Source organism: Rhodamnia argentea, chromosome 8 (genome assembly GCF_020921035.1).
Source record: "Rhodamnia argentea isolate NSW1041297 chromosome 8, ASM2092103v1, whole genome shotgun sequence".
In the NCBI taxonomy this organism is placed as follows: Eukaryota; Viridiplantae; Streptophyta; class Magnoliopsida; order Myrtales; family Myrtaceae; genus Rhodamnia; species Rhodamnia argentea.
The window spans coordinates 11,199,395-11,314,598 of NC_063157.1; the positions used below are offsets into that span (position 1 = coordinate 11,199,395).

At 41.0% G+C, this 115,204-nt stretch overlaps 10 protein-coding genes, 2 long non-coding RNA genes and 1 pseudogene across 17 annotated transcripts; 7 read left to right on the forward strand and 6 right to left on the reverse strand.

Annotated features, from left to right (window-relative positions):
* Positions 1-16,497: 16,497 nt before the first annotated feature.
* Positions 16,498-18,826, forward strand: LOC115745332 (DELLA protein GAI-like). Of its 2 annotated transcripts, XM_030680825.2 has the most exons (2): positions 16,498-17,161; positions 17,318-18,826. In XM_030680825.2, exons 1-2 carry the CDS (start codon positions 16,665-16,667, stop codon positions 18,483-18,485), a joined length of 1,665 nt encoding a protein of 554 aa, XP_030536685.2. In that variant the 5' UTR covers positions 16,498-16,664; the 3' UTR covers positions 18,486-18,826. The 2 variants fall into 2 exon arrangements, with proteins under 2 accessions (XP_030536685.2, XP_048140459.1); XM_048284502.1 differs by having other exon boundaries at positions 16,498-18,826.
* A 6,800-nt stretch (positions 18,827-25,626) lies between these two features.
* LOC115745342 lies at positions 25,627-39,644 on the reverse strand. The gene is made up of 3 exons (XM_030680843.2): positions 39,529-39,644; positions 26,344-26,714; positions 25,627-26,017 (listed from the first exon to the last, which is right to left on the reverse strand). The coding sequence occupies exons 2-3, from the start codon at positions 26,633-26,635 to the stop codon at positions 25,842-25,844; spliced, it is 468 nt and encodes a 155-aa protein (XP_030536703.1). The 5' UTR covers positions 26,636-26,714; positions 39,529-39,644; the 3' UTR covers positions 25,627-25,841.
* Positions 38,350-39,521, reverse strand: LOC115745341 (uncharacterized protein At4g22758-like). 2 transcript variants are annotated; one of them, XM_030680839.2, is made up of 2 exons: positions 39,146-39,521; positions 38,350-38,751 (listed from the first exon to the last, which is right to left on the reverse strand). In XM_030680839.2, exons 1-2 carry the CDS (start codon positions 39,435-39,437, stop codon positions 38,576-38,578), a joined length of 468 nt encoding a protein of 155 aa, XP_030536699.1. In that variant the 5' UTR covers positions 39,438-39,521; the 3' UTR covers positions 38,350-38,575. The 2 variants fall into 2 exon arrangements, with proteins under 2 accessions (XP_030536699.1, XP_048140481.1); XM_048284524.1 differs by having other exon boundaries at positions 38,350-38,766.
* Positions 39,645-44,070: 4,426 nt separating the features above from the next.
* On the reverse strand, positions 44,071-51,021 carry LOC115745335 (protein PTST, chloroplastic). 2 transcript variants are annotated; one of them, XM_048284512.1, is made up of 9 exons: positions 50,849-51,021; positions 50,068-50,098; positions 49,304-49,438; positions 48,386-48,475; positions 46,902-46,970; positions 45,620-45,725; positions 45,128-45,216; positions 44,566-44,678; positions 44,071-44,483 (listed from the first exon to the last, which is right to left on the reverse strand). In XM_048284512.1, the coding sequence occupies exons 1-9, from the start codon at positions 50,974-50,976 to the stop codon at positions 44,381-44,383; spliced, it is 864 nt and encodes a 287-aa protein (XP_048140469.1). In that variant the 5' UTR covers positions 50,977-51,021; the 3' UTR covers positions 44,071-44,380. The 2 variants fall into 2 exon arrangements, with proteins under 2 accessions (XP_048140469.1, XP_030536690.1); XM_030680830.2 differs by having other exon boundaries at positions 49,304-49,610; positions 50,849-50,966.
* A 13,904-nt stretch (positions 51,022-64,925) lies between these two features.
* Positions 64,926-65,941, forward strand: LOC115745339 (protein C2-DOMAIN ABA-RELATED 4-like). Its single transcript, XM_030680838.2, has 2 exons — positions 64,926-65,147; positions 65,439-65,941. The coding sequence occupies exons 1-2, from the start codon at positions 65,037-65,039 to the stop codon at positions 65,823-65,825; spliced, it is 498 nt and encodes a 165-aa protein (XP_030536698.1). The 5' UTR covers positions 64,926-65,036; the 3' UTR covers positions 65,826-65,941.
* Positions 65,942-71,306: 5,365 nt separating this feature from the next.
* LOC115745338 (protein C2-DOMAIN ABA-RELATED 5-like) lies at positions 71,307-72,297 on the forward strand. Its single transcript, XM_048284523.1, has 3 exons — positions 71,307-71,325; positions 71,407-71,532; positions 71,646-72,297. The coding sequence occupies exons 2-3, from the start codon at positions 71,422-71,424 to the stop codon at positions 72,033-72,035; spliced, it is 501 nt and encodes a 166-aa protein (XP_048140480.1). The 5' UTR covers positions 71,307-71,325; positions 71,407-71,421; the 3' UTR covers positions 72,036-72,297.
* On the reverse strand, positions 71,956-77,834 carry LOC125316360. The gene is made up of 3 exons (XR_007199598.1): positions 77,693-77,834; positions 77,223-77,256; positions 71,956-72,091 (listed from the first exon to the last, which is right to left on the reverse strand). It is a non-coding gene; the product is annotated as an uncharacterized LOC125316360 (long non-coding RNA).
* On the forward strand, positions 77,833-81,536 carry LOC115745411. Its single transcript, XR_004015922.2, has 2 exons — positions 77,833-78,266; positions 80,964-81,536. It is a non-coding gene; the product is annotated as an uncharacterized LOC115745411 (long non-coding RNA).
* Positions 81,537-84,156: 2,620 nt separating this feature from the next.
* LOC115745449 (protein C2-DOMAIN ABA-RELATED 2-like) lies at positions 84,157-85,467 on the forward strand. Of its 2 annotated transcripts, XM_030681004.2 has the most exons (4): positions 84,157-84,421; positions 84,892-84,987; positions 85,083-85,389; positions 85,426-85,467. In XM_030681004.2, the coding sequence occupies exons 1-3, from the start codon at positions 84,311-84,313 to the stop codon at positions 85,377-85,379; spliced, it is 504 nt and encodes a 167-aa protein (XP_030536864.1). In that variant the 5' UTR covers positions 84,157-84,310; the 3' UTR covers positions 85,380-85,389; positions 85,426-85,467. The 2 variants fall into 2 exon arrangements, with proteins under 2 accessions (XP_030536864.1, XP_030536863.1); XM_030681003.2 differs by lacking the exon at positions 85,426-85,467 and having other exon boundaries at positions 85,083-85,401.
* A 505-nt stretch (positions 85,468-85,972) lies between these two features.
* On the forward strand, positions 85,973-87,140 carry LOC125316276 (annotated as a pseudogene).
* Positions 87,141-89,209: 2,069 nt separating this feature from the next.
* On the forward strand, positions 89,210-92,302 carry LOC115732084 (GDP-L-galactose phosphorylase 1-like). Its single transcript, XM_030662753.2, has 5 exons — positions 89,210-89,481; positions 90,361-90,782; positions 90,876-91,061; positions 91,203-91,463; positions 91,729-92,302. The coding sequence occupies exons 1-5, from the start codon at positions 89,343-89,345 to the stop codon at positions 92,074-92,076; spliced, it is 1,356 nt and encodes a 451-aa protein (XP_030518613.1). The 5' UTR covers positions 89,210-89,342; the 3' UTR covers positions 92,077-92,302.
* Positions 92,303-95,448: 3,146 nt separating this feature from the next.
* LOC115745378 (probable calcium-binding protein CML23) lies at positions 95,449-96,331 on the reverse strand. The gene has a single exon (XM_030680901.2). It carries the CDS (start codon positions 96,253-96,255, stop codon positions 95,746-95,748), a length of 510 nt encoding a protein of 169 aa, XP_030536761.2. The 5' UTR covers positions 96,256-96,331; the 3' UTR covers positions 95,449-95,745.
* A 7,573-nt stretch (positions 96,332-103,904) lies between these two features.
* Positions 103,905-106,940, reverse strand: LOC115745440 (probable serine/threonine-protein kinase PBL11). 2 transcript variants are annotated; one of them, XM_030680981.2, is made up of 7 exons: positions 106,206-106,940; positions 105,685-105,942; positions 105,429-105,601; positions 105,205-105,284; positions 104,924-105,071; positions 104,165-104,502; positions 103,905-104,103 (listed from the first exon to the last, which is right to left on the reverse strand). In XM_030680981.2, the coding sequence occupies exons 1-7, from the start codon at positions 106,906-106,908 to the stop codon at positions 104,094-104,096; spliced, it is 1,710 nt and encodes a 569-aa protein (XP_030536841.1). In that variant the 5' UTR covers positions 106,909-106,940; the 3' UTR covers positions 103,905-104,093. The 2 variants fall into 2 exon arrangements, with proteins under 2 accessions (XP_030536841.1, XP_030536839.1); XM_030680979.2 differs by having other exon boundaries at positions 103,905-104,502.
* Positions 106,941-115,204: the final 8,264 nt, after the last annotated feature.

Genomic DNA, 115,204 nt, shown 5'->3' on the forward strand with positions numbered 1-115,204 from the left:
AACCAGCAAACTTAAACTTATTTTCAACACTTAAGACAACTAATTTATGACATGCGTCATCAAATATAGGATAAATGTGGGTTTTATACCCATTTTGTCACATCTATTTGAAATGGACATCATATAGAATCGTAGTTAAAAAAATATCTCATCACCGTACGGTGATTGAAATGTTGCATCCAAATCAAGTATGCTATGATTATGCACGTCGGTGGTAAATATTAAGTGATACACATAATTAAAGACATAAAATGTACGACATTACCCTATGTTAGAGGTGGCCAAATGGACCCGTGGGCCCGGAACCGGCTCGTTGACCGGCCCCACGGTTTCAACCCGTTTTTAAAAATAAAAAAAAAAAGAGGGGGAGGAGGCCGGATGAAAAGAGCAATTGGGCCTTGGAACCGGAACCGGCCACGTCTACCCTATGTTATGAACCGCTAATCTTGAAAGCGGCTGCCATGAAATCATATGATGCCTTGTAGTAGCACTTTGACTTCGAATTATTCACCATCCTGATAAACTTGCATGAAATCGAACGTACGTTTCGTCCGCTTCAGTCATTTCGCAATCACGTGTTGTTCTCATGGGACTAAACAAAATTAAACGATATCTATTGATCGACTTGGAGTAGAATTTATGCCCGCCAGACTAGAAGAAGGTCTTAGTGGGTCTACAAACAAACACTTTTACGATCCATCCAAAGCCTAAAAAGATTATTAGAAGAAGAAAATTTTGAAATCAAAAGAAAAATGAAATCAGATAACTCGAATCGAAGAAGAGAAGGGAAAGGGCAGGTCATTTTTAAGTATAGGAAAGGACATTCAGTTAATTTTGCAGATTTCTTTTATTTGTAGTCTATATATTTTTGGGTAAAAGTCACCAAAAACCCTAAACTATATCCACCGTGACACATTTACCCCAAACTTTTTTTGGCGACACCCAAAACCCTAAACTTGTATCTATGTGATACATTTACCCCAAACTTGTACCGATGTGACGCATTTACCCCGAATTTTTTTATTGTGACATCAAAAATCCTAAACTTGCATCCGTGTGACATATTTACCTCAAATTTTAGGATAAATATGTTATACAATTATAAGTTTAGGATTTTTAGTGTCACAAAAAAAAATAACTTAGGATAAATGTGTCATGTGAGTAAAAGTTTAGGATTATTGGTGTCTTACAAAAAATTTGGATCAAATGTGTCGCGCAAGTTCAAGTTTGGGGTTTTTGGTGTCTCACAAAAAAAGTTGGAGTAAATGTGTCACAGTAAAGGATTTTTGGTGGATTTGGTCTAATCTATTTGAGACCCACCTAAATCCAATCCAACCCAACCCAACCCACGCGTCTGGCAATAGAGGCGCTCACGATGGTTAACTTGGACTTAAACCTAAAGCAAAGAGCTGTGAAATGCCATTTCCGAAACGAAACATGATATCGAATTTCACGTTAAGTTTGGTTGCAATAACACTTATATCCCAAGTCTTATCTAATTTAATGTCAACAATGTCTTAATTTTAATTTAGCTTCTCATATTGCAAGTTCACATAGCGAGTACTAGCATGACTTTTTCAATTGAGGTCGATTCTACAAAGTCAATTTGCAATTTTCTGTAAAAACCAATTCGTCGCCCTCTTGCTTGCTGGTTTGGGCTCACACAGCACAAAGCCCGACATGATATCGATTCATATGTAAGCTTCATCGTGTGAAATCGAAAGAACATTTCCATTTTGTGAAGCCCCGACTCAGTCAAAAAATTTTACTAGGGAAGTCGATTTCCAAAAGTTTCATTACCATTTCCATTTTATACGAATAAAAAACCTACAATCACTACTATTTCATTCGAACGAAACCGCATCAATTTTTAAGATAGCCCTTCGATCAGACAGATAAGGCACAAACTGAAAATTACAATCAAATCGGAGTCTCGGAAATCATTGCACCCCCGCCTTGATTTCAACACTCAAACGTAGAAGTTGGTAGCACATGAGCAATGTGATTGGTCGGTTTCGCCGTACCATAAATTGATCGTATGGCGTATTCAATACATAAAATACTTTCCGAGTTACCCAAATTAGACATAGCCAAAATGAACCGAAGCCCGGAACCGGCCCGTTGATCGGGCCCAAGGTTCCATAATTGTTGGAACCGGCCCGAAACCGGCGGTTCCGGGCCAGTTCCGACCCGGTTTAAAAGAAAAAAAAGAGGGAGGAGGCCCGGGAAAAAAGAGCCGTTGGGTTTAGGAACCGAAGGTTCGGAACCTGAACCGGCGGTTCCACCTTTTTTAGGAATCGGAACCGCCGGTTCCTGAATGGTTTCACGGAACTGGCCACGTCTAACCCAAATGGAGGGAACACTGGAGAGTGATTCCCACTTTTTTTGGGGGCCCAAAGGAGGAAGTTGTAGTTTCGGGCTAGGGAGCACCTATAGGCCCAACCATTCGCCATAAGATCCGGAAGTAAAGAGATACAGTTTGGGCCGTTCGAATTGAACCGCCCAACGACCCAAAAGATTCTGTCAGTGAGCAATCAAAGCGAGGGACGTCAGTCTTGGCCTACTAGTACAAACACACTTTAGAGTTGGTTTATTTCACTGAAAATTTCACGACAAAGAAAAGCATTCTTGCATGAAAATTATTTTAAAGAGAAAACGGTTAGTTTTCATTTGTTCAGTGGCTTAGGGACGGTTATTTCTTACTTTTCTGGAGAGGGAGCCGTTTTCCTCTTATCTAAGCTCGTTGTTTTCAGTCCGTGAAAAACGTTTTCGGTAGATCGATTGATTTTCCGCTGTCCAAACACTAGGGTTGCGCATGGTAACTATTCTATTCCGAAAAATTGACTCTGATTAAAATGACTTTTTTTCTGATTCTGTTCCTGGATGAGTTTTAGAGAATCAGAACGGGTTTGATAATTGCCCAAAATTTTTGTTCTTGGAATAGAAATGCATTTGATAAGTGTACAAAATTTATGTTTAAAAAAATTGTTTCTCTTCCTAATTTTTTTCATTTAAGTCAAATAACTATGTAGTTACCTTGTAAAATTTCATTCTAAATTGAAGACTAATTTTCAATACACACTAAAATAATTTAAAATACATTATTTTTTTAGCATGTCATAAATAAAATACAAATTTTAATACATTACGTTTAAAGTTCGATTGAAGCATGAGAAAGTTCCCATATTAAGAACTCATTTTTTTCTTTAAATGTTGCATTATCCAAAATACAAACAAACATAATAGCCGAATAATCAAATTATCCACCGACAAAACAAAACAAAAAACAAGTTATCTTTCTTGACACGAAGTACAAGTTCTTCACTATTGTTTTGCAGCTTTTGTCCTAAATCCAAGTGAGTGTTTAGTTTCAGCTCTACGTGCAAATGTTTACATTTTGTGACTCACGGCTACGAGTGTATATGTTATCATCCACATGTTGGATGCCATCATCTTCTGTGATATTTTTTGCGGAAGAGTGAAATCTATGAAATTTAGGAAATTTAGGCCCAAATTTATGAAAATGAGATCAAACTAGTCTAATATAAGCTTATTCTATTTTTAGGGATTTTCTAAATTTTTGGTGATTTTTAAAAAAAAATTCCAATTTTTTTATTTTTTAATTTATTTTTATTAGGTTGAGGGAAAAGTGACGAGAGAACTAAAAGGGAAAAGTGAAAGATGTGAGAATTCATTTTGTTTTGTGAGTCTCAAAAGTGATTCTTTTTCCAAAACCAACTTTTTTTTTGTTTTGGATTTTGCTTTAAAAGCGATTTCGATTCTTTAAAACCGATTCTCGGAACGGAATCGGAATCAAATTTATTTGCGTTACCAAACGCGATTCTCATCCTTTTTTATTCCCAGAATCGGAATCGGAGAATGAGAATAGTTACTGTGCAGGCCCTAAAAAGCCGGAAAATAGTTTTCCAAAAACAGTCTTCCTTCAAACAAATGGACCCCCTTTTTTTTTTAGCTTCGCGAAGAATGAATGATTAAGAAAATATTTCCACAAAAGCGATCGCTCGCATCGCCTACCAATATAAAAGAACGAAAAACAATCTCGCCGTCCACGAAAACATTTGATCGCAATCCGTTGTCGATAACGAAAATATTTTCCATCGACTGACTATTTCGACCGATACAGGTGGTCATTTCGATGAAAAATGATCTTTCGCGCCCGTTCGTCCTACGTGAAACGGATGCATTGTTATCGTTCGTCACCTAATGGGGGGACCTCAGAGGGACAATTGTCCCCGAGTCACATGCGAAGGGACATGGGCCAACCGAGCTTGCCCCTAAAAAAGGGGCCACCATCTCATGTCCTCCCTTTTTTCGCCTTTAATGAATGGCGAAGGACTGCCTCAAAATCAATGGCAGAAGCACTGCATAATTAAGGAGGGACGGAGGGAGGGAGGGAAAGAGAGGAGGAGAGAGTCTGATGGTGTTGTCTTTTGGAAGCAAGAGAATAAAAATGGAGGGGTGGGGGGAACAAGCTGCACATGGGAGAGATCTTGCGCATTGTCATCTGGACCCCCTTGCGAGATCCGTTTCCTTTGGTACCTGGATTTCGTCCTAGGGACCCTCAATCCCCCGAGAAAGATTTTGCGCTCGTCCTCGGCTCGATTCTGCGCGATATTTTAGATCGTGCGAGATTCGATTCGGCATCGTTCGCTAACTTGTGTGGAAGTGATTTTTAGGCTACACAGCTAGAGAGTCTCGGTATATCCGGTCGTTTCGTAACTCGACTACTTCATTTGTGGCGTATTTAGATAGTTTATAACCGAAGCAAAAGTGGGCACAATAGAAAGTTACGGTATCTTTCTTAACCAATCATCTTCATGTCAACTGTCAAGTATCGTTGGTCTGCCCAAATAACTTGATTTGGTTCCAGAGCACATTTCTAGTTCTTTTCAATGAAAAGCTACTGTTTTTTTTTTTTTGTCTTTGCTTCGAATTTTAGTCTAACAGAAAGACAATTTGGTACTTGTTTTTTGTCCTCTCTCCTATCTTCAAAGATGCTCGGGGGGCGTCGGGGCACTCATCCCCCGTCGAGTAAGTCGGGCGGAAATGCTCGAGGATGGATCCGAACACGATAAGCGAGCGTGGGATCGAAACAGCACCACCGCTCGAATGTCGCCCCCCGCCCCCCCAAATGACAGTGTGGGGGGGGGCTCTCAGCTCTGTATCTGTGTTTTCAACTTTGGTGCCGGTGCTTTCGTCCTCAATTCCTTTCTCATCATCGTCTTGTTGAGTTGATCGGACCAGGGGAGGGGCATGGCGTGCCAATGATGGAAGAAAGGGGGGGTGGGGGGCTACCTCCGGTACGGGACACGGTCAGCCCACTGACTCTTTTCAGTTTTCATCTCCCCCCCGTGTAATGAAACAGTCCCGAGCCTCCGCCCAAACGTGATTCACAGGCTCTCTGATTTGACACCCATTTGTCATCACCGGTCCCTCTCAACATGCTCTCCCTCTCTCTCTCTCTCTCCAAACTCTGGTCCGGATCCGAATCCTCGATCCGAGGATTTCTCTGCCCGGGATCGTTCACGAGAGCTTAAGCCTTGCACGCTCGCGAATCAAGAACTGGAGAATCAAATCGGTAGAAACATGATAGGTTTCAGGATCTGCAGAGCAAACTCCAAATTTCAAGAGCTGAAACTTGGAATTTGGAACACGTTTTTGTATTTTTCTCGTCCTACATATCCGCACAATCCTGCAGTGTTCCTCACGTCTGATGAATTAATGTTTCATATTTTTCCGTGCGTCTAAATAAGAGTTATGATTAATGGATTGTAATAACAAATGATGGTCATTAAAAATAATAACTTAATACAATTAATTAAGAATATATGTGGAATTTGGGTAAATCTCGAAACTAACTCGAAACATGTGACAAAGTAAGTTCTATGATTAATTAAAAAAACCCGTGTAATTTTAAGAATTTAATCTGAAAATTTTTAAAAAAAATTAAGGACTTGATGGGAAAGGTTCTTTAGCTTAGGAATGTGAAGTGAAAATTCCACGTAATTCTTTTTTTTTTTTTTATCGTGGCGATTTAGCATGTCATCAACCAATTCATTACTAATGTGAAAACATGGTTCTCTTGTGAGACCTACGTGCCAGGGTGAAAACAACCAACGTACTCAACTTAGGGTAGCAATACTATTTTTAGGGTATTCTAAAATCTAATTGTGGCAATTTAATTACTATAGAAACTATGTAATTTTCCTAAATTAATTCTGTCACTATAATGACTAGAACCTTTGTATTTTATGCCCTAATTCTAGTAGACAACGACTATTATAAACTAAAAAAGGGATTATAGAATTACCAGCCCCGACCGCTCGGGAATGCCAAAATATCGAAAATCGATTTGTTTACTCTTTTAGAATTTTTTTATGTGAACTTAAATAAGCATTTTTTTTTTTCAATTCAGCGTCAGAATTAAGTGGTTCTTTATTTTATGGGGAAAATGGACTTTACAACTCGAGAACATAAAATGAATGAATTAAGTGATTTTCAAGATGTTTTTTCCTTATCTTGTTTTCTTTCACGATGAACATATTATTTGACCATTGAATTTTGGTCCATTTTCTAAGTTTGATTGAGATGAATTTTTGTACATCGAAAAGATTTGTGATTTGTTCCATAGAAATCTCATTTCATGAAAATTAAAAATTCCGTGACGCCTTCAAGATCAAAACGACCGTGGTTATAAGATATGATACATTTGGATATTCGAGGGTTCGATTTGGGCGTGTTTGGAGTCCATGGAAAGTAACTAAAGAATGCTATCAAATTTACAAAAACCTTACATATAAGAGTGACATATCTATTATGTGAAACCTAATTGTAATACCGTCAATTTTATTTTATTTTTTGTTTACTCGATTTGAAAGAAGAGAGACCCTGTAAAATTTTGACGAAGGATTTCGTTTAAATTTTAAATAAACCCTTTACCGTGCTGGATTCAAGTGTTGATCAATGGACGGGGTCTGGTCCCCGTGGAGCCCTCAATTGGGCCTGAAATGCTTCCCGGGCTATCGACCAAGTAAAAACATATATATCACAACCGTACGAGCTGCGCGAGCAAAGTTTGGGCGCGGCTGGGCCATGCAAATTGAAATTTGAATAAGGGGAATCGGAACGAGTCCTCGACCGGCAGCGACGGCGGGTAGAGGATAACTTAATAACTTATTCAATCACACAGTTGTTTTGAACAAAGTACCATTGGTATTAACTTTCTTTTTTTATTATTATTGCTAAGTACGCTGATGAATTCCTTTCTTGGATACACAAACAGCAGGAGACCATGAACAGTTCTCGTAACTCTATCGCCATCACCAAGTCTCGTGGTGGGAACATTTTATACATGTTTTATTTTGTTTTGTTTTGCTTTGTTTTTTTTCCCGTGGTTAATATCAATAATGATACCAACGTCCGCCAACGCTAAGAACCCATGGTTATTATTATCTTATTATTTTTCGGCTGGAGTTAGTTCCCCTTTATTTTCAACGTGATATCAGCTACCTCGGCAACTTCCCAATAATAAACGATATAATAATATCCACAATTTAATAAATTTCGAGGAAAATGACACAAATAATGACTGGAATTTGATCCAATGTGATCCATGAAGTCTTAATTTAGCTATTATGGTATCCGAATTTTAACCCAATATACAATGCAGTCCTCGAACTTTCAATTTGTCAAATGTGATCCCCGAACTTTTGGAATATGTTCAACCGAGCTCCTAAACTATAAGGAAATATCAAATACAATCCTTGAACTTGAATTAATGGAAGGACTGCATTGAATATCTTTTTATAGATAATGGGCTACGTCGAATATGTTCCAAAAGTTAAAAAATCATCTTGGTCAAATTAAAAATCCAAGAACTACATTGGATATTGGGTTAAAGTTCGGGGATCACATTGCATATTGGGTCAAAGTTCAAGGACCATTTCAATTATAATCCCAATTAAGAACTTGGTTCTAAGGAACAAGTAGTATTAATCAAAGAGCCTAGATAAGGATGCAGCAATTATTTTATTTCTCTCGTCACTTGGGAATATGCACTTGGTTTTTAGCGCTCGCAACCGGCGGGAATACTTAAGCAAAACCGATCTAATGTTGCCCACAATTATTATATTAATCAGTGCAATGAATGTTATATATTCTTACGTGGCATTAAATAATTTGGGTCCCCTCGAAATTTGCCCCATTTTTTTATTAATGAAAAACGATTAATTAATTTGTTAATCTATTATTTTGTGGGGGGGAGGTTAATTTAATTGGGAAATGTGTTGTACATCTGACGGATCTTAAATTACAGAAAAGGAATCTTATTGACTTGCATTTGAACGAGGGATTAAAAAAAGGAAAATTTGTAAAATGGATTGTTTTAAGGAAAGGGTGGAGATGCTTATGACAAATGGATGGAATTGGGCGCTTGCATGTGAAAAAAATAGAGAGGGGCCAGTCAATGATGGTGATGATGAAGACGTGGTGGTGTGGACTTATATGATTATGGCTATCTGTGATTTAATCATGACCAAGTCTTCTTAACTTCCCTTTTTTTTTTTATTTAGAAATTTATTTTTGGCCTCTCGATTTTGAGATGGATCTTTTGCCCGTAAATTCTCTCGATTTTGAGATGGATCCTATAAATTTTCGAGACATCGATGTGCTTGGATTGACTCGGGAGTCAGGACAACAGAGAAGGGAGCGACGCAAGTCGAGAACATGAGAGAACGTATTTCTGCACCCAAAAGGAGCTGAACAAACATTTCGTACTAGACCCCGTGGTGTTGGTCTAGCGGTACATAATAATGGAGATAAACAAAGAAGAAAAAGACAATAGGCAAGCCAATTTAGAGAGACGCCAATTTGTTTGTTTAAGGTTTTTTTTTTTTTTTCGAAAAACAAAGATGAATTCAAGACAGACCAAGTCTATTTGCTTCTTCTATTAGCTCCTAAGATATGGGGAGTTTAGGAAAATATACAGAGATACTGACAAAGGCCGGCCAATTATAATTTGGGACAGATTGGGAAGGAGACAAACTCTATTTAAAAAAAAAAAAAAAACTAGAGTTAGAGATCACTACACATATTACTTACATTTCATTAATTTCCTAACAATCTGTGTTTTTATATGAAGAAGAAAGAAAAAGGAAGATGTACTGCAGATTTTAATTGGGAGTTTTGTTACCGATTTTGAAACTCCGGTGGAATAATCAAATTCCATCTTGAATCGGTATAAGCTGCATTTAAAGAGCGAAAATTAACCGAGTCGCTATGGCGCTAAACTCTAAATGGTGAATGAAAGTCGATCGTCGTCGGATCATGCATATCTACTTTGGGAGGGTGGGCTTCTTGATCCACTCGTTAAAACGGGTGCAGCAAAGGAAAAAAATCAATTGATCGTCGCAAGAAATTTCGAGTAGTATAGATCTTCTAACCCGCTAATTAAGATGGATGCCATTACGAAAGAAGATGCTATTCCGGATTCTCTTTAAGATGTCCTTTGTGAGCTTATATGGAATTAGTTTTGTGCGTTTAATTCGAATTGCCCAACATATTCAGCATTATAAAGCTGATTTCCTCATCGTGAAAAGAAACATCAAACGAGTTATTCTAAAAGGGACAATGACACAAATGATCCCTTAACTTTAATTTAATGTGCACTTTGATCCTTAGACCAATAGAGTTCATGAACTTTAGCCCAATGTGTAATGAGGCCCCTAACTTTTAATTTGACCAATATGGTCCATGAACTTTTCAAACACGTTCACCTTAGTCCCTGAATTATAAGAAGATGTTCGGTGTAGTCTTTCTATTAATTCAAGTTCAAGGACGATTTTGAACATCTTCTTATAGTTCAGGAATTAATCTGAAAATTTTTCAAAAATTCGAAAATCACGTTAAACAAACCGAAAGTTTAGGCTAAAGTTCAAGGACCATACTGGTTAAATTAAAAGTTTAAAGATCACATTACATATCGAGTCAAAATTCGGGGGTCGTTTATGTCAATTTTTCCAATTCCAAAACAATAACGTCGGTCAATTAACTTGGCCAGAATGTTCTTGATATGTTACCACAAAACTTCTTCAAAATTTTCTAAAGGGGGAATAGAAGAAAAAGTACTAGGAAAAAAATTGACCTATTTGTTTTGTGAAATACAGGAGAATTATGTTTAAGGTCCTTTTGGGAAGGCCATTTATGACAGGAGAGGAGAGGATCAATTCCATTGGCCCTTTAATCTTGGATTTGAAACTTGCAGACAGGGCATCAGAGAATAATAGTCCATAGAGTAGAATGGGCAGGGAAAGGTGAAAAATTCAAGGAAATTAGGGTTTGTGTAGCTTTTATAGAGTGGTACTTAGCTTGAGGATAAGGGCAAATATCCTCAAGAAAAGTTGATGATTGGCTCAATTTTGGGTGTGTAACGAGATGACCATGAACCCACAAAAGTGCCACCTTTAGTGGACCATGATAGGCTTTTTATTCCTCTTTGAGGGTGTTCTTTCGTTTTCTTGCTCTCTTTCTACTTTAGTCCATCAAAACATTTTAGTTAGGTAAAACTAACCTTCCGCATAAATCAATGGCAAGGGATAGATTGTGGACTTCTAATCTTTGCGGGTGAGAGGAGCTCGCGTTATCCGGAGCCGATGCGATTAATTAAGGCGTCGGGGAAATTCTTGACACGATAATCGAAGCTCGTGAATTAGGATGTTATCACTCGTGGACAAATTGCCATGATTCAGAGTCGTTTCTAGAGATTGATGACCTGAATGAAACCAATCAAGAAAATTCGTAAGGTTATTTCATGATAGTTGATTTTTTCCGGTTTATACAATCCAAAAAGGTTTTTGTTGGGCCATCTTACGAGCAATCAAAGTTGAGATATGCAAAGCACATTTTTTTTTTTTTGGAAAGGTGACAAGTTATTTTTTTTGCTGAAAAAGTGATTTTTTTACTAAATTTACACCACCTCACGCAGCACATCTATTGCTCTTTTAGACCCAAAAAAAGAAAAATAGTACTATTTGGGCTTCTACCAAAAGTTCCTAAAAGAGTTCTGCAGTCCATGCAACCTCGTTTAAATTATAAAGTTCCTCGATAATAATTATTCAGTACGTTATTCAATATCGAGAAGTGACAATACCGAAGAAAATCGAATTGCGCGACAATATTCTCTTCAATTCTTTAGTTTCGCCGGGACGATAACACGGATGGTTTCGTATACTTTAATTCAAAACGCGCAATGCCGTCCCCGAATTTTATAATCCACGAGCTTTGGTCCATCGTGCAATATCTTTTTAATTCATTCGACGCGACTCTAGATATTCGATCCAACGTTCAAAGCGATCAACACTTGTCACGCAGTCTACAGATTATATACTAAACATCGAATCCCAATTCACAGATCTACATCGAGAAATTTAAAGCCGAGGCTCGACATTACGCGCCGGGGCCAAATTTCAGAGATCTCATTGCACGTAATCGAAAATTTAAAAGATGACATCATTATTATTATTATTATTATTATTATTTTTAATTTTTTTAGGGCAAAGCTGGAACTCGTGGGAGCTTTGGGGGGGGGGGGGACCACAGGAAGAGAATCTGGGTGAACGTGGCGGGATCACATGGTGTGGGACGGGGTACTACCACAGTACCACCGAAGCAGGAGGTGTCAGTCAACCTGGTCTTTAACCTTTGCATGTCTTTATGTATGGAGAGACCCTTCCCCCCAACCAAAAAAAAAAAAAAAAAATAACAGAAAAGGACGATTCCATTCCCAATTGCTTTCCCAAGCAAAAAATTCGAATAAAAAAAAAAAAAAAATCGCAAGCAAGCCGATTCTTAATTTTAGGGTACAAATAGGATGCGAGTCCAATTTTCCCCGATGGATCATGCATTTTCGCCCAAGGAAATTGCGTAAAAAAAACGTAACGAATTTCGTCCGAAAATGATACGCGCGAGGAAATCGTCTTTCGGCTGACTTCCACACTTGTCAGAAACTTATTAATAAAGCAGGCCGTCGATGAGATTTCGAATTTTTATTTTTCCGGCGTTCGAAAGTCCTGCCCTGAACGAATTATTTCTTTCCGATTTTGGGTTGGATTTCCTTGCATGGTTTTGAAACAACAGGCCCCGAATTCCAAACTTTAAACATTATTTATTTGCCTCTCTTATTACATATTTTCAAACTTGGTACTCGTACAAAGTATAGAGGATAAGTAAGTGCCGAAGTATTCACGTAATAAATTATACTTTATTCAATGGTTTGAACTTCTAAAATAATCGAGAGTGGGTCCCACAAATTTTTCTACCGGTGCTCAAGCTCCTGTTTATTTTTTTTTGGTCGAAAATCTCCTCTTAAATAGAAAGTTGTTTTACGACAAAAAAGAAAATAGAAAGTTGTTTTTCCGTGCTAATATGCCTTTTCTTGTTTTTGTAAATTGACTTTTCAATTATCCTATCGATTTTACATATTATACACGAAAGACATTTTGTCAAAGTTCCGTGGACAATAAAAACTCCTCTCCTAAAAACGGCGTTAACGTTGTTCCGTAAAACCCTTCCTCGGGCCGCAGTTTTCATGGGACCCACCCCGGTCGATGGGCCCAAAAACCGAAGTCGACGTCTGAATCTCCCCCTAGCGTGGGGGCGCCCGCAGAAGATAAACACTAGGGTGACGTCCCGGTCCCCCCGCTCGACGCGCCCGGGCGCGTGTGCCGCACTCGCGCTGCCAACGGCGCCCCGTGCCGCCTCGGAGCCACGATCCGCGCAGCGGTTGGCGCGTTCCCTCCCACTCGCCGGGCCTGCGCGTCCGCTGGTCGAAGTTGACCCTTCTTTCCGGGTGTGTGGGGCCTTTTAAAATTTTGCCCGAAAAATCTTGACGACATTATTTTGCGGTTGCTCCTCGTCCTCGTCGTGGGGTCACGTGGGATGCAGACTGTTTTGCCGCACTCGAGGCGTTGCGGAGTGGAGACCACGCGCCGCTTCTGTATATATTCTACTCCACACGAAATTAAACAAAAGTTAAAAATTGTCTTAATCTATGCTAAATTAACAGGAAAACCATATACCCGTATATCACGAGTAATTTATTAAAAAACAGACGCTTACCTATCCAACATTTAGATCCTGCTTCACTTCATTTCGTTTTGTCCCACCTACTTCAATTTGTCGTCTTCAATTTTTTGAATATCCCCGAACTGGTATTCATGATCGTGTTTAAACTATCATTCACGAAACTTCTTGTATTGATATTGCTAAAGTATGAAATGACTCGTAATCAATTAAATTATTATATTGCAATTGGAATATTCAGAGTTTGTAAATGATAGATTGTGTAATTCGGCATACAGATGTTATAGGATCATTAAAAAATGAGAAATTTTATTTCAAATTTGAGGATGAAGTATAATGAGCGGTTGAACTTAGGTGAAATGATATATTAAAGTACATGTATGTGACTTTCTTATTGTGCAAAAAGTGACAAGATTAACATGCGCATTAAACAAAAGAGAAATCGAATCAACTTATAATTCGAGTTAAAGTTCTTTTTTAATAGGACATAAATTTTATTTTATTAAAATATTCAAAAATATCAAGTTTAATAATGTAATAATTAAGTGTGAAATTATGAAAAACTAACTAGGGGTACTACGAGGACAAGTCGATTACCAGACACTGTACAAAGCACAGGTCTTCCTAGTACGAAGCCGAAGTGCCCCCACATGACTCCAAGAGTAGGAAGCTATTGCACCTGCTTATCTAGCAATCGCAAACCTAAGTTGACTTCGATTCTACCTTTCCTCGGCTATAGGCCTTTAAGTTCCCTCCATAACTTTTTCTTTCCTAGAGAGAGGGAATGTGAAGGGAACTTATGGAGAGATCTCTCTACCATATGGAGAAGTTCCTTATCCTGTCTCTTCTAAAGTAATAAGTAAGTGTAAAAATTTGAAAAAGTGAAACGAAAGCATTAAAATAAAAATCTCAGCATGCACGTCACTTCTTCACTATTTAAACACATTTTATCTAATACTAACGATAAACCGTGCCTTTAGCACGGTTAGAATAACAACATTTTTTTATTGCATTATTCAATTTTTCAAGAGAAAAAGAAATTGTATCGCGAATAAGCTTTCGAGGCTCATTTAAGAGGGAGACAATGGTAGATATACAGTGAAGTCAAATTCTCAACTAGTTATGTCAGCAAATGTTTGGTGCTTTACAGTAATCTATCGTTAGAATGAATAGGCTTCTTGTCTTTAGGAATGAGATGAGCAAATATATGTGTTTGAGCATGCATTGTTTTTCTTAATTTTTTTCGAACTAAAATATTCTAATACACGAGACAAAAAAAAAAAAGTGGCGCGATCGCTAGAGAGAGAATATTGCAAAATGAAAAGATATATATTAAAAAAGATAAAGTCAAATTACATTAGTATTTCGACAAAAGAAAAACACTAGTATGGTCACAACATGCACTAAGACTCATTGACCACAAGCCAAATTCACCCTAGTATTTTCCTCATTGTGCAGAAAATGCAGTTACCTTTGCAAGAAAAGATCTCTAGAGGCGACTTTGAATCAAAATTGTTTTTACTATGACTTAAATTCATCTTAACGTTTTGTTCAACATTTTCTACGATGGACTTCAGTCGATTCGATATGAAAGTAGTCTCGCTCACACTACATGGTCAATAAAATTTTTGGAGATCGATAAATTTCATATTGTCTAGAGTGGCTTTTATTCTTTACTTTTTTGGTTTTTCTTTGAACCTGATAGCATTGATCATTCTTTCATTTCAAACCCCTAAAACTTTCTTGCGAGAAAATATTGGTAAAATCAATGCAATACGATATTGGAAGAGTTAAAAATTCTTAGCTTGTCTTAAAAACCGCAACAAATGAACGGATCTTTTACGGTGGATTAGATCAGAGAAGGTTCGGCATCCCGGTGCCGGCTTCTTGTGAAGAGCCATGCTTGTAAAAGTTTTGTTGAATCACTGTCAACCGTTTAAAACTTAATACGTGGTTTAAAACGTAAGTACTTTAATATTCAGCCTTAAGGATAGGTTGAACTCGAGGGTTGGCAAGATCAAGATTAATAAATTTTTCTTTCTACGACATTTTTGTAAGTAATTATTTTTTGAAAAATAACATTTTTTAGGATTATTTATTTTTTCACGAAATGAAAGCATCGCATAAATTAACGAATGAATGAAAAGTCATTCATCGTACTTAGAAATAATTAATCACGACAAAATTATTTGTGAAGAGACGAGACCGGAAGGTGTGCAGCACGCCGGTGACGAGGGCGGTGGGACGGAGGTTTTACTATCATTTCAGATTGGGGGAAGGGGCAGAATCCCATAAAACGGAAGAGTGGGGAGGGGGGGGGAGGTGGGGCCCACATCGAGTCCTCCAAAAATCTCCGCAATTGATCAGATCGTACGGCCACCCCTGATTAACTCCGTGCCCGAGCTGTGACCCTATTTGCCGTCGCCATCTCCTTTTTTTTCTCTCGCCGTTGCGGTACTGCTACGGCTCTTCCCCGTTTCCGTTTCCGTTTCTCTCTTTTTTTTTTTCCCTCTTGATTCTTTTTTTAGTTTTTGCCGGACCAATAATTTTAAATGTACGCCGAAACATGAAATTCCATGAGAATGGTCGAAAGCCTTTTTTGCGACTACAGTGATTGTAAGGAACGGTCCGAAGCCGCCATGAGCCTATGAATGACATCGAAGCCTAACACTGTACAGCAATTCCCAGCTTTGCGAATGGGAGATCAGTTGATGAGCCGGTTAATGTTGTGTCGGGCAAAGAATCGACGCCGATGCTCGGAGCGCTCCTCACCGTAAGCGCGATCTCGTGGAGGGAGTTCGAATTGACTGACGTGTAGAGCGGAGTCAGTCGTCGCGCATCATTTGGGGGAGGGGGGAACGGAACGATAGAAGACACTGCGATCTGTCGAGGGCTTGCAAAAACAGTTTGGTCCTTTCCGGTTAGTTCGATCGGCGAGACTGGAATATAGAGGGGAGAGGTTAAAAGAGTTGAAAGACACGGGACCAAATGTTAGATGATGATTGTTTAGGAAGTTGGGGGGAAAAATTTGCTGCTGCTTTAGAATTAAACCGGGAAGCCCCTTAATAAAGAATACGTAAAGATGAGAGTGGAATTTTATATTTTTAGAAACCAAAATGAAAGGAATAAAAAAAAAGAAAAAAGAAAATTCCTAGAAAAAGGATAAGAGAAAAAAAAATTAAAATTAAAAAAAAAAATAGAAGAGAGAGAGAGAGAGAGAGAGAGAGAGAGAGAGAGAGAGAGAGAGAGAGAGAGACGCCATTATTATGGGCTCACTTGTTCCTTATCTCTTCCATTTTCTCAGCCTCTGCTGTTCCTCCATTGGACCTCCCACCATCCTTCCTCCAAAAAAAAAACTAAAAGACTCTTCTTTTATCAAAGAATCAGCAGCAGAGGGGGAAAAAGGAGACATGCCAGCAAAACCTCCCGGCCCTGCCACTGCCATGAACGAAATTTGATCCCCACTCGCAGTCCTCCCAAATCTCTGAAATCAAAGCACCCTTCCCCAGAAACCCACAGCAGAGAGAGAGAGAGAGAGAGAGAGAGAGAGCGAGAGGTAGAGAGAGATGAAGAGGGATCATGGAGACACTTGTAATGGCGCCTATGGCGGTGGGGGTAGCGGTGCCCCGAAGGGCGAGTCCCTGTCCTCCTCAATACCCGCCTCTGGCAAGGCCAAGATGGTGATGTGGGGAGAGGACGGCCAGGATCCGTGCGGCGGGGGCGGGGGTGGCATGGACGAGCTTCTCGCGGCTCTTGGCTACAAGGTGAGGTCCTCGGACATGGCCGACGTCGCCCAGAAGCTCGAGCAGCTCGAGATGGTGATGGGCACCGCTCAGGAGGACGGTATCTCCCACCTCTCCTACGACACCGTCCACTACAACCCCTCCGATCTCTCCTCTTGGGTCCAGAGCATGCTCTCCGAGCTCAACCCTCCGCCGCAGCAGCTCGCCCACCCGGTTCTCGCTCCGGCCGAGTCGTCCTCCACCGTCACACAGCACCATCATTCGCATACTGGGTCTCAGTCTCAGACTCAGACGCAGTCCCAGGTCATCTTCAACGACGACTCCGAGTACGACTTGAGGGCGATTCCCGGCGTTGCCGCTTACCCGCAGAGTGACTCGGACTTCGAGAGCACCGCCCGGAAGAGGTTGAAGACCTTGAACGGCGGGTCGAATTCGTTGTCGTCCTCGTCCTCTTCGTCGGCCGCCGGGGCGGCGCCCTCCGAGTCGACTCGGCCGGTCGTCCTGGTTGACATGCAGGAGGCAGGGGTGCGGCTCGTCCACACGCTCATGGCCTGCGCTGAGGCGGTCCAGCAGGAGAACCTGAAGCTGGCCGATGCGCTCGTCAAGCACATTGGCCTGCTCGCCGTTTCGCAGAACGGGGCGATGCGCAAGGTAGCGACCTACTTCGCTGAGGCGCTCGCCCGCCGGATTTACCGAATCTACCCCCACGACGGCGGCCTCGACTCCTCGTGCAGCAACGACATCCTCCAGATGCACTTCTATGAGACCTGCCCTTACCTCAAATTCGCCCACTTCACTGCCAATCAGGCGATTCTGGAAGCCTTCGCCAACGCCAGCCGCGTCCACGTCATCGACTTCGGCCTCAAGCAGGGTATGCAGTGGCCGGCCCTCATGCAGGCTCTGGCCCTGAGGCCCGGCGGTCCGCCCGCCTTCCGGCTCACGGGGATTGGCCCACCGCAGCCAGACAACACCGACGCTTTGCAGCGGGTCGGCTGGAAGCTGGCTCAGTTGGCCGACACTATCGGGGTCGAGTTCGAATTCCGGGGGTTCGTTGCGAATTCGCTGGCTGATCTCGAGCCTGCCATGCTGGACATCCGCCCTCCCGAGGTCGAGACGGTGGCGGTCAACTCGGTGTTCGAGCTCCACCGGCTGCTCACCCGATCTGGGGCGATTGACAAGGTTCTGTCCTCCATCAAGGCTATGAGACCTAAGATTGTGACGATGGTGGAACAGGAGGCGGATCACAATGGCCCGGTGTTCGTGGACCGGTTCACAGAAGCGCTGCATTACTACTCCAGCCTGTTCGACTCGCTGGAAGGGTCTGGGGTGACCTCCCCGAGCCAGGACCTGGTCATGTCCGAGATGTACTTGGGTCGGCAGATTTGCAATGTTGTGGCCTGCGAGGGGCCGGATCGAGTGGAGCGGCACGAGACGTTGGCACAGTGGCAGGCGCGGATGGGATCGGCTGGGTTCGACCCGGTCCATCTGGGGTCCAACGCGTTCAAGCAGGCGAGCATGTTACTGGCCCTGTTTGCAGGTGGAGAAGGTTACAGAGTAGAGGAAAACAATGGCTGTCTCATGCTCGGTTGGCACACGAGGCCTCTGATCGCGACTTCGGCGTGGCAACTCGCTGCGACTCAGTGAATCTAGTGACATTCAGCTGAGTTAGATCGAGACTGAGACAGATCCTGTTGTGGGTTCGACCCCCTTAGATGTTGATCAGTGATTGAAAGCGCTTTGCCTGAGTTGGGGAGGTGCTAAGAGAGAGGCTACGAAACAACCTCAAGAGTGTGTAGTTCCACTTCTTGTTTTTTGCCTCTGTGTAGTCTTCTGCAAGATCTTCCAATCTTCCTTATTGATTTATTTCATGAATTTTGGTTTTGGTTAGACCTTTGGGCCTCTACTCAAGGTTGGATGAATGCGAATGTGTATCCTCTGCATTTAACTTTTGGAATAAAATGATGATGATGACGAAGATAATGATTCTCGCTGGCAGGCCATGGGGTTTTTGCTTGTATCACTTCTTGTGTGCCAAATTGATCTCTGCTTTTCATTGCTCATATGGGTTGACAGACTATGTGCGATTGCTGTTTTACTTTGTCGTTCAGGTGTTTTGTAGGGGGAACTGGCATTTGACTCCTGGTTTGTTTGTCGCACCACTTTGAACTTCTGATGAAACAGAGAAACAAGGGATGGAATTTTTTGAAGATTGGGAAGAGCAACCTGTGAATCCGCAATCTGGGTATTCATCCAAGCCTCCCGTGTCATGTCTTAGAGCCTTAAGAATCTCATGTGGGGTGTGAGAAGCTGTCCTGGGAGCTTAACGTTAGGCGCGGATAATGACGTGACGTGACGGTACGGAACCGCGAGGGAAGGGATGGTGTTTGCGAGTGATAAGACGGGAACTTGACTGCGAGTTCTAATGAACGTTGTGACTCATGATAACGATGGCCGAGTTGAGTTTTGAGCTTTAAGGATGGTGGAAGTCCGATAGCAGAAGCATATAGCCCCGTGGATGATGATTAGAAGGAACTAGGACCATAGGAAACCGAATCATCAGAAATGCTGCTTAGTCCACCACGGTTCTTCTTCGAACAATCCATTAGAGACTTCAGCGTATTGGAGAAACTTATGATTTACGGGCAAACACCAGGCAAAACCTTTTCCGGGTCGGGTTCCTTTATCGTTCTGTGAAAGGCAAGATCATTCATTCACCGAGTATGAATTGTTCAGAATCAACTCTTAGCAGGTCCAGATATCGGGCTCGGTAGCGTTAGCAGAAGATCACATTGAAACCCGAAACGAAAACAGCAAAAACCATAGCCTCCGTACACTCAACGAGGGTTCTGGGAATCGAAATCCGGGGTCTCTGCTGTCAACCACCCACTCTCCCTCCCATCCTAGCCTCTGCAACTGCGAAGCGACGGTACACGTAAAGCAGCGATTTTTAACCCGAAAGGAGCCAAGCAGTAATAATTCGCCAGAGCATGGATGATTACATTTCCATTTGCGGCAACGAGCGAAGCAGCTATCGGGGTAAAAGCCCTGAAACCAAAAAAACCTCAAAGCAGGGGGCCTGACGGTGTTTTCATCTCCCATCTTTGCTAACCGTGACGACGACGCTGAAAAAAGAGCGCCTTCTGCTTTCCTTTACTGGGTAAAAAATCGAACCAGTCGAGGCTTGAACGATGAGGTTTATACTGCCATTTCATGCAAAAGGGTTGGAGAAAGATGCCAGCGTCCTTGGCCTGCTCGTTTTCATTTCTGAAACGGTGTTTTCTCGTCAGCTTTTCTGCAACGTGTCGAGTCTAGCCTGGCGTTTGGATTAGGGGGACGGTGCGTAGAAAGAGTTCTAGCTTCTGTGATCCGATCTCAAGTATTGTCCCCCGGTGAAAGAATTGCACCTAGGGATTGTTTCGATTTTCCGAGCAACCGAGTAATAATCGAGTTCTAAATCTTTCGATAAAATACGGTTAAGTTTTAAGAGTTGGTTAAATTGTTGTGAATAAGTATCTCCTTTTCGACCAAAAAAAAAAAAAACTACGTTAGCTCAGTCTTATTTTCGTATGATTTGAGTGAGGAAAAATACCGATTGTGTTTTTTGAGAAAAAAGAAAAAAGGGAGGCTAAAAATTTGATGAGATGAACCCAATGTATGGAGTTGTCGCCCTCTATTTTGCTGATACCTGCCGTAAGGCGGATTGGATGAAGTTACCGAAAGAACGAAATTGCACAGGCTTGATAAATTTTATGATTTGATTGTGCTTTTTGAGAGTTTCAAGGTCTGACTGCACTTTTACGACAAATTTTACTATTTCGGGCTCATTTGTTTATTATGTCTTGTTTTTCATGTAGGGGCCATTTTGCTAGGCTTGCAGAGTTTTTTCTGAAGACATTATCATGGGAAGGATGGAAATCTTCACATGTTCTGCCGGGACCATAGTTTGCATTCTTGGGGACAACCGAGGCTCGATTTGGTGGACTTACTTTCACCTTCAAATTAAACGAGGAGGAAAGAAGGAAAGAAAAAACAAAACATGTAAATCATTTTATATTATGGATGTGCTTGTTTTGCAAAAAATAAATAATTCACGAAATATTTTTTTTAATAATAATCACTCGTGTCGTCTTAAAAAAAGAAATTATTTTTCAAACGTTTAATCAAAAGATCCCGATTCAAGATAAATTCACAAGGCATACGTCAATTACGGTATCAACTTAGAGCATAGTAATGGAGGATTTGTCAAAACCCGATTTTGAAATGACCACAATTATAGCTTCCTAGCTGCTCTACTTCTTCTGACTTTTGATCTATTCTTGAAATTGCTGTCTCATGACTTCGATTAATTGGTCGATCAATGTATCTCTAAATCTCGCTTTTTTCACGACTCTCAAATGGTGGGTAACTAATGCAGTCTTTGACTGAATCGTGATGTTCGAGTCCTGCTCGCAACGATATTGTTCACTTTGGACCGAAGCTCGCACGGTATTGTTGTTCTGGGTTTCGCCCAGAAAAGGCCTCGTCGCAAGTTATTACAAGTGTCATCCCATATATAAAACTTCATCTCGCCACGTTCGGGAGGTGTGGAATTCGGTTCAGTCATGCCCCCTTCGACATCCGCACAAGTCGCGTCACTCACCGTTATGTTTCGCCATCAGAGCCCGCACGCTCTCGTCGGATCGGATCGTTACATCTCGAACATGCCAAACCCTAGAAGTCATGGATATCTCGCTTAATCCAGTTACTTGTATACTCAAATGGAATACGATCTTAAGTATCGAGTCCGTGGTGGACCTCACCTTATGCCAGTTTATCACGCCTCGTTTTCTGATAAGTCCGAACGCATCTAACCCGTCTGCCCAAGCAAGCGTCGAGTCTTATCAATGCAATGAACACGACATGAATCCCAAGCCGTACGTAATGTTCCTAACCAAGAGCATGCAACCGACTCGATGTCTCGAACCTTTGCTTGTTATTGAATCGGGCAATAACTGTCGTGCTGAGACCGGCCGTTGGAGGTTTGAATTGAAAGGTCGGAAGAGGGTGGGAGCTTACGGCAGGCAAGTGTGCCTCGGGCAACCATCAAGTCCCCCCTCTCATCATAATATCTAAGGAAGGAAGTTTTTTGAAAAATCTTGCCATGGAGTCTTGTTTGCCCCCGACTCGAATGATGTGGACTTACATGTATGACGGCATGTTTCTGTTTAACCTTTTGAGTGAATGTGAGTCTAACTAGTAATGCTAACGGATTCGGATCTGAGCTCTCTCTTGACGATCTCCCTAAATGGAGAAATCGAGTTTCTGCTGTGCGCTTGCAACACATGCTTTTGGTAAACTAGCACGAAGATGCAACCTTTGTTTGCGCACTAATGTATGCCTATAGGTGAATATGGAAGGAGGGGCTATTCGATAGTCGTCGCATGTCATGTCGCTCGTTAATTGAAAGGGACACGAGAGCCGAACACGTGATTAGCGCTCATTAACCTTCCGGTTCTCAATAAATGCTTCGCGATTGCAAATGACATCCGGTGTGTGCATGGTTGAAACACGATGTATTATGTTTTCACATACATCCAACCAACCGACGATGCGAAGTACGATGATCGAGAAACGCGCCCGAAGATTACGATAATAAGACGGGCACAGCTGTTAATGAATTCGACGGGAAATTATCAATCCACGCCCCCCAAAATCTAAATCTCTAAACTTTTTTTTTTTTTCTCACCATCCCTATTTCATGAATACAACAACAACAACCTTAATAAGTTGAAGATGTTAATGAGTTGGGGGGTCAAATCGGCGGCCATAAAGTAACGGGGAACAGAGCGGTCATGATTGGCAGTGGGTTCTCCCACCACCATCAAAGAAGCCAAGTCAACATAGGACTGTTCACACGATTGATTACGGAAAAGTGCAAAGTTACCATCAAAGAGTTCGCGTCGCACAGACTTCACTTTCTTCTAATTTTTTTTTATTTTTTTTTCATCTTTCTTAGGGGCGATTGATCTCAATCTAATCTAGTTCTACAGAGACCAGAATCGATGTGGAATTGACTGGTTAGTGGGGGTGGTGGCTCCATGATGGTGATCATTGACAATCCCCACCCAAGCTAAGCAACTTACCTTTCATTTTCATCCCTTCCTCTTTTCTCTGCTTTTGGCAGACAACCATGGTCCCCGCCCACAAATGCATGAGACCTCCTTCACATTTGCACACATTTAAGTGTTGGCCCCCCTCCCTCTTTTCAACAACTACTCCTAGAAAGGCAAAACCACAAAAGAAAAGTAATTGCATAGATCACAAAGTTTTTTTCTTTTTATTACATGTGGGGTTTGAGTAATTGGGTATGAGTATATCTCCACTGAATCTCCCTCCCCCCCAAATGAAAAGGCCGCTCTTTAATCGTATAATTTAATTACATGCTCTGAGTGCAAATCATCAACTTCAACCAGTTGCGGTCGAGGAAGGACTGCGACTGATAGAACAATTAAATATCAAATCATGCCTTCATATAAAAAAGTTTAAGTGTTTAGAAACATTGACGGTGATCCCACAAAATCTCGCATCTTATCAGAACAAGAGGTCCGGAGTTTAAATCTTTTCAGGTCCTTATTTGTCTTCTCAATTACATATTTTTACCTTTAGTATTGGGTGAAAAGATAAGACTAAGCGTGAATGGGAGTGATACAATAATTAAATATTAAATTATGCCTTGATATTAAAAGGTTAAACTTCTAAAATAATTGAAAGTGATTCTACAAAATCTCGACGACTGAGGAAAGAAGAAGGGAGCGGAAAGGCGAGAGGCTTTTGCCGCGCGCATGATTGGGTAATTAGACGGACGATTAATAGGCGGATTCATAAAAACGGACGATTAATAGGCGGATTCATAAAAACGGACGATTGTGGTCATGAGTGGCTTCTCTCATTGGTGTGAGCTTGGCTGCTTCGGAAGAGTTGGGTGCAGCTCATGGGATTTCAATGCCTCGGTGCGATATGGACCGTGACATCACAATGTAATTTGTCAAGCATTTGGAAGTGGCCATTCCGGGTACGTAGGAGGATAGCGGAGCAAGATATTTGTTGAGTTCATCGGCGGCGAATTGAGGATGACCAGGCGGCCGAGCCGAGGAGCTCGTTGGTGAGGTTGTTTTCGGTCTCGGGATCATCCATGGTTTTGCAGCGTTTCGAGACCGTTTTCCATTTGCATGCTCGCCGTCCTCGGCGCGGCTTCTAGCCCGTTGGTAATTTTCTTCGTTATCTCTGTGCTTTTGCCCATTTAAGTTAGCATATCAATCTATTTCCCTTCGAGTGTGTGGAACCTTTTGTGCACGCCTGTATGCATATGTGCTGTTTATGCAATTTCACCGCATCATTGCTTCCCGGAAAAATTGTCTAAAAAATCCTAAACCAATTATATGGAGGCCAATTCAGTCCTATACCCTTTTGCTTGTGCCGATTGAGTCCTAAAATTTTTGATGTTTTTTCAATTTAGTTCTAAACCTTTCAATTATGCCAATTTAGCCTTAAACCTTTTGATGATTTGCCAATATAGCTCTTCCGGCCAAATATCTAGATAATAGGTTTAGGATTAAACTGACACAATTGAAATGTTTTTATGAATGAATTGGCTGCCGTACAACAAATTTAAGACTTTTTAGATAACTGTTCTATTGCTTCTTAACGTATAGTGGGGGCCTTGGACCCTCGACCTTTAGTATCCCATGAAAAGCATGCACATGCAAGGGTGAGTTTTATGGGTGTGGTGAGGTGAGCCCCCTCCTTCGAATCCGAAGTTGCCTGGATGAGCACGCGATAATATTATCCTAGTTCTGCTAAAAGCTATACAACCCCTTTGCCGTAACATTCTCTGTGGAGGCCGTTGCTATAACTTCTTACCAAAGCAACCTTATCACTCGGTTTATCCCAAGGCGAGTGCACAAAGAATCAACATTAACGAACTTGATACTAGAGCATGAATAAAAAGGTTGAACGAGCACGGATCTGATAGTGAGAGCGAGACCTTTACGAAGCTCCTTCGGAATTGAACTTGCACGCTAACGAAACCCGAAAGAAGCGAAATCCCGAAAACATATATTAAGAAAACTTCCTGAAACGGGAGAGAGGAGCTTTCAAAACTAGACTGATGAAGGCGAACATTGTACACACAAGAAGAAGAAATAACAAAAGGTTTTCCAGGCTATCTTGTAGACTAAATGAAGGCAAAGTTAAGGCGGTACACGGCACATGTAAAGCCCAAACCAGCCCAGAAACGACCCAAAGAACTTGGACCCCAGCCAGAGCTCCAACCCGCTCAATTTCGTGAGATTTCAGTTTCCCCACCTACGGTCGTTCCATTTTCCAAATTCACCTCCAACAATTTGGAACGTCTTTTACTAAAGACAGCGTCTGTATCGCTTATGAAAATGAACGGACATAGTATAACTTTTACGACCGACAGAAATGTTTAGGCACCGGATGTTGTTGATAACGATGACATCTTTCTTCCATCGACAGATTTCTCCGAACGATATGAGCGATAGAATAGAATCGTATTTTCCAGATCATTTATTTCACATCTCTCGAACTCGGTGACTATATGTGAATGCGCCTCTAATTTAGGCCATGTACACCGTTGCCGGACCATGGCTATGACCTATTGAGCTCCTCGAGCAATGCCCCGGCCCATTAAGGGAAGCTGAACTGGGACTTCGGTTCATACTGTTATCGATCTGTAAAGTGAACTTGCACTTGGAAGAGGAACCACACAAGTCAACAACAGTACGATAAAAAAGCAAACACATATGCCATCTATGGTGGATCCTTCATACAGATCAAGAGCTTGAAATCGGGATGCGCTTTCCTAACAGTTCGTGTGCCCCGGTCGCCTATGGCGTTAGGACATTGATGATTCATTCGACAGATGACGGCCGGAGACATAATGATTTAAGTTTAGGGCAATATGCGTGAGGGACACAGGACACACGAGATAGGGACATCTCAAGGGGATGGTATTTTGAAACTGAAGCTCTTGTTGAGCCACGCCTTCCAACTCCCGCTTCTCTTGCGCGATATCATCTCGGATCTGGCTTCCGTCATCTGTGGCTGAATCTGCTTCTTGCACAGCACGAAGTTCCTTCCTCCCTGAGATCCTATGGCTTCCGATGGGATCAAGGCTGGTGATTGAAAAATCGCAGGAGTTAGTCGAGATTCACAGAAGAAATAAAAAGTCTCCATCATATCTTTGTTTTGATGCTGGATAAGATGGAGGCTAATCCAGAATTTATGTTCTTGAGAGCAGAGGCTGTGAGGTTGTAGAGAACCAGATCAAACCTTCACATATATTCACCTCAATTTGTTAACAATGGCAATCTGAAAAATACACAGAAAATGTATCTGCATAATGCACTTATCAGAACATTTTGAGATTGTAAACAGTAGAATCGATCGTGACAATAGCATCATCTACCATCTGAATCTGCTAGATGTATGAACATATTACCATCAGAATCTGCAGCAGCATGGAGAACAAAGTTGTTGACGTCGGTGCCGAGAACCGGAAGACGGCCTTCACGGTCATAAGTCTTCAAGGCAGTCTGAATCACCCCTGACACCAGATCATCCTTCTTCACCACAAACCTTATTGGTCCTGCACTCCCAAGGACATTGATAATTGCCAGAAACCTGTTCTTATGTGTCCTCTGATCATCACTACTAATCTTCTTCCTATGCTTTTGCATCAGTAGTGACTTCTCAGACACATTCCTCTTCATCTTTTCTTGCCCTTTGTCCATGATTGTTCTCACGAGATTATGGAATAACCGAAGAAAACAGCACTGACGGTGGACCTCCTTTGTGGCGGGGGAAGAGGAGCTGGGAAAGTTCACATAGACGGGTCGAGGCCAAGGCAGCGATAGTACCAGGCTTGTTTGCAGGCACGCACTTCCTCGTCCTGGCGGAATAGAATAGAACAGGGAAAGTGCATGAAGGTATCGATGGTGCCCACCATTCAAGACTTTGCTAATGCGTATGGCTCTCTTCTTTCACACCAACAAAAGTCGAAACGAACGCTATGCTCTAGGGACTCTTAAAAGAGTGTTATTTGCACAGATAGTGATACCCAATTCACGCTTGTTTATATAGCAATGGAGGTTTACTTCGGGCATGGCATAGGATTGGGACATATGTCGTCTGATTCTGGGAGTTAGTTGCAGCCTGTCCAGTTTACAAATTTGCCTGTCATCTGTCACACAATTCATACTTTAGAAGGGCTCAACAAGAGCTCCTTCTTGTCATCTGTCCGGTTGATGAGGACGAGGCTTCATGGTTATTTTCCAGGGCAGGTGAACCATTTTAGTCATCCCAACAGGTCATCCGCTGTGTGACGTCGTCTTCCATAAACTCCCTGTTTCTCAAATGAAGGAAAAGGACGTTTTGCTCACCAGATATGGATCGTATCTAGCACCTCCCATTCGATACTGTTTTCCCCGGGCGTCAAAAGCATATTCCTCGGCGAATATTAACTACTGCTGCAATTGGGAAACGGCGTTGAGACGTCTCTTGCGTATTCAGAAGGGTTGACATCTCGCATCACCGCCGTTCAACTAGTGTTTTATTAATTTAGTGTCTGACCGAGTTCCGTTAGCAATGGCTTTGGTCAATGAGAATGCGTCGGGGATCCGATCACACGCGGAGAAAGAGACAGCAGCCCCTTGACTTTTTTGCATTCTTGCCCTTCCCAGGACAGGGTCAGCAGACTCAGCACCTTTCAAACTCTCTTCCCAAGTGGAAGATTTGGACCATGAAATCTGTAATTCTGGCTTGTTAGCTCGTGTTGCACAGTCAAGGAACTAAGTTTGCTTGTGTCCGAGCGAGCAATGCTCCTGGAAACGAAATTTTTTTTGCTGCCTGTGAACCGGTACCGAGCCACTCATATGCAGAGAACATATGTACAATCCAAACGACTTGACAATGACAATGTCAACTTTGATTTTAACCTCGAATGTCTTTGAACAATCATATGCAGTTTAACTCTCAGGATCTACAGTATACGGCATGCTTGAACATAACCTTAGTTAAATGGAATGATAAATGGAGGTTGTCATACAGGACCAAGGGGGAGTGATCAACATGACATGGATGTATTCTATCCATCATCTTAATGCGAAAATGAATGACACGGAAGCAATCATATACGACACCATCCGACATAAAGAGTTTACAAAATAAAGAGGCCGAAATAAATGGACTGTAAATGGGTTTATTGTGAACCCATTTACAACCCACTTAAGACAACCTATTTAAGAGGTCTCTATCCTTTCTTATACTTTTTTTTTTGTATAAGGAAGCCGGTGAGGGCACCAGTTGACCCTCGTCGGTCGCGGGCAAGGGTTGTGGCCCTCACCTAGTGGCTGCTTGGGGAGGGCCACGAGCCTTGCTAGCAACCAATGAGGTGCAATTGGCGAGGGCCGCCCTCGCCGATCTTAGAAGAGAAAAATAAAAACAGAAAAAATAAAAACACAATATTTTTAAAAGAAATAAAAAAAATTAGGATAAAAATTTTAAAATATAAAAATAATCATATTTTGAAAAGAAATGAAAATAAAAAATTCAGATTTTTTTTAAAATTTAAAAAGATATAAAAATTGTCCACAATGATTTAGTAATTATATTTTTTCCAAAAATTTATAAGAAATAAGTTTGCTTAGATTGGATTAAATATAGAAGTGTTTTAGTAAAATGGGAAGAGTCGGGTATGTGTCAAGAAATTTGCACTATGCATAAATGGATTATAAATGAGTTAATGGATCAATTTGGATCGAACCATTTATGATCCGATCTAAACTCGACCTAATGCACCCGTTTGACAGGTTTGGCGACTGGTAGTTATACATCGCAATACCGACTGACTCTAGGAAACACGAACAAAAAAGGGCGTCCCAGTGCACAAGGCTTGCTACATTACTGGGATCTGGAACAAAAGAAAGTTCTTTAAACATTTGCCTGATCAAACTACCACTTCTCCAGTACAGATAACGGATTCAGGATTAAAAAAAAAAAAATGCTAAAAGAGAATCGCGAGTAAGAGAAAGCCAGTACACGACATGGACAAGACCTTTGATTAGGAGAAGCACTCGAGCGACCTCTCTTTCTTCCAGAATTGAAGGTCATGAAAAATTCGGAGAGCCATCCAGATTGATTCTCTCGAGTGACAACATTCATTGAATGCCGAAATGAATGATGTCGCGGTTGTGTTAAGACTAGTTGTTCCTGTATGCAGAGAGAAAACCGTATTCGATGAAAGTCGTATGTACGGTTTGGAGGGAGATCTTTCTTTCATATCTTTCGAGATCCACCCTACAATATGGGGTCAAAAAGACTGGTTGTTCCTGTATGCAAAGATAAATCATTCAACCGCGGCTTGCGAACACGTGCTAAACCTATGCTAAACTTAATTCTGTGGCAGCACCTTATTTTAGGTAAGTCTACGGCACCCCTCCGGTACATCCAGTTTTCCAAAATGACTTTTATTGGTGGTCTCGAGAATGGGTCGAATGTGGTTTGGGGGGTTGGGTTTCTACTCCTATTAAGAATAAAGAAGATGGATATAATCTAATTCATCTTAATGCCGATATTATTATTATGAAATAATTGCGGAGACGTCGGCGGGACACGGGAGCCTCAGCTCATGCGTCGGTTTACCGAAATCACCTCTGCATAGCCCCCTTCGTTCTATTAAAAAAGGCGAGCAGCCCTTGAACAAGAAAGAAGGCCGAGGACTCTCTTTTATATATTATATATATATGTATGTTTTATTTGGTCCATGAGATTAGAAATATATTTCATAAGCTCAACATTGACATACCCCCTTTTTTTTTTTTTTTATAGTATCTACTTCTAAGCTCCTATTGTTATCATCATTATTAGTGTCACTAGTTGATCACTAACCTTGGCATTCCCTTGCTGACAATCCAAGTAAATCAAGGTCATTTTTACAAAACGTAACTAATGACACTAATAATGATGATAACAATAGGAGCTTAGAAATAGATACTATAAAAAAAAGGGGGTATGTCAATGTTGAGCATATGAAATATATTTCTAATCTCATGGACCAAATAAAGCGCGAGCTTAACTCGACTAGGAGGTCTAACTGTAGGTTAGGCTTGATAATTTCTTATGATTGGGTGAATATTAGACCTGATTAAATTTCGAATCGCTAGCTGTAGACACGCATAAATATGTAAACCTAGTGGTTAGTCTAGTAGTAAATGGACCACCAATTTTCTTTCGGATCACCTGTTCGATTCGTGTTGTGAGCGAATCTTTGAATTGCTTGTACCTCTTTTCTTGCCACGTCGTGAAAAGATTTCCTGACTGCTAGCATCTTGGTGGGGCTACGGTGATGAGCTCTCAAATCTCAGTTCGTAGATAATGTGGATTGGATGTAACTCGAATTGAACATTTAGTAGTAAGTGTGGATGGCAACACCTAAAGGAAGTCGATAATGCTGATCGTCCCTTCCTGCTCTCTGACTTATATAAAGAAAATGGTAAAGAATGCCGACTCCGGAGTTGAGGAAGAGACCAAAAGAATTCCTAACGAAAGGGGGAAAAAGGGGCGAATCACATTATTAAGCGTTGTGGTTTCAGCGGAGCTCCATTTGAATTTTAAACTTCATTTCATTTTTGTTTTAGTCCTTGTACCGTTCTCAAAGCGATAATTTAAGTCTCTTTGTCAAAACTTCCGTGGATTATCGAATTTGTGAATCACCCAAATTTCCAAAACTTTCAGGCAGACAGTTGCCACAAACTCGTTCAATGTTAGTATGCGACAGCACCGTTTGAAGATGTAAGCATTATCTATGTTAAAATATGTCTCGAATTTGAATATGTGCACGAAACCCGATCCAAGATGAATTACAAGAAAGTCCGGTTGGTTAAAGGAAAGTCAGATTTTTGGATTTCTTGTGGGCGTCCGAAATTTAACGACGCAAAGAAAAGCACGTTAACTTCCTATTCCGAATTGAGGTCAGCGAAGGAAAGTCCAACTGGAAAGTCACACGTCCAATTTGATTCCTATCCTGTTTTGGGTTGCCTTATTTTGACCAATTCCAAAGATGGACTTCTCTGGTGGTTTATGTATAAATATATATCGAAGGGTTTGGTATTAAGTGCTCTGAGTTGCGTGCGTATTGCAAGTCAAACCGTGATTGTGCAGAGTTGGATGTCGTTCATTTTGTTGGAGTTCTCGTGCTAGTTATTGAAGAATCTTTCACGAATTGCATCCAAAATACCGAGTGTTCTGATCGATTTAATCTAGTGATAAGATTTGTGTTCAATTCTTTTGTGAGATTGAGAGATTATTTCGCTAGAAATTGAGGGCCAACTACTATGCGAGTTATTAAATGCAATTGGGGCTGAAAAACACTGACAGTGTTTGAGTGATTCGAGTGTGATTTGTAATATCCGTGTATCGTTTGATCTATAATGAAATTCGTTGTTGCTCTCCCTATGAACGTATGTCTCTACGACCGAATCATGTACATCTGATGTTCGATTTATTTTCTTGTATTGTTCGATTGCTTATTCCGTGCAGCAGTCTAAGGGCGCGCATGATACCCCTTCTGTTTCCTGGCTCTATTTCCGTTTCCCGAACAAAATTCTGGACCAAAAAGCCTGTTTGATAATGACACAAATTTCTGTTTCTGGAATAGAAATTCGTTTGATAACAGTATAAAATTTCTATTTTCTGGAATAAAAATCAATTTTTTTTTTGCCGCAAAAATTAATCTATGATGCAAACATTCCATTATCATGATTTTTCAGTGATTATGTCTAAAATTAATTTTTTTTAGTAAGGTAAATATGTATTGATCTTTCAAAAGCACTAGGTATAAAGGAAACCGGACACAAAAATCATGAACTCGGTATGGCACAACAAGTGACATAGGGAGTTCAACGGTGAACCGGTCGCAAGAAAGTCAAAACAAGAGCAAACACAAATAGGGGGCCAAACATGGCAACAAGAAATAGAGCAACAGCCAAACAGATGGCCAAAAAAACCTAACGGCAGAACCATAATAACAACAAATAAGGGAGGGCCAAGCAAGAGGACCTAAGAGCATCTCACAGTAGCCCACAAACAATAACGCAAAAGGGATTACAACATAGCAGCAGAGGCATCCACGGTAGACCGGCGTCGGCGACACAACCGCAGCGGTGGAGTCATTAGACAAAGAGGGGAGGGGCGGCAGCAGAAGCACCGGGGAAGCCGCAAACGAGCGGAAGATCCACAATGTAGTCCCAAGCAGCAACACGACAAGGAAGAACCGAAGCGGAAGAAGCATGAAGGCTTCCAATCAGCAATTTCACAAACCTCCGGGCAGCAAACAAACCAAGTAGAGCGGTGGCAGGCAATGAGCAGCAGGACAGCACCAAGAAATCAACGGTTCAATAGTAAACCGACACAGGGGAGGCGACCCAAGTAGAAGGAGAGCAAATGGTCAGTAGCAAGAGAAGACCAAAACTAGCCCAAAGTCGTAACAAACGATAACCAGCACCTAAATAGCAGCTAAAAACCGGAAGAAGAGACGAAGCGACAAAGGAAAGAAAAGAGCAGCACTACGCCAAGGTTGGATCACAGCATATATCCAAAGTCGAGCATCGGGAGGCGTCCATGAAACAAAGAAGCCACTCAACAAGTATATGCTTCTCACGGTATAACATGTATCGGGAATCGTAACACAGCAGCAGCAGATATTATCTATTGAGAAGTATCCACAGCGGAAGCAGAAGCAACATGAGAGCCCAGCGGCAACAACCACAAGGACATAATAGAACAACAAAGAAGCAAAGTAGACTTTGTTTGCTTTTATACGAACAAACTAAGTACCACTACAGACAAAGTGATCATGTTGGACTTCAAACTCAACAAACCGAGTACCACCACAAATGATCACTTCTACAAAACAGAGTCCGATTTGTCTAACACGGGCTCTCAGACGGAGGAAACAAAGGAAATCCTCATGTACAAAAATACACTACCACATACAAGGTAGGAAAACCCAAAATACAAATAGTGGAAATACATTACAATAAGTCGAGAACACAATTTCACGGAATCTCCACCATATCATGATCCCTTGCCATTTGATTGGCAATAACTTTTCGAAGCGTGTTCATCTCGGTTCCCTCCGCGGTTGATGTATCGTCTATGACATCATCTTGTGTAGGTCCAAATGAGTACTCTGGATCTCCATATAGGGAAAAGTTCTTATCCATCTTGTCTTGATCGCGAATGTAATTGTGGATAGAACAACATACAATTACAATATATACTTGTTTTTGAAATGTAAATGGAGGTATGTGTCTCAAAACGAAGAAGCGATTCTTTAAAGCTGCAAACGATCTCTCGATGACATTCCTTAGTGAAGAATGCCTATGATTGAACAATTCTCTAGCTGTTCTTGGCCGTCTTGTTCTACCCCTAAAATCATTTAGATGATACCTTTCACCTTTAAAAGGAGTTAAGAATCCCGCATAGTGTTGCATAATCGAGTCTACCACGTAGTATTTCCCTATAACATGATATTCATACATCGGTCATGTTGCAAGAATAAATACAGAAAATTACTGGTATTCATCCATCGGTCATAAGCAAATACCTGGTGGTGGCCGAGGAAATTTCAAGCTAGGAGTCTCGAGTGCTGCTGAGAGCACGCGACAATTGTTGGCGGATCCTTCCCAACCAATATACACAAAAGTAAACCTCATATCAAACAAGCAAGCACACATCACGTTCTGAGTGGTAATTCCTTTCCCGCCTCTAAATGGGATCCGCTTTGACACATGCACTGAAGCATGAATATGAGTGCTATCAATAACACCTATGCAGCCTTGTCATTTTATCAAAACGATTAGATTTATACAATATTATCAACAAAGTGAAATTTTTGGTGTAATGAAATATATGAAAAATCCTACCTTGAAGTAAGGTTCATGGTTGTGATTCAAAAGAATCTCCTCTGGGACAACATCAAAAGTAGATGGTCCGATAATCTCTTTTGCCGGATGGAGAGCTGCTTGCAACACTTTAGCAAAGTACTTGCCGAGAGTTTGTCCCGACCGTTGGAATCTTTCGCATAAATTTCTGTTGGAGTTCTTGTGACAAATTGTATATAAGAAAATTGCAACTTGTTCATCTATGTTAATATATAGACTATCTTTTAACCAACCTCTTGCCTTCATCAATCCACATAGGTTGAGAAAGACATGTTTCTCCATCCTAAAAGCTTCATATACTCTATCCGAATGTCCATAAAGAACCTCCCTTACCCATTCAGCTCCCGACAATACACTATCCCTAATAGGTTCCCTCATGTGCAAGGCCTTATCCACCATATAAGTACACAGCCATGCTATCAATATATCAATATCAACATCATCAAAATCTAGTTGAACGGCTTCAACCGATGCTACCCGACCATCGTAAAGGCTACTTTCATCCCCCTCCATAATACCTATGCCATCATGCAAAAGAACAACATAACGGATAAGTAAAGAATCTAATAACATCCAACAATACCGACAATGTCATCATAGTTGCATCATCGAAAAGGAAAAAACCACAATGTCTGAAATACATAAGTCATAGAGTGACATCAACAACATCTACAATACCGACATTGTCATCATAGTTACATCATAAAGAAAAAAATCACACTGTCTGAAATACATAAGTTATAGAGTGACAAAGCTAAATATAATTCCTAACATGGTTCTCAATATCTACTTAAAGAGATTCAATAAGTCCACGTCTCCTTTCCGGCAGAGATATGATGAAAGTCTCTCTCCGGGTGGCATTAAGGCATGCTTGGTTCACGGCTTTGTTGTAGAGATTCTGCTCCAAGTCGGGCATGCCATTTAAGACAGCAATCACTGTTGCTATAGAGTATGAGTCTACAGGTGATGTGGCATGTGAGGTGACGGACTCACTTGTTGTTGATTGACTCGTCCTGAATTTGATCATATCGTGAATGGCTTTGCAACGGGTATTAGCATCAAATGTGTTACTCTTTCTCCTTCTTTTGGAATTTGGAGTCCTATCCAACTCGTGCTTCTCACGAACCGGGGTGGCAGCCACGTTAGATATAAATACTCCATCATCAACTTGGTGTTCATTAAATTGCTCCGGATCACCTATTGCATCACCGATGTCATCATCACCGCCATTGTCATCTCCATCCGATACCACCCTGTATTGTGCATTGCCCGTTGCATAATCCCCAGTAGCATGTGTATCTCGAAACACAATACATAGATTAGGATAATGAGGAAACCCTTCATTCTTGAATTTAGCCCAGTCGCTATTCTCCCGCAATTTTTGCAATTAACGTAAGTCATCAACACAATCAAAGCTTATATCCACAATTAGAAAAAAATGACCCAAGTAAAGTAATACCATGACATGAGTCTCCCATACACTCGGATCATTCGCAACCACCGTTTTGTTTACATTATCCCATCCAAATCCAGTCCGAGAAAGAAGCTTCTTGAAACTCATGTACGGTTTCCTCGGTTTGTTTACCCTGTTCTTCACTTGAACTAGAGTGTAAGGGAATCCTGTCTGTTTATTGAATTCTGCATGTATGTTCTTCCACCCAGCTTTGTTGTAGGTAGAGGTGGTGCGATTGCCGTTTTTGACCTCTTCTACCAACAAACTTACTAATAGATTGGACAAAGGTTCGGTCCACTTTGCTATAAATGTCTCTTTATGGGATGTGGATGCCATTTAACCTTAATTAGTGACCATCAAATGAGCCCACTCATCAAATGCAGTTACATTAACATCAAAGGCAATTAAAATGACCACAAGGTATCACCAAACAAAATCAAAACGGTACATGGACTACTTGCACAGAAAACACAATTTGGCAAACCGAACATCAATTTTGCACAGAAAACTCATTGTTACTGCAGCAAATTAAAATCACAACATCAATTACCTGTTTCTTTTCCTCACAAGCTCCGTTTGTTTAAACCATGATAAAAAATGAATCATAACTAGTTCACCAGTTCACAGGGGCGGAAATAAAAAAAAAAAAAGGGCCTGACTCAGGCAAGCGTATGTAATAGCAACCCAACATTGCGGAACAAAAAAAAAAGGCCTGACTTAGGGAAGCGTATGTAACAGCAACCCAACATTGCGGAACAAAAAAAAAAAGGCCTGACTCGGGCAAGCGTATGTAACAGCAACCTAACATTGCAGAACAAAAAAAGAGGCTTCCAGTGAGGAATAAGCAGGTATTGCATGAAAGTTGCAGAACAAGACTATGTAACAACAGAGATATCAGCGGTGATAGAGAGGTGGGGTGGCGTGGTTAGAGGGTTGGGTGAATTGAGCTTGAGATTCGAGAATGGAGTAATGGGTTGTGCGAGGTTATCTACGATTCGCACCGTCCACACCACCTATCGGCCTTTCCACTCCATTTTTCTGTCTTCACGCTAACAAAAAAACCCAACTTTGAAGTGGAAATCGATTGACTCTGATTCTGGAAGAGAAAGAGGGGAAGGTAAAGCTTTGCGCGAAAATTGCAAGCGAATGCGAAGACAAACCTGGGTATTGAAGATTCTTCTCCTCTACTCTACAATTCCTCCGCCGCACCGCAACGTCTCGCGATTCCCTTTCCGGATCTCACTTGCGGAGCCCCTCCGTGCGCCTTAGCGAGAGCACGATCTGCGTGCTCGAGACGCCGCATGAAGCTTCGATCTAGAAGAAAGCTTCGATCCGAGGGCGATCCGCAAATCAAGGCAGAGAACGACCAGAGAAGGCAGAGAACGACCAGAGAAGAAAGCTTCTGCGTTTGCGTCGCGAGGAAAGAGAACGACGAGAGAGAAAGTTATTTCCACTTTCTGTTTCAGAAACAAAAAAGCCAGTTTTTTCTATTTCTCAAATCTCACCCAAATCTATTTGTTAGCCAAAAATCTGGCCCAGAAATAAAATAATTATATTGCATTGTCAAACGTATTTCTATTTCAAACTTATTTCCTGAAACAAAAAAACAAAAAAAATAGGGAAATAGAAAGAGATTCATGCACCCCCTAAATCATCTTTTCCCGTAAAGGGTGCAGATTTGTGGTCACTAACACCGTTTGAAAACCAGCCCCGTGGAACTTCGCTTCCGAGTAGGCCAAGACAGCAACTTCATTGTCCGAAAGCGAGTGTTTGGGATTAACCTCGGAGGAACAGATGGCTTGAAATTCTGAAAGAGTGTCCGAAAGGCGGGCGGTGGAGGGCATCTCGTTGTGACCCCGGGAGCTTGATGAGGACCTAGTTGTGTTGCGGCAAATGCGACAAGGTCGGTACGGTACCCTGGTGTGGTGAGGCCGTTCATGGAAGGACCCTGGATTTGGTGCTTGGCGGAAATCGAGGTGGAAGGGAATACAAAGAGTATCACTAAGGGTGCGCATGAAAACACTTCTCCATGAGAAATCAACTTCTAATCAGAAGTTGATTTCTCTACTTCTCCTCAAAAGTAGAAGTTAATTTTTCTACTTATGCTCCAGATTGACTTCTGATCATAAAAATTCGTTTGGTAACGATTGGAAATTTCTACTTTTAAAACATTATTAACAAAATCTTCGGCGGCGATGGTCAATGGTGGCGGTGGTTGGCGGCGGGCGGCGGCGGTCGACGGTGGCGGGAGGTGGCGATCGGCGGCAGCGGCAGTTGGCGGCAATCGGAGGTGGCGGCGTTCGACGGCGGCCGTGGTCGGCGGTCGGCAATCACAGCAACGGTGGTTGGCGGAGGCGATGGCAGCGGTTGGAGGCGGCGGTCGGCGGCGGCCGACCGCGGCCGCGGCGGCCGTGGTCTGTGGCCGGCGGTCATAGCAACGGTGGTCGACGGAGGCGGGTGTGGTGCAAGAAGTCATTCTGGAGCCGAGAAGTTAAAATTTTTTTATTCTCAAAATTGGCCAAAAATCCTATCAGAAGTGAAAAATCTTGCTAGAAGTGAAAAATTCTACCGGAAGTCAATGTTTTTACCAAACGGATTTCTACTTCCATCGGGTTTTTTTCAAACACATTTCTCTGCCGGATGGGCATCCGGCAGAGAAATGGAATTTCTGAAGTGTTACCATGCGCGCCCTAAGCTACTGTGCCAAGATGCAAAGCCTGAAAGCTAAGGAAAAGCAGAGGAAGAGGATTGCCTGAGATTGCCCGTTTAGAATTAATCCTGAACGCTTTACGCAGTAGATTCTTGCACACCGGGACTTCCCTGGCTCGCATAGAGCCAGTGCGCGCACGCCGACATGATTTCCACAAAGCTGCATATTCCTATTCTTCAAGCAAAGGAAGGGATACTTCTTTAGTTTCCCCACCGTCCCCAGGTAACATATTTCCTAGTGTTTCATCATATTCTTGTCCAACTCCTATGTATTCCATCATTCTGTGACTGGAAAGTGAAGTTTGCACTTTGGAAAAGGGATCACACAAGTCAAACAACAGAATGATGGAAAAAGCAAACATACATGCCATATGTGGTGTCCATATCGATTACAAGCATGAAACTGGGATGCGTTTTCCTAACAGTTCATGTGCCTCAGCTGCTGCTGCTGCCTATGACATTAGGACATCAGTGATTTATTTGTCTGACGACCGCGGAGACATTATGATTTAAGTTTAGGACAATCTGACTGAGGGACATAGGACATACAAGGTACAGGGAGGGACATCTCAATGGGACAGTATTTTGAAACTAAAGCTCTTGTTGAACCATGCCTTCCAACTCCCGCTTCTCTTGTGCGATATCATCTCGGACCTGGCTTCCGTCATCTGTGGCTGAATCTGCTTCTTGCACAGCACGAAGTTCCTTCCTCCCCGAGATCCTATGGCTTCCGATGGGTTCAAGGCTGACGATTGAAAAATCGCAGGAGTTAGTCGAGATTCGGGGTTATGTCCCAAAAAGCAGAAAGACTCATCAATCTGTTTGTTTTGATGCTGGATCTGGATGTCTTATCGGCCACTGACATCACTATGAATGCGAATGCATACCAAGTGAAGCACAACATGCCGATAGAGGAAAAACAAAGACCGATGCACAGATAAATTAGATTGCCTCTGATAATCAGATGGAGGCTAGTCCAGAACTTCTGTTCTCGAGATCAGAGGAAGTGAGATAGATAGAATTGAATCAAACCTTCACACATTTTCATTCTCCTGTATTAAATCCTAGACAGTGGAATTGATCAGGATTCAGGACTGTAAATCTACCATCTGAATCTGCTAGAAAGATGAACATATTACCATCTGAATCTGCAGCAGCATGGAGAACAAAGTTGTTCACTTCGGTGCCGAGAACCGGAAGGCGGCCTTCGCGGGCATAAGTCTTCAAGGCAGTCTGAATCACCCCGGAGACCAGATCATCCTCCTTCACCACGAACCTTATCGGTCCCGCACTTCCAAGGACATTGACAGTTACCAGAAACCTGTTCTTGTTCATGCTCTGATCATCACCGCTATTCTTCTTCTTATGCCTCTGCATCAGCATCGACTTCTCAGACACGCTCCTCTTCATCTTTTCTTGCCTTTTATCCATGGATGATGTCTCGCGGGACTATGTGAACAAACCGAAGAAAAACAACACTTGACTCGGACTTCCTCCGCCGGTGGGGGTGGGGAAGAAGAACCCGGGAAGCTCACATAGACGGGTCGAGGCCAAGGCAGCGATAGTACCAGGCTTGTTTGCAGGAGCCAAAGGTGGAAGGAGAGGAGGAGGTCGGGAGGAATAGAATGGAACAGGAAAAGGGCATGAAGGTATGGATGGTTCCCACCATTCAAGGACCTTGCTAATGCGTATGGCCAGCTCTCTCTTCTGTCAACGCGAAGAAAAGGTGAAATGAGCGCTATGCGCTAGGGCCTCTTAAAGAGAAGTATTCGCCACAAAGAACGATACCCACGCAGAGAAAGAGAGACGGAGACAGAGACAGAGAGCATGACAAAAGCTTCTCATGTACAACATAGTATTTTTTTTTTTTTTTTTGTCATAGGACAACATAGTATTTAGCTGTGGAAGTTTTACTTGGCACATAGGATTGGGCCACGTGTGTCTGATCCTCGGACTGAGTTGCAGCCTGTCGAGTATCTGTCACAAATTTTAAAGGCTCAACCAAAGCTTCTTTTCTTTTGCTGCTCAGAGGGAGGAGGAGTGGCTGGGGAGTCGCCCGGGTCGGATAGAACCGGCTCCGGTTCTCGAGGGTGCCTTAACCAGTTTCCCATTTCAGATGGAACTGGATCAATTAAAATTAAAGTCCGTGTTGTTCTCCCCAACTAATAATCCATCGGTTCCTTTGGATTGTTCAGGAGCTGGACTGGGATTGGTTCGGTCGCGGTCCTAAAAGCTAGGAACCGATCTTTCTTACTGGTTCCTGATTCATAGATGAGACCGGACCGGACCGGACTGAAAGCCGGTCGCCACTAGCTAGTGGGGGTCGATGATGATGATGGCAAGGCTTCATCGGTTTTTTTCTAGGACATGTGAATTGGATTTGCAATGGGAAGAGGATCTTCTTTGTCATCCCAGCAAGTCATACGCTCTGACGTTGTCTTCCATAAAATTCCCCCCCGTTTCTCAAATGGAAGGAAAAGAACGTTCTCGCCATCACCTACGTATTGTATCTAACGCCTCCCGCATTTTATATCGGTTTCCTGGGGTGGCGTGGGAATATTCTTGGCGAATACCTACTTAACGCCATTGACATATGGTGTGTGGAGTCATCTGTTACCTATGATCCAGGTTAATTCCCAAGGGTTGACTTCTCGTCACCACCTTTCAACTTGGGTTTATTGAGGGAAACGACGAACTAAGGCAAATGTCAATTGGGATTTGCATAAGTCTGGGGTTCCTTATATAAGAAAAATAAATAAATAAATAAAAGGAATGAAGACGAATTTTTAATCTGCAAAAGTTAATTACTAAAACAAAAGGCCGGGCCTATTTGCAGTCTAGGTTTGACTTTGACACTTCCGGTTATGGTGTCTTTCCCATAGTGCTCCTACCGTTCTTTATTTTTGTTTTGTTTACGCCTTTTTCCTTCCCCTTGCGGGTCCCACATTCTTCTCTTTGTTTTCTCTCCTTTCAGCTTATGGTGATGCCTGTCTAAAAGAACCTGTGCCTAATGGAAGCTGCATTTGCCAGCTTCACGACGTTGCATTCTAACTTTCAAAAGGATCCAATGTTGTAATCGATATGCACCGCCTGCGAAAGAAATTTTCTCGAAGAAACTAGTGAGAGTCACACGACCGGCTGGGCATCGTTAGGGGGGGATCTGAGGCAACATTACCCTCGATTTCTCCTGCAGTGAGGTCGCCAGCGAGATTGCGGAGGCTATCATGCTGATGAACAAGGACGCACGATCGTTCAGCGGGAACTGTCGACCTTTGTGGGGATCCCGAAAGGGAACCCGTGCCGGATCCCTTCTTCCCTGTCATTCTGGCAGCTGAACATGTCGGCATCCAGCCTTCGCAGCTTTCCTAAAGATGATCGACGGACCCCGTGGCAGCAAGCAAGTCCAAGAGCCAAAGGGTGCTTCGGTTGGTGACCATAACAAAAGTGGTTCACATTAACCTATCCAAGTGGTTCACCTAGAGCAGGGCCAAGAGAACAAGAAATGCGAAGTGCACGTGGACACTCATCATCCACTCCACACCTCCGCAGTGGGCATCGGCCAAAGAGATGTTTTAGTAAGGTTTGATCTTGTTTGGAGAATCGTGAAAGAAAAGGAAGATTTGATCTTGTTCGACAATGTAATAATATACGTAGGGGATATGTTTCTTCCCTCTTTCAAGATCCTTCAAATGAAGATGTCTTTGTGAAGGGAAATATTTGTCTTTTCAAACCGAAAAAAAATTGAAATAGTCTCCATTGGCAGAGGATCTTTGCTCAGGGTTTGTACACGATTCCCACCGTGATCGAGGATCGCTATCCTGTACGAGTAATACAAAGCTGAGGGCGTGCAAGGAGGAGAGGAAAACACTGAGGGCCTCGAGTCTCAGGTCACATGTGAGGAGTGTCGGAGCGTGGTGTTTCCGAGAGGAGAGAGCGATCGCCTTCAAAGTGGTCTCTGCAGTAGTTGCTCCATCGTAGAGGAAGGTAGATGACTGACATGCATGGATGACTTTTCATAGAGAAAGGCCGTTTTCCATATTTGAATGCATGTCGCTCTTCTTCGGAGAAGAGAGAGGCTAGCTCTTTTATCTTCTTCCCAGTAGAGGGACAACAAGGAAAGGAAAAGCACAGATGAAGATCGGAAACAGAGTAATAATGGGAGGTACGCGGTCAAATGGGCAGTCACCACAAGCCGAAAGGAGAAAGTTCAAGTACAGGGAAGGAGGAGGAAGGACGGGGGACCCGCAAGGAAAGAAAAGGGAATAATTAAATAAAAGAGGGACAATAGGGGTAATATGGTGAAGATATTGTAACAAGGAGTGTCAAAGTCAAAATTGGAGTGGAAATAGCGCGGCCCCAAATAAAATGACAAGAATTATCAAAATAGTATCGTCAAAATGTAGATTATTAATGTAATTGGAAATATTTATTTTGAGTAAATTCCGATCATCGTCCATTAAAAAGTTGCACTTCAATTTCCTATAAATTACTTATGGACAATTACCCAAATGGTCTACGAACTATGTCATAATGTACAATGTGGTCTTTGAACTTTTAATTTATTTAATGAGATATCTGAACTTTAACCCAATGTGCAACGGGGATCCTAAACTTTTAATATGTTTAATGTAGTCTCCGAATTTTTGGTAAATGTTTAATCTTGTCTCTGAATTATTATATCCTTATATTCAATCTAGTCTATGGATTAAATTGAATATTTACCAAAAGTTTAGGGATCACATTGAATTATTTAAAAATTCATAGATCACATTGCATATTAGGTTAAAGTTTAGAAACCATATTGAATAAATTAAAAGTTCATGGATCATATTATACATTAGGGAAATATTCATGGACCATTTGTGTTATTTTTTCCATTATTTATTGATGGATCCTTATCACTCTTGATTTGTTCCTTTAAATAAAAAGATACCCCTTTCTTTTGCCCATCCCTTACTGAAACTTGCGAGCAAAATCTCATTGGAAAATTTCAAATAAGGATCTGAAATGCCCTTATTGTTTCAAAAAATGGCTTGACCAAGGGTACTTTTGTCATTTACTCTTTTTTTCTTTCTTTTTTCTCTATTGTTTCCCCTCCTTTTTCGCCAGTGGTTGGTCTTAGGCGATGGCTAGCCACCGGAGAGGGTAGCCCTTGTCGGCCGCAAGTGAGATCGGCCCTCACCGGATCTAGGTGAGGCGACCCTTGCCAGATTGCCACATCATCTTCTTCTTTGCAGCCATGATTGACTATGATTTTGACACCTCTTTGCAATTGGTGAGGACTAGGCAAGGGTCGCTTCACCCAGGCGAGCCCTTGCCCGATCGGGCAAGGGTGGCCTCGCCGCGGCAAGCGAGGGGCCCGGGTAAGGTGACCCTCACCGGCCGTAACAAAGAAAGTAAAAAGAAACGGGAAAAAAATAAAAAAAATAAAAAATGATCAAAATGTCTTTGATCATGCCCTTCTTTGAAATAAAGATGAAATACTTCAAGCCCTATTCGAAATAAGATTCATTTCTAAGAAAAAATGAGGGAAATTCTCTCAAATCTCACCGTAAAAATTTTAGGTAAGGACAACGGTGACGCTAGCACCATCCATTTATTAATTAGTCCTGACCGAGTTTCATTCATAATGGAGTTGGTCAGTCGGAATGCATCGAGATAATCTCGGATCATGCGGAGAAAGAGACGGTAGCCCCTTGACTTATGCATTCTGTCTATCCAGGCCAGGGTCAACACCTTTAACCCTCTTCCCCATGGAAAATATTTGAAGCATGGAACGTGCAATTCTTGCTTTGCTAGCACGCGTTGCAGAGTCAAAGGAACTAATTTGCCGCCCCCAACAATAAAAAAGGAAAAGGAGAAGAGGGTCCTATCACACCTTTCGTGTCCAAGCGAGCATCGCCTGGAAATGGAGTTTTTCTTATAGTGAAGATTGCTACCAGGCACAACTAGTACCGAGTCTCTCTCTCTCTCTCTCTCTCTCTCTCTCTCTCTCTCCAGGTTTTTTATCCCGCAGATAATATTCTTGATAATGTTAATATAACTGAAGGAGTAGGGCAGAGTATACAGCTGAAAACACAGATTTATACACATCGAAGGCCATAAGAGGTCAGAAAATAGTTGTGTCCATTACAGACAGATGAACGGCCCGGCACTATGGAAAACAACGGGCTCCGAAACTGGTTACAGTAACAGACATGGTATTGCTCCTCTCTTTTTGCCTTTCGATTTGTCAGGAGCTGCTGCTCCAGTCAGTTCCAGTTCGCATTTCACACTGTGAAGGACTACTTTGCAAGTCTCAAGGATAGCAGAACATAAAGCGCTAAGCTTAGCAGTCCCATGTTTCAAAATGCCTGAAATTTGCATTCCCCAAGCTATAAAACTATTAGCAAGTTATTTTTGGTTATCCCCTCGCCAACGGTTGGAAATTCTGGAGATATATGCCATTCCCCGTCCACCAAGAACTTGATCTCATACCTCCATCATGGAATTTGAGATGAACTGTTAGGAAGAGAAACCAATAACATAAAAAGAGAAAAAAAGAGAGGACATTGTATACCTTCCAGGTCGAAGCATCAAGGTTGTAGAGAACTTTGTGAAGGAACCTGTGTATTCTGGAGACAAATGCTCTCCTTGACTCCAACCATCAAATGTGCCCATCACTTGCACACTCTGTAACATGATAAAATTTTCTTTGTGAAGCCCTTTTTGGTCTTTCGGTTTTTGTCTTTGTGGTGGTTTTATTCATGTACTTATATAAGGTGGGGGGAGGAGGGTTATTTTTACTTATACTGGTAAACTGAAATGACCCGACCATTTGGCTTGAAGTGTAACCACATACCTACCTCATTCCACAATAAGAATCAATTAAACAGGATCAACAGCTTCTGAACAATTGTAAGATTGTGCCTTGTTGCAATGCTCATCAGTTGTACACAAACTGTATGTATCCTTCGCCATTAGGTATGAGTTAACCTTTTGATCCAATCTCGATAGTCTGAAATTCTAGTTTTGCTGGGTATGGTAGTAAAAAAAAACACGGCATATCCATTGGATCCTTACCCCTACTTCAACAAAAAGATCCTAAACTATATACTCGTCGAGGGAATGAGTGTGCGTACCTCAGCCATACCATACCAAAACAGAGGGACTTCCTTGGACCGTGCAGCATCAACATCCTTCGTCTTTTCTTTCAGCTTTTCATAAATTGCTTCAAGGGAGAAAAACGAGAGCTAAAATCATAAAGGTGCTGAACCTTAACCCGTCACTTGCTCAGTAAACACCTAGGTAGCACACAAATCAGCAAAGAGTTTCCTACAAAGCAGGCAATTAGACCAAAGAAGCCACAAGAATGTTTTGACGAGTTAAGGATCTGCTCCCCCAAGGGCCTATTCAAATTAGACTCTCAACTTTAGTTTTAACCCCGATATCTTTGGAATAATCATATGTACTGTAACTCTCAGGATCTTTAAAATATAGCTGGAGATCATCATACAGGACCAAGGGGGAGTGATAGATATGATGTTGATGTATCCCATCCAGCTTAATGCAAAAATCAATGACGTTGATGCAACCCATCCAGCTCAGTAGAAAAAATCATATACTACCAGTACCTTCTAACCGTGAAAGAAGGTGAGACTGGATGTACTTCCCATTAATCTTTCTTGTCCCCACAGGAATTTCTGATTTAGCAATTTCTTCTGCTAGCGCAACCAAAGCCTGTTAACGGGGCAACAACCGCATCAGTTCAAAAAAATTACACAGCACAACACTGACCGACTCTAGGAAATATGAACAGAAAAGGGCGTCCCAATGCACAAGGCTCCCTGCATTATGGGGATCAGGGAAGGAATTGATGTATGCAGCCTTACCACTGAATTTAAACAGGATGTTTCCGTGTTAAATTTATTTTCTAGCATTTTTGACATAATGTCGCAGACAAAAAAATGTGATAAGGCTGTCGTTGGCCAAAAGTAAGCTCTTTAAAACTAACATTAGTTTGCTTGATCGAACTAGCACTAATACTGGTGCCAGATTTAGGATAAAAAGATCTGCTAAAACTACTTTTATGGCACCAACTAACTAGATTTAAGGTCGAAATTCATAGTTTAATTGACACAGAGAATAATGAGTAGGACAAGCCCAGTACATGACATTCACAAGAGCTTGATTAGGAGTTCTTGAACAACCTCTCTTTCTTCCAAAACTGAAGGTTATGCAAAATTTGAAAATCCATCTAGATTGTTTTTCTTTATGCAGATTGTTTTCTAGACAACCCTGTTCATTGAACACCAAAATGATGCCCCAGTTGTGTCAACCTAGCTGTTCTTGAACACAGAGAGAAATCATTCAACCATAGCTGTTCTTGCAAACACATGCTAAATTAATGGAACTGTTTAGCATATCATTGAAAGAAAAACTCACATTAAAACCCGTCAAACTCATTCTCAAATTAACTGAAAGCATTCTTTTCCGATAAGTCCTTGCACAAAATAGGATAGCTGGCACCAATATATTTTACGTAATTCTAAGGCACCCCCCATTTTAAAATTGACCATAAATGCATCTGCAAGTGATTGCTCACACTCCAAGTAAATCAAGTTTGTTGATCACCAATGTAGACTCCATTATATTAAAAATCAATTGAACCATAACATCAGTCCCACTTTATTTAGATTGGAAAGATCTTAATTAACACAATGTCTGCATTTGTAATATTTTCTGAAGTCATTTTCCATCGTATCCAATCCCCATATCTTAACTCACCTTACCATCCAACCCCCAGATATTAACTTGCCTTACAACTGTAGGCAATCTGCTTCCTATGCCCATAATATCTCTCTCAAGAAGGATGACATAATAAATTACTGGACAGAGTTATTTTTTAAGACAAACCTGTACTTCTAGTTCCATAACTGCCAGTTCACTTTTGAAGGTAACCAGTGCATCTTCCTTCACATGCAGCTGACACGTGGAAGATAGAGAACGTAAGTAACAAGGCTATCCTACTGAAAATTGTCAGAAATCAGATTCCTTGAAAACTACACTTAACAGTTACTAAATAGAAGCTTTTCCTGCAAATAAAAATCATTATGAGTTGGAAGTTCCATAGAATTTCTCTTTGAATAAAGAGGAAAGAAATCCTGAAACATACGGTCACCTTAAAGGCTGGTAATACAAGCAGTCATAATTACCAGACACTCATAAGAGCAATAGGTCAGTAAAAGCAATAGTAGATTCCGCCACAGAAGTTCCACTCATAAGGTGACTTGCTGATGACATATTATAAACTCATCAAATGACAAGTACAGAGCGGAAATTAAAGCATCGTTACTTCCATAGTGTATATTCAGAACCATCAGTCACAGAGCATTTTTTATTGATTTTAAGTATCTCGTTACATTCCAATCTCCGTTTGAGCGCAGAAACTCATGATCATCATTCAAGTTTTGGCTAGCCAATGGCCTCACATCTTGCAAAACAGTGGACTAGCAAAAGACTGTTAGAAAACTACGAGAACGTCTCCAGTGTAGGGTTTACTGGCATCCAGAGATGTGTCAAGTCGTCCACTGCCTCGATCAACTGGTTTCTTTAGCCTTTCTCCATAAGTTTTCTTTCTAAGTTGTCAAATTTTGTTCAACCCAAACGTCAAGAAGGCGAAGAAAATCAAAATTCTGAGAACTTGGGATGAGTCTATCAGCCAAGTTCTCGCATTTCCTTTCCTTGCAGAAGAAGCTCACTATACTTACAAAGAAAAAGTAACATTTTTAATATACTCCACCCTAATATGCTGTTACATTCCCAAGAAGTCTCTTGAACGGGGTAATAAAGCAGAACAAAGCAACTCTGTTTATAGATGATTCAGTCTAATTTTCAGTGCTTCTGCAGTCTTCTACGTTTACTGGAAGCATAACTGTTTTCTGCTCTGTGTATACCACTGTATGAGAACTTGAAGTGCTCTTATAAGAAAACTTTGTCAAATATCAAGTGTGTATGCGTAAATCAAAGCAGGAATTAACTACATTGCATTAATAATTTTTTTAAACATAGTTTCTGAATTGATAGAAGTTTGTGAGAGAGAGAACAAATCCAAATGTAGTATATTCCAACATTGGGAAGTTCAAGTGTCCTAGGACTGTAGCTGGATCTTTCATTGTGCTTATTAAATCTTGACGAATGTATCTAGCATATTAGATGACAGTCAAGATATAAAGAGACCAACAGTACCTTTAAATAGTACAACATCCCACAAGATGAGAGGAATTAAAAATAATGTGTAACGCATAATCATTAGTCGATGAATCATATGAACAGATGTAAGAGAATTCAATCATGATTCATTATGCTCGAAGAGACATGTTAGGGCATAAGATATAAACCTGCCGTTTGACGAAGCGGTTTTGTTGATTGGCCTCACTAAGTTTTCTGATAAGTCTTGCTCTTTCTGTGTCAGCAAGCAGTGTTTTTAACTGTTCAACAACGTTAAAATAAATGAGAGATAATTCTGAGCTTTATTAATGGGAAACTGTCAGAGACAACAACTAAGTTAAATAGGCCGAAATCAATTGTATTTGCATTAGTTAAACATGAACATAAAAGGACAAAACCCCAAAACTCCAATTCGAAGTACATGGGTGTCACATTGATTCACATATAGTTTTCTCATAATTTTGCTTTCGCTGAAGCATAACCAAACATGCCCTCAACTTTTGTAGCTCACTTGTAGCTTATCTGTTGTTTTTGGAGGGTATATATCGTCACATTGATTCACATATAGTTTTCTCAAAATTTTACTTTCACTGAAGCATAACCAAACATGCCCTCAACTTTTGTAGCTCACTTGTTGCTTATCTGTTGTTTTTGGAGGGTATATATATAGTCACATTGATTCACATATAGTTTTCTCACAATTTTGCTTTCGCTGAAGCATAACCAAACATGCCCTCAACTTTTGTAGCTCACTTGTTGCTTATCAGTTGTTTTTGAAGGGGGAATGGGATTGCGCAAGGGGGAATAGATAGATATTTCAAAATACCCAAAAATTATGAGAAAACTATATGTGAATCAATGTGTCGAGATTTCTATGTTGTGAAAGTTTCAGGTGTTATGGGATAGTCAAAAGTCAAAGTGCGTTTATCGAAAGATATGGGTTAAGCAAAAAGTGAAAAGTAAAAGCCTATCCAGACACGCCCTGAAGCAATACTCCGCATTTACAACCGTACCTTGCTTGAGAATGAAATAGTAGTAAAGAGAAACAAAGTTAACTACGAGCACAAATCAAAAGAGTGGAAGCTCACCTCTTCATTACTCAATGGTTTGGAAAGAAGGTTCTCTGGGGAGTCTTCAGGAGAATCCTCTTCATTAACAAAATCATCACCTGACTGAGATGGAAACGATTCATCTACGCTAACAGGAATTGAAAAGGCCCTCCACTGCTTAAGGTGTTTGTCGCACATCTTAAGAGAAGATTCAGGATAATATGATGTACTCTGATTGAGCATTTGATAAATAGAGGTCACGGTATGCCAAGTTCTCTTAGTAGACTCCCAATGAGACGTTCTTGCTTTTGATGAAAGCTGGAACACTTGTTTGTCGAGACAACCTCTGTTTTTTTTTTTTTTTTTCAAAGAGCAGAAAATAGTAAAGATTTTGCTATGAACCATTCACCGAACAAACTAGTATTCACAGCACCTTATTTACATAAACAGATTATCCTTGTCATACTGGGCAATGAAAACCAGACCTTGTTACTAAGTTTTATTCTTTTATGTTTTTCATAAACCAGACAATATGACATCACCTAAAGGAAATTAAACATAGCAGGTTTGTCTTTAGTGAAGTGTCCACAGGGATTATCTAATGCCATCCTGTCCCTATGTAGTATAATCATTTTTAGTTGCATTTTAAAACCCCAAAGGACTCACCATAATTTCTAAACAATTAGGACCTTATGCGAAAGTTTAGTCCCATCATGGACATCTTTTAAGTACATGAAAAACCAAGATAATATCAAATAAAATATACTCCTTGACTTCTTCTGATGCATGTGCAGCATGTATACCTTGCAATGCTCATCTCCATTGAACCCACCCCTGCCACACAAATTAGGGTTAGGAGCCTCATTTCCGCCGACTCATAACTATTGACACTCGACAATGAGAATGCAAAACCACCTTATATGGTTCTCGAACAACAGTCATACATGTATAACAATCGCTGAAGATTTTTGTGACTGGCTGCATCTGCAACAAAATTTATGTTTTGACGGGACCAAATACAAAACAACACTTGACAATAGAGGTGGTTTGTCACTTGAAGCACGATGCCCAAACTCAATGTGTGAGCAATAACATTTTTCCCAGTTCCATTGAAAAAACACTACAAGATTTGAGAATGTAATATCGAATCTGCAGAGTTACCAAACATAGGAGACCAGAGAGCTTTTACACCTCAAGAGTCGATGACTCTATTACCTTTATAATAATCCAGTGCAAATCCAAGTAAAGTTTGCCCACGAGGATTGTAAGTTGTCATCTTGTGTAGGTTGAAAATAAACTCTTTTCCAAAAATTGGAATGCAAATGAACACATGCACATTATCTATCAGCTTTCCTTCTCCATTTGGAGTTACCCACTACCTAAGAAGCAAGAATCAATTTAAAAGTTTAATCCTTTTGCACCGGTCAGGCATTTTGTCAAACATGAGATGCCACCTGCTTGAAAATCAAGAAATGTCTAGCCCCTGGGAATGCAGAGTGAAGCTACTGACAAACAGTGCACGCTCGATGTAAATCGAATGCACTAGCATTAAGATGAATCGAGGTTTAAGTCTTAAACACTTACCCAGAATTCGCCTTCGAGAGAGCTTCTACTCTCGGCTCTCGCAGAAGAGCTTCTTTGTGGAACTGAAGCTTTTCAGCGGACAATACCAGTGCGTGGCAGAAATATAGTGAACCGTGAGCGAATTCCATCTGCTTGGCTGATGTCGGGCCACGTGGCAAGTATGACTTTGCAGTGGGGAACTCGATTCCGCACGTGACGGAAATTGTTTTCGTGATGAAGCAAAATAGTTTCAAGGGTCAAGTTGCGGTGTAACAAAACTATGGGGATCTCATAGTTTTCACGGTTTAATTTCTAGTCCTTGTTGTGCTCAACCAAGATGTTTTTTTGAAGCCGTTGCCATTATATTTGAATATGAGGTAATTTAGATATTTTGCTCGAATTATTAATACCTCATATTTAGGGATATGTTTTATCCTAACTAATTACTAATGTACAATTTCACATAAGGATTTAGATTCGAAAGTTCACTAAGTTTTCAATCATTGTCTAAGGATCCTCATTTGAAATGATCATTAATATAATTATTTAGGTAAAATTGAGTTCTTTAAAGGTCACTAAAACTCTCTAGAACTCCCCATTCAAACATATAATACTACTAAAGCATTATAAAACAGAAATTTATATTTCACTCACAAACAAATATTTCATAAAATGTTCACAACCAACAACAGTAGAAAGTATTCACAGACTCACAAACTAACTTCAACAACAACATGATTAAGATATTCACAAACCTAGAAACTAAAGGAATTGAAACAAAGCATCAATTTTCTCTCCAGTAATGTTTTCTAATAATAGGAAATGACTCCACAAACTCGTCAAAGCCAGGAAAATCATTGAGTTTACAAGGCGCCCTTATCAAAGCTTTCAAGGTCCCACTCGCTCTACGTCAAGACGCATTTTACCTCTGTCAAGACCCACTCACAGCCACGGTCAACGTCTTTTGTATCCCCATGCTCACATGCTCATTTAGGTATCTAATCGCAAGACTCTTGTAAGAATGGGGGTTGGCATCCCATAAACCATCGATGGCCACATGTCACTCCATGGGAAGAGTGGTTCTCGGCGCTATGACCCTCATGTCATTGCGCATTATGTAACCATTCCATATGATTTCTGAATCTTTTTATTGACATTCTTTATATGTGACATCATGTCATCTTGAGCATCCCAGCGGTAAAGCGCTAAGGCACTCTAAGCGTTACGATTTTTTTCGCTTGTTCATCGGTTTTCACTCTTACGGGGGTTGGCATCATCCAAGGCATTTTTCCTACAACAAATGTGGAAAAAATAAGATTAATCATAATCCATGATGTATAATATGGTAAAATAAATATACTACATTGTAGGAAATTTTGATACAAACACATTGGTACCAAAACCACACCAATCGGAAGATGTACGCTCTCGCACGAACCCCAATAAGATTCTTTTTTTTTTGGAGGGGGTCAATGGTCTACGGTCAAAGTCAACGGTCAACTATCAACTGTCCACAAGGTCGGGCCACGAACCAGGTTGGATTTCGAGTCGAGCTGCCACGTCATCAACCATGTAGCCAGCCACGTCATTGCCACGTCAATAGTGGTTGTAGACGATTCCGGGCATGTGCGATGCACGTAGGTGCATGAGGCCCACGTGCAGACCACTCTACCGATGCGTGCGGCTCCATCCGTCATCCGACAGAGACGTTCCACCCCTCAAAATGCTCATTTGGCCAAGACCGTCTTGATGGTATAATCAAAATGCATTTTTTTTTTATTTTAACAAAAGTTCACGAAATTATGACTTTTTGCTGCGGTCCCCTAGGAGCCTCGCCCTATCATGGCGCTTGTGGCGCATGTGGTGTTGTCCGGCTTCTGACGACGACGGGCAACCACTCCTAGACTTGTATCGACAAGTAGATTCTAACCATATAGACACATTGTAGTTTTTATAGAACCAATTTTCCAAAAAAGCATGAACAATATAACGACGAAAACTAACGAAGAACGCTTCTAATAGCAATGTATGAAACATGGTTCAATCGGTGAGCGTATAATCGGGAAAATAAGTAAACAGGCTCTGATACCAATGAAGAATAATAAATCTTCTATTCTAAACATCAAACGTGCATAAACATGCCCAAAACATTGAAAACTTGAATCACCGATCAAACGATATATCACACAAGGGACGTATCGTATTGTCCACAAATTAGATGTCACATTTGCGGTCTCGAGAGTTTCCTCGATTCAATTGCGGTTCAACAGTATAGAAGGAGAGCGTCATTCTTTCTTAGTGTATATTCTATCTAATCGACGATAGACAGAAGGAAAAGGAGAGGGAGAGACTTACGTCAACCAAAAGACGCAACTTTCTCACATTTCAAAAAATAACCGTAGATAACCGCCTCGACAGTTATCTGCAGTGGGTTAGGTGTGGTTGCCCGCATGGGTGGCACACCATAAGACCCATGTTTTAACAAACACAATGGTAAAAGTGCATTAGAGTTCTACGCATGAGAACATAATGCTAGAGTTGGTATGTGACAAGCATATTTAGATTCTACCGCCAACAACCTTAGTATTGAGGACGACGATGTTGAGAGAGAGTGAGCTGCGTCGGCTTATAAATACTGCAACATAGAAGAATTTATGTAGGAATAGTATTGTGACGCTAAGTGTCCAACTTCGAGCTTGAAGGTCCATTTTGTTTTGAGAAAAATAAATGATTTGGAAAATACATTTCTAAAAATGGTCGCATGTATAGCTTACAATAATATTTCGATGAAAAATATTTTTGTTGTCTACAAAAATGTTTTGGCATTAATTGTTGTCAATAGTGAAAAAGAAAGTTCATTAACTAATTATTTTAAACGATATGAGCGATCATTTTTAGGAAAATATTTTCAATATATTTCATTTCTGTGGAAGAAACGGAGCATGAGTGTGATTTGAATTTGATGCAGAATTTGTTGCCTTCTAAAACTAAGACATATTTGCTTTTGTTTTTGCATATATGCATACGTATAAGTGATTATTTACATCATTGAACAAATTGTGTTTTTAGATATCTGTGAATTCATGCTATCGGTGACATAATTATTGTTATGGGACACTAGCCATGACCTACTCGGCTCCTTGAGCAATTACCCCCATCGAGGGAGATTGAATTGAGACTTCTGTCCGTCTGTCATCAAACCAAGATTAAAAATACATTACTTTACTCTATGAAACATCTCAAACTTGTGGAATAGTTGGCAGTGATCCCACAAAATATCACATGATATTAGAGTATGAGGCCTTGAATTCAAATTCTTCCATGCCCCATTTGCCTCCCCTATTAGATGTTTCTAATTTTTTTTTTTGTGTCAATATGAAGCATTCCATTCATTAAACATCAAAGGATAACATAGGTTACGTGTTTATGAACACAAATGATTGGTGGCACTACAAACCAATTGGGAGGGAGGACTTTCCATTTTGGTGATCCAATCTACTCCTTGGTTTGATTCCCTGGGCTAGGCCATGACTCAACTTTCTAATTGGTCAGTGTATAGTAACTAGAGCATGCAATTATTAAGGAGAACACTTCAAAATAAACATCACAAATAGAAACATATCAAATATGTTGATCTTTAGAGTCAGAAAGAAATAACGACAGAGTGTTTATGGTGTCTCAACCCAAACTAGGGTTATATAATATGTATTTATATGAGCGACTAATTACAATAATAGCATAAATAAACACAATTACAGAAATACCCCAACACATATAATTACATGTTAATACTCCCCCTCAATTCGAAGTAGGTGTAACAACCGAGAGATTGGATCTCAATAGCACATGACACAAACTAGGTAACCCTTTTGTAAATATGTCACTTGGTGATTCGCGGTTGGAACATAGCGAACACATAGATCACCGAAAGCAACCCGCTCTCGAACAAAGTGAAAATCCAACTTAATGTATTTGGTGCGAGCATGAAATACGGGATTGAGAGCCAAATATGTGGCAGAGTGTTGTCACAATAAACTGTAAGAGGAGCGGAAAGTGGGATTTCAAGCTCACGAAGTAAGTGCCGAATCCAATTAGTCTCAATAGCACACCGAGCAACAGCACGATACTTAGCCTCCGTACTAGAACAAGCCGCAGTGGGTTGCTTCTTGGCACTCCATGAAACAAGACTGGTGCCTAGAAATACATAAAAATCAAATGTGGAAAGTCGAGTATCGGAGCAACCAGCTCAATCTGCATCCACATAAGCTGTCAATGAAATGAGAGAACACCGCTCAATGAGTAATCCATGGGTGGATGTGCCAGCTAAATATCGATATATGTGCTTGACAGCTTGCGGATGAGGTAATGCGGGTCGATGCATGAATTGGCTAACTAAGTTTGTAGCAAAACTAATATCGGGTCTAGTCATGGACACATACCGTAAAACATCAACTATCTGTCGATATAGCATTGGAGAAGCAAGAAGCTCACCATCATCAACAGACAATAGAGTCTTCGATACTAAGGGAGTAGATACAGGCTTTACCTTAATAAGGTCAAACTTACGCAAAAGGCTATCAACATACTTGTCTTGAGATAAAAGTGTACCGTTAGATTGGTGATGAGCCTTAATGCAAAGAAAATAGTGAAGTGGTCCAATATCCTTCATAGCAAATTCTTGCGAGAGTCGAGTAATCAAAAACCGTAATAAATAAGGAGTATCATCGGTGACAAGGATATCATCAACATATAGCATAATATATAGATGACACTGAGACGAAGCACATACAAATAACAAGGGATCAGCCTTACTCGCCATGAAACTCAATGAAACCATGAACGTAGAGCTTGCTTGAAACCATAAATGACTTTTTGGAGATGATACACGTGATTCGGATATTCATTATTAGAGAAATCGGGAGGTTGGCTCATGTAAACTTCCTCACAAAGGATGCCATGCAAGTAGGCATTCTTAACATCAAGTTGACGCACGGCCCATCTTGATGAAATAGCAATAGAGAGAACAAGTCGAATTGTAGCGGCTTTAACGACAAGCTTTGAAGCGTTCGATAGTTCCATTGGATTAAATCCAATATTGCATGTTGCTTAAATCCTTGTGCAACTAAATGAGCTTTGAAGCGTTCGATTGTTCCATCAGATTTTTCCTTAATCTTAAAAACTCATTTACAACTGACTAAATTCTTAGAAGGGTTAGGTGGTACAAGATCCCGCGTGTGATTAGTGACCTAGGCATTAAATTCATCTGCTATGGCCACTTTCCAACGTGGTCAAGAATGGCTTTAGAATAGTAAGTCGGTGTCTCTTTATGAAAAGAATTAGAGAGATTAATTTTTTTTTTCGGTTTAGAAATTCCAGATTTAGCACAAGTTTGCATAGGATGAGTGGGAAGAGAAGATACATAAGTGGAGGAGCTAGGTAGAGATGTAGAGAGGATTTGTGAATCTGATGTAGGAGGAATTTGATTAGAAGCAGAGTTAGGTTGGGACATAGTGAGTGGATACAAAAGGAGAGGCGGTGGGGGTTAAAAAGAATTGCAACCAGATTGGGTTGGTTGAGAGGAGGAGAGAGGTATATTAAGAGGTTGGGCTACAAAAGTCGAGAAAGGCGGATAAGGAGCTTGATGCTCAAAGGAGGTAGAATGAAGAATAGATTGATTGGAGGAAACGACAAGTGAATGAATTGAATTGGAAGAATTATTTATAGAACTAAGAGTTGAAAGACTTTGTCAAAAGGAAAAATTCTCCTCATCAAACAAAACATGATGACTGATAAAAACAAGACCACTTGACCAATCAAGGCAACGATAGCCTTTGTGATTCGACACATACCCAGGAAATACACATGGCATAGAGTGAGACGCAAGTTCATAGGAGACACGAGATGGAAGAAAATGATAATAAGCACATCCAAAATTTTGAAAGAACGAATAATCAAACTAGAACCCAAATAGACAATGAAAAAGGAAAATATCTGATAAGACAGGAGTGTGAAGCCGATTAATAGTGTAAACAGCAGCGAGAAGAGCATTGACCCAATATGAAGGAAGCACATGAGCATGGATTAGTAAGATTTGAGACATTTCAACTAAATGTCTGATTTTGCGTTTTGACAGACCATTTTGAGATAGGGTGTTTGGATAAAAAAAACGTTGAATAATACCATTTTCATGTAAATATATTTGGAATGAATTACTTGTATATTCACCTCCCCCATCAGTTTGTAGGAATTTAATTTTGGTATTGCACAAATTTTCGATAAAACAATGGAAACAGTGGAAGTGAGTAGGCACTTCGGATTTATTTTTCATGAAAAAAATCCAAGTGAACCAAGAGTAGTCATCAACGAATAACACAAAATACTTAAAACCAGAATTGGGTAAAATGGGACTCGTCCATACATCAGAATGAATTACAACTAAAGGAAAAGAAGCACGATGACTAACGGACTCAAAAGACAATTGATGAGATTTGTCCACAAGACAGGACTCACATGATACCGGTCTAGAACTAGAATTGCAAATATGACTCAAAACTTGTTTATTTGGATTGACCAAGATGAGCATGTCAACGAGTGAGTGAAGCAAAAGAAGACAAGATAGGATGCAAGTAAGATGACACCAAGGAATTGAAAATCAGATAAAGACTATTAGAAAAATCAGATTGGAGGAAAGCTTTCCCAATTCATTGGTCCTTCAAAGAAAAGGATGAACCATTAAAATTAATAACACAAGAATTTTTACGGCAAAGTTAAGTGATAGAGAGAAGATCATGAGAAAAATTAGGGACATGATAGACAGATGATAATTGCAAAGATCGAGAATAAGTATGTAAAAAAGACTTTACCGATTTGCTTAATAGGCAATAAACGACCATCACCAACTAAAATTTTTGTCGAATCATAAAAGGGTCTAGGATTTGGAATTTTAATGACGTCACTAGTCATGTATGCCGACGCTTCCTTGTTAAGATACCTCATTGGATCGGAGGTCTCACCTATCGAGAGAGACGAGAAAGAGTATGATGGATTAGTTGTAGTGAAGGCATGGTTAAATCTTTGCCGACATTGTAAAGTAGTGTGCTTGGCTCCGTTACGGATCCGACAAGAAAGATGAGGCCAAGGTCCAATAATGCCTCTACGGGTGAATGGGAGAACATAGGGTCTCGAACTACCACGAGACCTACTAGAGGAAGGGGAGGACCGATCAGCATAAGCCGATTGTAAATTAAATCTATCATTGGAGGCTTTCTAAACCGATTGATCATGCGAGAACCGTCTACCTTGTCCTCGACCGGATCTTCGGCCCCTAAAATTACGTCCACCACGACTCCCTCGAAACGGTGGATTGGGTGAAGTGGCATGACCAATCAAAGCATGATGAATATCATATGAAGATGAAGCATTCAATTTTCGTGAGAAATCATTCTTTTTGTATGAGAAGGCGTGACCGCAGATCGCTGAAGGAAAGAATAGTAGGGCCATTGGTGGCCATTGGTGACCATCGTGACAAAATGATCATACTCTGATGGGAGCCCATTGAGGACTTGAATTACCAAATCCTTATCGGAGAATGAGCAATTGATTGCGGTGAGAGACTCCGCAATTGACTTGGGATGCTGAAGAATCATACATTGATTGATGGGGTTTCTTAATGGAATTTTGAAAATCAAGCTTTAATCCAATTTCCTTGGCCGTGTATCGATCAATAAAGCGTCACCCTAGAGCGAGCCAAATCTCCCGAGATGTCTAAAGATCGTGAATTTAACAGAAAATCTCAATTGTGAGGGTTGAGTTAATCAAGCTGCGAATGCATTGATCCGTCTTGACCCAAATGGAATAAGAGGGATTGGCCACCACAATACCGTTCTGATAATTGATAAGCCTCTGCGGACACGGAAATTGGATCAATAGCAGAGATTGGAGCAAGAGCTGAGATTGGAGCAATAGAGAAAAGAGAAGAAGAGGTGAAATTGGGCGATACATTATTGAGAGATGATGGGAAATTGGGATTAATAGAAAGAGAAAATGATGGACAAAGAAATGTTGATGTTTCGCAGACATTGTTGAGACAGTAATTGGAGCAAAGGAAGTGTTGATTTGGGGCAAAGATTTTGAAGAACGTGATGCGTTTTCATGCTCTAATACCGTGTTGATGTTTAAAGTCAGAGAGAAATAATGACAGAGTGTTTATGGTGGCTTAATCCAAACTAAGATTGTATAATATGTATTTATATCAGCGATTCATTACAATAAGGGTATAAATAAATACAATTATAGAAATATCCCAATATACATATAATTACACGTTAATAAAATATACATGTCAATCCCGCGAAAGTCATCAGAAGCATAATCCAAGTACATACTGACTAATGGATGCATCCAATCCTTATTGATCAACGAGGCCGTTTTCTTGTGTGTATAGGCGTGATTACGTTAATGTGGGCAAGTGTTCGAGAAAAATGTCCATTTAGATTCAATAATATGGCAAAATCAAGATTCATACATAATGACAAGACGACACGATAAGGACATGGCAAGTTTGGTATTTTAGACCGCGATGACATAGCAATGATCCCATATAGCATCAGACAATATTTACGTAATTCAAATACAATGAGTAAATGACACAGCATAATGACGAGAAAAAAGCTTAAATGTACGTTAATTATTAAACCATCCCTTCATTTAATAGCTTAAGCTTTTAGAACAGTTGGTGACAATCCTACAAAATCTCACATAGTATTAGAGTAGGAGGTCTTAAGATCAAACCTTTTGAGGCCTCATTTATCTCCCAAATTAAATATTCCACATCTAGAGTACTAGGCAAAATGTTCAAACTAAACGTCTAACAGCTTAAATTTAAATACTATATGTTCTATGTGATACCCGAAGTTTAGAGCGAGCCCATGCAATGCCAGTCTGGCGAACATAACCAGAGAATGCAATTACTAAGGAGGACACTTCAAACTAAGCATCATAAATTGAAACACATCAGTAGATATGTCAACCCCACGATAATCGTCAAAGGCATAATCCAAGCACTTAATAACGAATGGATGCATCCAATGCTTAGTCACTCGAAACGAAATGACTCGATGAAAAGGGCATATGTGAAGGAACTGGTCAAATGAAACCTATAGATCTTTCCGGGGACTAGATACGCATCGGATGGATTAGCATCCCACAACACCCTTTTTGTACCGTTCCCTTAAGTCCTAAATCACATGTGATTTAATTTCGTACGCATGCGTGATATGTTGTTTTAGGATTACAAAATATGACCAAACCATTTATTTAATGTTGTTATGAAAGGCCACGAATGTGGCACGCTCAATAATCGTCTAATCGAAATCAAAAACACCTCATTAGAGATGAGAGGAATGGTGTGCACCTTATTTAGAATCCGTCGAAAAGTTGATGCGGAATGGCGACGAATCGGAACTCAAATGCTTCACTTTCTGAGCAAGGGAAAGATGCTCTGGATTCATGCTAGAATAATTGGCTTTGGTAGGATTGATATCCTCGCTGGCTGAATGAGACAACCACCATCATAACGAAAAGGTACTTTCTGAATTTCTGCATTAGAGGGCTAAAGGAGAGACTTGAGCCTATTTATAGAGTTTCCGACCGTAGGTCCCTCTCACTGTGGGCCGGGCCAAACTCGACCCACACTAATCCAGTTCATATTAAACCGATTAAGGATCTTTATATCTCATCTTATCGGACCAACCCATAAAACGGTAAATGTCAATTTCAATTAATGTAAGTCCAAGTAAAAAAACTCTTACACATTACCGAACAATGACATCATTTTGTTGTTTCGTGTCCGGAAGGTAGAGATTACACATTGAGAAGAGGACATGACAAAAAACATGTCGCGTATTTCAAACCGCGATGACACGGCAATAACCACATGGAGCATCACACGATAATTACATCCGGCATGACATCACTATAAAGTAAAGATAAGCTTCCATGTATGCCCCCATCAAAACCATACGCAGTATCTGGTCTGGTTATTTCCTAGTCAAATGTCAATAACTGGTATGATGGCAAATACAACTTTTTGTGGGGGTTAAGGTAGAGTAACCATGGTTTGTTTTTTTTGGTCAAAAGAGTAACCATGGTTAAGCACTCCCACGTTGACTGAAGAAGAAGAATATCAGGGGAAAACTCGGAGCATACCATTTCGTGATAAAAAGATCTGCAAGGGCAAAGGACTTTTGAAATGTGGAGTTCCCACTCGGAGGGGGACAGCTTCCAGAATGTTTGGCCTTTCTCTTTTCGGTTTCCATTAACCTGCCTGGACTTTTTCATGTTATAATAATGTGATACATAGATTGACTTAGGTTAAAAAAAAAAATGTTTCTAAAGGAGATGAGGAAGTCAACAGGCATGCGGCCTCATTGGTAAAGTAATTTAAGGGATGGGGACCATAATATCATAGATACAGAATTCGAGTCCCAAGCTTTGTAAAGAAATAGAGCAAAAGTAAAAAATATAAGAGAGATACGTGGATCCAGATATGTTTTCACTGTTTCATTTCCTACTCATTCAAACAACACCTAACTTTTCCTCTTCACATTTCCTTTCTTCACTTTCATTGTTCTTTTCACCTCATTGTCCTCATCCACGTAAAAATCCTTCAAAAAAAGAAAAGAAAAAGAAATAGATAGAGCCCAAACAAATTGGAACCTTAATTCTTTTTCATAATTCAGGGGGCATGATTGGAATGACTTGACTACTTGAAGATTTAATGAACACTCTGCAACAAAGTGCACAAGTTGGTTAACTCCAAGCACTTGACCTTTTCATTTGAACGAGACCCAAAACTGATTGCACGAAATTGATAAGATTTGATATGGGTGACCTCTAATTCCCGAGTGCCAAACTCTTACGTTGAACCAACTTTGCCTATGTTAAAGCTTTCGATGCGTTAATTTGGCCAACTACAAATTGGACTCGTTCAATTACACAACTTTTGCACTTATAGGGGATGAGCAACAATTAACAAGGATACTATGTGCGCGTGTTTGCGACCCCTCCTTCGAGCTTAACAATTTCAATTAAGCTGATACATGGTAGGCAATACTAATGCAAGTGGTCATGGAACCCTTACCTTTAGTTCAACTTCAATTTTGCTCTGAACTTTTTTTGTCTAAAAAAAAATCATAACCTTTTGTTATAGCCTCAAATATGCCCCGCATTCAAATTCGTCACTACTTTCTTCAAAGTTATCAACATCGGGAGGCCTCGTTTCATACGAAGGTGAGAGTATTCATGAATATGGATATTATAGTAATGAACCTACAATTGACTCTAACAATGATAATTTTAGAAAAAGAACTAGTGGCAATATATGGATGTGTGGTAAATTTGGGATTATAGTTATAGTTTGTGATTTCTTTTTTGCGATAAAAAAAAGTTCGGAACGGAATTAGAATCAATGTTAAGTGAAGATTATTTTTAGGGGATTAACCCGAAAATTTACATATATAACAAGAAAAAGCAAGGCGGGCCCATTGATGAACCAAATTGGATCTGCCAGTGATAAGATAAATGAGGTGCGAGGCTATAGATCTTTCTCGCGTCACGATCAATTTGACTCGTGCATCACTTTCTGTTTTTAGATCTGACATGACATCCACCAAAATGCAATTCCTTCCCTGTTCGATTGCCGAGTCAATTACCAACAGCGATTTTTTTTTTTTTTTGGTCCTAATTACCAACAATGATTATTCATCGGATGAGCCTAAATTATGTCATCTCAAATTCCACGTGGATCACATTGATTGGTAGCATCACCAATTCAGACTTTGACTCTACAAGACGTTGCCCTCGAGAATTCCTAGGGCGAACGAGTAATTTCAATTTTCCCTGAGCGCTTTTTTTTTAAAATTTTTTTTTTTGGATTTCTTGATGACCGTGTCCGCCATCTAGACGTTTACCCCGACCTCCGAGGCCGCCTAGGAACATGACGTGTTTCGAATCCAGCTATAATATGGAAGAGAAATGATAACATGATTATACTTATGGAGTAATAACTTATCAAGGCGATAATCGATAACCGATTCGAGAGTCCCTAATTCGAAGTGAGATTAATAACTTGCTCTAATAAGTAACAAATAATTATAAATTATTGTCGGATTCACTGCTTCGATAATTTATTATCCACAACATGCTGTTATTTTCACGGTTAGCTAAATACTATTATGCTAGCAATGCCTAATATTGAATAAGTTAATGCCCGTGAGGAATTAACAATGATTTTCATTTGTTTCCATATTACTCGAGGTTCTATTTTTCACGCACATATCCAAATAAATCAGTTTTTCATTTTTATTTTTTTGATTAGTATTTCGAAAATCCTAAAATTTGTTACGAAAATGTAATTAAGTTTCAAAACTTTCGAAAAGCGCAATCAAATTCTAAAATTTCTCAAGTTGATAAAATTAAGTCATTTCATTAGCGCCGTCCAACTTGATAAACAAAAAATGTCAACATGTTTTGGGACTTGATTGTACCAACTTGATAAGTTTAGGACTTGATAGCACTTTTTGAAAGTTTTTGAACTCAATCGTATTTTTGTGACAAGTTTTGAGATTTTTAGTGCACTAACCCTTTTGTTTTTGGTTTGTGGTGCAGCCGACGTCACATGTGTAGGAAATCTCGATTCTGTCCTTTATATATCTCTAATGTGTCGGCGGTTAGACCGATGTCATTATTAAACCTACAATTATGTGAAGACACGCTTTTATTATGAATATGAGCAAATTGGACCAGCGTGTTTTTTTATTCAATCGGGGGTATAGATTGTAAATTAACATGCAACGAAACATGTTGTATTTCAAGGGTTAGATTTTAGCGGTCCCACTGGGTCGGGACCTAGATCGGACCACCGGTCTCGATCCGATCCGGTCCTTGGTCCTAAAAATTTGGGGGCCGTGACTACCGGTCTGGTCCCCGATTTCATACCAGGACTACTAGTTCGGTCCCCAATTTCATATTGGGACCGAACCGACCCAGATCATGGTCACCCCTAGTTAAGGCACTGATGAAAGAGAAAAAAGGAAGGGGGTTATGGCATTGACGAAAACAGTAATTGGTTATGCTGGACATATTCATTCCATTAATAGATGAAGGTTTCCACCTCATGTCTGGTTATAGTAGGGTCTGTTTGTAATTTCCTTACCAAAGATGACAAGGCTTTGTCCATGAGAAAAGGAAAATGAAAGGAAAAATAACTCAAATGGTCAATGAATTCTGGTATAATGTATAATTTGGTCCCTAAAATTTTAATTTTGTTCAATACGGTCTTATGCAATGTGGACCCTAAACTTTTGATTTGTTCAACGTAATCCTCGTACTTTTGGTATATGCTCAATATAGTCTATGGAGTATATGAAATATTCAATATTGTCCCTGATATTGAATTAATGAAAGTACAACATTAAAAATTTTCATACAACACATGAACTACGTCGGACTCATATTAAAAATTCAAAAATCATGTTGGATAAATAAAAAGTGTCCACGCGAAAAAACGCAAGCGATTTGGTTTCTCGAAGGCATGACAATGTCATAACAGCTGAGTCGTTCTCCCACGTCTGACAAAAGTGTGTCAGATCTACACGTAAAAGGCTCACACAATCGATCATACCATACGCACACTGTGTTATACGTATCCACCTCACCAGTCAAATCAAACCTAAGAGTTGCAGGTCAAGGTCAACGGCAAGTAAAAGCCTCCCCCAGTTCAGAATCACTCATTGTGATTCATTCTCATTTCTAGTGCTCCTCCCCTCCCCCCCTCTCTGTCTGTCTGTCTGTGTCGTTCATCGTTGTGACTACCTTTTCAAATCCAAATGCTGACGGCGCACGCGAAAAAGAGGAAAGCCCACATTCGGTTCGTAGAAGCAGTCCACGAAGAAAAAATAGAAGAATAAGCGCGTGATCATCGGAGGAGGCTACAGTATTCAAAGTCAAAGCACAATTATATACTTTAATGTATGGACCGCCTTGAAGGCCCCTTCGTATAAATTGACTGCCCAGCTTCTTCTTCGTGAAATATCAGGTTGCTTTCTCACTAGCAGAAGACAGAGCAGCAACCACCCATCATCGTCTTCACTCCCAACCGTTCAATTTCCATCTCCCTCTCTAGACCAAGGCCCGGCGATCAGTTCCGTGAATGGAGCATCTTCTGGGGCTCTTGAGAATCCATGTTCACAGAGGGGTGAATCTCGCGATCCGAGATATCCGGAGCAGCGATCCTTACATCGTCATCCGAATGGGCAAACAGGTCAGCTCGTCCCCGCCATTTCCCGCTTCTTGTTTTGGTCCGTGATGGGTTTGTTGGAACACCCATCTCGTTGTTTAGTGGTTTTTTGTTTGTTACCCTGCCTTTTTGGGTGATTTTCACTAGTTTCTGCTTCTGCGAGTACCGTATAGTTTTGGTCAATTGAATCGACACCGGTGACCATAATCGCTCCAGGGCTTTGCTCTCTAATTAGGATTATCTGATCAAACGCATAGTAGGATTCTGTTGTGATTTCGGCTCCGTCTGATCTTTAAGTTTCGATGTGGGTCACAGAAACTGAAGACTCGGGTGATCAAGCAGAACACGAACCCGGAGTGGAACGACGATCTAACTCTCTCGATCACCGACCCGAGCCTCCCCGTAAGAGTGTTGGTGTACGACAAGGACACCTTCAGCCCGGACGACAAGATGGGGGACGCGGAGTTCCACATCAAGCAGTTCCTGGAAGCCCTGAGAGTGCCGACGGACGGAGTCCCGAGCGGGTCCGTGATCGCCAGAGTGCCGCCCAGCCGGGACAACTGCCTGGCCGAAGAGAGCTGCATCGTGTGGAGCGAGGGCAAGGTGGTCCAGGATATGGTCCTCCGGCTCCGCAACGTGGAGCGCGGGGAAGTCCAGCTGCAGCTCCAGTGGATTGAGGTTCCTGGTTCCAGGGGATTGTAGAAGTGGCCAGGCCTTTGCTGTATGTTATGTTAATACGGCTCTTGCTAAATGAACAGAGGATGGACTTTCTCTGTACTCTGCTACTGATTGAATGAAGTTTTATTTTCGGATTTCTTTTCTTGAGTCATTTCAGTAACTGAAGGGTTCAGTCTGGAGCATTACCCATCTTGGAAAAGGACAGGTGAGTGCTGAAAACAAAGCGAAAATGGCAGAGAAGCAACCAGGGGTTTTCACCTTTCTATACGTTTGCTTCGAGTCATGTTTTGCTTTAGACGCGAGATAATTCCGAAACAAAATCCACGAACATTAATCAGATGGATAAATTTTAAAGTATAACTAGAGACAAATACAAATTGACCAAATTCACCTCTAAGAAGAATAGTATTAGGAAAGTAGGGGTGTTAGATTATTGAATCGAAAAACTGAATCGAATCGAATCGAAATTTTGTGCATTTTTCGATTAAGGTTTTTAGTTTGGATAATGGAAAAAGCCACATTTCTTTTTGTTGGTTCGAACCCCTAAATCCCTCAATTGACATCCTCCAAGAAAAATCCCCAAATCCTCTTTGCCGTCTCTCTCAATCTATCCAAGCTAGATGAAACCCTAGATCAACCAATTGCAGAGAGCTCGAACCCCAGAGGCACATCAATGCCGTCGATCATCCAAGAGGAAGAGCCCCTGCTGGCCCCGAACCCCGATTGCTTCTGCATGTTCCCTATCCATTACCCGCAATTCTAGGAGATGTACAAGAAGGCCGAGGCCTCCTTCGAGACTGCTAAGGAGGTCGATCTGGTGAGAATGAGCTATAAAATATGTGCATGAGTTATAGAATTAGTTAAATTAAAGGTTATGTCTTTTTGAAGAGTCTTTCCTTTCTCTGTATATATATGACTCTAGGTCATTGTAATAGATATGGAAGAAGTAATATAGAAAATTGAGGAATAACGTTTTTTCCTCAAAACCTCTATGTGTTAACAGACCACTCCTAGGACCTCCGCCACACTCCCTCTCCATCGACGAGCGCCACTTCATCGCCCACATCCTCGCTTTCTTTTCTGCCTCCGACGGGCATCGTCCTAGAGAACCTTGTTGTTTGCTTCATGAAGGAGGTCCAGCTCTCCGAGGATTGTGCCTTCTACTACTTCCAATCGCCATTGAGAACATCCACTCCGAGATATACAGCCTTCTCCTCGAGACCTACGTTGAGAACTCTATCGAGACGGACCGCCTCTTTCGCGCGGTCGACACCATCCCCACCATTGCTCGCAAGGTAGTTTGACCATCTGCAAATAGGTTGAGCTATGGAGGATAAAAAAAGGAAGAAGAAAAATCGAAATTCGAACTGAACTGACACCCCTATAGGGACGAGAATAAACACGGTAATATATCCCGCATCAAAATGTTCTATAGACAAATAAAGGAAGCTTTTATAGAGGCAAATAGTTATGTCTAATGCATCTATAAAAAAATTACCAATAAACTCTTAAATCTATTACATTTGTGTTAATTTAATCCTAAAATTTTTGATAATTTGCCAATTTAGTGCTAGACATTTTAATTGTGCCAATTTAATACTAAACCATATGACGTTTTGTCAATTCAATGCTAAATTTTTCAACAATTTATCAATTTAATCAGAAACTGGTGACATTGAGGTTTAGTCGGCATCGATTGTCTTCCATGGCATCGACACTGATATGGACAATTTTTGCAATTGTCATTAATTTTATTGGATTTTTTTAAATATTTTTGTTTCAAAGTCTCGGCTGAGGTCCTTGTGGCCCAAGGGTGGAAAAATAAGCATAGAAAAAAGAATATAAGAAACAAAAAGAAAAAAATCAAATAGAAAAGAAATCAATTTTTTAAAAAGTTCTAAGAATTATCGACGTTAGCGGCGGCCATTTTATATAGGAGAGCTATCCTTGAATAGGCCGTCATGTCAGTGATTTTCAACCAAAATTGACTATAAACACTAAATTGACAAATCGTCAAAAGATTTAGGATTAAATTGGTAAATCGTCTAAAATGGTTAGGTCTAAATGGGTAAAATATCTCCTTTCTAACAAAAAAAAAGGGGTAAAATGAAATGTTTAGGACTAATTTGGTCAAATTAAAAAGTTTAGAACTGAATTGACACAAGTATAGTAAGTTTAATTTTTTGCTAATTTCTCCGATGTATCCACGTAGTCCATGTCATACTTTTTTTTTGGGTCGAATAGTCCGCGCCATACTTGAATGACAAGAATGAAGTGAGAAAAAAAGACTTTAACGTTACAAATGGAAGGGACTCCGTTAGTTCTTTCTTCTCGTTGCAGTTAGAGGCGGAGATGTTCTAGAAAACCTTGTTTCTTTAACGGTATGAAGATAGGTCTAATTGTTTTATTCAACAAGATCAACTTATCACAGGGTGATGATAATACGTCGGGAATGACTTTGTCGCTTACCAAGAAAAGTGATGATGACGATAGAGTATAATAGTGTTACGGTTGAATATGCTTTTTCTAAGGTACTGGAAGAACTTTCTTGTACAAATTCTAGAAGACTTAAGACTTTCCTAGTCTCAAATCGTAGCACCAAATATTATTCACAAACACTTCTGAGACATCTAGTTCGGTTGTCGATCTGCTCGGCTCGTCATCATTGATCGTTGGATCTCGTGTCTTCTCAGCGATTTGATTTTCAACTTGATAGCATCGATCGTCAAATGGGAGCATGACAAGTTTGCCTTAAGTTTGATAATGTGAGGATTGACTTCCCTTGCTTTTTCTCAAATATGAACCCATCTGTCTCTGCCAACCGCGTTATTTCCGTGCATCTACTGCCATCGTCAACGACTCAAAGGCAACCTCTGCCGCTCGACCATGCAACGGTAGGCCTGTCTTGCCGTTGTCTCTCTTCGAGTGGCAAAGCTTCTCACCACCGTCAAACTCGTTCCCTAGATGGATCTTGTAGCTGGTTATGACTCAATTGTCGATGGCCAACGCGGTTGAGATAAACTCAAATCTAAATTTGTTATGGAACATATGTCAAATGCGAAGTCTTTTTAGGGGTTTGGCCCACGTGGATTGTGATAAATAAGATGCATGTGTAAGTTGCATTAGAAAAGAAGCCATACATTAAAGAATTAGTATGGTACGGAGTATATAATATATTCTAGTTGGCTCACAACTCATTGGTTTAAACTTTTAAATGAATATGGGTCCAACTGGATATGTTGACGGTAATGTGCTCAAATTTGGGCTCTCCCTTGGCCATCTCCCCTAATGAATTCTTCTGCAGCTCCTGACAAATGGTATCATAGCAGATGATTGATTAATGGCATATACTCAATTATATTTGTCATGGGTAAATATCTCAAGAAAGGAATACGACCAACGCTGTCAAGACTTGGAAGGTGAGTGGTGTAGCAAGGTGGTTTCTAATTGGCAAACTTCATAGTTTGATTTAGTGAAAGAGACTTGGAAGGTGGGTGTGGGTGATGTGGTGTGGCAACAAGGTCTTGATGACAACCTTCATGATTTTGGAGAATGAGATCAAGGATAAATGCGAGCATTGTAGATACCTGGATGTAGGTGAGGCATTGTGGTGCAACTAGGTGGTTTCGATGGCAACCTTCATAGTTTGATCCGGTGAAAGAGACTTGGAAGGTGGGTGATGTGGTGTGGCAATGCGGTCTTGATGGCAACATTTATGATTTTGGAGAAAGAGACCTTGGATGAATGTGAGCATTGGAAATACCTATATGAAGGTTGGGCATTGTGGTATAACAAGGTGGTTTTGATATCCGGTGAAAGAGACTTTAAAAGTGGGCAATGTAGTGCAGTAACGCGAATTCAATGGCAACCTTCATGATTCTAGAAAAAGAGACCGGGGATGAATTTGGACATTAGAGATACTTGGATGAAGGTGGAGCATTGTAGTGTAGCAACGCGGTTCTAATGACAAACTTCATAATTTGATCTTGTGAAAGAGATTTGGAAGGTGACCGATGTGATGCAGCAATGTGGTTTCAATGTCAGACTTCATTATGCTGGAGAAAGAGACTAGGAATGAATGTGGGCATTGAAGATTCAAATCGAGACATGTTGGTGCTGCCGAATACCTGAATTAATTGGGAGCAAACCTAATGCTAAGCTCATATGGTGGAGAATTGTTAAGATGCACGTGCAAGTTACGGTAAAAAAAATCCCACAATGGAGAATTGGTGTGGCTTGGAGTAGTTAAATGTTTTAGTTGGCCTATAACTCATAGACTTAAATTTTGAGTGAAGGTATATCAAACTAGATATGTTGGTAGGCTAAGATTGGACACTACCTTAACAATCTCTCCTGGTTAAGGTATTGGAAATCTGATGCGAGCTCTCGATAGTAGCTACCTTTTTGAAGAAAATACTCCAAATAGCTACACAAAATCACATCTATTACGGACTCGTATAAACTCTCACACTGAAAAGAATTAACCTCCCGCGTAGCCCAACCATTTCCTCTCCCCTCCGCTATTATAGAATGAGCAGGACGTCAGTCAAATTGTTTCATTCCAACTAACCGAACGAGACCTAAATCCTCTGAGATTAGAATCCATAGTTTGACTTAACTAAAACTAACTCTCTAGGTTACTAACAGTAAGGACTCTAGACCAGCAAGGAAATGTTTGATTTAAACCATGATTATTTGGCATTGTCCATAGATTAAAGGTCCGAGATTTCGCAATCCCCGTCTATGTAGTTCTGTCAAGACGCTAAAGGTCCATAATAGTGTAAAGGTAGATATACATGTAGCCCCGTGCACAAAGCTAGATAAATCTCCTATTCCTGAAAACAGTTTGTCCCCTTGACTCTTCACGCCAACAAGTAATGGCTTAACTGACAACTAAGTTTGCTCTTCTACTGTGATCTTGGATTTAGTTATTGGAATGTACGCGTGACTTGTGTTAGAAAAATTCCACACCGGCCCAGTGTTGTTTGGAGTAATTAATAAATTCAAATTGGCTTCATAGCTCATTGATTTAAATTTTTGAGTGAAGGTCGATCCAATTGAAATTGATAACGGGCTCAGGCTTTAGTTCTTCTTGGTGATTTTCCCGGTTAAAGGTATCTCGCAAATTTTACATTGGTCGGAGATGTGGACCCATCTGAGTGTGCCAAAACCGATCATCCATCCGGGCACCATGTTCAGACTGCTATCCAATAAAGAATAAAACCCTTTTATTAACGACAATGAGCCCATGCGACTTACGTGGAATGCCAAATATATCGGATGCAGACTCCGACAATGCTGTCACCAAACAAAAAAAAAAAAAAAAAAGGGCTCAAGGATGATGGAGAAGCTCAAATGGTCCCTCTCACCAGACATGGCGAATGCGCGTAGATAGCCTTTTTTAGCCTACCTTGGCGTGTACGCGAACCATTTGACGCGGTGGTCAACCTCTTTGTGCCTTGAACCTTTCAGTATAAAAAGACCAGACCAGACATGGCGAATTGCCATCAGACAACCGAGCAAATTCCCAGTCTCCGTTCTACATCACGCAGAAAAAAGATATCAGAAGCACGTAGTTCATATTGGGTCTAAGGACAAGCGCAAGTCTGTCTCATAAGAAATGAAACATCTTTTGGGACTTTTGAAAATTCACGTCTGCAGAGGAGTTAACCTGGCGATCCGAGATGTCCGAAGCAGCGATCCTTATGTTGTCATCAGAATGGACAAACAGGTATATCAATCATGCCGGCGTCCAATCTCTGCGTCTCTTGTTTTTAAGTGGTTTGGAGTATGAATTTGCTTTCAGCTGAGCTCACCCAATTAGTTTCTTGATGCTTCCTGCAGAAACTGAAAACTCGGGTGGTCAAGAAGAACACGAATCCGGAGTGGAACGACGACCTGACTCTCTCGATCGCCGACCCGAGCCTCCCCATAAAGTTGATGGTGTACGGCAAGAACAGATTCAGCCACGACGACAAGATGGGGGACGCTGAGATCCACATCGTAGCCTTTCTCAACGCGTTGAGGATGAGATTGGATGATGTCCCGAGCGGAACCCTGATCACCAGAGTGAAGCCGAGCCAGGACAACTGCTTGGCAGAGGAGAGCTGTATTGTGTGGAGCGACGGCAAAGTGGTGCAGGACATGGTGCTTCGGCTCCGTGGCGTGGAGCGCGGTGAGGTCGAGCTCCAGCTTGAATGGATAGACATTCCCGGTTCCAGGGGCCTGCAGTAGGACTAGCTCTGTCAAATTTGATCATTGCGAGTTCAACTCGACGTACAGAAAAAGCTCTGATTATGTTCCTAATCACTCTTCGATTTTTTACTTAACTTACTGGGCATGTAAGATGAGACTCTTTCAAGTTTCAATGTATCATTTCCAGGTCACTACACCAGTTTGGCAGCGAGTACTGGCTTCTTAGTTTCTGTCCATGAATTAACGAAAGCAATGATCCTCTCTCTCTCCCTCTCTCTCTCTCTTTGGTAGAGCTTTCTCTATAACCCATCACGTGGGATGCTGCGAAGAGATCGTTTTTTGATGAATCTGAAGGAGGGAAGAGAAATGGAAGTCGCTTTCGGCAGTGGCTGAGAGTTGAGATTGCAGATTTAAAGCCCATTTTGGAAGATTTTGCACTCCAAGGAAGCTGTGGTTGATGAGGAAGAAGAGGTTACGCCTGAATCCTCCATTCATACCGAGGAAATCGTCCCTTATGGGAACGCAGAAGAACCCAACCCTGATTGTGCTTTCGGCGATAAGATACAGCAACTCGCACCTTCTAGTTACGCAAGCCGAAAATCGATTCTTTTTTGCACGATGATCAGAATATGAACCGGTGTTCGGAAAGAATCACCAGAACTGAAACATTCCACAAGCAAAGCGGAGCTTCGAAAAACCGAGTCCATATGAACCTTATGGAACGAAGACTCCAAAGGTGCGCTTGGTTGACGTATCTCAAGCTCTAACTGATGGAAACTCCAACGGAGTTCACATTTGGAATATGAAAGACAGATTTCAGCGTATCAAATTGGGAGGAATTGCACGATGCATTCGAGACGGAGATAGTTCTAGAAAACTACGTTTCCCCAACGGTAGGAATGCAGGTCAAACTGTTTTTGTCCACACGATCAACTTGACACGGCATTGATAAAATGCAAGGAATGACATAATCGCTTACTAAGAAAAAGGGGTGATGAAACACTAACAGTAATAGAATACATTCACAACAGATTTCAACATCTAATCCGGATGTCTGATCTGTTGGGCGAGTCTGCCTTCCCGTGACTTTATGCACGGAAAACCAATACCTTCGTCGGCCAATAGATGTAAACTTGACAATGTCGACGGTTGGATCTTGTGTCTCGTCAGCAACCCCATCGAGAACTTGTCAGGCGTCAATCGTTTGATCGGGGCATTGCAAATTTGCATTGATTTTGCTCACGTGAGGGTAGACTCCCCTTGCTTTTACTCGAACATATTTCGATTTGTCCCTACTGGCCGCTTCCCTACCGCACATCCGCCACCGTCGTCAATGGCGACCCTCCGCCACTCCACTACCCTGGGCCAGGGCCAATGAGGGAACTATTATGGGTGAGCGGTTCCGGGTTTCTTACGGGTTTCATCTAGAACTTGGAACCTACACTGTCGAACAGGTTCCTCATTTTTTGGAACCTGGAACCTACCTGTCATACCTTAGAACCCGGAACCTACCGTGTCACAAGTTCTAGAGTCGGTTCCAGGGTACCTAAGAACCTATCAATTTTTTTTTCATTTTTAATTAACCAAAATAAGAGTGAACGGTACAACATCTAAGAGAAAGTAGAGATGAGTGGTTTTAGGTTTCGTACAGATTACATTTAGAACCCGAAACCAATCCATTAGAACACATTTATCATTTTTTGGAACTTGAAACCTAAAAATTTGTTTGGCTCCGGATTATACACTCAGTATCGGACGCCATAGGACATTGTAGGATCGTGCAAAAACACATACAAAGAAAAATATAAAAATTTATTTCGGGATCTATGGTCTAGGTTCCGGGTAGTGGAACCTGGAACCTACCCGTTGAAACAGGTTCCTCAATTTTTGGAATCTAAAACCTACCCTACATACCTTGGAACCTGTAACCAGATCGGATCCTACGGGTTTCGGTTCCAGGTTCTCGATTCTACTCTGAAACCATGCTCATCCCTAGGAGCTATCTTCTAGTTGTCTCTTTTAGGGCCGCAAAGCTCTCACCGCCATCAAATTCGTTGCCCCTATCAGAGCTCGTCTTGTTGATAATGCAATCGTTGAAGGATTGTGCCGTTTAGATGGGCTCATACCTAAATTTGTATGGAACATGTGACAAATATGAAGTCCTTTTGAGGGTATGGGCTATGTGAATTATAACCAACCTAAAAGAAGTGCTTAATTGCAATTCAATCAAGAAAACGAATGGTAATTAGCGGATTACGAAGCATACATTGCTTCGAATGGGGTTTGATCTATTCCTACCCCCTCCACCATTCACGATGACGGCTACGACTATGTGGACCGCGGCTTCAAGAAAGAGGAAGTGAATTCGGGCTCCAACGAGGCGTCGTCGTCGGTTGTGGACAAGAGGGCACCGAGATGCAGAAGAAGCGGAGGACGGCAGCTTGGGCTGTTTTGCCAAATCATGGGAAAGTGTTCTACAATAGTTGGAAGATTGCGGAAGATTTGGAGATTTCGGTGAAGAGATTGAAGGCGAAGGATGGGAAACTGAAGGGTGATAATGTCAACAACACCATCGTGGCGGTGGCGGGGCCTGGGCATGCTCCGTGTTCATGATCGTGACCTGCTTTCCGTAGGAAAAGTTACTAAAAGGATTATACTTACTGTAATTGTGTCAATTTAATCCATTTAGTCGATCGACGTTAACGTGAATAATTTTTAATATTTCTTTGATTTTTTTTTTCCTTCCTTCCTTTGCTTTCTATTTGTGCCTAGCAAGGGTCACGGCCCTCACCCTAATCGGGATGAGGCGCGCTAGGCCATGGTCGCCTTCATTTGCAGCCGGCGAGTTGCGGGCGAGGCGGCCTCACCGTTTGTCACACTCGCGACTCACCGGCCGTTGAGGAAGTTGATCATGTGGGCGAGGCCATGACAAGGTTGCCCTCGCCCAATGGCCGGCGAGCTCCAGCGACCCTCGTCGGCGACAAACAAAAAGCAGCAAAAGGAAGAAAAACAAGAAAAATAAAAAATAATCTTAAAATTTGGCCACGTCAACGATGGTAGCCCCGTGTCGGTTCCGACGGGTAAATGGACTGAATTGGCATAATTGTAAAATGTTTAACACTTAATTAGTAAAATAAAATTTATAATTGAATTAACATAATTATAATAGATTTATGGTTCTTTTCATAATTATTCCGCTTTTCGTGAATTGTGCACGGCGGGAAGCAAAAGAGAGAAGAAGAACGAAAGAAAGATGTCAACCCGAGCTGACGTGAAAAAGAAGAGGACAAGATGACACGCGGATGACATGTTGGACAAAACGACAACATTTGGACATAAAATTAGAAGTAGGGCAAATTTTCGTTCGAAGCGAAAGTTATGACCAAAAAAAAGTTGGGGCATAATTGATACGTTTAAAAAATGAAGGCCCATTCCAAATTTACTTATTTTATTTAACAACTTAAGAATAAATTTCTTTTAACATTTTCTTTGTTGTGCTAAAGGCTAATAAAATTTCAAAATATAAAAGCCTTACAACCAATTCGAGGGAAAATTTTCACAAAAATCATAAATATATTACAATTATGCTAATTCAATCCTAATTTTTTTTTTATCGATTCAATCCTAAATATTTTAAATTTGTGTTAATTAAATTGGCTTAAATCATCGACTTAGCGCAGCCGGTGCCGACGTGGCCAATTCTTAATAATATTTTAATTTTAAAAAAAAATTATTTATTTTCTTTTTCCTTTTTTTTCAAGGAAAAATAAAATTATATAAATAATAAAAAAATTAAAAATACTAGAATATTATTAACAATTGGACATGTCGGCGCCGACCACGCCACATAAGTGATTTCCCACCAAAATTGTCTAAAAGGACTGGATTGACACAAATGGAAAAGATTTAAGACTGAATTGACAAAAAAAAAGGTTTATGACTAAATTATCACAACTACAAATAGGCTTATGACTTTTTTAGTAATTTTTCCCCAATTTGAAGGTGTTACAAACATGCTTATGACTTTCTTAGTAATTTTCCCCAATTAGAAGGTGTTACAAACATCTTAATTAAACTTTATGTGCCATTCTAATTACCCAATGTTGGTTGCAAATCTTTTTAATTTATTCTAATTGTTTTATTCCTACTAACCAAACGAGTCCTAGATCCTCTTATAGATTGGAATCAATAGTCCAATTTAACTAACCCCCCATCCCCAACCCCCTTCTCTCTCTCTCTCTCTCTCAGATTAGAATCAACAGTCCTAGATTTGGCAATCCTTTTTATGCAGCTCCATCAAGATGCTAAAGGTCCATAATAGTTTGTACAAATCTAGATGCACATGTAGTTGTAGAGGACTAGACCCCGTCTGCGCAAAGCTAGATAAAAGTTACTATTCCCGACAATAGTTTTGTCCCCTTGCCCTTTTATTTAGTCCTTGTGCCAACAGGTATTCGCTTAAATGACAAGCGAGTTTTTTTTTCTCTTGGATTCAAGTCTCGTTGAGAGCATTTTAACACTAAAATCCTGAATGCACTAGGTTGATGTGGATAAGTATGCCTTTTAGATCGCTTGGTAGAGCCATCAAATAGATGAACCAAGTTGAAAATGATCCGATTCATATTGACCCATCTTCATGCATTACAAATCTAGTATCCATGTCCAACCCAACACATACTCTTGCTCATATTACTAAAATAATTCAATATCAAATCCAGTTTAGAAAAAGTCGTTTCTTGCAATTTTTTTTAAAAAATATATATTGCTTAAGCACTGTGGATAAATTTATAATTTTTTAAAAGTATGATTTTGTTTAAATATTTTTTTCCTTCTTCTTTTTCTTTCTTTCTTTTCTTTTTTTTCTTCTACGTCCGGTGAGGGTCACCGGCGACCACCGACTATCGGCGACGGCAACCGGCCGGCAACCCTTGCCTTATCCCGTAATAAAAAAGGAACAAAGAGAAAAAGGAAAAAATTATGAAAAATCAGAAAATTAAAAGAAATAATTTGTTTATGACTCACTTAAATTTAGGTTCACCCCATCTTTCGCTACCACACTCCGAGAATTAGTTTTTTGACAATAATATCCCTTGTGGGTCTTACCTTTTAGCACATCATACCCACTTACCAGATTATAAAATTAATACGTGGCCCCAGTTTGTGTTTACTTTTTTTATTTTTTTTCTTTTTCTTCCCTATCTCTCTCTTTGGGTGTTGAGCTCCAACTCGAATGGATAGACATTCCCGGTTCCGGGGGCCTCTAGGGTGCTGCATGATAACACTTCTTTTTTTGGATTTCTCTACCAGAAGTCAATCTGGCGGGGAAATCCGTTTGGTAAAAACTTTGCCGAAATAGAAATCGGTTTGGTAAAAAAATTGACTTCCGGCAAGATTTTTAACTTCCGGCAAGATTTTTGGCCAACTTTGAGAAGCAATTTTTTTTTACTTCTCCACCTTAGAATTACTTCTTTGATCACGCCGACCACCGCCGCCCGCCGGTCGCCGCCGCCGCCGCCGCCGCCGGTCGCCGCCGGTCAGAAGTAAAAATTTGTTTCAGTTATCAAACGCATTTCTCTATCAGAAATCAACTTATGAAGTAGAAATAGAAAAAACTACTTTTGCTAAAAATCAGAAGCTGAAAAATTCACTTCTTGCCAGAATGACTTCTGGAACAGAGAAGTGTTATCATGCAGCACCTAGGAGGACCTATGTCTGTCAAATTTGATCAATGCGAGTTCAACTCAATCTGCACAGAAGCTCTGAATGAGTTCCTAATCATTGCTTGATTCTTTTTTTTTTTTAACTTGTTGGACCTAATACGCCGAAGAGGGACTGGAGAATGTTCATTGTATTGGAATTGTCCGGCTTTGGATCTATTTAAATGTTCAGTATCAGCACATGTTTCTCAGAGATCTTGTGGGTATGATAGGTGGTATGGCCATTTTGTGGAATGATTTAGTATCTTCGATTTCTGATATAATTACGGCGAATTTTGTGTTGTGTGATATGTGAATTGACTGAAACTAGAGATGTGATGCATATGACCTTTATGCATGCTCCTGCTGCTATTCAGAAAGAATGAGGGTATGAAATCAACTCCAGCACTTAATTACAGTGAACCCTTTGGCCATGGAGTTATTTGGGGGGATTTCAATGAAGTGCTCTCTATCATTGGAAGAAGATTGGAGCTAGACAAGCTAAAAATTTATAAAATGGTCACTTTTCAAGATCTCCTGGATAAATGTTTGCTGTTGGATGTTGAGAGTAAGTGTCATGCCCCGATTCCCGAGTCCGTAACAACTCTACCAAATCATCTTAAGTCTCATTGACCAGTTAATTTGATTAATAATTAAGCGCGTACGGAACATACAACTCCCAAGCAGATATAAATCAACAAGAATAGAAAAATATGAATACACATTAGTTAGCTTAGCAAAAGACTATTATTAACAGCGATAGATTCTTCTTAACCCTAGGGAGACTACGGTATACACAAGCCCATTCTCTCTAAGGCAGCTCCACGTGATCGGCAAAAAGATATGGGATCGAAAGGGTTAACTCATATCTACACGAGTCTAGCAACTCCAACTAGAAGGGCCAACATCACCCTCTCCAACTCCCGTTAAAAGATCTCTAACAAAAGGGCCTACTCTAAGGCTCACATCATACAAAATAGTCAAGGGTCCCTAGGTCCTCGTTTGGGTCATGGTCAAGGCCCTCAACTTCCCCATCAAGGATGTCTATGTCCATCAAGTCCCATGCCTCAACCCTCGAGGTCGTAGTAGGATGCCCATCAAACTCTTAGATAGGCCCGTATAGGAGATCACCATGACGGATAAACCAAGCTTTGAAGATATGAGGAATCAGAAAGCCTAGTCCTTCCTCAACCCAGACGGTTGTCACATGGTACTCCCATATCCAATCCGATTTGAAAATCGAATGGTGTGTGACAACGAAGGACTACTTTATAAGGACTCCGAACCTCACCGGACGTACAACTAGCATCACGGATATGAAAATATTCAATAATAAAAGGGTGAGATATAAAATCTCGGTGAGTCAACGCCTAAGTCCAAGCAAGGTATTGACTCGCTCAAGGCAGCCTAAGCATACAAAACAAAGTCGATGGCAAAATAATAGCACACAAACCAAGGCACACAACCGTAACACTCATCACAATCTCATGCATAATGCATCACACGTGTTCCAGTTATTAGAGGCCATTCAGCCCGGCACACTAGATAGTTGGTGCTATTCTTGCGGGACTAGGCACCGTTCCATTCCTTCGGCAATAGCAACTGTTAAGTCGTGTGATCCGATCGACACCGTATAACTAATAGGCATTCCTAAAGAGATTGTCGGTCCATCACAAGCCGTGGCCGGCATCCGATCAGCCCGACGTCACGGACTGTCGTGCATCTGATAAGTCGTGTTACCCCGGGCGACACGGCACGAACATACCATGCATTCATTATATGACCACACAAGCACGCCAAATAATCAAGCCAGTTTATATCTTTGCATTAACTTTCAATGCATACATGGTCGTGCTAAAAAAACTCGGCTCAAGACCATTTTCATGTTTAAAATTCAATACACACGAGGTCATATGAACACACATATTATCCACCAAACTTTGTATCTATAAACGAGTGACCCAGTTGTTACATCCACATATGGATACACCCAATCAAGGCATATAGCAACTAGCAGTAAATCACCCAATACTAATTAATTAACAACTCATTACTTATCCCGACCATAATTAATTAATTAATCCAATCACGGTTAGTTGAAAAGTAATTACAGTTAAATTAAAGAAATTATAGTTAAATTTAAGTAACTATGATTAATCTAATTTAATCGTACTTAAAGAAGATAACCGCAATTAAATTAAATTTACTACGATTACTATAACCTAACTATTATTAATTTGACCTAACCATAATCGCTAATCTAGCCCGACCTCAAATAATTAATTTAACCCGCGATTAACAACATTTATTCTAAATCTTAAACTCGGTTAATGCCCTACTTAGAGTTTAAGGTCGACTCACAAACTCCTGCAGTTGATGTCGAGTCAGGCGTGACGATAACGACGACGACGAGATTCGCAGAACGGCGATGACACAAGTTCGAGTCGCGGGTCGGGTCTCGGCGGCTTCAGGGCGGCTTGGGGATAGGTGGTAGCGGCTAGGGTATGCTAGGTGTGTCGGTGGCCGGCGGTGGTGGTTTGGACAGGGGGCTGGTGGTCAGCCGAAGGCTCGGGCCGGCATCGGGGGTAGCTGGGGTGGTCGTTGCGTCACTGGACTCGGGTGAGCTCGAGCGGCGCGATAGCAGGACAACGGCTAGGGGTGGCAACGAGGTGAGGTGGGGGCGACTGGCAACCAAAGCACGGTGGCAACAAGCCGCGGAGCCGGGTGCAGGGGCTGTCGGGTCAGCTGGGGCTTGGCAGCGACTGGAGTTCGGCAGTTGGAGGCGGCGAAGGGAGGTGGCGTGGGGAGGTTGGGTGGGGAATCACGTCGGCGGTTTGGGGTTTGTTGTTTGTTTTGTGTGTTGTGGGGGGGAGGGGGGAGGGGGTTGTGGGTGTGGTGGCATGGGGTTGGTTTCCCGGCTGAGATGATGGCCACGGGTCTTTTCAAGGTTTAATTTTTTTTGTTTTATTTGAATAAAATTTAGGGACATTTTATTAAATTGATAAAATGAATATCGGTAATAATTTGGCTCAATCGACTGACTGCGAAATTGAGATTTTCACATTTAGGATTCGGTTAAGGCTAGGTTCAAACGTGAAGGATCTCAGCAAAACAAGTCGATGTTTAACTAATCTCACTTAATTTTTTCTGATTGACGTGTCGGAATTATTCAATTATCATCTCTTAAATCATTAAAATCTAAATTTATTTTCCACGGTGAAATTCTTGATTTTGCTTACGGTGGTCGAAAATTTCGGAACGTCAAAGAAAGAATGGCATTTACCTAGTGTAACGATCGGGAAGGGGATGATTTTGTCAAGAAAAGTAAAAGATTGGACAGAGTTCTTGTACCCTGAATGCAGGGCATCTTATCCAGATGCAGAGAGGCCAATGCACTACCTACCACTTCTTCCGATCATAGCCCCCCATGTCACTTTCTTTCAGTGCTACTCGTTCTAAAAGGAAAGAGGGAGTTCAAATCCAAGGCTCTCTTTGGCTGGAGGATGAGACTGAGAGTGCTTGAAAGTTAGTGAAAGAAAAGTGGGTTTTGGGTGGAAGAACTGAAGAGGGTATTAAGGAAGAAGCTGGAGATTATCATTTCTAAGGGTTTGGCAGATTGGAGCAAACATGAAAAGCTTTCAAATGCCAAAAGACAGGTAGAGGCCCTGAAGAAGGACCTACAGCAAAGAAGAGATCCCACTGAGATATCTTCAGATAAAGAGAGGGAAAATTAAGCTTCTTGATGTGGAGGCAAGAGGAGATACATTGAGGGATGAATTTGAGAATTCAATTGCTGAGATGGGATCACAGAAATACTAAAATTTTTAGATGCCATTACAAGACAGGACAAGACAAAAAAAAAAACATGAAGTTCAATGTAGACAAAGTCTCCATGGGTTGCAACAGGTAAGTGGACAATGATGTTCCCCCAACAATGTAGTAAAACTCTAGAAGTGTCTCCAACAGAGAAGAGAGACTCGTTTTGCTTGAGAAGAAAAGCTGTCATGAAGGACCAAATTCTTTTCCCCTCCCCAAAAAATAAATGCTTACGTTAGGAGTGATTTCCCAGTCCGACCTGGTCCCACCCTAGAACCAAGAATCGGACCGGGAGGATTGGTTCTCAGTTTCAAGGACAGAGATCCGGTGCAGTTTCTGACGGTGTAATAATTGGACTGGTCGTATTTTTTTTTTTTGTGATTTATCGTTAAATTTTTTTCGTTGACACATATTCACCGGACCACCTCTTGTTAATTGTATCTCGTTATCGCTAAATCCGGAAGTCATGTTAAGCATCTTAGATTTAGGTTTAGGAATTTTCTTTAAAACAAAAAAATATTAGTCGGTCCGATCTAAGCGGTCTGGTTCCCGTGGAATCTGGAACCGAACGGACCATAACCGATTCCAACTTTATGGCACCGGGAATCGGACCGGAGCCCCCGAGAATTGGACCAAACCGGCCGATTCGATTGGTCCATTATGCTCAATCCTAACTTGCATTCCGAACACAGAACTAAAACCCAAAGGGTAGTCTACTTTAATCTCCATAGTCGTTCCGTCCTCAAGAGCGACAGGCGCTAAGGCACAGCAGGATCAATCTCAATAAAGTCTTGCAGAAGACAATTAAGAAAACTTTCAGTAGTAGCCTCATCAAGAGTCCGGGATTGCCAACAGCACTTGCAATGCAGCTTTAGCCCAACAAGAGCAGTTAACTGCGAAGGCACGTTTAACAACTTGATCCAAACCAGAGATTTTGACTTATCAACATGAATTCTCAACAGATTCGTATCCCCATTCTCTACCCAATATCATATCGTACGTCGTAGCGACCGCTCCAACACTTCAAATCTTCTTGTCCAGATGTCCAATAAGCACATCATGCCACAAACTAATTCACCTGTGGCTCATAAGAAACGTTTACGAGGGAAAGTCGTTATTTTCTAATCTAAATACATCGTTTTCAATCCATGAAACACGTTTTTCGTACATCGATTTAGAGTTTCTTTTTCGAACAAACGAATTCTAAAACATGATTGTCGAGTGTCCTGGCTCAGGCGGCACATTGGTCAACGGTGTTGTATGAAACTTCTGAAAGTGCTTCTAGAAACCTACGGGGCCGTTCGCCCGAAGGCACAGTCTGGTGTCCGCAGCATGGCAGGACGTAGAAGACAAAACAGAAAGTAGCACAGGAAGAGGAAACAAAACAATCTTGCAGCAAAAATAGTCAACGAACCCGCGGAGATCCCAATGAAAGACCCGGAACAGTCCTGCAAAGTGGAGACTGGCAAGCTGTAATAGTCTATTTTCCATTATGTTTCCTAAAATCTCGTACTATTTTAATTTAAAAAAATGAAATTCAACGGGAACAAGAGAAACCATGTCTTCATTCATGACGTTGTTAGGATCTCATATAAAAAAACTATGTCTTCATCGAAGATGTTGTTAGGGTCTCGTACAGGCCTTTATGGCCCTGGCCAGTTCAAATCCGGGTGTTGCCCGATCAAGAAAAAATTCCAAATCTCTTATTTCATATTCGGGTCCATAACCATGGGTTCCAATGTATAGCCAACATAAATGATTTTAGTCATTATAAAAAGAAAATTAATTCTTAAATTCTTTTCACGCTCAAGTCATGTCATCTCTCCGATAGAGGGAATTTTTTTGTTTTTTATGATTTTCTTTTTCAGTATGAAATGAAAGGAAAAGAAGACCTTATGAAAATGGAATATTTTCACATGGAAGTTGTAAAATAGATATTGGACAGTCTAGAAATAGCGATTTGTTGACTAGTACCTGTCAAATCTTGCTCGATAATTTGGTTTGACTTTGTCGCCCGGATAATCCCGACCAGGCCAACCTTCAAAAACGAAACAGTTTCTACATAACCAATCATCCATAATATCAAATAAATCATACATATCAAACTGATGTGATAAATTTACTCACAATTAATTTTTTGGTCATCAAAACCCCAAATCGATACATATGTAACAAATTTACCTTGCTTTCCGTTAGTTTCCATCAAATTGGGTTAAGACCCCAAAAAATATCGAACGGGTACTCTTATGACAAACAGAGGGAAAAAAATCCTAAACCGATACACCCGTCAACTACCATACGCCATCCAATTTAGCAATTTCATGATAATATTTAACGATTAATAGAGGGCACATGTGTACCAGCTTAGGACATTTGAGGTAAATTTATTATGGGTGCATCAATTTGGGATTCTTCTTAGTATCAACCTAATTTACAACCCATGTAATGATTGTTGTTCAATATTTTTTTTTTTTTTTTGGAAAAACTAATAGATGATCAGATTCCGAAAGTTGTCTGCAGGAAATGTGCTTCGTATGAGTAGGACTCCAATTGTCAATTTAGGGGCCCACTCCCTTGACGCGTCCGTTCAATTTATAGAAAAGAAAATTTGAAGAAATGTTGATTTATTTCCCTGACGTGGGGGTTATAAAAGAGCGCCCTGATCAAGCCGGACTTTGCGGTGCCAAGGCCTAGCATCAGCGGAGCATCGAAGGCGGCACCGTCTTCCGCCGTCCGACGAGAACACCCGCACGAATTTCAAGACCCATTTGAACACCAGAATCGTTCGGCGTGCGGGTTCTAATGGAGGATACGTTGGGCCTGCTCAGGATTCACGTCCACAGAGGAATCAACCTCGCCGTCAGAGACCTCAGAAGCAGCGATCCTTACGTTGTTGTGAGGATGGGCAAGCAGGTACTGATGTCTGTGTTCTTTTCCTCCTCCTTTTGGTCCCCTGTTTCGGCGATTTCTCTGTTTTCGGTGCTCTTTGGCTTGTGGGGGATGCTGATCTTTCTGATGTTAGCCGGATCGAGCCAGTCGACAGTACAGTGGTGCTTATTGTGGCTGTTTCGAATTGAACACGGCGATCTTGGGCACAAATGGGGACGGTTGTTGTCATAGATTGAACGATGGCTGTAGTTGCGTTCTTGCCTGAAAAAGAATAAATAGTGCAGGGCAAGAAAGATGACATTAATCGCAATTCTTATCGTAGCCACAGGAAATGTACCGTGCTTTCAATTACCGCTTGATTCGTTCTGCTTTGTTTACTGCTTTTCTTGTCTGAGATGGATGAAGTCAGTGTGGTGTAACTAAGATCAAAGGCCGAGGCCCTCGGTTTCGTTCGCTTGAACTGATGACCCTGCTTTCTGCGTATGTGTTTGCAGACAGTGAAGACTCGCGTTGTGAGGAAGAATCTCAATCCCGAGTGGAACGAGAACTTGACTCTTCTTGTTACTGATCCTGATCTTCCTGTGAAGCTTGTGAGTGACGACTGCTGCAACCGCATCGAATCAGTAGAGTGACAGAGAGGGTTTCCCGCTTCTTCGTAATGACTGCTTGTTTCCGTTCGCCGCAGGAAGTATATGACAGGGACAGATTCAGCCGCGACGACAAAATGGGGGACGCGGAGTTCGATATCAGGCCATTCCTGGAAGCCGTGAGGATGGAGGCGGACCTGGGAGGCCTCGAAGATGGGACCGTGGTCACGAGGATCCCGGCGAACCGGCAGAATTGCCTGTCCGAGGAGAGCTGCATCATGGTGAGCAACGGTGAAGTGGTGCAGAACATGTTCCTCAGGCTCCGCAACGTCGAGTGCGGAGAGATTGAACTCGGGTTGCGCTGGGTTCACGTTCCCTCTCCCAGGGAATTATGAAGCTTCTCTCTCTCTTCTCTCTCTCTCTCTCTCTCTCTCTCTCTCTCTCTCTCTCTCTCTCATGTCCGTTCACGGCACAAGTTTCTTTTCGCTCTCAGACAATTTTGCAGGATTTGAAGCTATTAGAACAGAGGTGTTAGACTGGATTAACTAAATCTCGACTCATTCTATTGCTAACCCATTCAATGGCCGAGCCGCTCTAAAAGCATATGGTGGTAGGGATTAGGAGCACAAATACAACGAAATAGAAAGTAAAGACGAGAAAAATAATTCGAGATACAAGGTTTATCTTGATTCACCCTTCAATTAAGGCTACGTCCATCAAAAAATTGCACTATAATCAGCAATTCCTAGCTCTCTATTATAACTTTTAGGAAAAATTTCAAAAAAGGCTTGGAGTGGCCTCGTTTTCTCAAAAAAGGGCCTAGAGTAAATATCGTTTCAAATAAGGGCCTAAAGTGCTCAAATCATTTCAAATAAGGGCCTAACCGAAGGATAATTTTGTCTTTTAAATTTCTGGCCTTTTCTTTTCTGTTTTTCTTTTTTTCTCCTCCCCTTCCCTCGCCTCCCGTTCATCATCTCTTCTGACTTGAATGCACGGTGGTCTTCGTCTTCCATCTACCGACGCACTCGGGGAAAGAGAGAGAGAGAGACCAAGGGTTGGGTCGTTCCTTCATTTCTTTCCCTCGCGACGAATGGATTGATCGGAAGTGAGGCTTTGAGCCGGTCTTGCGAAGGGATTTCGTTGGGTGTTTCCGAATGGTGGAGAGATTTTGTGGACCAGCGATAAAGAAACCGTAAAAACGAGGCGTTCCGATGGTGACCAATAACAATAACTCATCGGAGATGCCGGAAGAGCCGAGCATCGACACCGACAAAACTCAACTACGAGATCTTCTCAATCCTTGAGAGCAAGTTCCTCTTCGGCTACGACAACCCCAAGCTCTGGGTCCCCAAGCAAATGAACCCAAAAACCACCCACCGACGCCGATGCGGACAATAACAACCCCTCCGCCATCAAGAACCAGCGAGGCAAAATCTGCATCCTTGCCGTTGATTGCGGCGGCATGCGGGGCATGCTCCCCGGCAAAGCCCTCGCCTATCCGGAGCACACCCTCAAGTCGAAGTTCGACAACCCGACGCCTAACATCGTTGACTACTTCGACGTCGCCGTGGGCAATGATGTAGGTGGCATCCTTACCACCACGCTCTTCGCCACAAAGGACCACACCCGCCCGATTTTCCGGGAAAACGACATGTGGAAGTTTCTCGCCGACCACGGCCGGAAGTTCTATCGCTCACGGCCCGTCTCCGGCTCGGGCGGGTTCCCGCGGGGGGCTCCGCTCCACGTCGTCGGCGACGGCCGAACCGGAGAGGCTCGTGAGGGAGTCCTTCCGCGACGGGCGGGAAGGGAGCCGACGCCGAGGGACACGCCGAAGCCGGTTACGGTGCCGTGCTACGACTTGACAAGCTCGGCACCACTCCTGTTCTCGCGTGCGGACGCGTTGGAAATGGACAGGTTCGACCGACTTCCGGCTCTGGGAGGTGTGCCGAGCCACGTCGCCAGAGCCTAGCGTCCGGGAGCGTGTGCAGATGCGGTCGATGGACGGGCGGACGCGGTGCGTGGTGGTGGGAGGGACGTTGGCGATGAGCAACCTCGTGGCGGCAACGATCACGCATGTGCTGCACAACAAGTGGGAGTTCCCGTTGGTGCGAGGGATGGAGGACCTGTCGAAGAAAACGTGCTGGAGGAGACGATGAACAGGGGAGGGGAGGGGAGGAGAACAAAAAAGAAAATAGAAAAGAAAAGGCTAAAAGATTAAAAGACAAAAATGTCCTTCAATTAGGCCTCTATTTGAAACGATTAAAGCACTTCGGGCCTTTATTTGAAACGATGTTCACTCTAGGCCCTTATTTGAGAAAATGAGACCACTTCGGGCCCTTTTTTGAAATTTTCCCTAACTTTTAATTACAAAAGAAATGAAATTATATATATAAGCAGTTATCCATTAATCTAAATACAAACTATTAATAAAATACTTATTCAAACTATAAAAATCATCTAACTATTCGAGACGCTGTTCCGGTGAGCCGGTGAGTAGGCAGAAAGTTAAAGGGATTCTCATACCTTCTTGTCGATGAGAAATATAAACCACATCTCGAAGCAATTACACTACAGACAATACATCTTTAGATATTACTTCTTCTTCTTGAGACCAGCACACCCTCGTTAATGTGGGCATTAGTGAGAATCATGCTCAATTATCAAAATGCAGCACTTCACTAAAACTTATTTCTACGATAACTTAGCCTGAAAACGTGGACAGCTCAGTGTTCCCTCCTCCTGACCTCTGCGCACCATGGCTCTTGCCGCCGTCCTACACTTATTCCTCCGCGGCCGGCCGGCTCCTCACTACTACTGTGAACCCCTCTCTCATTCCGTTCGTGATAAGCTTAGTCCGCTTTCCTTTTGGTTCACGCATGTCACCGTCCAATGTGCTGCTCCGGGGTGGCTCGCCGGAGCAAGTGACACCAGCGCTGCCGCGCACAAGGGCAACTTCTTGGCGACTCCAATGGGATTGGGCCTTTCAAGAGCAATGGGCCTACGTAGCATGTGTTTGCATCTGTTGTCCTTAATTTTTCACCTTGGGGCTGTGGTCCAAGCCTCAGGAGTCACAGGCTCATGGCCGGCAGCCCAATATTTTAATATTATTTTAATTTTTTTTAATTTTATCTTTATCTTTTTTTTCTCTTATTTTCTTCCTCCCTCCCGTCTTCTTCCTCTAGCCAATCACCAATGCTCCTCGACTGGCCAAAGGACAGCCGCCTCGGCCTCGTTGTAGCCGGGCGAGGCCGAGCCTCATAGTGGCCGAGCGAGGGTTAGCTTGCTAGCCCGGATCCGGGCGAGGATAGCCGAGCCGGCCCCGCGACGGCAAGGTCGAGCCTCGCCTGCCAAGATCCGGGCAAGGCTCAGCCTCCTCGGCCCCTAGCGAGTCCTGTCGTTCCTCCGAAGAAGAGGGAAGGGACAGGAAAGGAAAAAAAAAGGAAAAGAGAAAATTTAATAAAATTTAAAATAATATTAAAATTTAGGTGACCGGCCGGCTAGGGTCCACGTCAGCGCTGGAAGGCCAAAGTTTTTTGGGTGGACTAAATTGACACAATTACAAAAGGTTTAGGATTGAATCGGCCAAAAAAAAGTTTATGATTGAATTGACACAATTGCAATAAATTTAAACTATGATAACTCTCAATTGTCTAGCAAACACAGCCCTTTTGGATCATTCCTTCAAATGAATCTGCTATCACATTCGAGTAACGGGGCTCCTAAATACAACCCACGCGGTAGGCTCCTCTTTTTCGAACTTTGTTGTCAGTTCTCACCGCCAATATTCGAAATAAGACTTTGATGAGCCAAATTTGACAGGGTTAAAAATGCATTTGAACAAGTTATTTGATCGTGTGGACCCCACTTTTCGTTCATGTGATCTGAGCCATCACATTTACTGCCCTTATGTGCTCCGATGCAGCTAATAATTTTATCTGGGATTGATCACCTCTACGGCGTAGCCCGGAATGGAGCGGCACGATCTTCTTGGAAAAAAAAGTCAAAGCCTTTCTCAGCCGTTGGATGCGAATGGGATCCGAGGGGTCCACATTCCCTTTTGACTTCCAATGATCCACGTCTCGTTCTCGACCCTTCAACTCGGAAAAGTGTCTCGCTTCGCCAACCTATAGCTATAAATACAGATTTTGCCGCCTCAAGAAAGAGGGAGAAGCAGAATCGCCGGAAGGAATCTAGAGAAATACGGGTCTCGTGACGGACGGAGAACTCCCGACGAGAACTCTCACCGGATTCCCCGCGGCAAAGACAAAAACAACCAGAGCGAAAACCGACTGCGATCCCTTCCGCCGCCGGCGGATCCCGGGGACACCCTTTTTGCTGCAACAGAAACGTTAAAAAAGATGTTGACGATCAAGAGGGTGGCGACGGTTGTGTCGAATTACCAGGAGGAGGGTGGCGAGAAGGATAATGTTGCTGTTGCAGTCGGAGGGGAAGCCAAGGGATGCGGTCGTAATTGCCTCGGAAAGTGCTGTTTGGCCGGTACGTCCCCTGTGATCATACGCTTCTTTTTCTTGTTCTCTTTCGGTGTATAAGAATTATAACTCACTGTCGCCGATAGTCTGCGGCTTAGTCGTATGTTCGAACGCGACTGGATTGTTGTCGTTGGGTTCGGATGATATCAAACTTTTCTCGTTTTATGCGGATATCAGAAGATTGTTTGATTTGGATGTCTCTTTTATGCGACAAAGAGCTACTTAGAGACTATAGGGTACATTAGCTTGGAGAAGCTCATCCTATTTTTGTTCTGTCACATGTTTCGTGGCATATTTCTTTGATGTTCTGATTGTTCGACAGCCGTGGGTAGTTTTCTCGCCGGAAAAGATTCCTGGGTCGGTTCTTAGGCTTTGCAGAAGGGACAGGAAATTGCGCATTTTGTTTGGCTTTCTTTGCTTCCTGGCGAAGTTATGACTGTTAGGTTTTGAGCTTTTGATTCCTGGTGTATAAAGCTAACTGTGAAATTGCGATAAACCGAAGTCGACCATCTTCTTTTGTCGCCATATTGTGTGCTGGAAGCTAAAGTCTTGATTAAGCTTCAAGTTGTATGGAGGTTTTCTGATCCTTATCTTATGGGAGTGATGCACATTTTACATAGGAGCGGCCAGCGGCTTTTCTTGATTTTCAATCATTCCCCACTGCCTGGAGAAGTGACATTATAGCGTCAAGGATAAAAGATTACAGAAAAATAATGGCTGTCCTCGTACCAGAGAGGATCGAAAAGCAGCAGTAAATTCAATAATAGACATATATGTGTGAATATGAGATGCATTGCGTGTGGTGAGAGGGGAGATGATGTGGATGTTTGGTTCAAGTTTTCTAATGTCGGCATTAGCTGGTACCTGATTTAGCTGCTAATTGCAGCATCAGACCTTCCTCTGTACACATTCAAGGTACCCGGAGAAGATTGCGCTGAAGAATCCGTCCTTTCCCTGAAACCACCTCAGATGTCTTTCCTGCTTAATCTCTTACTTGGACAGTGGGATGATCGGATGAATCGAGGTCTGTTTCGCTACGACGTAACTTCGTGCAAGAAAAAGGTTATTCCTGGCGACAATGGCTTCATTGCGCAGCTGAACGAGGGGCGCCACCTCAAAAAGCGCCCGACTGAGTTCCGAGTGGATCGAGTTCTCCAGGATTTCGATGGGAAGAAGTTCAATTTCACCAAAGTTGGCCAAGAGGAAGTGCTTTTTATGTTCGAACAGAGTGATGACTGCTACAGCCACTTCTTCCCCAGTGCCCCCGCCATTTTCAAGCCTACTTCTCCTAATGTTGTGGCAATCAACGTAAGTTCATTGCTTCTTTAACACTAAACATTATGCAGGTCTTAATTGATGTCCACTGATTGCTGACGGTCTAAGTTGGTTAAACTTCTTCAGGTAAGCCCGATTGAGTATGGGCATGTTCTCCTTATACCCCGTGTTCTCGACTGCTTGCCTCAGAGGATCGACCGGGCAAGCTTCTTTCTGGCTCTGTCTTTGGCTAGAGAGGCAGCAAATTCTTTCTTCAGAGTGGGTTACAACAGTCTAGGCGCATTCGCCACCATTAACCATCTTCACTTCCAGGTGACCTTAATTGAACACACTTCAATCCATGATTTGGCCGGCCGATTGAGCTACTTTTCTTTTCCATGGAAGGAAATTCTGACCTTTCTTTTTTCACCAAATAGGCGTTAATTACTTAAGCCGTTTATCTTGTTCTTACAGGCGTATTATCTGGCTTCTCCGTTCCCGGTTGAAAAGGTTCCTACTCTGAGAGTAATGACTTCCGCGAGCATGCAGAGAAATGGAGTAGTTGTCTCACAACTCCTGAAATTCCCAGTCCGTTCAGTCGTGTTCGAGGGTGGGCATACTCTACAGGATCTGTCCGATGCGGTTGCTAATTCCTGCATACGCCTTCAGCGCAACAACATCCCTTTCAATGTACTGATCGCTGATTGCGGCAAAAGAGTGTTTCTATTTCCACAGGTAAGCTTTCATTTTCTTGCTTTCCTGACAGATTGACGGTTTAATGTCAAAGAACCAGGTCTCACACTGGAAGTGAATTTTGAGTCAAGAGTTGTGTTTTAGGAGCAAGTAAGAAAATGTTTCTAATTCTTTCTAAGGATACAATTGATGCTCTCTGTAGTTATTCTCGGTAAATTCTGGTGGTCACCACAGCACAATGTTGTGTATTTTCATCATAAGTTTTTAATGATCACGCATCTGATTGTGCTCTGTGTCAATGGGTCAGTGTTACGCAGAGAAGCAAGCTCGGGGAGAAGTGAGCCAAGAACTTTTGCAAACTCAAGTAAATCCCGCCGTCTGGGAGATCGGCGGACACATAGTGTTGAAGCGACGCGAGGACTTTGAAAATGCATCGGAGGACTATGCATGGAGACTCCTTGCGGAGGTTTCCCTATCGAAGGAGAGCTTCCAAGAAGTAAAGGCTCATATCTCGGAAGCGGCAGGCTTGCACGAGATATCAGATACTGCGGCGCATAACTTGCATCAGAAGGAAGGACCTGTGTCCACATCTTCTGCTCCTACAGCCACCACGCATTTGCATCAGGACTGTCTGGTTGTGAAAGGCGGGGCATAGTTCTTGCAGCGGTATGCGCAGTGAGTAGCTCCTGACCAGAGCACAGGGAACTAACTAAAGGCGGATAGTCCGGACAAGCTGTCCAGGACAAGATTCTGCATCTTACGTTGCTTCGTTTGGATACTTTGTCGGTTTCCCGCAGCGAGGAATGAGGTTCGGTAGATTCACCGCACCTCGGGGCAGTTCATGTTCTTCACGGGGCAGTGTAGCTTGGAGCGACCGTCCGGAAGATTGAATTTTGACAGCGAAATAGTTTCTGACTTTACCATTACTACTAGGAACAGGGCTTCTATACTTATCGGCAACAATTGCCACTGCAGTTCCTACAGGCTTTCTTTGGGCTGTGTTCTGAGCTGCTTCAGTATGTATATCGTGTACTAACTATGAAATTCTTTGGACAATCCTCATGCCATTCAAGTGAATCTATGGTCTTTCGCACATTGAATCGTTTCTTCATCTTTCCATAATTTGGAACGATGTCGATTAGTTTCGAGAATCGATATTTTACTGTAATGAAGTGGGAAGCAATTTTTCTATTTCTATTCCCTAGACGAATTTCTGAGCAAAGGCACACGTTCGATAACAATACAAAATTTCTACTCCTGGGATAGAAATTCATTTAATAACCAGAATAAAATTTTTATAGTAGCCAGCCACTTGGCCTCGATTGCGGACAGTGATCGGCGACCGGCGGATGGCGAAGGGCAAATAGGAGCCCGGGACTGGGGACCAACGGTCGGTGGCAAAGACTCGAGAGAGATGACCAGCCGTCGGCCAATGGCGATCAATGGCAGGGACGCAAGAGAGAGAGAGTGTGTGTGAGTAATGAAAAGAATTTTTATTTCTGTTTATGTTTCAAAAATAGAAAAGTAAAAAAAAATTATTTTTTATTTCTATTCTAAATCTATTTCTAAGTAAAAAAATTTGTCTAAAAAATAATAAAATGTAATTTCGGTTTCAAACGAATTTCTATTCCAAATCTGTTTTTCAAAAAAAAAAAGATAAAAAATTAACTAAATAGAATTGTCATCATGCGTATCCAAATACTTGAAAGCAGGGTAGAACTGTAGAAGTACGATTGGAAATCTATGGACTAAGCCAACTTGGATGTATAGATACATCTGTCATCGGTACAATTCGAAAGGTCAGGGTTAGCATTTCGATTCTCGAACCGATTTAACTGGGGAGGATATTTACAGAATATACCCGGTTGCCAATAATAGACCTATTTGAAACTTGTGGTGGTTGTAGGATAATGAAAATGACGCACGATCGATCCTTCGATAATAAACTACACGGGCAACTTACAATCTCCACCGATTGTTATTCTGAGACTCCATTAGATGAGAAAAAAAAAATGTTTCAAAAAAAAATTAAATTAGTTATTCGTCTCGTTTGAAATATTTAGTCAATGAAAAATATTCTTATTATTGAATAATTTATTGAATAATTTATGTCTAAATACTTTCTTGTCATATATCTTGTGATTCGCCTTTCTCCATGCGATGAAGGAATAGAAACAGAGCCCTGTTGTAAACTAGAGAGACTCAATCGCTAGAAATTGGTATGAAAACCCTAACGCCCATAAATAAAGCCCATCATTATTAATCCGGACAGTTTTACCGTTCCATTGATATTATAAAAAAAAATTGACGGATCTTTTTCCCTGTTGATAGATTCCCGCAATATTTTTTTTTCTGGTTCTATCCTGTCCTAGTCTACTATACAAGTCATACCGTGTACGTTATATGCCGCGTGCGAGTTGATAAATAGAAAAGGTTGATAGGTATAAAAAGCTATTGATGAAAAAAATTAGGGGTGACCTAATTTCTCAATGAGTTATTGATATGTTATAGACATTTTGAAGAAATTACCGACTCTTTTTCGAAGTATGAAAATTTCCAAATTTTCTTATATCCGACAAAACTATTGGGAAAATCCGTGAAGACGATAGACGCCAACTTTCCTTGTTTTGAGTTACTCATAGGCGACAGAGCACGAAAATCCAGAGGCAATAAATTGTCGAGTTGGTCGCCTTAGCGTCGACCATAGGTCACAAATTCTTAAGTTTTTCGCCTTAGATCATACCTGAAAATGACAAAATCAGAGTTATGGTCGTCTTGAGTCGAACTTAAGACACAAAATTCATGCTTTGCCGCAATGAATTCAATCAAAAGTGGGACAATTTTGAACTTTGGGCGCCAAACATGAACTTTCGTCATCTTAGATTAGATTTAGAGCAATAAAATCATGGTTTTTCATGTTGTGGCTGAGCTTTTGTCATAGCAGTCATCATGGCCAAACTCGTCTCCGACCCATCGTCTCTCTCTCTCTCTCTCTCTCTCTCTCTCTCTCTGTATGTCGTGCTTGAGCACAACTAGATCCCGAGCTTGAGGTCTCGATGTCGCGCTTGAGTACTAACTCACCGTGAGGACCCAGCTCGCTGTCAATGGAGGCGGAGCTCGATCGAACTGTCAAGCAACTGTTTCGATCAGAGCTGAAGAGCAGGAAGAGAGTGTGAGAGAGAGAGACCGCTGCATCTTCGGGCCAAGGACATTCAAGTGTGGCAAGCAATGGCAAGCGACAAGATCAACAGCAACTTTGGGCAACGTCGTCAGTCAGAACCACCGCCGCGGGCGGCCTGGCCAAAAAGGTTCAAAGTGGCACCCCCCACTGGCGATCCATCTTCTGTTTCATCTCGCTCTCTTGGTCCTCTCCAGCCCCCACCACCACCGGCTCGCAAACTCACAAGGCAAAACTTTCCAACATAGCTACTAGAAGAGGAGGAAGAAAGATGGATCGTCGTGTGTTCTTGAGGAGGCTCGTCTAGGAATTGGATACTGTTCTTGAGCCCATCATTATTGAGCTTTGCTTCATTAACTTCATCTCGAATTATATTTTATTGAAAAATACTTCCCTAACAATCTTGTCAGTTATTTCTGATCATACATCCACATACCATCACCGCATGTTTTGCATAAAGTACTCATTAATTGAAAAATCATGAAATCAGAAATAATGATAGTAAGTAGCGGCTTCCTTTTTTATTAGAGGTCAATCCCCCAATTTTGCCATCTCTACATCGGTCATTAAGCGGGAAAGAGGCGTCACAAATTAAATAGACTTCTTGATTAACACGTATCACTAGAAATAATTACCATGCAAATTGGATAAATGCTCACTTGAACAGAAAGTAAACTTTTGGGGACCGGTATCCATATCGATCTCTTGCTTTTATGATTGATAACGCTAAACATAAATTTCAAAGATATCCCTTATCATTAATTCTATCCGAAAAATGAAATAGAATTTTGAATACCTTCTATATTCTTTGATTGGTCCTATCTATCCTAAAAAGTTCGGAAAGATTAATAAAAAAATCTCCTATGATCTCCTTCGCGTCGGTTATTCCACCATGTACAATACCTACCATGAAGTCTTATGTTCACACTCCCCTCCGAACATCAAGACAAATTTTTTGTGAGCCCCAAAGTACAATCCCTAATCAAAGTCAAAACAATAAACACTGTTCACATCAAAACCTACTTACCAACCACAGGAGATTTTGTGAATATTCTCTCCCACAAAATAGTCAATCGCTAAAGGACGGCTTGAAAAAGAGAGAGCACAAAACGAGTTTTACTCCACGTCCATGGATTCAAGTCACCGTCACTTGTTCGAATCAGAAGGGCTTGACCTTGTCATCATGGCCTTGAACTCCTCGAAATCGACCTCGCCGTCTCCGTCCCTGTCCACAGAGCCGACCATCCTCCGGCAATCACTCAGCGAGCACTTCTCCCCGAGCTTCGCCATCACCGTGTGAAGCTCCTTCGCCGAGATCCGCCCGTTCTTGTCCAGGTCGTAAATGTCGAACACCTCCTTGATCTCCCGCTGCTCGTCCTCGCTGCCCGCGCTCGGCCCCCTCGCGAAGAACTCGGCGAACTCGTCGGGGTCGATGAAGCCGTCCCCGTCCCTGTCGATCTCCGACAGCATGCACCTCGCCTCCTTGGGGGTTGCCGCGGTCTGGCCGAGCGCGCTCAGGACTTGCCTCAGCTCGTCGTAGGAGATTTTGCCGTCGCCGTTCACGTCGTACTTGTTAAAGATCAGCCTCACCTCATCCATGGTGCCCAGAGAACACCTCGGCTTCGGAATTGAACTTGAGCCCTCGCTTTTGGCCATTGTCGAGAAGAGAGAGCGTTGCTTCTTTTGCAAATTTTTTTTTTCCTCTGTGTGCCGCGTTCTATATATAGGAGGAAGATGACTCGTGTTGAGGAGACTTTTAAACCTAGTCAAAGTCGTATTATCTTGTATCTAAATCTGATCATGACAACAAAGAGCGATGGGATAAATATCTTTTGAAATCCTCGGCGCTAAAAGTCTTATTCTCCTTCCGATCTAAGTTTAACATCGCAATAAAAAGCGATGAGATAAATATGTTTTCGAAAAAAACATTCTGTTTTCGTCACTCTACTTTCAAGCATTTTTCAATCAAGTCTATGCACTTTTAAAGTCGATCATGACAAAGAAGAGCGATACGATAAAATATCTGAAAGGTTTTATTCTTTCGTGAGCCTACTTTCACGTTTTTTAATCAAATGTTTGTACTTTCAATGTATCTAATCAAATCATTCTACTCCGATAAATTTTCTAATCAAATCCACCCGACGCCAAAGTCAGCCAAGGCCGCTCAAAGGACTTCACAGGGTGACTTGGATTTAAAAATTTCCAGCGTGTGCGACACACGGGGCTCAATTTTACCTGCAGTATACCCCACCAGTCGCCTACATTTGCTAAAATTTTTTCACGTACTTCGACAAGAGCATCAGCATATTTTATCCACATCAAATTTGGACGTGGTCCGACGTCAATTAGACTTCGGTTAAATTTGGTGACGGAGAAACTTGATCAGAAAATTCGTGAGTGAAAATGTTTTAATTAGACAAATTAACCGAATAAAGACTTAATTAGGGAAAAAAGAGAGAGGTGAAAGTATAAGGACGAAAGACAGAACCACGTGCATTCGTATTCAATGGGACATGGGTTCATTTGGCAAACAACGGAACTTGAGTGGATTTGGCACATTGATTTAGGAACGTTCCCTATTTCTCTTCTCAGCGACCAAAGAGTCAACGACACTTCTAGCAGATCAATTCAAGAATAAAGTTTTCGTACATATATCTCCTTTTAAAAAGAAACTAGGAACAAGTGCACTGAAAATCTTTAAAATTGTTATAAAAGTGCTGAAGGTGCAATAAGTCTTGAAACTTGTCACGAAGTTGCGATCGAGTCCTAAAACTTTCAAAAAGTGCAACTACTTGATTTCACAAATTTGACAAGTTTTAGAATTGGATTAAAATTTTTAAAAGTTTTAGAGCTCAATTGCACTTTCATGATAAGTTTTAGGACTTCTAATACATTAATCCCAAGAAATTATTAGCTACTCGTTTATCTTTCCAATTATCTATTGGTTAAAGGGTACTTAACTTAAGGACCCTTAACTCTAGATTTATGTTATGTTTCTTTCAATTAATATATTGTTAATCCAAAAAGAATTGGACAAGAAAGATGAAACCGTAAAGTAACTGACAAAAGTTCGGTAGTTGAGGTTGGATTTGAATTTTTTTGTCTAATTTTTTCATAGCACTGCCTTGTGATTGGACGATCTCCTCGGGCTTTTGTTCTGGGATAGATTTTTTTTAAAATTGATGTTGGAAGTTGGGAACGCACGAAAAATTTCCAACGTAAGACTCCCGATAACGGCGATCGTTGATTGGTCTACGCAAGGGCGAAAGCGCGTAAACCCTAAGTAGAGCAAACCATGTTGAAGATGGTCTGAAAGCGACACGACCGTAATTGCCTTGCCATTTCTTGATTTTGATTTTTGAGTAAAGCAGCGACGCAATTTACGCTCGTTGGATAGAAACTTCTGCATTTGGCCTGATGAGGGCATTTGAAAAATATGTGTGTTTACATCACAATTTGGACACAAGCAAAGATGCGGTCGAGTCAGCGCTCTTTGCATTTTGAATTGCCATTAACTATTGTGAAATCGACGCCATAGATGTTTGAACGAGGACCGCACGCGATGGACCGGTTGGGTCCGTACGAAAATTCCATATACGATCAGGAAGATGGATTTAGATAGCTCCTGTCTGAGTGTGAAGTTTGATAATTCTTGTTAATTAGTTCATGTAAGGAAAGAAAATTATGTGTCATGGCGATCGGATAGCGTCGATGAGTACTGCTAGGTATAGTAAGACTAGTGTACTCAGTTCATGTATCAATAGCCCAGTTGGTTGCAAGGATGGAATAAGATGGTAATATGCTATTACGTTATAATGTAATGGAGGTGTAATAACTATTATGCTGTTTGGTTCGAGTAATATAATATGCATTACATTGTTTGGTTCCTTGAATAGCGTATGGGATAAGGGTGGTTTTGCATCGGAATTCCTAAACTCAGATAGATAATATTGTAATAATAATTTTAATGGTCAGTTACGAATTTAATACCCCATAAACATTATCAGATAATGTAAGTTACTACACATAACATGTGATTATCTTAAAACAAAAATTAGTAATTGAGTTATTTATTATATAAAGTACAACATAATAGTCAATTACAAAAAAACAATGTCGTTTAATATATCCGACAATAAGCAACTAATATTATGTTAATCATTACATATGAATATCTTTCAATAAAATAGTTACTTATTATCAAGTTAGCATAATTTTTTTTATTTGACCAAAAAAAAAAAGTTCGCATAATTTTTGGAAATGAAGCCAACTTAACTGACCGTGTGCTCTACTATGATTATGACTAACTATATTATAAATAATGTGATTATATCAAAACAATCATAAATGTTGCCATTATGATACAATAACATAAAAAAAATTAGTTATAACTAATATAGATTTAAATATAGTCTAACCCTGGTAGAGTGAGTTGACCCAAAAAAAAAAAAAGGCAGTGATCTTTTAGGCTGGCATAATAGGGACTACACTTTGATGGCTATCATGGCAAGCATACATTATAATCGAGCAATATAACCAAAAAAAAAATGTGTAACGTAATAGTCATTTTTGCGACCAAAGATATCATAAGTGATCTGGAAAACTATTGATAGGTCTTCAAACAAATGGATTACACTCAAAAGTCCAATAAAAATATGTAGCATCAGTAAGACACTAACCTTGCTTAAGGCATCCTTTTATTGTCGAATCGGTGCACCACAGGGTTAGAAGTCGAGGTCCCACAAGTTACTAGGGGAGTAACAAGAAAAACGGGAAAGTCCCACTTAGATTCGCTCTTTTAAATCAAGTCAATCATATTTCAAGAATCGGTGCGATCTACAATGAGCCCACTAAAAAAAAAATATAACTTCTCTTAAGCATAATGGCCGATTACATCCTCTTCACCACCTGTATGACAGCCAATAAGAATCTTTTACAAGGAAAAATAGAGCGACAACGATGTTAAGGAAGAGGGCTTACAATGAATGGATCAAAGGAGAGATTGCTAAAAGCCTCAATGCTTGGTGCGAGTCTCCAGGTCTATAGCCCGAAAATGAATCTCAATCCTGATGCATTTGTCTCCTTTTAATTTTTCCCGTTTTCCTTGTAAGGAATTGACCTAAACAGACCAGGTTCGATCTTCAAATATTTATTGCCGTATGCATTCCGTGATTTTTGTGATATCATTGAGATGTTAGTATTCAATGCCCATTTGATTGTATAATCCCAATTTCGTGCTCTTGCAAATGCTAGTATCCTCAATTTAATTAGACTGTTTTCTGCTGATTCGGTGTTCTTTTCTGCCTTCCATTATGGTTTTATATATACACAAATCAGCCCAAACACAATGAGATGCACAAGAAACTCGATCTCAACCGCTACCTACATAAAAACGAAAGGTAAACTCGTGAGGTCATACAAAATACAACAAGGGTCCATTTATTTCGGCAAAAATTCACATTTGGAAAATATTGTCCCAAAAACGATGACTTATATCAACTAGAAAAATGTATAAACGAAAACATTTTCATTGTCCACAAAAAAGTATATATATAAATTACTGTCAATAATAAAAATATTTTTTGTTGGCTAATCATTGTTTATAAATTATTGTCGATAACGAAAATATCTTTGTTGGCTAATTATTCCAAGCAATATAACCAAGCATTTTCAAGAAAATGATCTCCAAAGTTGTTCATTCTTCGCAAAACAAACGGGCTTTAGGTGATAACACGGATAAAAACCACAAGCCGACCTGTCGCTTGATTAATGGTCATTTTTTTGGAATACCCGAGAACGCCCGAGTTCATGACCTATGTAAATTTACATATGGTCACAGATTTTCATTTTAAAAAGTTCTAGTGTGAAGAAAAGCACCCCACTGGCTATATCTTCTTTCACGTAAATCCAAAGAAACATAATAAGTGACATCACGGATGGAAAGCAAGCACAACATGGTACGTACCGGTACTAGGAAACACCCGTGAAAGTGGGAAAGCTGTGGTTACCTTTTTCTCATGGTCACGCACGGCACGCAACAACCAGCAGTCCTCTTGGATTAAATGGTATACGAGGACCGCGGGTTTGGCCAACCAAATTTAAAGTTTGGTTGCCTACTCAATGCACGACGGTTGTCTTTGAGTATTTATGAAGTTTAAAAATTTAGGGTTGAGCAATTTGGTCGGTTCGACCCGGGGTCAAATCGATTTTTAACTTGTTTGAAAGAAGAGATAGATGTATTCGAGATGTGTTATGAACTTTGAAAATCTAGGAAATAGATCAATGCCTTGATTTCTATGTCATAGATTATTCACATGATATATTTTCACCAAATAATAGTTATATTACTTGAAGTTTCTCTTCCTAAACACCATTTTTTTTTTTTTTGGGTCGGGACTACCCATCTCGAAACCAATCAACCGAAAAAAAGAAAGTTCACACAGAGTTTGTGTCTATTATTCTTAGTAGAGTCATTCTTGTGGCGACAAAATACCGAGCTTGAATCGGATGGTATGTGCCCGATTCATCACAATGGTTAGATCATATGTTTTCCTCCTAAGTTCCCTACCGTAAAGTGCGACGCAATAATCCTCTTCCTTTTGCTGTTTTCTTTTTTCTTATGTAAAATTTTCATGGATTTACATATAAAAGTACTAGAATGTAAGATTGATTTAAATTAACTTTGATTTTACTCAACTTTGACTAGTTTGTGCATGTTGCACATACATTCGTCAGGATATTCCAAATAGGGATCAAAGAGACGTAAAATCTTGAAGGAAAAAGAAAAGTAATTAAGCCCACGCAGAAGGATTGTTAGAGGAAAATTTATCAAAAAAGTCATAAATCTATTATACTTTTGCCAATTCATTTCTAAACCTCTTAATTTTTCCAATTCAGTCTTGAACATTTTACATTTGTATAATTTAATCTTAAATCTTTTTGTGTCAATTCAGTCTTAAGCCTTTTGCATTTGTGTCAATTCAATCCATTTAATCAACTTTGGTCGGCCAGCACTAATTTGGATTTTTAATGACATTTTAATATTTTTTTCTAATTTTTTTACTTTCTTTATTTCTTTTCTTTCTTTTCCTTTTTTTTTCCCTTTCTTCTTCCTCTAGCCGATCGTTGCCAAGGTCGAACTCGCAAGTCTCGGGTGAAGCTCGCCCAAACCAGCATTGGGCGAGGCTAACCTCGTCAACACTAGCCTCTCACCGATCACACCAAAGAACCTACTGGAGGAAGAAGAAAGGAAAAAAAAGAAAAATAGCAATTTTTTAAAAATATTTACTAAAAATTATTCACATTAAAGCCAGTCAGCCAAAGTTGATCGGATTGACCGAATTGACACAATTGCAAAAGTTTAGGACTAAATTGGCACAAAAAAAGGTTTAGGATTAAATCCGCACAAGTGCAAAAGATTTAGGATTAAAATTGAAAAAATTAGAATGTTTAGAATTGAATTAATAAAAGTGCAATAGATTCATGAGTTTTTTTTACAATTTCCCCAATTGTTACATATCTTTAACTTGGGGTGAAGGGAAAGTAGAAAAAAGTTAGACTCATAAGATCCATTTGTTCAAAGAACAAGAAAATGAATAATTTGAAAAATAATTTTTGTAAAGTGATTGCTTGTATCGCTTGAAATAATTAAGCAATAAATAACATTATCTTATCAATATATGTCTAAATAATTTCGTGGACAGTGAAAAAAAAATTTGTTCATTCATTTTTGTAAGTGATTTAAGCGATCAATTTTTGAAAAATAATTTTCAAATCATTCATTTTTCATAGAATAAACGTATCCGTTCGTCATTTTGTTTTTTCCCAAAAAGAATTGACATGTTCATATGGATTACAGAGCCCTTGACAATATATATACTTGACATTTTCAAGTACCAGTGGATGGTCACGTGCGTTGCACGTGGAGTCACGTCTCGTTTTACATCACTGTCCTTTTGGAAGCAAATTGAACACGCTTCGTAACCGAATGGTCGAGTACGATGAAAGAGTGCAACTTCTCCGCACTAATAAAAGAAACTGTGGATGAAATGTACAATTTACCAATTAATTTTCAAACGCGTCAGTCTACAACAGTGAAAGCTCTACTGCACAAAGAATGAACAAGGCATAAATTGACTTCAGATAATATAGCTCGTGGATGTAGCATCTACACAAGAGAATTATAAAAAAAAAAAGCCCTAAATCTATTTCGCTTGTGCCAATTCAATCTCAAAACTCTTAATGGTGTCAATTGAGTCACACACGTTTTCACACTTTCCCAATCGAGTTCATTTAGGCAATTTTGTCTAGAGGCTTCTAACGTGGATATTGCCCGTCATACTTGACACTTTTTTTTTAATTTTTAATTTTTTTCTTTACTCTTTTTTTTTTTAACTTAGGGGTAGCGAGAGTTGTCCGCAGATCCTCACCTGCCCTAGGCGAGGCCATCGCAGGCCCTCGCTCAAGTCTGAGCAAGGTGGGCACCATGGCCCTCGTCCATGGCCGACGAGGGCAACGACGCCCGAGTCCAATGCCTTGAGGGCATTCCTACCCTAAGTTCAAATACCAAACTGTTATTAAAAATATTCATGACAATGCCCGTCGTGCCATGTAAGACGACTAGAATTCACATCAGCAATTTCCGACCAAAATTGATCGGATGGACTTAATTGACATAACGTGAAAGGCTTAAGACTCAATGGCACCATTAAAAAGCTTAGGACTGAATTGACATAAATGCAATAGATTTAAGATGTTTTTAGTAATTTTCGGCCATCTACACAGACAATATAGATAACACGATTCGCTCATCATTCTAATATGTTGCGCAAAACATTTATCCATTCTAAATGGTAGCACCACATAACATAATTATACTTTCCTAGTCACACGAAATACGTCATTCATCTAACGACTTTGAAATGTTTTTGTGTGCAATATCAATTTTCTATCTTGAACATGTAAATCTATTTAATATTAAGAAACCAAGCTCTTAGCTAATCGAAAGAGAGGTTCATGTTTTGATGATCTCCTAAACTAAGTCACTATTTGAGAATATTAGGATACATAGAGAGGTTTTCCCATTAAGTGTTATCTTTTCAACTAAGTTATATGGGCTTGGTCCATCTCTTTTGTTAGCATATTTAGATGGACACTGGACCGACCCATTTCGCAAAAAGCTGCCCATCTTACAAAGAGTTGCCTGCCTTTCAATGAGATATGAACATCCATGGATGAAAGGGACTGGAAATCCCATCACTGAAACCATTCAAAGTTTAAGAAACTTGAGGGTACTGTTCGCAAAATTAGAGGACAACTCAAATGCTCTGATTGCGAATGAGAGTCTGTTTGACACTTTCCTCGCGGAAAAGAGGGAAACGATTGCCATATATACACGAGTAATTGATCGCCAAACTCGGCTGCTATAGCTATCTAAAGTTTCTAACAGCAGCTTTTCTCTGTTCCGTTCTTGGAGCAGGAGTTGCTTCGAATAATCAAAGAAGAAAATCCTGAAGGAAACTGTCGGGTTTCTTTTGTTCTCAAGCCTCAACAACAGAAGAGGTGATCGTCATCTTCAATGTCGGGAACTCCTAGCATTGCCAGGGCTAGGTGCCCGTCCATGTCGGTCTTTGATTGTTGTAGTTGATGACTGTAGAAGTCGATGATGCATCCGTTTCCCACAAAGGCAGAGCCCTTCCTACTTAATGAGGAAGGCTCCTCTTCGCCTCTTAGAATGGCCACGACGCGATCCATGGGCGGCCTCTGAGATTCTTCGCTATTTATGCACGCGTGTGCTGCTTGAATCAGCCTCAGAACTGGGCTAGAGCTTCTGAGAGCGTGTCCAAGCCGGGGATCAAGCAGTTCTTGGATGGCTCCTACTCCTTTCTGCAAAAGGGGTTTCGCCTGCAAAACCAGTAAAAGTCCGATCATTCAATGCTGAAACCAAGTTTGCCGCAGTGAAAGTCCAGTAACTTCAGGGCCAGCCACTCTGAAAGCACATGGATTTGATGCTTTGCAACATCATGAGATGCAAACTATTTGCTTCCTTTTGCAAAAGTAAATGAAATGAACTCTACAATCAAAAACCTCACAAAATCAGAAAAGTAATAGAGCTTATTATAAGCACTTCAATTACGACAGTTCCTTAGCTAGATTAAAGGTACTTCTAGACGTCTTACCTAGTTTAAAGGTACTTTAATCAATACAACATCTTCTAGGTTGACCTCTTTTCCGCACATAAGTTGCTTATGAGGAGTATGCAAATACACATTAACATTAGCAGTGAACAGCAGCAAAAAATTGAAGCTAATATGATGAAACCTACCCATAGGACCAAATTCTCCTCCCCTGCAGGCTTATTTGCTTCAATTGGTTTCCGGCCGGTTATTAGCTCCAACAAAACCACTCCGAAAGCGTAAACGTCGGTCTTATCGGACACTTTCCCGTGCTGGAAATATTCAGGTGCCAAATATCTGCACCAGGTTAGGTGTTAGAATTACATCAGTAGAAGAAACATCTTAAACATGCACCTGAACAACAGATAGCCCAATTCAATCCTATTTTGCTTTTTTTTTTTTTTTTTTGCCCTTCAACTTCAGCACATACCCAAATGTTCCTTTGACAGTTTTGCACAGGAAAGGGACTGATGGCCCAGAAGTCCATGTAGCTAACCCAAAATCACACAACTGCAAAAATGCAAGCAAAGTCCAAGGGGTAGGTACATCAGAATGACTCTTCTTGACCAGTATGACTCATTGTGAACTCAGGAGGAGGATTAAAAAAAAAAGCATAATGGAACAGAAAAATTGAAAAAAGATGGAATTTTTTACCTTGGGCTTTTTCTTGGAGGAGAGGAGAATGTTGGAGGGCTTGATGTCTCTGTGAACGACACATTTCTCAGTCCCATTGTGCAAATACATCATTGCCTCGGCAACACCGACAGCGACCTTGTACCTCGCCAACCATGGGAGCGTTGGGCAAACCTTACCTCCCTTTTTCCTATCTGCAAGTAAGGAAGACCAATTCTCAAGAAACCACCCCAGAATTGAAAAGTGATTCGATGACAAGCTCCGGACCACGACTCACTGTGCAAATGCTGCTCTAAGCTTCCGCCGGACACGTACTTGTACACCAAGAAAAGGCCCTCCTCCGGATCAATGCAGAAGCCTAGCAAAGGGACTATGTTCGGGTGGTGAAGCGAGCTTGCAATCATCAGCTCTCTGAAGAATGCCTTCGGGGACTCCTTGTCTTCTCTGTCCAAACGCTTTATGGCCACTGCTGTTCTCAAGTAGCCAACCCTTCCTCTGAATACACAGCTCAGTGCCCCTCTTCCCAGCACTCTGCCTGCAGAATAACGTGGCAAATGCTCTCACTCGAAGTCTCAAAATCAATACCAGAGACCAGAACACGAACTGGGTTAGCAGTTAACAGAACAAAGAGTGCCGTGAAAGCGAAAATAAGCTCGTTATTTGGCGAATTAATGCGATTTGTCTCCTGCCTTGCGGCTCCTGACAACTTGATTGGTCGGGTTTATTTACCTAAATGAGCTCCTTCATAAATTCAAAAATTAGAAGAAGAGAGAGAGAAGCCAACTGAACTGTATTCACCTTTCGAAAAATTGCGAGTTGCAGAGAGAATTTCACTGTAGACGAATCTGATCAAAGTATTGGCCACTGGGGCAATGTTCTTCTCCAACGACAAGACCCGTCGCCACTTGACCTCCTGGGCATCACACTCGTCCAATCCGTTGTCCAAATTCAGCATGAGAACCGTCGTGCCGACGGCGGAAGCGTTGACGCAGAATGGCTCGAGCTCAACCCGGGAGCAGAAGGTGAACCTGAAAGACGAGTGCACGGACTGCGGGTCGGCGTTCGCCAGCTCCGGGCCACGCCCACCGCCAGTCGACTCCGCAAGCAACCACGCCCTGTTGTTCTCCAAGTGGCCGCCTTTATCGCCGCTCTCGGCCTCGTCCCGGCTCTGCTTCTTCGGAGAAGGACGAAGACAGGACAAGCCAAAGTCCAGTACCATCTTTCTGAGAAGGGTTTTGATTTGTGACTCGTTTTGGTGGTCGGCGTGATGATGGGAAATTGGCGTTGGAGCATTTGATTCGTTGCGTGGCTTCTCAGTATCTGTGCAAGTTTCTTGGGATCCCCCCATTTTCCTCTCACTTTTCTTTTTTCCTGGAAAGGGGCTGATAATGCAGAAATCGAAGTGTCTTGAGCAGAGGAGGAAGATGAAGCAGAGAGTTGGGTGGGAATATTTTAAAGCGAGAGCTGCTTTGCTTTGCTTGAGGAAAGAGACAGAGAACATGGGAGAGAGGAAGAGAGCCAAATGCAACTGAGAGGGGGGTCTTCTTGAGAATAACCAGGTGAACATGAGGATGTGCCTGAAACATGCTGAAATAACAGACTAAAGAAATGTAATTAAACCCATAGAAAAAAAGTCTTATGCGTGACTTAGGGCAAACAGTGATCTAAATTCAGTTGACATTTGCAATCGTATAAGAGCCGTATCAAAAGGTATTATCGCACGAACAATTCATGAATTTTGATCTAATGTGCAATGTCGTTTTCGAACTTTTAGTTGGATTAACGAGATCCCCGAACTTTAAATTTGTTTAATATGGTCGCTGAACTTTTGATCTGTGTTTTATTCGTTCATGGACTATATGAAGATGTTCAATGTTGTCAATGAATTTTCATTAATAAAAGAATAATATTGAACATTTTTATATAATTCCAAGATTGAATCAAATATTACCAATAGTTTAGAGATCATATTGAACAAACTAAAAGTTTAAAGATGACATTTTGGCCAAACTTAAGTGACCCATGTGTCGTTTTCCCATATCAAAAACGAAGTTAGTGCTGGTGCCTTGTAAACACGTGTGCGGCATTCGAGCGTCGAAATTGGTAATTCAAATGGATTCGAGGCGCATGCCTTTAATTTAGATGATAACACTCTAATAAATGAAATTTAAATATCGATATTACCAACAACCATTTACAGAATCTAAACCTGAATGCGGATGGGATTAAAATTTGTAATCTTTCAATCAAAAGCATAATCCAAAAAAAAAAAAAAGAGGAAAATTTCAAATAAGGGCCCGAAGTGCTTTTGTTTTTTTAAATAAGGGCTTGAAGTGAACTTTATAACTCTTATTTTTTCAAAAAAGAACCTGAAGTGAATCTTATTTCAAATAAGAACCTGAATTATACATGAAGTCTAAAAAAAAAGAGCTTAGTCTCAAGGGCATTTTTGTCATTTCCCTTTATTCGATTTTTTCGTTTTTATTTTTATTTTCCTTTTTCTATTAAAAAAAAAAAAACACACACACACACACACACAAAGGTGAGAGGGCTACCGAGGTCACCGATGCTTGGGCGAGGGCCAGAATCAAGCAACCACGGCCCTAGTCAAGGCGAGGGCCAATGTCTTGGGTGAGGGCACAACCCTCCGCCGCTCCGCTCCACGGGGTCGTTGGCCTTTGCTGACCCCCCATCAACGATGGGGCGGCAACCACAGGCGAGCCTATATGTCTATTTTTTTTTTTTTTTTCCTTTTTTTAAAGAATATAAAAATGAAAAAAAAATCAAAAGGGGAAATGACGAAGCTGCCCTTCGGGCCAAATCCTTTTTTAAGATTTCATGGCCACTTCAAGCCCTTATTTGAAATAAAATTCACTTCGAACTCTTATTTAAAAAAATAAAAGCGCTTCGGGTTCTTATTCAAAATTTTTCCAAAAAAAAATTTTGTGGAACATAGTACACTTCAATAAATAATGGTAAAGTAAAAAAAAAAGCATAATAGGGAGGGAGAAGGTGCATGTAAACGTCCTCCAAATTTGACCCAAAAAAAAAAAAAAAAATTCCTCCAAAAGCAAGAACGTGAACAATGGAGCAGGTTTATTGTGGGCTCGGCTCGCGCAAGTGGAAGGAACCAATTTTTTTAAAAGGTCAGAGAGGGGGATGAGTTGTGAGGTCAGAGTGGGGCCCGCCGAGAAAGCCGAGATTCCGTCTGCCATGGCCGAAGCGTGCAAGCTCAGGTCACCAGAACTGGAGAGAAACAAATCCTCCGAACAATCGTCCAAAAAATTTTATTGACATATTCACTTTTAAACCTTTTAATTTTAATAATTGAATCCCCAATGTGTTAATAATTTATCAATTTAGTCTATTGAATTAACATTAGCCGGAAACCGATGATGTGGATACCCAACGTGCGGTACATCCAACATTGACGTGGACAATCTTTTTACAAGTTTCTTTCATATCATCTCTTTTTTTTTCCAATCAAGCCAGTTATAAAACGAGGGTCGCTGGCCCTTCCAGACTTGATAGGAAAAAGAAAGAAAAATAAAACAAAATATATTTAAAAAAATTAAAAGAAATTCATGTTAGCGTCGATCGTCCTACGTAATACTACCGTCATTCGAGTCGGCGATTTACGATTAAAATTGGTTGGATAGCTCAACCGGCAAAGTGTCAAAAGAATTAGGACTCAATTGACAAAATTGAAAGATTTGAAATTGGATTGGTCAGAGTGCAATAAATTTTGAATTTTTTAGACAATTTTTCCGCCTGATAACCTTCATAGCAGAGTTTTATCCGACATATGTAGACGAAACATATTGAACTTTCCATCACCCAGCTCGAACTGAAGGCGAGCGAAGATCTGCGTGCATACGCCGTACGCTTGTCTATCGAGATGTGTTCGTTAAGCAATGAAGTTCGAAAGACCGCGAACGATCTCGTGCTAGGACCATATAGATACTCTCATGGAAACTCTTGCTTTTTTTCCCTAAATCGCATCGCGAAGACGATTCCATCGCTCTACGACTAGACGAACGAGCTCATCGCGATCGGAAGAAGTGCGGTCCGATCCTCATCGACGTCTACCAATTTTCTCAAGCAGTGTCTTTTTCGGAGAAACTCTCGGTCGTTTTCACTAATGTTGAGAATCGTCAAGCGGGCCTTGCGCACGTGTGGTTGGTGTCGGGATGGAGACGTCGTTGCATTTTCGGGTTTATATGCTCGATCCCTTTCTGCTTGTACCGTTCAATTCGCTCGGCAATTTGGTGGGGGGTCCTGAGGACAGTTTAGGATCAAAGCAAGTCCTGTCGGATCTTTTCACTTTTACCATATGATCAAACACCAACATCATAGCATGTATCTATTCATTACATTGGTGATTGATGCGAACATTGCTCTGTCATTAGCAGTGTACTTCATGGCGATATTGATGAGAGTCTGCTTAATTAATGAGCCCCTTCGGTTTGGTTAGCACCGTGTATGGATGAAAAAAAAGGCCATGAGATGTAGACCGTCCATGCAAGGGGGACAAATGGTGCCTAAACTTTGGTATAATGCGTAACATCGTCCCTAGAGTTTTTAATTTGTTCAATACAGCAACTAAGCTATTGGTAAATATTTGATTTAGTCTCTAGATTATATGAAGAATGTCTAATATCGTACTTCCATTCTATTAATTCAAGGTGATAAAATTTGCTGATGTGGCTTCCAATTCGTTAAATTTGAACCATTGGCTACCAAAAAAAAAGTTACTCGTCGATTATTCAAGTAAGATATCCATATTCAATCAGAATATAATGATCCACGTTGTCAAATAACCTTGGACATGTTAACACCCTAGTTTGTTTTTTTCTTTTGCCCTTTTCTAAAGTAATGATGGCAAAAGGATGGCAATTAAACATTAAAATAGTCATAAGACTCTACGATCTGTTTGGACCATGCGGCATAAGTTCGATACCTTCACCCGAGAAATTGTCGAGAAGAAATCCAAGTTCGAGCCCGTCGATATATTCAGTTGAAGCCATATTTACTTAAAAGCTCAAATCAATAAGTTATGAGCTGACTAGGATATGTTAACGGTTCTAAATCTCATAAATTCTGCGATGTACGACTACATTTACTCAAAAGATTAGACTGATAAGTTATTAGCCAATAGGATATGTCAACAGCTCTAAATCCCACAAATTCTGCAATGCGCGACTTTTTTAACGCAACTCATACATGCATTTCGACACTTCCCACGTTGGCCTTGCACGGGTGATTGGTGTTGAGATACAGACAGCGTTGCATTTTTTCTGGCTTATACGCCCGATCATCTTCTGTTCCCGTCAGTCGATTCGCTCGGACCCTATGGACAATTCAGGATCGAAGCAAGTCCAGTCAGATCTTCTTCTTTTTACCATGGGACCAAACACCAACACGGGTCCTTCCAAGTTCCTTAATAATTGATCCAAACAGTGCTCGCTCCATTGTTCATGGTGACATTGACGAGAGTTATTTTAATCGACAAGTCCCCTCGGTTTGATTAGCACCATCAATATATGAGAAAAAGCTAAGAGATGCCGATCCGTTTGGTCGGATTGAGTGCATTGGGTAGGTACTCAAAAGAAAAAAAAAAGCTCCGTACATAAATAAAGTAATATCAATCAAAGTAGATAGAAATATTTACTTGCAACAAGAATATAAACTTTTTTTTTTTTGGTTCTGGACGCAGAGTGCCTGATCATCCATTTATCCCTGATAGCTTCATCGATCTCTCGAAAATCCGAGAAGAAGATTGACATTATTCGTGTCTAGTGCAACGACTTATATCAATTGGATTTGGAGTCGATCGTTACGGTGGGGATGACGGTTGACCATCTTAGATTAGTTCAAAGACTTATATAAATGAGATTGAAAGTTTAAAGAAGGCATTACATGTCGATATATTAACCCTCCAGATTGGCGAACGGACAAACAAGAATCAACAAAGCCTGATTAAATTAATTTAGGCCCGGTTTACCAGCTGACATGACAGTTGCCATGCATGCTTTTTGCATTATTGCTAACGTGTCCCAACTTTTCGTCTCCCCCTCATCATTATCATCGAAAAAATTATTCCAAGTGTCGTGACATGATCTCTCCAGTTTCCATCGTAATCGATATTTACTGCCTCCTTCGCGGGTCTTTGCTTTATCGGTCGTCTCGTCTCTTGGCTTCGACGGAGGCACCGTACACCGCTCCATCCGGTCTTTCTTTTCTCTATAGAGATAGTATCATTGGTCAATCTGGGAAATCTTATTATGTCGTATGAAAAAAAAAAAAGAGAAAAAAAATTCAAAAAAAGTAAAAAACGAAAATGCCATTCGACCGGTGGGGTCTGATCCTTTTTCGAGACTTATATGGCCACTTCAAGTTTTTATTTGAAACATGATCCATTTCATTCCTTTATTTAAAAATAATAATAATATTTCAAGCTCTTATTTGAAATAATGTCCATTTCGGATCTTTATTTAAGAAAATGATGAAGTTTCAGGCTCTTATTTAAAATAATGTCCATTTTAGGCATTTATTGAAGAAAATGATGGCACTTCAAACCCTTATTCAAAACTTTCCCAAACTTTAACATCTTTTTTTTGCTCTTCCTATTGAATATTCTTTAATATTATAAATTTAAAATCTTTCTACATTGATATACTATGACTTAAAATTTTCGTAGTTATTTTGTTCAAAAGAGGAAGATTTAACGAGTTATTAATGTTAAGATTTAACAAGTTATTAATGTCAAAAAACATGTTACAATTTAAAGAAATGAACATTTTCACCTTCTACTAGTGATAATTACACTGTCTGATATTAGTATTCTTTGACTAACCCATCTTAATTTCACGGGATAAGTACACCGGAAGTGCCATAGCTTGAGTACGGTTCACTTGAGGTTATAACTATTTTTTTTTCCTTCACTTGATGCCACAACTTTTAAAAATCGATCACTTAAGTGCTATCGCCAATTTATTTGGTCGGAAATCTTACGTGGCCAACGAAAAATCTAACATGGTATTGCCGGAGTAGTTTTTTTTTTATTTTTTTTAATGTACACATGCATTTTTAAAAAAAAATTATTTATCTTGAAAATTTTCCTTTTCTTTTGGCTTTTTCTGCATGTTTTCACCCCATGAACGAGGCGGCCCTCGCCCCTAGGCAAGCCAGTCAGGACCTATGAGGGTCATCAACGACCCTCACTGGCCAAGGGGAAGAAGACCAAGAAAAAAAATAAAAGAAAAAGCTATTTTCAAAATTAAATGCAAAATAAAAAAATATTAAAATTAATACAAAAAATCCACTTGTCAATGAAAAATTAATAAAAAAGTCCACGTATGATGATTTGTCAGAAGTGGCACTCAAGTGAATGATTTTGCTCCGACGTGCCACTTAAGTGAGCGAAAAAAAATTTATGGCACTCAAGTGAACGCCATATAAAAGTTATGGCACTCCTAGTAAACTTATCCCTTAATTTCATCATGGAAATTTCATATTTTGAGCAAGTTCATTATGCCTTATATATTTAATATTAAATGACATCTTAAAAAATGCCATTCGTATTTGCCATGACAACTTCATATTTAGATTTGAAAAGGAAAATTCATTTTGTGTATCCTGTATTTATGGGAAAACTTTCCAGAAAGTCCTAAATCTATTATACGACGGTCAATTCAATCTCAAAATTGTCAATTGTGTCAATTTAGTCATAAAACTTTAAGTAGGGAAGCTCTAGGGTTTTGCTAACCAGTGTGACGTTGAGTTATATGTTCCCTAGTTCATGCGATTTCTCAAAGTAGTCCTTCCAATCAATTTAAACCGAAAATCGATGACGTGGCCATTTAGTCAATGCCGAGGGTGCTACGTGACATTACCGACGTTGACATGAACATTTTTAAAACGATTTGTGATTTTTTTTCTCCTTTTATTTCTTTTCTTTTCTTTTCACAAGTGGTCGATCTTAGGCGAGTGATGTGTGGGCTAACCTCCCCGAGAACCGGCGAGGCTCTGGGGCGAGGGTCACCGTGCTCGCTGGCCATATTGACAAAGAAATAAAGAAAAGAGTAAAGAAAATGAGAGAGAAAGAAATAATTTCAAAAAAATTAGAAAAAACTTTAAAAAATTATAAAATTGTTCACGTTGTCTCCAAATGTGCCACGCAAAAGATTAGCGTCCACATCAACAATCTTTTGCCAAAAAGAAAAATTGTCAAAAAGTTTGGTGAGGGTCGACTTCGTCCGCGACGTGCAAGATCCTAGAGCAAGGGTCGCCGGGCTCGCTGGGTACAATTAAAAAAAAAAGAGGAAAGAAAAAAAGAAGCAAATAAATAATTTTAAAAATCACAAAAAAAATTTCAAAAAAAATTGTAAAATTATACACATCGGCTCCGGCTGTGCTACGTAAGAGATCGGTATCCATGAGCAATCTTTTTTCGAAAGAACAAATTGTCAGAAAGCTTAAAATAAAACTAGGTTTAAGACTAAATTAGTATTCGTATAATAGGCTATTGACTTATTGATAATTTCCCCATGAATTTCTATTAGTTAATTTGCCTCATGGTGTGTGCTTCATCTCAACTCGTATGGCCATGTGAGGCCCTTTTAAATAGAGCTCACACTGCTTATACAGGCGGATTTTGATTCGTGCTTTCTAGGCAATAACTTGTGAAGGGAGAAATTGAAGAGGAAACGTTACATAGGCCTGAACCTATCCTACTTTTGATAGGGCGTTTATTAAAATTATGTCAAGCGACAAGTTACCATGAATAAGATAAGAGAATTATTCTCTCCTCGTCCTCCCCTCTTCGCTCCCTCCCTCCATCTTTTGCGTAATCCTCTACCCCATCTCAGCTTTGTGCGCCATCGCTGCCTCCTCGGATGTCGAACAGCCGCCGCCTCGCAAGGATCGCCAAGGCCGCTGGTGTACGACCCCAAAAAAAAAGAAATTACAATTCAAAGATTTAAGACTAAATTAGTATTTGTATAATAGGCTTTTGACTTATTGATAATTTCCTCATGCATATCTATTAGTTAATTTGCCTCATGGTGTGTGTTTCATCTCTAACTCATATGGCTATGTGAGGCCCTTTTAAATAGAGCTCACTCTGCTTATACAGGCGGATTTTGATTCGTGCTTTCTAGGCAATATCTTGTGAAGGGAGAAATTGAAGAGGAAAAGTTAGGTAGGCCTGAACCTATCCTACTTCTGACAGACCGTTTATTAAAATTATGTCAAGCGACGATGTACCATGAATAAGATAAGAGAATTATTCTCTCGTCCCCCTTCTCTCCCTCCCGCCACCTTTTGCGTAAACCTCTGCCCCATCTCAGCTTTGCACGCCATCGCTGCCTCCTCGGATGTCGAACGGTCATCCCAACCTCCCGCACCACCACTGTGGTAGTAGCCGCCGCCTTGCAAGGATCACCAAGGCCGCTGCCGAGCCCTCATAACCTTGGATCGAGATCCATCTGGGGTGATCAACCTCAATTAGCCTCGACCCCAGCCTCGGTTTGAGGATTCGGAGGCACCCGCGTGGGTTCGATGTAATTGAATAATTCTAATGAACAATTAGAACTTGACTAATGAATAGTTCTCCAATAGCAGTTCTACTAATTTTGTGGAACTAAAAACACACACAATGGCTTACAACAAGTTTGTCACAGGATCATGGGAGAATTTCCAATTCACAAGGAAAATTACTGCCCAAGAAAAGCTACTGGTTATTGACAGAACAACTGCATCACCGATCGGTGCATCCTCCTCATGACTACTGACTT

Bases quoted from the DNA above. Each gene is read 5' to 3' on its own strand.
- LOC115745332 (XM_048284502.1), top strand. From the start codon at position 16,665: ATGAAGAGGGATCATGGAGACACTTGTAATGGCGCCTATGGCGGTGGG.
- LOC115745342 (XM_030680843.2), bottom strand. From the start codon at position 26,635: ATGGACAAAGGGCAAGAAAAGATGAAGAGGAATGTGTCTGAGAAGTCA. The intron at 26,018-26,343 runs GTAATATGTTCA...TTCAATCACCAG, and splicing joins TGCTGCTGCAGATTCTGATG to CCTTGATCCCATCGGAAGCC.
- LOC115745341 (XM_048284524.1), bottom strand. From the start codon at position 39,437: ATGGATAAAAGGCAAGAAAAGATGAAGAGGAGCGTGTCTGAGAAGTCG. The intron at 38,767-39,145 runs GTAATATGTTCA...TAACTCCTGCGA, and splicing joins TGCTGCTGCAGATTCAGATG to TTTTTCAATCGTCAGCCTTG.
- LOC115745335 (XM_030680830.2), bottom strand. From the start codon at position 50,087: ATGGAGATGAGCATTGCAAG. The intron at 49,611-50,067 runs GTATACATGCTG...AAAAAAAAACAG, and splicing joins ATGGAGATGAGCATTGCAAG to AGGTTGTCTCGACAAACAAG. The intron at 45,726-46,901 runs GTTTGTCTTAAA...CCCCGTTAACAG, and splicing joins TTATGGAACTAGAAGTACAG to GCTTTGGTTGCGCTAGCAGA.
- LOC115745339 (XM_030680838.2), top strand. From the start codon at position 65,037: ATGGAGCATCTTCTGGGGCTCTTGAGAATCCATGTTCACAGAGGGGTG. The intron at 65,148-65,438 runs GTCAGCTCGTCC...TGTGGGTCACAG, and splicing joins TCATCCGAATGGGCAAACAG to AAACTGAAGACTCGGGTGAT.
- LOC115745338 (XM_048284523.1), top strand. From the start codon at position 71,422: ATGAAACATCTTTTGGGACTTTTGAAAATTCACGTCTGCAGAGGAGTT. The intron at 71,533-71,645 runs GTATATCAATCA...TGCTTCCTGCAG, and splicing joins TCATCAGAATGGACAAACAG to AAACTGAAAACTCGGGTGGT.
- LOC115745449 (XM_030681004.2), top strand. From the start codon at position 84,311: ATGGAGGATACGTTGGGCCTGCTCAGGATTCACGTCCACAGAGGAATC. The intron at 84,422-84,891 runs GTACTGATGTCT...ATGTGTTTGCAG, and splicing joins TTGTGAGGATGGGCAAGCAG to ACAGTGAAGACTCGCGTTGT. The intron at 84,988-85,082 runs GTGAGTGACGAC...CGTTCGCCGCAG, and splicing joins CTGATCTTCCTGTGAAGCTT to GAAGTATATGACAGGGACAG.
- LOC115732084 (XM_030662753.2), top strand. From the start codon at position 89,343: ATGTTGACGATCAAGAGGGTGGCGACGGTTGTGTCGAATTACCAGGAG. The intron at 89,482-90,360 runs GTACGTCCCCTG...TGCTAATTGCAG, and splicing joins CGGAAAGTGCTGTTTGGCCG to CATCAGACCTTCCTCTGTAC. The intron at 90,783-90,875 runs GTAAGTTCATTG...AAACTTCTTCAG, and splicing joins CTAATGTTGTGGCAATCAAC to GTAAGCCCGATTGAGTATGG.
- LOC115745378 (XM_030680901.2), bottom strand. From the start codon at position 96,255: ATGGCCAAAAGCGAGGGCTCAAGTTCAATTCCGAAGCCGAGGTGTTCT.
- LOC115745440 (XM_030680979.2), bottom strand. From the start codon at position 106,908: ATGTTCTCTGTCTCTTTCCTCAAGCAAAGCAAAGCAGCTCTCGCTTTA. The intron at 105,285-105,428 runs GTAAAAAATTCC...GCATTTTTGCAG, and splicing joins CCTCCAAGAAAAAGCCCAAG to TTGTGTGATTTTGGGTTAGC. The intron at 105,072-105,204 runs GTATGTGCTGAA...AACCTGGTGCAG, and splicing joins ACTGTCAAAGGAACATTTGG to ATATTTGGCACCTGAATATT.